This window comes from Mercurialis annua, linkage group LG4, assembly GCF_937616625.2.
Source record: "Mercurialis annua linkage group LG4, ddMerAnnu1.2, whole genome shotgun sequence".
NCBI classification, from domain to species: Eukaryota; Viridiplantae; Streptophyta; class Magnoliopsida; order Malpighiales; family Euphorbiaceae; genus Mercurialis; species Mercurialis annua.
The window spans coordinates 29879859-30004694 of NC_065573.1; the positions used below are offsets into that span (position 1 = coordinate 29879859).

At 34.2% G+C, this 124836-nt stretch overlaps 11 protein-coding genes and 1 pseudogene across 13 annotated transcripts; 4 read left to right on the top strand and 8 right to left on the bottom strand.

Moving 5' to 3' along the window:
- Positions 1-13002: 13002 nt before the first annotated feature.
- On the top strand, positions 13003-14808 carry LOC126677952 (WEB family protein At2g17940). Its single transcript, XM_050372772.2, has 2 exons — positions 13003-13237; positions 13971-14808. Exons 1-2 carry the CDS (start codon positions 13094-13096, stop codon positions 14472-14474), a joined length of 648 nt encoding a protein of 215 aa, XP_050228729.1. The 5' UTR covers positions 13003-13093; the 3' UTR covers positions 14475-14808.
- A 10455-nt stretch (positions 14809-25263) lies between these two features.
- Positions 25264-28554, top strand: LOC126679543 (protein ANTHESIS POMOTING FACTOR 1). Of its 2 annotated transcripts, none has more exons than XM_050374590.2 (12): positions 25264-25441; positions 25538-25629; positions 25733-25833; positions 25946-26046; positions 26174-26240; positions 26345-26444; positions 26527-26640; positions 26728-26865; positions 26996-27080; positions 27894-27943; positions 28030-28249; positions 28335-28554. In XM_050374590.2, exons 1-11 carry the CDS (start codon positions 25435-25437, stop codon positions 28171-28173), a joined length of 999 nt encoding a protein of 332 aa, XP_050230547.1. In that variant the 5' UTR covers positions 25264-25434; the 3' UTR covers positions 28174-28249; positions 28335-28554. The 2 variants fall into 2 exon arrangements, with proteins under 2 accessions (XP_050230547.1, XP_050230548.1); XM_050374591.1 differs by having other exon boundaries at positions 25550-25629.
- Positions 28555-38088: 9534 nt separating this feature from the next.
- Positions 38089-39975, bottom strand: LOC126676832 (protein WUSCHEL). Its single transcript, XM_050371126.2, has 3 exons — positions 39234-39975; positions 39041-39129; positions 38089-38693 (listed from the first exon to the last, which is right to left on the bottom strand). The coding sequence occupies exons 1-3, from the start codon at positions 39658-39660 to the stop codon at positions 38328-38330; spliced, it is 882 nt and encodes a 293-aa protein (XP_050227083.1). The 5' UTR covers positions 39661-39975; the 3' UTR covers positions 38089-38327.
- An 8491-nt stretch (positions 39976-48466) lies between these two features.
- On the bottom strand, positions 48467-52010 carry LOC126678004 (RNA demethylase ALKBH9B). The gene is made up of 6 exons (XM_050372848.2): positions 51738-52010; positions 50950-51561; positions 50179-50264; positions 49753-50063; positions 49508-49579; positions 48467-49138 (listed from the first exon to the last, which is right to left on the bottom strand). Exons 1-6 carry the CDS (start codon positions 51907-51909, stop codon positions 48868-48870), a joined length of 1524 nt encoding a protein of 507 aa, XP_050228805.1. The 5' UTR covers positions 51910-52010; the 3' UTR covers positions 48467-48867.
- A 1489-nt stretch (positions 52011-53499) lies between these two features.
- On the top strand, positions 53500-54240 carry LOC126677709 (uncharacterized). Its single transcript, XM_050372473.2, has one exon. The coding sequence runs from the start codon at positions 53586-53588 to the stop codon at positions 54111-54113; it is 528 nt and encodes a 175-aa protein (XP_050228430.1). The 5' UTR covers positions 53500-53585; the 3' UTR covers positions 54114-54240.
- A 443-nt stretch (positions 54241-54683) lies between these two features.
- LOC126677707 (ranBP2-type zinc finger protein At1g67325) lies at positions 54684-57822 on the bottom strand. 2 transcript variants are annotated; one of them, XM_050372472.2, is made up of 7 exons: positions 57516-57822; positions 56878-57254; positions 56751-56781; positions 56406-56479; positions 56119-56294; positions 55450-55530; positions 54684-54964 (listed from the first exon to the last, which is right to left on the bottom strand). In XM_050372472.2, exons 1-7 carry the CDS (start codon positions 57679-57681, stop codon positions 54916-54918), a joined length of 954 nt encoding a protein of 317 aa, XP_050228429.1. In that variant the 5' UTR covers positions 57682-57822; the 3' UTR covers positions 54684-54915. The 2 variants fall into 2 exon arrangements, with proteins under 2 accessions (XP_050228429.1, XP_050228428.1); XM_050372471.2 differs by having other exon boundaries at positions 56119-56303; positions 57516-57821.
- Positions 57823-72418: 14596 nt separating this feature from the next.
- On the top strand, positions 72419-75603 carry LOC126677574 (AAA-ATPase At3g50940-like). The gene is made up of 3 exons (XM_050372262.2): positions 72419-73512; positions 74272-74613; positions 74980-75603. Exons 1-3 carry the CDS (start codon positions 72598-72600, stop codon positions 75430-75432), a joined length of 1710 nt encoding a protein of 569 aa, XP_050228219.1. The 5' UTR covers positions 72419-72597; the 3' UTR covers positions 75433-75603.
- A 5185-nt stretch (positions 75604-80788) lies between these two features.
- Positions 80789-82256, bottom strand: LOC126677575 (uncharacterized). The gene is made up of 3 exons (XM_050372263.2): positions 81953-82256; positions 81367-81702; positions 80789-81209 (listed from the first exon to the last, which is right to left on the bottom strand). The coding sequence occupies exons 1-3, from the start codon at positions 82004-82006 to the stop codon at positions 80925-80927; spliced, it is 675 nt and encodes a 224-aa protein (XP_050228220.2). The 5' UTR covers positions 82007-82256; the 3' UTR covers positions 80789-80924.
- A 98-nt stretch (positions 82257-82354) lies between these two features.
- LOC126677576 (uncharacterized) lies at positions 82355-84101 on the bottom strand. The gene is made up of 3 exons (XM_050372264.2): positions 83954-84101; positions 83232-83486; positions 82355-83032 (listed from the first exon to the last, which is right to left on the bottom strand). Exons 1-3 carry the CDS (start codon positions 83996-83998, stop codon positions 82568-82570), a joined length of 765 nt encoding a protein of 254 aa, XP_050228221.1. The 5' UTR covers positions 83999-84101; the 3' UTR covers positions 82355-82567.
- Positions 84102-102495: 18394 nt separating this feature from the next.
- Positions 102496-108025, bottom strand: LOC126677177 (uncharacterized). The gene is made up of 9 exons (XM_050371666.2): positions 107872-108025; positions 107159-107755; positions 106342-107028; positions 105567-106250; positions 104517-105425; positions 104154-104392; positions 103685-103808; positions 102925-103442; positions 102496-102838 (listed from the first exon to the last, which is right to left on the bottom strand). Exons 1-9 carry the CDS (start codon positions 108010-108012, stop codon positions 102670-102672), a joined length of 4068 nt encoding a protein of 1355 aa, XP_050227623.1. The 5' UTR covers positions 108013-108025; the 3' UTR covers positions 102496-102669.
- Positions 108026-111048, bottom strand: LOC126677179 (uncharacterized). The gene is made up of 4 exons (XM_050371667.2): positions 110958-111048; positions 109974-110429; positions 109145-109906; positions 108026-108690 (listed from the first exon to the last, which is right to left on the bottom strand). Exons 2-4 carry the CDS (start codon positions 110280-110282, stop codon positions 108127-108129), a joined length of 1635 nt encoding a protein of 544 aa, XP_050227624.1. The 5' UTR covers positions 110283-110429; positions 110958-111048; the 3' UTR covers positions 108026-108126.
- Positions 111049-111683: 635 nt separating this feature from the next.
- On the bottom strand, positions 111684-119100 carry LOC126677178 (disease resistance protein At4g27190-like; annotated as a pseudogene).
- Positions 119101-124836: the final 5736 nt, after the last annotated feature.

Sequence of the window (124836 nt, forward strand, 5' to 3'; positions counted from 1 at the left end):
GAACCTTTCCGAACGTTGAGGGCTTACTTGATCCAGACCCCAAATTTTAGGGAAAAGGAAAAGGGTCATTCATGCTCCTAAAGTTTGGAGTCTGGATCAAGTAAACTCTCAACATCCGAAAAGGTAATTCACCCATATGCCCCTAACATTTGTAAAAATGGACAATCAGCCCCCCTTAGTTTAACACCGTTTTATTGCTCGTATGATTTCGTTAGTGTGATCCTACGTGGCAAAGATAAAATGATCATTTATGCCTCTAAGGTTTGGGTCCGGGATCAAATGAGCCCTCAACGTTGGAAACAGGTTCGTTTATGCCCCTAACGTTTGTAAAGGTTCACTTATGCCCTTAACGTTTGAAAAACGAACAGTTAGGCCCGCAATTTAACACTGTATCATTACTTTCCGAACTCTACTAATGTGATCCTACGTGGCTAATTTTTAGTGTTTTCCATTAATCGAACCATAAGCACCAACGTCGAACATTTAATCGATAATAATTGTCCGCTATTATTGAAGTCGATTAAACGTAATTAATAATGACACATAAATTATAAAAAAAATCCGTTTATTCATCTTCTTCATGTGTTTCGATTCGACAATTACATTTCTCAAAAAATTAGAAACACAACAATTATATAAAAAATTAATTAAAAGGATAAAAATTGTATTCCTTTTCATTTGGCGTTCCATCTTATGCACTGTCTCCTTCTATCTCACCAAACACTTTTTTTTCTCTGTCTCTCGCATTGCAAGTTTCATCAAACAAGATACCGATTAATAAAAAGAATTCCTTATTCGATTGTTGGAGAAGGATAGTCTATCGGTTTAGCTTGGCCTTGTAATAAAATTACTTTGCAACGACGGACTATTGTTGCTGAGAGAAAGACCGTCACCGTAGAGAAAAATTTGACGGTAAAAATTAGCCATGTAGGATCACACTAATGGAGTCTGGGAAGCAATGAGACGATGTTAAACCGGGGGCCTGACTGTTTATTTTTTAAATGCTGGGGTCATAAGTGAACCTTTTCAAACGTTGGGGGCATAAGTGAACCTTTTTCAAACGTTGAGGGCTCATTTGATCCCAGACCCAAATCTTAGGGGCATAAATGATCCTTTATCTATGCCACGTAGGATCACACTAACGGAGTCTTAGGAGCAATGAAACGGCGTTAAATCGAGGGGCCTGATTGTCCATTTTTACAAACGTCGGGGGTATGAGTGAACCTTCCGGACGTTGAGGGCTTACTTGATCAGACCACAAACTTTAGGGACATGGATGACCCTTTTCCCTTAGACTGAATGGCCCTTTTTTTTAAACTGCAAAATTAATTACGAATTATAATAAATACATTAATTATGATTTATAATAAATATATTAAAAATGTATCTGATATGTATTTGTTATATAAATAATACAATTTCTTTGCAATAGTAGTGAGCTCATTGTAATTATAGATCCAAAATTCAATTATCCAATTTTTTTTATTAAAAATTAAAAAAAATAGATTATCAAATTACGAAACACGTAAAATTCACTAAAATCGTAGATTATCAAATTACGAAACACGTAAAATTCACTAAAATCTACTCTAATTTAATAAAACTAATTATTATAATATTTTGGCTTAATGGCATAAAAAATCATAAACTTTAGCGTGTTTTGCAAATTTAACATAAACTTTCAATTTTGGCAAATTAATACGCAAACTTTTGATTTTTTTGCAATTTTAGCACCGATCAATTTTCCTTCAAAAAAATAGAGAAAAATGCTGATGTGGACGCCGAAATAGTGGTTATTCCGGTGTACACATCAGCATTTTTTTCACGAAAAATTGATCGGTGCTAAAATTGCCAAAAATCAAAAGTTTGTGTATTAATTTGCCAAAATTGAAAGTTTATGTTAAATTTGCAAAATACGCTAAAGTTTGTGATTTTTTACGCAATTAAGCCTAATATTTTTAACTAAATCAATTTTTAATTTTTATATTTCTTTTAAATTGTTGGTCATGTCACATGTAATTTGAATGCTGCCATATCTCGCGAAAATCATCGTATTGAAATCGCTTGTGTGGTGTGAGATCATGATGGTAAATGCCTAGGAGCAAGGACTCGTTCGATGCCAGGGCTTCAAGAGCCTCTCATGGCGGAAACTACCAGTTTTAAAGAATCTTTGACCTGGGTCAAAGGGTTGGCTTCGCACAATATTCGGTTTGAAACAGATGCGTTATTTCTAGTTCAAGCTTTCTATTCTTCATTGGAGAATCGTTCATCTGTTGGTTTGATTGTCAAAGAGTGCGAGCATCTTCTTACGGACTACGTCAATAGTTCATTGAGTTATGTCAGAAGATCAACAAATATGGTTGCTCATACTTTTGCTCGGGCGTCCATTTCTGTATCTGATGTTTCAATTTGATGGGCAGATGTTTCCGACTTTTATCTTTGCATTTGTACTCAGATATTTCTAATTAATCTAGTTTAATTTCCTAAAAAAATATGAATGTGGCATAGTAGGCTTGGCTTTTTGGACCTGAAATTAGCTTTGGATGTAAAAACACTATGCAACCAATACCTTTCTCCTAACTCAATCTTTACAGCCGGTTTTTAACCTTTGTCCGTTTCATCAAATCACTTAAATTTCTTTGTATAATTGCCTATTAATCACTTTATGACTTTAAGTAATTCGTCGTCTGCACTTTGTAGCGCTGCCTTTTTGGTAGTCAGCTCCAATTGTCAAATGATTCTTTATTTGGATTTTGAAATCGGAATCATTTTCTCTGACATAGCGCAACGGTTGCTTGTAATAACTTTTCCAATGCAAGGGTACAGTAGATCATCTTGTTGAGAAAAACTAAATGGAGAAGTTGTTAATGATGTGGCGGTATATGGCGACACTGATAATGTCAAATTCTCGTTTTGTATCTGAAAAGTGTCATCATACGGTAGAAAAGGTGGTGAGTAATAAACGTAGCAGGGTTGGACAATTGTAAAGATTCTGGCATAAATAATAAACATGATATGAGAATGCATGTTTTGTGTAAAAAAAGGCTAGTATTTAGTCATTTTTTTTATAATTTTCTCAACTTTAAAAAGGGTTTCGCCTTTTTAAAAAACATATCTTAAAGTCATTAGTCTCATTGTATTAAACTATTAATTTCTTTTAATAATAATGTAAAATATAAAACAAATTATACTGTAATTTTGAAAGGAAAAAAAAGGTACGATAATCAAGTTATAATTGCATCCTAAATTAATAAATACATCTCATTAAAAACATTTTTAATCTAATACTAAATAGCAATTTAGATATATATACGTTCAATATCCTTTTGTACTTGTCTTCGAAAATATAATTTTTAATTATATAATTAATAAATGAGACTGGCTTGAAAAGTAAAATATTTAGTACATGGCATGGGAACTTTTAATAAATTCATTTATCATAAATATTTTTGCTATCATAATATATACGTTCAATATCTTTTCTTTTTGAAACTCAAACTAACTTCATTAAAAAGAATTCGAAACAGTTACAGATGTAAGAAATTTAGAAAAGTCCGAAAACCATTTCCAATGATCTGACATAGAACGGGAAGAACACGCTAAACAATGTGTGGCCAGATTCGCAGACCGTCTTACAAAAACAAAAAATAAATTATGAAATTATTTCAATAACAAAACACTATCATCAATCAACACATCACCACTCTGACCTTCCGACTTGCAAATATTCAAAATCGCTTCAAAAGCATCCGACTCAATAATGACATTGCTAAATCTATATATGCATGAATCATAAAAAAAAATAATCTATATATGCATAATATTGCATATAATCTCATACAAAAGTAATTAATTGTTTATGTAATACTATTTGATTGCAAGTAACATAGATAGGGTACATCAATTTTTATTGGATAAAATCATGTGATTGAGATTCTATTTTTATTACATAATTTCTGTGCAAATGGACCTTGTAGATTTATTGAAGATAATGAGAATGATTTCAGATAAAGATTTAACTTAAGTCCTTAATACTGAATTTATTAAAAATACTTTTTCTTAGCTCATGGAAATATTCTTTTTGAGAAGAAACGTAGGATTTTATTACAGCACTAGAAAAAGTATTACAATTCAAGTATATAGCTTCTTGCGAATACATTAAAAGACAAATAAATAACAAAAGCTGCAACCCTCTTGCACAAATCAATAAGATAAGAATTCCCGATGATAGCAATTTGTAATCGAAAATTGCAAATTGTTGATAAAGCATCACAATGTCTTCTGGACGCAACTGATCTGGATTTCGTTAATTAGGCATTAGATTCAAAGTGCACTTTATCAAAATACAATTTACAGCTCTGACAGTTTCAATCTGAATTGTTCAACTGGATTATATATTTGAATGAATTCAATTGAAAACCTAAAAATAAAAATTCCATCATAAACGATTCAAATTTGCACCGCAATAGAAGATCCACAAAGGGAACAACAAATCCCATAAAGGGCAATATAAAATTTCCAAGGAGGAAAATATAAACTCCATAAAAGGAGAGATAAGAACAACCATAAATAAAAAACATAAAATAGCAAAAAACAACGAGCATATATAAAATATATAAATAAAACAGAACTAAAGGAAAACGAGACCACCGCCGATCAAAATATTGATCAGCGGTGGCCTTGAAAAAAGCCAAGCTTAGGGTTTTTTTTTTTTTTTTTTGGGAGAGGATGCTATGCGGCTAGGGTTTTTTGATGAGACTTAGCTCATGGAAAATTAAAGAGGAAATTAGACATAGCACTTAAAAACTGAAAATAATTACATAAGCACGTGGGCTGCTTTTTTATTGGGACCAACACCTTTTCAATTAAAATAATTGTTTTTGTACGTATTCCACTGACATATTTGCAGTATTAGTACTTTTGCTTTTAAAATTTATTTCTATTTGTTTGTTTGTTTCTCTTCTTCTCTTTTCACTCTTTCCTTCCAACAACACCATTGCCATCATGAACATCACATCCTTTTAATGCTAAACTACAGAACAGAAGCAAACGAAGAAGATCTCAATCGTTCATCAACATCATCATCAAGATCAGGATCATGATCATTCTCGTCATCATCGCCAGTAGCATCGACGCCTTCGTCTCCACCGCCGATCGATCAAGATCCTGGATTACTAATCGATTCAGATTGGACGTCTGCCGACGAAGAAGATTCATGTGGCGTTGTGGTTGCAGCCTAAGCTAATGGTGGCATTGCCTTTGCCCTAGTAATGTATTGTTCCTAAAGGAGTGTGTTCAAAGAGCTAAACATATTTCTGAAACAAGTGAAGAAATAATATAAATTCTGTCAGTATTTCTCTTACGATTATCTACAAGAACCCATTTAGCAATTAATATAACCAAAACAAATTAATTAACTAACTCAAAATGAACCTCTATAAACTGTTAACAAAGCCAAGCATGTGCAGAAGAGAGGGAGCATGCATAAAACTTACATGCATCAATATCACGTCAAAATTAAACATCATATTTTATTTATAAAAGAAATTAAATTAAGATGAAAATGATATCATGCAATTAGTGATAATTTGTGAGGCAGTTACATGCAATTCATGTCTCCCTTCTTCACATATTAAACGTTTTGAGTTGTAAGTTAAAATTTGGATCTTTATTATATTAATGAATGTGCATCACCATTACATATTATATAGTTTAGTTTGTTGAGTAATATCTAATAATAAAAAAGGATCAATGGGGAGACCACCATGCTGTGATAAATTAAATGTGAAAAGAGGACTTTGGACAGCAGAGGAAGATGTTAAATTTATGTATCTTTTGTATATTTTGTGTATTTTTTGTGTATATTTTATAAAAAACAAATTAGTATATTATATGTCTATTTTGTGTATACTTTATAATGTCGAAATAATTAGTTTAAATATATTTTTATATATATTTTAGAAAATAATAAATATATTTTGTGTATTTTTTGTGTATACTTTTATATATATTTTATAATGTAATAAATATAAACGGTATAGTAAAAGTATACAGAAAATATACAAACTATTATACGAATAATAAAAATAAAAAAATATATTAAAAGTATACAAAAAATATACTTTGTCTAAGTTGAATCCTGTGGCACAAGAGTCATTAAAAATATACACTAGTTTCATATATGTAATTTGTCTAATTAGAATCCTATGGCACAAAAAATATACTTTGTCTAAGTTGTATATTAAAAGTATACAATAATTTCATATATGTAATTTGTCTAAGTTGAATCCTATGGCACAAGAATTTTATTGGAAATAAATAATAATATATTGTGTATATTTTTGTATATACATATAATTTTAAAATAATAAGTACACCTTGTGTATTCTTCGTATATACTTTGTGTATATTTTTTAATTTTAAAATAATAAATATACTATGTGAATTTATTGTGTATACTTTATAATTTTAAAATAATAAATATATTTTATATATACTTTTTGTATACTTTTAAATTTTAAAATATATTTTATGTATACTTTTTAATTTTAAAATATTTAATTTTGATATATTTTTGAATAGATTTTGTACTTTTATAGAAAATAATAAGTATAATTTGTGTATACTTTATAAAAAATAAAACATATATTTTGTGTATATTTTGTATATACTTTGCAATTATTTTTGAATAGATGAAAGTAATAAATATATTTTACGTATATTTTGTGTATACTTTATAAAAAATAAAACATATATTTTGTGTATGCTTTGTAATTATTTTTGAATAAACGAAAGTAATAAATATATTTTATGTATATTTTGTGTATATTTTGTAAAAAATAAATATATATATTCTGCATACTTTGTAATTATTTTTGAATAGACGAAAGTAATAAATATATTTTATGTATATTTTGTGTATACTTTATAAAAAATAATAAATATATTCTATATATATTTTGTGTATACTTTGTAATTTAAAAGTAATTAGTTCTGATACATTTTTAAGTACATTTTATATTTCTTTAGAAAATAATAAATATATTTTGTGTATATTTTTTTAATTAAAAATAAAACATATTTCTAGTTAATTAAATACCTAAATACAATTTTATAATTTGAATTAGAGAGAGGAGTAATAATTTTTTTTAATAATAAATTAAAATTATGATAACAATAAACAATAAATGAAAATCAAATAACTGGTCAAATGAAATTGACCAATCATGAATAACCAACTTTAGGAAGAAGCTCATTTCTTCAAATCATTGATAAGCAAGGAGAATTTAAATCCAACATTACAACAAAAAGGGAATCAACAAGGACCACCTATATATTAGATGGAGTTTGCGAGCTTCTCTAACAAAATCAGACTTTGATATTAGAACAACTGATCCAAATTTCAAACCTTTAACTTGTACAAACTAGTATCGCTCTACTATTTGGGATTGACCGCATCGATCAAGGAATAAATCAAAAGATAATCATCAATAAATCATACTATTATTACATAATGTCAATCAAAAGCAGCAACAGCCATAAAAACGCAGCAATATCCAGAGAGTGTAGCAGCAACGGCAACAAACAAATGCGAAAATAGAAACGACAACAATAGTAAAAACGCAGCAGCAGTAACAATAATAAACACAGGCGTATAACATAAAATAAGAAAATCAAGAAAACCCAAATCCAATGAACTAATTATAAAAGTAGAGTTTTTATTAGAAAAGGCAAGTGGAGAATAAACAACCGCTGACGGTGACGACATAGACGACATACTTTTTAATCTATTTTCCTTCCCGTGGCAACACAGTGACCTAGAAAAAAAAAAGACGGTGGTGGTGGTGATTTTGGCCGGGAAAAATGCAACTGATCAATATCTTCCTCTATAAAACACGCTGGTATTCTTATTTTTGAAAAAGAATAATTTGATCCACTAATTTAATAGATTAATTTGAGAGAAAGTGGAGAAGTTTTGCTTTTTGGTTCACGTGTTGGTTGAGAATAAAATAAGAAAGCAAGTGCTAACTTTTATTTGGGAAGTTAATTAAGTGTTGTTCCAAATTAAAAACACACATGCGTAATTATGAGATTATTTTCTCCCTTTTCAATATTTTTCAATTTTTCCCAATATTAAAAGACATAATATACTGCTAAAAAAAGTTCAATAAAAGAAACATGAGTGGATTGATTTAGTCAAGGATTGAAATCATAATTTAGTCTCACGGATTTGATAATAAAGTATTTGAGGACTTAACTTTAATTAGCTGTGCAAATATTATTAAAAAATTATTTTTATTAGTTTTACAATTTGATAAAACACTTAAACCTAATAAGCATTCTCATCAATTTTAAATTTAAACAGAACAGTTATTTTAATTTTTAAAAAATATCATTAACAGATAATTCGTATTAATTTTTCAAATTGAAAAATATATTTATTTATCATTTTCTATATCATAAAACATTAGATTTGACCATTATTTATATGAATTGTATTTTAAAAATATAACTATCAATTATATTCCGTATAAATGCACAGTTTTACGACTAGTTATATAATAATAAGAAGAAGAAATTAAACACGCATTTTCAATTAATTATTGTAAGAAACGGAAAAAACAACTAAAATCTAGTGGTTAGCCGGTGGGCAATAAACAAGGCACACACAAGCAAATGGTGCTGATTGCCCGGGTCCGCTCCCAACGCATTTCCCTCTCGCATTTCCGTACTTAACAGAGCAATCGCTCCCACATTTGGTTAGATCACATCCACTTGGATACAGTGGTGCTGAGGGGCATTGGTTAGCATGACTCACCGTTGATGCAACTGCAAAAATAAAATTCAAACAAAATTTTTTTCTGTTTATTATTCATGACTTTTTTTCTTATTTCATTCCTAACTTTTTCACATACTAAAGAAATGAATTAATATAAAAATATATACCTGAGAAAATGAGGAACATGACGAAAATTTGAGCAAATGAAGCCATAATTGATGAAGATTAATCTTTTATATAATTTATATAAAGAATGTAGTTCTCTTGTTCTCTAGTGTATATGTTTGTGATTTTCTTATAACAAATGGAGATGTTATTTATATAGTGTGATTATAGCTTTGTGAGCATTAATGTAAATCTTTTGAATTTATGAAAATTAATATATGGATTTATGAGTGTCATTGTAAATCTTTTGAATGATTAACAATTTATAGAATGATATCATTTTTCCATATCATTTCTTTTAATTGACATTTCTTTTTATAGAAATAAAATTAGTAAATATGACATCTTTCAATCAAGAAAATATAAGTCTTACTATATTAAAAATTGTTTTTTTAATTTAAATAGATAATTGTTTTTGTGAAGTCAAAAAATTTAATTTATGAATGATTTGTTATTAGAAGACAATTAATTATAGTAAGAAATAAATACATCAGTGAGAATTCTCACCCGATTAATTTTATTTTTCTTTCCTAATTGGTATTGCTTTGGAATTATAGCTAACAAACAGGATATTTTTAAATGCTAATGAGATTCTTGTTTGAATTATAAAATGGTAAAATACTTACAAGGCAGTGTCAACATAATTGGCTAAAATTTATGGTATTTTAATTTCAATACGTTTCTTCTAGATTCATGCATCTAATATATACTTTCCTTAATTTATCGTATTTAATTTCGTAATCTCTAATTGTCTGTAAATTTTGGATACGTATTTATCACTTTAGTTTGTTACCTTTCTCAACATAGTGTTTTATGAGAGTGAACCAGAAAATATTTATTGGTTTGGTATAAATATCGAATAAAAGGTCAATCTGATTTTTAAATTTTAATTTTAAATTAAATAATTCATTCGGTCATTTTGAACAATTAAAAATAATACTCTCAAATTTTTTATTTATTAAAAACAATATCTTTTACTTATAGATCAATTGAAGGTAAAATTGGGTCATCTTGATCTCTGAACATGTTCATATTATATAATTATATCTTTAATAAAATGTATTATCCTTAATTAAAATAATCAAATATGAATTTTGATTTCAAATTGCAAATTTAAAAAACAGGGTTGACTCCTTACACCATAAACATTTTATAAGATTTTAAAAAGACATCTTATGAAAAAATAAAACATTAATTATTTGATAATAATTTTGTTAATGATGATTAAAGTAAGGATGTGCATGGACCGGTAACCGGTACATGAGTGTTGTTCGTAAACCGGTATATAATATTATGATTTTAAAATTAAAATTCTAAATCTAAAATTTAAAATGGTTAAATATTTAATCGGTTAACTATTTAAAATAGTTTGATTTTTGTTTTGTTTTGGCAGTTTTTAACAATATAACCATTAAACATATTAGATTCAAAAAAATATAACAAATAAAGGAGAAACTATAGAAAATCAAACTATTGAACTTTATCTTCTATATTTTTTTATGTATCTAGGGCATTCTATTTGATAGTTAGAAATTATAATTTTTTATTAAAAATTAAAATTTAAATCTAAACTTTTGTACTGATCAATCATATTTTTCAGTTTGTTTTTTTTTTGGTTTGATTCGGTTAATTGGTTTGATCGGTTTTTTTGTCCACTCCTAGCTTATAGTGTAATATCATTGACCTAATTTTTTTTATGATTTATTGATTTTTGCATTCAGTTTTTTTTTCACCGATAAAATGTACATACGGAAAAGTATAACTTCCAAACATACATATGTTTTTTTTAAGAATAAAGTTGAAAAAAAGTTTAATATATTTTTTTTGAAATATTTGAAATATAAAAAAAAGGACAATCCGAGAACATACAAAAGCTTTGGAATATTATTTTTGGCGTCTTATTGAATCAAATCGGAAGCAATTATATGAGTAAGAAATGTAGGAAACACAACATCCTACTCACCTGATATAGACGACAAGCTTGCGCTAAAGAGTACTTCGCGCCATTCGCAAACCGTCTTATAAAAAATAAAACTAAAATTATCTAATTGCTTTACTAAAGACGAGCAATCATCAATAAGGATATCAACCCCTGGCTTCCGAGGTAAACGAAGATGCATAATCACGTCTAGAGCGTCCTATTCGATAATGACACGAGAATGGGCAAAAAAACCGAGAAGACCGCGGCGTCTACATTTGCCTTGACCCATCTAGCAGGCGGCGCAATTCAGGTTGCCAAGCCATCACCTCTATCAATCCCAATTGTCGAATTTGAGCAGCTTGCACACTCTGGGAAAATGCCAAGCAGCTAAATCATGGCTAGCTGAGTTAAGAACCGACGAAGAAGAGCACCCTCGTTCCAAATCACTTCATTCCGGTGCAACCAAATTTGCCATTTGCCAACAACCATGCACGTCCAAATTTTCATCTGTGTTTAACGCCCACCAACAATCTTGAGCAAACTGACACTGAAACAGAATATGCTCGATGGATCTACTTGGTTCATTAGCTTCTATTTGCATACCATTACTAGCTAGCTTATCTGTCATGATATATGTTTACTTTTTTTGAAGCTAATAAAATATCAGAAACTGTTTGTAATAATTAATATGTATAAATTTTGTTATCATAAAAAATGGAAATATTAATGGTTAAGAATCCAACTAATCTAGTATTTTGATGATACAAAGGCCCATAAGCAAACACCCACTAGTATTTGTCATTGAAAAAAATGCTAGGATAACAATTACTACTAGCTCTTTTTTAAAAGTAAGACAGCTTTGTTTTTGGACATAAAAAGATGGCAGCTTAAGCAACAATTCAAGCTAGGAGGTCAATTAAGTAATTTTTTTAAATATTTACTAAAAATATTAAGAGTATAATAATCTTCATTGAAACTCAGATTTATAAAAAAACTACACACTAAATACAAACAAAATTTAGACGGATATAAAAGGCACTTTTGAAGGATAATTTTAATAGGTAATTCTTTACAAGCTAGTCTGTCAGTAAGTGACAAATTAACAACAAACTGCTTACTTCAGTCGCTAACAGCCTAACAGCGAACTTTATCCTATAGCTTGATTATTCATTTTAGATAATGAAATAATGACTCGTCCATAATTTCATATATGTCTTTTAATATCAACGATTTAGTGAAAAGAAAAATAATTAACAAGGAAATGTATATATTTTATTTAATTTTTTGGGGGATTTAATGCATTTAAAGGCGACTTAGCTATCCAAATTAAGTATACATTAACGCTATTTGAGTAATAATTCATTAGTATATATGAATTATTTAAATAAAAAATGAAAATTAATAATATAAAAAAATTGTAAAATGACGTGGAAGGATGATTGCATGTGACCAATTTCCTGTAAATCTTTCCAATTTTATAGAAGTAATTTAATTATACCTACATAAAAATTGAATATGTATATGATTATTAAAAAAAGGAGTTGTCAATTTGGATGCACCATAGTTTGATAGATCAATTTTTTTAAAAAATAAAAAGTTTTAACTTTTAAACATAAAAAGAAAAAAATAATTAATTCCATTTTGATAATTTGTCCCCTCAACTTGTAAGCTAATTGCTCTCTCAATTATTGATTTACACTCTTAATTTATAAGCTAATTTGTGAAAATGGACTAATTGGCAATAACCATCAATTTTATGACTGATCTGTTCAAAAATTAATTTTATATGTTAATTGCGTATTATTTATAAATAGAGGGCACATTGCTACTTAAATTACTTTTATTACGTGGAGGAACTATGTAAATCCACTTAGGAGGGGCTCCACTAAGTGAGGAGGCATGTCTTAATCAAAGAAGTTCAACAAAATATAGCTAACGAATCAGTAATGAAAATGAAAGGTTGATGGTCTAACCACCACCATTTTTGTTTCTTGTCAACTTCAAATAACAAAATTCTAGTGAAGTGGACGCGAAGAAACTTAACCAAAAAGACCCATCATTTTATTCTTTAATCTTTTTATGTTTTTTAAATTAACTTCCTTTAATTAATCATAAATCACCATCTACAAATTGCACTAACGAACCTCAATCACTTATCTATATATATAAAATGAGTTAGCTCTTTGTGTGCAATAGCTTGTCTTCATTCATTTTTCGATCAACCTCAAATGGACAAAGAAGAAGGAAGATTGGTGATGGCCGGTCGTGCAGAGATCGATACTCGATCGCCTTTTCGATCGGTAAAAGAAGCGGTTAGTCTATTTGGGGAAAGAGTTTTAGCAGGAGAAATCTATGCCAACAAGCTCAAAGAGGTTCCCTCTTTCACTTTCTTTATGTAGCTGAAATATTTTTATCCTTGAACCATAACAAAGCACATTATTTTGCTAAAGATATTATATTAGAAACATTGAGAAGGATATAATTATGGATAGATAAATACATTTTGTCTTACTACTATTAATGCTTTTATACACTAGGTTTAAATTCGGGTAAAATATTTTAGAAAACACCCACATTTTAGTTTTTTTTTTCAAAAATTCAAAAAAAAAACTCTTATAAATGACTAATTTGAACTTTTTTCATCAAAATAAATGATTTATTTAAAAAAAATTGAATGAAAAAGAGATCAATTTAGTATTTGTGGGCACATTTGAAAGTGAAAGCTGAAAATTTAGACAAAAGTTTACAATTTTATTATAAGGTTAGGATATTATTAAAGAAGGGATGAAAGGTGGATGGTTTTTAAGATTTTTTGCCTTTAAACTTTCTAAATGAGCTACAAAGTATAACCCTTCTTTTGGTTTAATTTTATTCTAATATTTAGTTTGATTGCGAATAAATTGATTTAGAAATTTCATTTGACATAATATGGATATTTCTATACAATTTCAAAATAGAAGTTTCAAATAAATTTATAGTAAATGAATTAAAACTATATTCATATATAAATAAATTTTGCGCATGATTTTTATGAAATTCATTTGAATCAAATACGTCATAAGTAAAAAAAATGAGCCTATAATATAAACTTATTTTCTTGGTTAGATGAGAGGTGGAGCAAGTGAAAGTGGGCAATACCAATCCAGAATGGGAGCTTTAACAACAGAGCTTGAAGAAACAAAGTTAAGCCTTCAAAAAGCAAGAGAAGAAGCTGAATTAATGACAAATTGCATAAAATCTCTTAGACAAGAACTAGAGCAATCAAAGAGAGAGTTACAATGGCTTAAGGCAAAAGAAATAATGTTCAACAAGCAACCAATTAATATTATTGATGATCCTCAAATTGAAGACCTCAAGTTCATTGAAAATCCAAGTAATAAAATTGATAGTGAAGATGATGATAATGATGATGAATTTGGGAAGAAAAAATATGTTAAATTTGCTAGCCCTCCTTCATTGACTAAAGTTATGGTTACCAAAGAGGAAATGCTTGGGAGACCAACTTCAGGTAAAAAGACCATTAAAAGAAAGTCTTTAGCACCTATTTTAGGGTGGCTATTTTCTAAAAAGAAGGCAAACCAAGATGGAGAGTCTCCAAGAGTGTATTAAATATAATCGGTGGAGATTACGATTCTTTCAAGTTGATTGAACATAACGCAAGTCGGAAACAACTTTTGATTGTTAATAAAAGTTTATGATCCTCTTCAAGATTCAAGAGTATCTATAGCTAAAGCCCATTTCTCAATTTGGGTGTAGAAATAAGAAAAAGAATTCTAGGGTAAGTGTTTCTTCATTTTTGTAAGATTGGGCCTGAAATATATGTTTATCGCCCAGGGTAATTCATGTTCAGCATTCTGTATATGCTTTAAAGGTGTTTTTTTTTGTGTTATAATATTGTAACAAGTTAGATGCCAATTTGAATATTGAAAAAAAAATAATTAAATACTGAGATAGCATATTAGAGAAAGTTCAAATACTAAATAGATATGTGCATTTTGTTGCGATATAGTTAAACTTGTTAATTTTCTAAATTCTGATATGGAGTTGTTTGTAATAACAGATAAATGATAGAGTTTTTAATATGAAAAATACATTTGGATAGTCAATATTTCATGTTTACAGTGGTGGAACTTAGATTTAAATGATAATTTACTCCTTCAACTTATAAGCAATGGGCAATTAACATATAAATTAATTTTGTGGGCAAATAAGTCACGAACTTGATATTTATGGGCAATTAATTAATTGCCCATTTGGGCAAATAAGTTTAAAAGTTAAGGGGGTAAATTGCAATTTAGGGAACAATTAGCTTAAAAGTTGAGGGGGTAAATTGCCAAAATAGGGTTAAATATTGTCCATAATCAACAAATTCGTGACTAATTTGTCCATAAAGTTAATTTAGGTGTTAATTATTCATTGCTTACAAGTTGAAGGGCAAATTGCCACTTAAGTCGTGGAATTCATATGAAAATTGAATCAGGGTCGAAACTGTCGGAAAATGAGTTTTCTTGATAGGATGGTGTTACACCAATATGGACTTGGAGGGCAAGAATTGATCTAACATACAGTTTTAAGATTTTATGATTTATGATCGAAGAACATTAAAATTTGGCCACATGAACATGTATTTAATTCAAATTAAACAAATAAATAAAAGAAAATACACTTCTACAATGCAAAGGAAACTGATTTTGATCTTTAAAAGTACCATTCTGAATCTTTGACTCATTTTCTATCCGGATGAAAAATATAATGTAGATATTCAATCAGCTTGAATTTGATTGATTGCATCTTGAGATTGAATATTTACTCCATTTGGTGTGAAGTTGTTGGCCTGTATAGGTGATCCCTATCTGAACCTTTTCTATAGCGATAATATAACGAAACTTTTAGGAATTCGTTGATAATTCATGATTACAAAGTAGATCAAATCTGAAATCGGAATCGATTCTATTCATATTCCATAGATCTTAATGATCCGGAATTCCTTTCCAATTTCGGAGTACATCATGTAGATCATAGTAACTTATTTCATTGTATATTATTGTATAGAGTTACTTTCATATTAGATATATTTTGGAATTCTTGCGTCCTATGAGCGTGAGCATGGAAGGGGTTATTAGAACCAATCTCTTTTTATGAGTGAAATCCACTTTATACTTTTCTCATTTGAAGGGACTGAGAAATTCTAAGATCTGAGAACGGCTTAATACATCATTTGACCCCTAAACTATACCACTTTATTCTCTGCGACCTCTAAACTAATTTCGTATTCTTTTGGACCTCTTAACTCTTTTTTTTGTTCTATTTAACCCCTCATTCGGAATGTGCACACCACGCGCGATGACGTGGATAAAATTGCTGACATGACTTTGCTGACATGGGGTTAAATAGAATAAAAAAAGTAGTTTAGAGGTCCAATGGAACACTAAAATAGTTTAGAGGTCATAGGAAATAAAAAGGTAAGGTTAGAGGTCAAAAAATATATTAAGTCTAAATATTTTTTTAATTTAAAATAAAAAATGATGTACTTTACATATTATTTGAAAAAATCATTTAAGGCTTTAAAAGTCATGAAATTTAGCGTGTTTTCCAATTTTAACACAAATTTTAAAAATTCAGAATTGATTTGAAAAGTTTGAAATTGTAAAAAATTAAAAGCTGGTGTATTAAAATTTTATAATTGGAAATTCGTGAAATACACTAAAAATTATAAATTTTTTTTAAAAAAATCAGTCTTTTTTTTAATATTATCACAGTATAATAAATTTATATATTTTATAATATCGTTAAACAGACAAAACTTCTTTTATCATTATTGAAATGTAAACAAATATTTACATGTACAAGAAGTTATATTATGTAATTATTTGACTAAATTTCAATATTTTTTTATTTTTCTAGAAGATTAAATGGATAAAAGTTAAATAATTGTATTTTTGAGAAGGTTAATGGGTAAAAATTAAAAGTTTGAAGGTGCAATAGGAAAATAAAATAAGTTCAGGGGTCAAATAGAACAAAATAGTGTAGTTCGGGGGTTCAATAGAACAAGTTATGCATTTTAATTATCCTTCACGCGCTTCAACGCGTTTGAAAACACGCGTTTTTGCCACGTTGGATGAAAAAGGTCAGATCGGCAAAAAAATTACAATTGACGGGTTAAATAGAACAAAAAATAAAGTTAAAAGGTCCAATAGAATATCAAATTAGTTTAAGAGTCTCAGAGAATAAAAGTGTATAGTTTAGGGGTCAAATGATGTATTAAGCCATCTGAGAACTATGGAATTTTTTTACGTATGTATATATTGCTCACGGAGTAATCCAGTATGGTGTATGTGTACAACAAATCACATTCATTAGAAGCCATGAAAACATGAGGCAGTCAACAGTTAGATTAGGCAGATTTTTTTTTTGAACATGCTCTTAATATTGTCTTAATTTACTTTTTTTATCATAAAAAAAATTCAAACATAAAAAACAAATTTAATTTTTTTTCTCCGTTTCATTCAAATATCTAAAATTAAAACTGAAAAATAAAAAATATATTTAAATATATAATTTTAAAAATTTAGACTACAAATTAAAAAAAAAAGGAAATACTAAAATATATTTTTCTATGATTAAAGCCCTTAGAAGAAACTTCTTCGATCGTATTTCCCCACAAATTTTAAATAACTAACAAACCGACACTAAAATCGAATCCCAAAAGCATGGCCGAAGGATTCAATACCATCCTCTGACCATACTCAACTTCCACCAGTCCCCGCTTCCAGATCTTGCATTTCAACTTTTCCACGTCTTTTTTTTTATTGGGAAATATTAAAATTACGATGTGAAGACAGACAAAAAAACTCAAATAAATATGCCTTCCAAATGTAATTTTGAAGTCTCAGTTTAGAACTTCAGAGCTGTTGGCTTTTTAACATCTAATATTGATAAGTAAGAGCATCCGTAGTACAATATTAAAATAGTACGTTAATGCCACCGTTTAGCATTAAGTCTTAAAAATATGACTCTAATATAGTACTATATTTGGTGCTAAATTTAGCATATATTATACCAATAAATTATATCTCAAATGATATAAGCGTTAGAAAATAGTCTGCTAATTTGTGGGCTCGTTTCCTTTCATAAATACTTTTCCTGCTCAATTATATATAAAAAAAACAATATTTAGCACATGTTATATCATATATTAAATTTATCATCGACTATATCATATACTAAATTTCAAAATCCAATCAAAAAATGATTATAATTTTTTTTATTATTATCGTTGTCTTTTTGCATTTTTTATTTTAAATTTTATGCTCTCTTTTCTTATGTTTATGGCCTCAATTTATTAATTTTTTGTAATAATAAACCACACACTATCATGAAAATAATTTATTTATTTTATAGTCTATCGATTCTCTTAATAATTTATTTTAAAAAGTTCATTAAAAAATAAATTAAAAGATATAAAAATATATGATTGAAAAAAGTTTAATAGATTATTATCCTAAGTAATAATAGCACTTATTCATAAAAGAAGAAGAAATAATAATAACACTTTTTAACATTTTATATTAAAGATAAATTTAAAATGTTACGCTAAATAGAGCATTTTACAATTTTTTTATGTTAAATTTAACATGGAAATAACACTATGGATATTTTAATATTAAAAGCTATCAAATTAGATTCAGTCTATAATATATATATTAAATTAAATTAGTTTTTAATTATATTTATGAGAAGAGATTTATTTATTTTTTAGTTATAATAAATTAATTCAAAATATAAGTATTCCAAATTTAAATGTAATAGTTGTATTAACATGTGAGAATCAATTTTTTTCTATACAGGTTGCATGAGGTGTTCTGAACGAGTATCAACTATAAGACGACACCTTTAAACCTTCTATATTCAAATTAATTTTCACTCGAGTTAAGTAGATTTTTTGTGGAAGGCAAAACTCTAACCTCAAATTTTAAACGGCTGCATATATGAGTATTAATTATTTATGACGAACCTAATTACTATTTAAATTTATAAATATGAGAAATGGTGTACCAAATAATTGTCTATTTAATGATTGAAAAGTGCTATTTGATTATTTTTAAGATTTTATTGCACACTAATTTTTATCCTAATATCACAAATTAAAACGTTAATGATTGAGATGACTTTCAAATTCAAATACTAATGCAATCAAATAATTGTTTGTCTCATTGCTGGGACATTATATAGGCAATTAAACCAATGCTAAATTAATTTTTAAATTACTTCCCTTATCATTCTAAATAAATAAAAACAAGAAGTTTGAAAAACAATATCGCCTCTGTCTTCCACTGATCGGCGAAGACTAATTTCTTTTGTTAATTTAATATTAAAGCAGTTTCAATTCAATAAATAATTCAGATTATTATATATTTTTCTGAGTTTGTATTTTTTTTTATAAATTTTATATTTTGGTTTGTGTATTGTTTTAATGTTTTCTTCTTAAATTTTGCTAGTTCATACATGGATATATTGGGGAGCGGATTTTAAATTGTTATTAATAATTTTTTTATTTTTGATGTTCTCTCAGTTATACTCATTCAAAAACCAAATATTTAATTTATAATTTAAAATGATTATTGAATAGAGCGGTATGCATTTAAAGAATTTTTTCAATATGTGACTGTAAAAATAAATTTTTATTATTTAATTAAAAAAAATTCATTATTAAAATTATGTTTGTTTCACACCAATGAGTTATCAACTTGTTTCTGAAGGGGTATTTTTTTTTTTAAAAAAAGTTAGCTTCTGAAAATAAATTCTATTGAAATTCAATTAATATTTAAATTATGTTTGTGGAACATTAGTAAATTATTAGTTTATTTTTTTTTGATAATTGGGGAAGGGAGAGTGCTTGTGGAAGGATTTAAACCCACGACCTTGACATTTGCTGCCTAGCGCTTATACTATTTGAGCTACAGTTCGTTGGTTTATTGTAGTGTATATGTATAATTGGATTGAGCATATTGAGAAAATAAGTTGTATCTAAACTCATGCAAAATCCCTTTTGTAGTTTTTGAATATAACTTAAGTTTAATTATATACTTTTATTTTTTAATTAATAGAATATTATTATTATTGAAAAAGTTTTGATTTTGTTTATTTGTTGTAACTGGACGGTTAGTCGGCTGAATTAAATAAAGATGTGGTGAAGAATAATTGATAGCGTTAAACAAAAAAGATGTGGGCATGCACATGTAACCATGTGAGCCCTATCACTCAAGACAAAAATGTTGCTTCCATCTTTCATCTCCGTTAGAAGAAAAATAAAAATTCATTCACATAAGCCAAATTTCATTCGTAGTTTTAATATAAAAAAATAATTTTATTTCCATAAAAAATAAATAGCAAGTTATTATAAATATTTATCTGATAAATTTATTTTATTATCTTATTAAGCATATAAATGTTGAAAATAAAAACATAAGATAAAAGGAGAAGAAATTTAGAGGGGAGATTTTTTTTTTTTTTTATCATTTAAAGGAAAATAATAGTTCTACGTGTTAGATAAACATTTAAATTACTGCTTGTAAATTTAGTTTAATAGAAATAAAAATTTATTAAGAACAATACTTTATTAATATAAAAATTATACTTTTTTATATATTATAATTACGTATTAAAGTTTATATACCGTTTCGGAAGAAAGAAAAAAGTTTTAAGTATTGTGAGTGAATTTTTTTTCTCTCCTTTAGCCTCATTTGTTTTTTTGGATAAATAACCTCATCTGTTTTTTGGATAAATAGCCTCATTTCTTTTAGGGTTAATACCATAAAAAATTATGACATTTACACGAAATTTCATTTTAATCACGACCTTTTAAAGCTGTCATATAAAACTATAACCTTTTTTTTCAAATCTATCATTTTAGTGTATTTTTTTGACTAAAATCTTCATTAAACCATTAATTTAAGACCCAAATTATAAATCAATACCAAATATTATTATTTTTCGGCTAGAGTATGTAGGATTAGTAATTTTTCGTTAGAAAACATACACCGAATTTTATTTTGGTGATAGATTTGAAATAAAATAAAAGGTTGTGCCTTTAAATGTCAACTTTTAAAGGTTTGATTAAAATGAAATTTCGTGTAAAGGTCGTGTTTTTTTTATAGAATTAATCATTTCTTTTACTATGTATATTATGTTAGTGTTAATTAGTTTAAATTTGAGGGTATAAAATCATACAAAAAATATTTATTCTTTTTTTCAAAAAATAGTTTTCATATGATTTACATTTATAATTTATTATTTCAAAAAATAATTCAGTAACCATGGACTTACACTTAATTGAGATTACTATATTTGATTATTACACATGAAATGCCTAATAGCTCATGCATATAATTTAAACCAGAAAAGAAGATAGCACATAAATTTGTCTTTTCTAATTAAATTAATAGTTGAAGACTTGACATAAGTGCGTTGTGATTAGATACTAAATTAAACCTCTAAATTTTCTTCATATGGTGTCTCTACTTTGACTAAACCAGCAGTTCCAGTTCCAGCAAATAAATAGAACAAAAAAAATAACAGAATAAATTCGTAACGTTGTTCCATTCTCTCAAAAACAGCAAATTTGTTTTGGATACTAATATGTACAAATTTGGATGGATCGAAAAATAAAAATAATTAATAAGAGGAATGTTTATTTTTTGTCTTTCTATGAGAAAATCATGAATTACAAAAAAAATTCCTGTTGATGCTCTGAACATAAATTATAAGGGTAATTAATCTGGGAGTATTCAAATTATTTTTTTGTGACTAGATTATAATTATTTTATTTTAATTATTAAACCAATTTTTTGAGTTAAATAAATATTAATTTTATTTTAACAAGCAAATTGGCAAAAAATATGTGGCAGCCAAAATTATCAGTTTTTTTATTAAAAATTTATCATATATGCATACTTTAATTTAAAAAAATTTAGTTAAAATAAAATTATTTATATATGATACATTTCTATAAAATATAAGTAAAAAATTATTTTTACGGGGCAAAATCAAACTACTATGTAAGTATTAAACAAAATTAAGATCTAATAATTAAAATAAAATAAATTAAAATATAATTTATAAATCCAAAAATCAATTACCTTAAATTAAAATAATTTTATTACCCACAACACAAAGCTAATCAGCTATAGTAGGCTTAGTAGCCACATGGCATGATATAGCCAGCCAATACATATCATCCACTAATTTATTTATTATAAAATGTTGTCCTGTATATATAATATATAGATATAGATTCTCATATATAAAGATACTTTCACATGTATTTTGGTTAACTAACTAAAACATAAAAGCACATAATGGAGAAAGAAAGCCCTAAAAGAATGAAAAGCCATCTCTGCATTCCCAGGCTTAGACCAAGCAATAACACCATCTTCACAATGAAGAACAACCACCGCTTGTCTCCGATGACTCTCCTCGAGCGCTTCCGTGAGGCGGTGTTTCGCTTGATGATGCTATCCGCTCTATCACATAACAATAATAGTAACAATTGTAGTGGTAGATCACCTCTTAAAAAATCATATAATTACTGCCCATCAGCTCATGATCCTCATAATAGCGAAGCTGTCGCTGATTGCATCGAGTTTATCAAGAAAACATCCGTTGTGACGGAGGAGGAGGATCACGAAGATAGCCGGGATTCCACCGCTAGTAGTGTCATTGATTCGGACACTCAGATGATCATGGCAGTTCCAGTTATTTGAGGTTATTTTTTTAATTTTAGTTATGTTTAGAAGTTTTTTTCATTTATATGTTGATAAAGATGTTGTAACAACTAGTTTAGTGGTGTGAGAGATCTAGTATATAGTATTATAACATGTAAAGATGTATGATTTACAAAGAATTTTAGATTATATATATGGTTCAATTGTGATTCCCATCTTTCTCCTTTTCCGATTTTAAATTTGATAAAGTTTGTATTATCTTAATTGCTTGCTTCTTCAATTGTGATTCCCATCTTTGTCATGTATTTTGTCCAAGAACATATGATGAACTAATACACATACTTGACCCCAGTACTATAATTAATTGTTATTCTATTGGATTCCATATTTTTAAATTTTAGATAATTATATCCTTGTATGTAACTTTACTTTCATCAATTTGTAATTTTTCGGAAAAATATATATTAAAACTAAAAGTTGTAACTAATTTCAACAATAAATTTGTTAAAAAATACATTATTCTAATGATTGCATAACAAACGGTAACATAAACAATAAATAAAACTAATTTTTTTTTTCATTGAAGGATACAAAATAAAAATCAATTTTTTGTATTTCCCCCCAAAGAAAAAGGTAAATTGTATTAAATAAGTAGGTCTAATAACTCAAAAAGGTCAAACGTTTAGCGAAAGTCTCCATTGTATTCAAACGTTTAAATCATCTCGATAATGTCAAAAAACGTATTATAACATTTCATATATGTCTTACCTCCAAATGAAGCGTGTTTGTGTTGATGTCTCGCTCAGGTGGTGTGTCGGTGCGCGCCACATCGATAAGAACTAAACCTTAAAAGCTAGGTCAAACGTTTAGAAAAAGTCTCATAATGTCAAAACGTTTAAATTTGTCTCGATAATATCCAAAAATATATTATGACGTGACACACACCGACACGCTACCTAAGCAAGAGATCAATAATTTCAGGGGTCAGACATTTCTGAAACGTTATAAAACGTTTTTGAACATTATTGAGACGATTTAAATGTTTGGACATAACGAGAACTTTTGCTAAACGTATGGCATTTTTGGATCATTAGGTCTAAATAATATTGAAGTACATCCTAATAACTCAAATGCTATAAAAAAAATTGAAAAATAAAATAACGCTAACACTTGATCTACTAAAATAAACGAGGCAACACTAGAGATGAGAGAAAAAAACTTCGGGACAATAAGCGAGACAAACTCACATGTCATTTACAACCAGAACTTTTAATAGATTTCGTTGAAATTGTTCGTTTGGAAATTTCCCGAAAAACTAATCATAGGTTCTTATCGGAACAATAGAGCGGTTAGTTCATTTTTCAATTTATTATTAAAAAAAATCTTCAATCATCAAAAACTTAAATTCGAAGACTGAACAAATACAACAAGTATTAAATTATCCAGGATTCATTACATGCAATCCATAGTTAAACTCAAAAATACCACATCAAAACAAAATGAACTATAGATCGTAAAAGATTTATGAGAAAGAGAAGAACGTTTAAATAAGGAGTAATACATAGTAATACGGGCATAGAGAAAACATTTTCCTGGTTCAAATTGTTCATTTATTCAATAGGTACTTTTTTGCATTTTGATGTTCGTTAAAAATTGGTGAGTATATATGTTTTTGATATGCAGTCTAAGTTGAGAGACCAACTGATCTTTTTTTAAAATGTAATATTAAAATAATGTATTCCAACATGAACAAAAGGATAAAAAAACAATCTTAAAGTTAAAATACAAAGTTCAGATTTTTTTGTCTATTTTAACTGAAAATGGCTTTTTAAATATTTTGTGCCAAGTTGAAGGAGGTGTTTGATCATTTACTTTAATAATTAAAATAGACAAATTTTTATTTGTAAGATTTTCAACGAAAATATATTCTGTTCAATTTGACACAAACGATCAAATAAGGATAAATTTTTGATTTTATATTAAAAACACCTTTAATATTAGCATTTTTATTTATTTTATGTTTTAGTTTATTTTGCGGACACTTAACGGATATTCTTGTGAGTTTTATTCAAGCGTGGGAATTTATTTGCACCATTTAAAAATACGAAAGGCCTAGGTGGCTCAGCAAAATAAAAGAAAATAATTTATTTGTTCTTTTTCAATAATTTGAAAGGTATTTTTTATATCTTATGCCTACGACTTTATTTTGTAAGTTTAAGAATCTGAATGACTTCTTACTCTTTACAGAAACTAGTAAATTTTAGGGTTAATTGCAATGAAATATGAAATGTTTGAAAGTTTTATCAGTTATAACTTAACTTTTCAAAATCGGCTAACTTAGTTCATTTTAAAATATTTGAAATCTTTTCTAGTCATGTGTAAAGCAAATTGATTTTTTTTTTTCATTTGTGAACGGGTAAACTAACCAATTTTTAATGATATAAGATATTTGAAAATCATTTTAGCGAAATCAATCAAAATCGGCTAGTTTGACTCATTCACAAATGACAAATTTTTTATTTGATTCACGAATGGAAGTAAAAGTTTCAAATATTTTAAAATGGATGACTGACAAAACCGGCAAACAGTTTGGTATTTTATTGGAATTAACCCTAAATTTTAAGGTACCAAAAATACATTTGAGGACTTGTTTGCACTTTATCCGTTTAAATGTCTTTCATAGCGCTAAAGCCCACTTCGTCAAAACCCAAAACTAGTTACCAGTACACCAGCGTCAATCTATCTCCGGCCACCATCAACGGCGTTCGGGTCTGTATTAACAGTCAGAATTCTCCAATTTTTTTGCCTCCAGTTATCGTATCACCGGCAATTGAAACTTTCACAAGATGGTTGGTATGTATAATTAAAATTTGTCTTCAAAATTTTATACTTTTATTTGTTGTTATTATTGTTAGTTTTTGGATTTTGATTAATTATTTTGATTGAAAGGAATTCAACCAGAAAGAGAAGATAAAGTGTCACTAGAGCTCACCGAAGAGATTCTGCAGAGCATGGAAATTGGCATGGTTTTTAGAGATTATGTAAATACATGTTACAATTTTTTTTCTCTGAACCCTAATTTGCTTATCTAACTAATTTTGTAAGTTCTTTTTGTTTGATTTTAAGTTATTTTTGTGTATTTAGAATGGTAGAATCAGTTCAATGGATTTTCACAAGACTTCAAGTTATTTAGTGACTGCTAGTGATGATGAATCCATCCGTCTCTACGATGTTTCCAGCGCTACGTAAGTCCCTGCATTTTAGTTTGTTTGTTTAAAGTCTATTTTCAATTTGTTTAATAACTGCGTCGAGTTCATGTTAGAACTGGAATATTGAGGTATCTTGCTTGCATTTCAGATGTTTAAAGACGATCAATAGTAAGAAGTATGGGGTCGATCTGGTTCGCTTTACTTCTCATCCTACGACTGTTATATACTCCTCAAAAAATGGATGGGATGGTATGTTTATTATAATGAAATTCATTAAGTTTGCTATTATATGATTTATGTCTTTTGCTAAGAGTAGTTAATTCAGCACCGTAATCACATGGAGGTTTTAATTTTTTTATCTTATTCATTGGTTCAGAATCTCTGCGGCTTCTCTCCTTAAATGATAACAAGTACTTGCGGTATTTTAAAGGTCATCATGACAGGTATGTATGGCTGGTGGAGTGACATTTGTTTTCAGCTTTGATGTGATTGCTTATGTTGGGTTTATCTGTGTCATACAAGTAACATTATCTCGAAATGTTTGAAGGGTTGTCTCATTAAGCCTATGCCCTCGCAAAGAATGCTTTATCTCTGGCTCTCTTGATCGGACTGTTCTACTTTGGGATCAGCGAGCTGAAAAGTGTCAGGTAGATATCTTGAATTATGGTTTACCTTAGAAAGGTAGTACGTATCATCTTCGTTTAAATTCCAATGTGTTGTGTGTTCCAGGGTCTTTTACATGTACAAGGAAGGCCTGCTACAGCTTATGATGATCAGGGGCTGGTATTTACTATTGCCTTTGGAGGATACATAAGAATGTTTGATTCTCGCAAGTATGAAAAGGTTAGACTTAAGCATGAGGAAGTAAATATGGTTAGCATTGTATTTGAACATTTAATTTTAACTTTTGAACATTTCTTAACTATTTAGGGTCCTTTCGAAATTTTTTCTGTTGGGGGAGATGTATCTGATGCACATGTTGTAAAGTTTAGCAATGATGGGAGACTTATGCTCCTTACAACTATGGATGGGAATATTCATGTACTTGATTCATTTCGTGGCACACACGTGAGTTTCCAGGACTTAAATGCTTTCACAAAAATCATCCCTTTCTTTTTTTCCTAATTTATGTTAATGAAGATTTTGGTTATTTGTGTGAGTAGTCCTTTGACGTGGTTTGTTTTTGCTGCTGTATTAGTTGTCCACATACAATGTGAAGCCAGTTTCTACCAACTCTACATTAGAAGCATCTTTCAGTCCTGAGGGGATGTTTGTTGTGTCAGGTATTGCATCAGATATTAGCTTTGTTTCTTTTCTAAGAACATTAATCTCTAGCTGATTTTTTTCCTTTTATGTTGATTGTTTTATAAAACACTTGTGCTGAAGTAACGATACATTATATTGAAATAACTTCTAATAGGCTTGTAGCTAAAAGATTGATATTTAGTTGGTACAATTTGTTAGTTGCTGCTTGATATTTTGTTGCTTAGGGTGAAATGTCCTTCTATGAGGCTATTGCCATTAAATTCGTTGGCTTTGTTTAGACATGATAAATCGTTGGCTTAAGATAAAAAAATGATGGGACCATTATATAATAACTTCTGCTATGCTGTTAAATCCGGATATTAAACTGTGTAGGTCACCAAACTTTGCTCAAATTACAGAAAGGTCACTAAACAAACTTTTCTTACAAAATGGTCACTTAATTGTACCATTTATTACAAAAGGGTACACCCATTAAAAACGGATTGTTTTCACGCAAAAATGCAATATTTTTGCTTACGTGGCAAGTTGAAGTTACAAAAAGGAACATAGTTCAGTGACCTTTTTGTAACAAAAGGTTTAACTCAATGACCTTATTGTAATTTATAAAAAGTTTAATGATCTTTTAGTAACAACAGAAACATTTTTGTAACAAAAGGTATAGTTTGGTGACCATTTTGTAAGAAAAATTTGTTAAGTGACCTTTCTGAAATTTGAGAAAAGGTTAGTGATCTACAGAGTTTAATATCCGTTAAATCCTAATTATATATGATTTTACAGGTTCTTACCTATTGTAACTGCTAATAATGGCTTAATATCTAATATGTTTACAGGTTCAGGTGATGGTAGTGTTCATGCTTGGAGTGTAAGGAGTGGGAAAGAGGTACCATAATTCACTTTCTTGTATCTAATGCACATCTAACTCTAACCACCACCTCTGATTATAAATGTTGGTTCTTTGATGCATAGATAGCAAGCTGGATGACTTTTGAAACTGAGCCTCACGTGATAAAATGGGCCCCTGGAAATCTTATGTTTGCAACTGGATCTTCCGAGCTATCTTTTTGGATTCCAGACTTGTCTAAATTGGCAGCTTATGTTGGAAGGAAATAGAACTTCAATAGCGATGCGATGCCTCTAAATTTTCGAGCATCAAGGGCTCATGAGGTCTTGTTTAGATGATGATATGGTAAAACCAGGTTTACTATCTCAATTCTTTGCATCTATAGTGTTTGTTTTTATTCTTCGTCTCGGTGACATTTTTCACTCAACAGATGAAGGAAGCTAAGCTCTTATGCAGAAGTTACAAATAACTCCAAGGATCAGAATCTCAAGATTGTATCCAGTTACTGGAAGTTCAGGTACTAAAATGTACATACAAACAGCGTAGATTTACATTCGAGTTTCTACTATCTTCATGTCTTAACATGATTGTAAATAACAAGGAAAGCAATTGAAATGTGCTTAATTGGGTTATTTCATTCAGAATGCAAACTAATCTTGCAATGCTGCTACTTTTGAGCATCTGGCTAGGAAGTATATGATTTCTTTACCTCTAGGGTTCATTCTGTTAGTGGCAGTATCTGGTTGCTGAAACTGCCAGGTCTCTTGTTGCCTTGAAGCTCCGCTTAATGTATCTATGGAAAATTCTTACCTAGACCCATTCCATAAATTTTCCATGGCCTCTCCTACGGATGATCAAGGCTTTCAAGTTTCAAAAGCAAAGGGTTCTCACGCGACCTACCCAATGAGGTGTTAGGAAATTTAACATAAATTTCTCTCTTATCATAATTTCTCTTTCTCCTAATTTTTCTAACATTTGATTGGATAGGTCCATGAATTTATCATGGACCGGTTGTAGGTAAAGAATTTCCCATGTATCTATATAGCTTCATCAATCCCGCACTTGCTGACAAGTACCATGATATAGTAAAAGCTGAAAACTAAACCAAAAATTTTAATTTTTTTGGTTCGTTTTATTTTGGAAATACAAAAACTGCAGTTTAGTTTTGGTACAAACTGAACCTAAATATTCAATTGAACCTAGTAATTTGGTTTGGTTGGCTGTAAAATATTTAATTTTTTTGTAAATTTCATTCAATTTGATTTTGAAAAACAAAATGGTTTAGTTCCGATCAAACTAAATGCATACCCCTAGTCTTAAGGATCGCAAGGCGTAAGGAGAGGGACTAACAAACTGAACAACTTGGCAAGTTTTGGGCCATCCCTATTTGTTGCGACCATTCCGAGGTCTTTTGTGCTGCATAAGTTTTTGCTTCCTAAGAATAGATTGCAGCATTACTTCATATAGGATCTTATCGCAGTTGAAAAGACAAGTATCCCAGTTATGAAATGTAAGAAAAATCATTGATAAAACACCAACTCGAGAATAAAAGAGATTTAATTTTGTAGCTCATCAGAACTTGAAAGATAGAACAAAGAAACTTAGTTGATAGAATTTTGTAGATTACAAGACTAAGTCTAACAATGAGCTTAAAGCTCTATTTATAGAAAATCAGTAATAGAAACAATAACGTATCTAGCTAAACAGCTAGCTCTACACGCACAACGTGTGTGTGATTTGCTGATGCGGACACACACATTGCGTGATTTCTGCCTGCAGCAGCTATTACTTGGTGCTGCTACGAGCTTCTTCCTTCAAGCCACAAGAGTTTACTGCTCCTATAAGTAGACGAGTTACAATATCTCAACAAGTCAATAGTATGTGCATGGTATAAAAGAGACGTTTTCCATTCACCAGCGAATATTTATTAGGCCAAAGGTACCATCTGAACTTTCATTTTAGATTTGAATTTTACTTAAGATTTTATTTTTGTTTTGGACCATAATGATGTACAAGTTATTGACAAAGACTAGGTTTGCGAGAAGTATGGTGAGGCTAGTGAATCGGGACGACTTAGTATCTCGTTGGGTGAGAGGATCGTGGAGAGGGAAGTTGGCTCAAAAAAGGAGGAAGGGAGATAGAAAAGATAACTATGAGGTTATAGATGAGAATAACCAAGAAATGGATGATTCAGAAAGGTTCTTTAGAGAGAAATTGGCATAAGAGGAAAGGGATGAATCATTAAGAGCTCCTCAAAACTTCTCTTCCATGACTCAAATGATTATAAAACTTTTTTAGACAAGGATGAGAAATATGGAAGGAAGGATGAATAAAATTAAGATTGCTCACTACATTTCATTTGCATCACATCTCATATTTAGTTTTTTTTTCTTTATTAAAATAGCCTCGTGACTCATTGTGCAACACATTTTTTGTATTCAAGTACTTGTTTTTTTTTGCAATCGTATTTCTCTTAATTAATGAATTGCGATTTAAATTTCTTAAACCTTGTGCTTTTTTACTTTTAACAAATAGGGAGATAGGTAGGTACTTAATCTTTTTTCGTTAGATGTTCTTTTTATGCTCATTTCGGTAATTCCATCAACACATGTATAGAGGGCGCCATAATTAATTTTAACCCTTATCGCATTATCTTAGAACCGTTTTTTTCAATTTGTTGAAGAACCGTTCATTTATGTAATTTTCGTTATTATTAATAAAAAATTTAGCCTTTGACAAAAAAAAAAGATTATCTCTAATCTGCAATAGACTTTAATTAGCAATTATTTGACTTTTATTCTAGTTGCCATCTTGTTTTACAAAACAGAAGGCAGAGACAATGAAATAGAAATGAGGCAAAATGAACTTATTTACCTACAACTTAAGTTTTTTTTGCCAATATATCATAATCTTTACAATTTGCCACTTTGGTCCATTATTTATTCAATTTTTGCCAACTATTACCCAATGCTCATTTGGATTTTGTCAAATATTTCAAAATATATTTAAGCCTAAGGTATATTTGATAAAAATTGAATAAATGATGGATCAAATTGGAAAAGTTCAAAGACTATAATATATTTAGAAAAAAAAGCTATAATTGTGGGCAGATAAATTCATTTTGTCTAGAAATTACAAAAGTAGTGAATTATCTTATATCATCCTTCTAATAGACTATCTTGTAAAAATGAAAAAAGAAAGACAACACATGGGATAGTTTTCTCTTTATTTTATAAGGCAGTTGATTAGAAGTATGATAAGTTCTAATTTATAAATATTTTCCACTCAATGAAAATGTTATTGAAGCAAAACTGTATTAACAATGCCATTTATTTGTGTAATTATAATGTTATACGGAACATTAAAGGCGCTATAGAAGGCACTGAAATTATAAAAAAAAAACAATTTTTGGACATATTCACTAAACCCCTCGCCCTAAAATCAATAAAGTTTATTTATGAATGAATGGAGGGTACACATTTGAAAACTATATGGAGTTAAAAAGAAGGGAAATAAAGGAGGCATTCACTCATTGTCTAGTATAAAAGAGGGAAATTTTTGTACAACAAACATGCGTACACACAATTGGCTGAAAGATACATAATCACTTTTTTAGTTTTTGTATTTAATTAGATTACAATTTTATACTTATTTAGTTACCAATAAAAAATTTAAAATGATAATTACATTATTCGCTTAATTTGGCGCTTTAAATATCTAATTAAATAAAATTTATGACCATTTATTTGTTAGTAAAAATTATAACCATATATATAGCATTGATAAAAATAGCATGAAAATCAAGTAGGATAAAGGGTTTTAGAGGCGTTTTCATAAAATTGGCTGAAAATAATGATCCATGTGATGCTTCAAATTGCTAGTAAAGGACATTACGTACTTCAATTCTAAAAAAGCCTTGAAGATTTTGTTTGATCCACAACTATATCTTCTAAACTAGGCATCGGCCAGGAATAGAAGCAATTTTTTATACATTTTTTTCTCTTTTTCTCTTTGTCTTTCAAAAGGTAAATACTCTTAAATGATATTAAGGTCATCACTTGCTATACATTGTGAAATTTTGTCAAACTAAATTAAGGAAAACATCCATTCAAAATCTTTTGGATTGGGACTTTTCTCATTATGAAATCTATTCATATATTATTTTGGATCTAATTAATAGAAGTCAGAACAAAAATTAGGACATTTAATATAAGGATCGTGAACATGATCCCTTCAAGTTTTTTTAAATTTGAGGGAATCTCAATCCTCAATATAAATGAATAGTGTGGGATTTAACCGGTTGAACTGAGTCAATCACCGGTTGAACCAGTGGTTCAGTGCGGATCAACAGATGATTGGAGGTATTAGAGTTACAACTTTTTTTGGTTAAAAGACTAAGGCACCGTTTGGATTGATGGATTCTAAACGATGGATTCTAAACAATCCATGGATTTGGACAAAATCTTTCGTTTGCCTAGAAAAAAATTTAATAGAATCTATGGATTTATAAATTCCCTCATTTTTTACAATCTATCATTTTTGAGGGTTTTGATTTCCCACCTACTAGGTGGGAAAGTTCAAATCCACCATTTTTTATAGATGATGGATTGTTATATTATTTATTATTTTCCATAAATAATATTAAAAATCCATTGATTTTATATTCAATCCAAACGATGGAATTTTAAAATCTATGGATTTAAATTCCATTGATTTAAAATCCATCGATTTTGCTAAAATCCATGTATTTTAAAAACCCTCAATCCAAACGGTGCCTAAGAGTTTTTTTTTGGAAGAAGCCATGATCTTTGGGCGCTAGCCCCCCTTTATTTTCGTCCTTGTGTGTAAGTTGTTATTAAATTTATTGATTTAATGATATATCTTTTTATTACACACAATAGAATACGTGTATTTTTTTTTGTCAAAAGTGGTAATCGATTATTTTAGTCTCAATTGTTAAAAGTCATTTTTATTATATAATTAACAAGAAAAAAAAAGTTTTTAAAGAAAATAATTTAAATTTTGTTGGGTAGAAATATAGTGTTAATTGGTAGGCAAAACAGTTACCCAAAACAAGAATGGTACTATATTAGATAATTTGCAGATTGTTCATATATTGCCTAGCTACCCATCTCATGGACATGTACAGATATATCTACTGTTCATACTATTATGCTTTTTGAATGATTATTTTGAATAATGCACAAACCTACACTTTTGATTCTTTCTTTCTTTTACCTACAAATTCATGGCCGTTATCTAAAAAGGTACGTCCCGGCTAACTATATAAAACAGTGATCTCAATTCATGCTGCAAAATATTTTCATGAAAAATAAATAAATTGAATCTCCAAAATTTGTAGATTTTCTATTGGGATCGTATAGTTTTGTTGATTGAGCCCATATCCTATTATTTTCGTTATCTTTGAAATTTTAAATATTTAATAACTCTTGTGGAGATACGCCCAAATATGAAAAATTGAGGTTTTTTTTTCCGTGTGTTAATAAAAAAAATGAATTTATAGAACTACAATCAAAAGAGCTTTAAATTTTTGAATTATGTTGTCGTAAAAACTATGAATGAACTTTATAAATTTTGGCGCGATTTGAAGATTTTCTGTTGTATTTTTAAAGATCGGCTCGATGATCTAACTTAGCTCGACGAGCTGACATATTTCCATAAACTAATTTTAAGTGCCCTAATTCTATGTGGACGTTCCAAATGACTTGATTTTTTTTATTCATTAGCAAATTTAAGTTGTCTAGTTTTCAGATGGACATAAATTTTTTTGAGATTCCAACTTTTTATTTGGCTTTTTCAAATCCTTAAACTTTCATTTTTTGGTTCATCAGGTCCCTCAACTTTCATTTGACTTTTTCAGGTTTTTAAATTTTTGTTTTTTGGTTCATTTAGGTTCTTAAACGAAGATCTATTTAAGGATACAATGAACCAAAAAATAAACAATTAGGCATTTGAGAAAGGCAAATAAAAGTTGAAGGACCTGATGAACCAAAAAATAAAAATTTAAGGATCCGAAAAAGTCAAATAGAAGTTAAAAGACCTAATGAATCAAAAATGTATAGTTTAAAGACCTCAAAATAGTTTTAGCCTTTAATTTTTATCTTTCAAATTTATCCATACGTAATAAATAACTCTATATTTTACTTTAAAAAGCATTTAGTATTAATTAATAGGATTATATTAGTATTTTCTTTTATAATTTAAAAACAAAAAAAAGCATTATCTTAGTATTTATTTTTTCTAAATGGACAACAAAAAAAACGGAGGAAATATTAAACTCATATCTAAGCAAATGATTAGAACAAACGGAAATTTTATTCTGTATCAGAAAAAAGCAGAATCTATATCTAATCCTAATAGTAAAATTAAGTTCTCAACATTTTACATTACATACAAGTAACCATGCAAAATATTTAGAGAAAAGGGAATAATTTAGTTGGAGTGACTAGAATTCTGTGATCCAATTGAAAAATTTCAAAGTTATAATCATTGAAATGGGAGAATAGATAACTCTAACCATAAGATCTTATCTTATACTATACAAATTTGTTAAATTGCTAAAAAATATACAAGAAAGCGATAAAAGTCTCACGTCTCTGTTAGCTACCAAGAAAAACCCTAGAAATTTGTAGGATATATAGATCCAATATTATTACTGATTTGATCTATCATCTCTTAAATAGGGTCCCACTCCAAATCTCTGTCGACGAAGAAAATCAAAATTTTATGCTCAGTCTAATAATATTCTAAAACATGTTCAGTAATAACTTTGAATGTTCCTTTCTCCTTTTTAATTATATTTATTTGGTGAATATGACAGAAAACCAACTATTTTGTTCAATGATCCTCTTCTTCTTGGCGAAGCTGATTTTAATTATTTTTATCAAGCGAAAATGATGTTGATAGTTACTTTTTCTTTCTATTTATGGGTTTGAACTTTATTTTACATACTCCAATTTTTTTGTTTTTTGTTTTCGTAATGATGTGTTAGCATTAATATATTTATATTTTTAATACTACACAATGTTTATATCACATCATTTTTATAATAAGTCAATAATTGTTTGCGATATTAGTTGTAATATTCAATTATTGATTATACTGTTATCATTCAACAACTGTTCAATTAATTATCAAAATTTTGATCTAATTTAACTAGAAATGTGACATGGAGAGTCCTTTACAAAAAAAAATTGTTAACAAGTTAGTTTTTATAAGTAGTTTTGTTTTCTTAATAATACATTGAAAGTACAAAAGCTAGATGATTTTTCATGAGAACTAGATATTAGAAACATTTGGGCTAAAAAATTAAAATATTTATTTAAAAACAAAGGTACATATTTCAGAAAATTGATATTCAGCAAACATTTTACTAAAGGTAAGATTAATCTATCTATCCATAATTTTTTGTCAAATATATCATAACTTTTTAAATTTTATCAGTTTGGTTTGTAATTTTTTCGATTTTTGTCACATATATTTATAACTCATTTTAAGCTCATGTGACGCAATGTTGTTCGTCCACATGAACAAAATTTATCCTATGTATACAATCCCGCGGCATATCAGCTCGAAAAGAATCATAGGTATATTCAATAATTAAAATTTAAAAGATAATGGATCATACTGTCAAAATTTAATGATCATGATACATTTAATAAAAAAGAAATTATGAGTAAATAAAGTCATTTTTGCCTTTTACAGATGTAGTCAAGTCAAGTTCCAAATGTTTTTATTTATGTTACCAAAAACCTAATTTTCATCAATAACAGATGACTTAATGTTTTTGGATGATACTCTGACAAATAACTAGGCAATATATTATATTACCAACAAATTATATTTCAAATGATATAAAAATTGGAAATTATTTTATCTAAATCATGGATTCAATATTTTTTATAGTCACTTTTTTTTCAATTATATATATAAAAAAATTATACTATTTATAAGTTAATATTGATTTTAAATAAAATAGATAGTTCGATAATCTTTAACATAACAAATATTATATTATTGTTGTTCTGATAAGTGAAAATACATCCAAAACTATTTGATCACCTGAAAACTTGGTTACCCTTTTGTAAGCACAATTTATTTGATAAAATAACTTTTTTTACCAATAATTATAGTTAATCTAAACATTTATATTAGGCTTAATACATAGCCGTGTCCCTGCACTTTGAACTTTTTGCATGTAAGGTCCTTACACTTCATTACCCTTATTATAAATCCTTGCACTTCTTATGTCAGCAGTCCGTGGTCCCTGAGTCCAAGCGAGTGATGACGCCGTTAGAGACATCCATCCATTTGTTTACTTATCAAATGCATCTGCTTATGTGGCAGATGACAGTAGGTGACCATCTCTATAACTTTTATATGTCAACCCTAATTCATTACCAGCTAAACTTGATTTCCTACTAATCCAAGAAAATACCATGTCTGATCATGATTTCTTCATCTTCCTTTTTCTGATAATGACCAATTCCTTCAAGTCCGTCTTCTCCACCGAATATTTCAACTAAATTACTGGCTATTGCCGTTATACCTCAAACCGGTCTGAAATTGTTGGAATCCAACTTTTCTTTGTCCTAAATTCAAACAAAACAATCGTCGATCGCTATAGCCGTAGCACATGCACGTCCAAGTTCGTCAGTTTTCTAAAATAAGTGACAATGACTAATTAGTGAAATGAATTTAAGATTTATCCAATCATGATCTTGTTATTGCAATAAACTCATTAAATTCCCTCACAACATGGATTTTAATACCATGGATGCATAATACACACAGCAATAGCAAGACGAATAGGAGTAATTCCTTATTTTGATTTTCCAGAGACAGAGATAGAGAAAGGGAGGATAAGGAAGAGTTAGGTCAATGGAAATAAAAAATAAAGTAGAAATTGGTATAGTTAGAGAGAAATTTAATTACCATGGAGCTGCCGCTATCTTATTCCTACATTACTCTTTCTTCTCCTCATCATTCTTCTTCTTCACTTAATATTATTTCATTTTTCACAGAACCCAGATTATAGTTCAGCTTAAAAATTGCATTCCTTTTGAAAATAATAATATTTGTTGACTGATAAAGTATTAAGTGGTGTGGTCTCAGCTTTCCAACAAATATTTCTCTCTTTTTCTTTATTTTGTTCTTGAAGGCGAGGAAGGTAGACAACCATGTCTCATGGAGTCTCTTTCAGACGGGTCCATGAATTCGAAAAGAAGTGCAATTAAACAGGTTGCAAGTGGGAGATTTGGAGTTCCAAGTTTTCTTCGAATAAACGTTGACGAGTTACGGATTAAGGTGGCCTAGGTATTTCAAATAACATACTTTAATTATTGCAGTTGATGAATTTCTGCAGCCATTCAGGAAATTTTAATGGTGATTTTGAATTAGTTTTTGGAGCCATTTTGGAGAAGATGATTAAATAGCAAGTTTGCTGTGAGGAGAATCAGAGAGAGTGGAGTGGGGTGAGGTTTAAGTTTTTGGAGAACCAAGTGAGGTTAATTAGTAAGGTGAATTAGGAATTGAGAGAAAGGGGTAAATGCTTTTTCTTTTTACTTATTTTCTTTTAATGATGTGGCTGAATGAATTGACTATTCTTGGATGATGTGGATGAATGAATGCGTTCAGTATTTGCAGTGACTAATTCGTGCAAAACACTCGCCAACTTCTATTAACGGAGGGACCACGGGCTGCTGATATAAGAAGTGCAAGGGTTTATAATAAGAGTAATGAAGTGTAGGGACCTTACATGCAAAAAATTTAAAGTGCAGGGACACGGTCATGTATTAGGCCTTTATATTATAATTTTTACATGTTATCAATCCAATTTAGTAAATTTTCCAGCGTGTGTAATGTTTACAACTCATTTGAAGCGTGATCAATCTGATGTATGATATACTATTAGGATTAATTTTCTTTACACAGACATTCCACATTATATTAGTCATACTCCAAACATTATTTGACAACCTTCGAAAATTACTACTCAAACTAGTAAAATCAAATAATTTAGTAATACTATGAATTTCATTTTTATCTTTTATTCGGTAAATTTAACAAATTTTAACACAGAAACACTTATACACAAATCCCAAATAAAAGTGATGAAACTTATAAGAACAAAGAGATCATAACAATCACAAAAAAAGACATGGTTAAGGTAATAATCATCTACTAATTAATTAAGTTTCTTTGCATGACACATGTCAAATTCACAACAGATTTTGAACCTCTAAAACACGTGTCGAAACAAGAAGAACCCATAACTAGGTTTAAAAACTACTAACTACATAAAACATAATGATTAGTACCGGTAAATTAACTACATTTAGTAGAATAATCAGTAACAGTAATAATTAACAGTAATAGTAGATTAGGTGATCATGAGGGCTGTTTAGATAGAATCTGGTGCCTGCCCAGTAGTGTAGGAGTTGAGACTAAGCTCAAGTGAACTGTTACTGCCATCATCAAACCCATATCCATAGCCATACCAGTTTTGAGAGTAGCAGAAGGAATTATGTTTGATGTTGCAGAAGCCATTTAAATCTTCTCTTTGGATAGGAAATAGAGGTAAAGTTTCCTTCTCTGGAGTTTCTTGATCATCTTCTTCTTGTTCTTCATCATAGTAGTAATCTAGGGTTTGCTCATTACTTGATTTTTGCTTGTCAAAAAATGAGTATGATGTTGAATTATAAGGTTCAATACCAACCCATCCATAGTTTTGGCTCATAGATCCACCTCCAGCTGAAATTGAGCAGTCCTAGTCCCAACAAAATAAACAAATATATTGTAAGAACAGGAAAAAAAAAACCATTTTGAAGTTCAGTTATTTAGGGTAAAGAATCCAAAAAATTTCTACCCTTTAATTTTTTGCATTTCATCCATGTTTTATAATGGTGAGAAACAATGTAGTCAGACATAGATATAGTTATATGTAGACTACATTTTAGTGATTTATATAAAATCAGCTACTTAGGGTTAACTTTTATGCTGTCTTTCTTGAAATTTTGATAGGTAGCAAAGACAAGAACATAAGTGCATGCACCAACTCTCTCCATCAAATTAAAGGGCACAAAAATAAGTGAAAAAACAGTCATTAATACTTACCCTAAAACTCTTCTCCATGGTAACAGATCCATACCCATAATTTCCCATCTGACCAACACTTGTTGAAGATGGAGAAGCAGAAGAAAAGCCTGTAAGAAGAAGACCATAAACACCCACATGAAAATCATAAAAAAAAAACCATTGATTAAGACAAAAAGAAGAAGAAAATAAGGGAAACAGATGAATTTATTACCAGGTGGAGTGGTGGTAGTGAGGTATTTGGTGTGATTAAAGGAAGAAAAATCATCATGTTGTTTCCAAGTAGAGGAAGAGTTAATATTTTTGGGTTGTTGCATGGAATTATGATGATGATGATGATTATCAGAAGTGAACCTTTTTTTCTGCCTTTCACGAGCTTTATGGTTCTGAAACCAATAAAACACATTCTTGCCTTCAATCTTACCGTACTGTCTAAGCCTAGCAGAGATCCTCTGAATCTGCTCTGCACTCGGAGACCTAACTCCGCTGTTGTAGTAAAGCTCCTTCAATATTCTTATCTGATCACTTGTCGGTGTCCACCTTGTACTGCTTTGCCTGCACAGAAAATTCCCACTCCCTTTGTTATTACTATTATTTTCTTGATCATTTCCTCCTACTTGCTGCTGCTGCTGAGTTTCCATTAAAATGGATCAAGAAATTAACCAAGAAGAAGAAGAAGATAATATTGTGTGTTATAGTAATGAGAAGAAGGAGATGGAGTGCAAGAAGATTATATGTATATAATGAGAGAAATATCTGAGAGAGAAGGACTGAAGTTGACAGAGATATAAGGATTCATAAAAAGGCAAGGGACAAAAGAGGGTTTATAAAGTGAAGGGTATCAGTGGAATTACTTTACTTGCTTCTAAAGGCATCATCTCACACTCTATGATTAATCACTTTCTTGAGAGAAAAGAGTTGAAGTGAAATGTGTACATAAAATGTTAGGGAGAAGAAAAAGATAAAATTAGGGCATGAATGAAGTGATATGAAAGAATGAATGAATGGTATAAAATGATTTAGAGAATTGGAATTGGGTTTTTGCATTCTTTCAATGGAGATATGCTGCTGCTTTTTCATCAGGCCAAAAAGCCAGACTAGAAGATATTCTTTGTACTTACTTGATTGATTCTTGAGGGCATTTTGGTAAAATCCACTCCAGTACTTTTAGTGGGGCCCAACAGAATTAGGGCAAAGAATTGAGGGTGTTTGTGTTTCTAATGATGGGTTAGGCTTTATGTCACAATCTTGGTCATTAGAGTCTGTGTTTAGTGGGTTTGATGACCCTATAACCTTACCTATATATATCATATCTTCTGTGCAGCACAAATTGCAGCTACCAGTAGTGATTTAAGTATGTCATTGGTTTATTACTGTACTCACTGCACTGTGTAGCCAGGGGACCTCTCATTCTATAATGTGCTGTTTCAAAACCTCTCTCTTTTGCTTTTCTAAGTACACATTCTTACACCCTTTTCAATTAATTGTGTTGTTGTTACTTAAAACTGATCAAACGGTTGAACTAAAAAGAATTTAGAATATAATATTTTTGAATTGTTGGATATTTATCAATAGATATAATCATAACAGTGGCGGAATTACTCACAGTCTTGGATAAGTTATAATCCAGAATGTTGTAAAAAAAATTAAAAAATAAGCTCGGATTAGTCAATAGTGAAGTTAGGATCAGATAAAGATTAAGTTCAAACTGTCGGCAAGTCAGAAGTGAATTAGATAATTCACATGTTATTATTTGGATTGAAAAATATTATATGCGAACGGGTAAATTAAACATTTCTCAATGGAAAAAATGATTTTGTAGAAGAACAACTATGATGATTCTATTTTATGCTTGAGCCTTCAATAAAGAAAATCTTATCAAGTTTTTTTGTCTTACTACGTTATTTATTGATAGGGATAAATTAAAAAACAATAGATGCTCCTTTGATATTATAAAAGGATAAACATCATGGACCAAAAATACTTCTCAAATACGATAGATATTATGGACCACAGTGAGTAATAAAAACAAAAAAATTAAAGAATTCCTATTTCAAAAATATATGTCTTCTATAGGCTAATTGATGTCCTACAACAAATGGTACAAAACACTCAATTAATTCATGATTTTATAAGAACCTACAATTACTTGTACAAATCCTAGGAATTAGGGTTTGGTCTATGCACATTTAGTACTAGTTTTATTCACTATATTAATCATCAATAAGATGATTTTATTCTAGCATGGGCGATGTAAAAGGATTTTGTTCTCCAGATAAAGAGGGTTTATTTTGCATAAAATTTAAGGAATCCTACATTGTGGCATCCATTTCTATTTTAAAAAATATTTCTGAAATTCTAGAATTTTAGTTATATTTACATGGAACCTGTATTTTATGAAAAAACATAGCGTGTTTACATTATTTTGCCGATTTGCATTTTAGCATTTCTATTATAACGTCATGATTAATACATTTATGAACTATAAGCTTTTTACAAAATATTTAATTTGTCACATTTTCATAATTGAATTTTGATTTTTACGTCTACGGAAGATTAATATAGCAATTTAGGTCAATAATTACTCATATAGAAACTAAAAAACTGGATACCAACTGAATTTTTATGAAAATTAACCTCAATTTCACCATCACCATAAGTCTGCAAGTAGTCCTTTATAGGCTGTGTCTCACGCTTCCCAAAAGTAAATGCATTTAAAAGATGAATTGGTAAAAAATATGAGTTTTACATAGAAGAAGACCATCAACAATAGCTTGTATCATTTTTTATAGGGTTTTTTCCCTAAAACAAACTGAAATCTTCACCATCAAATATTAACTATCGAGAGTGCATCAAATGTTATGTCATCTCTATTACTCTTATGGAGAATGGGCCACATTTTCACTACAGAAAGTTCTATCTCACTCATACTTTACAAGGCAATTTTTTGAATTCAATTTTCTTATCTCACCACAATAACTGTCTTGTACTTGTTCATGACCTTATAATTATTTACATGAGCTCACTTATAGCTTATTAATTTACACCCTACCCTCTACTCATAATTTAAACTTCTCAATGAATTGTGTGCTTATTAGTAAACAAATGAACAAAAGATCAATTCACCCCCTAAATTTGGCGTGAAAAATCAAATGAGTCATTTTGGAGACTTTTGGGTCACATTAACTCACAAATTGCGTTTTCGTATCAAAAAGGCCATTCTAACACAAAAAAGAGAATGGAATTATAACTAATTACAAATTTTAAATTTAATTAATCTAATTTAAAACTAATTAAACATAATTAAAACCCTATTTAACACTAAATAAACCTAAAGCTAATTCCAATTGGAAACCGCTGCCACTGTCCTATCGACCAAAACTTCGCAGCCTGCTGTCTCCTCAAGGGATGAATCATCCCTTACAGATCTGTTCATCTTAAAAAAGGATAAACAGATCGTTCATAGCTTGATTTTAAATTAATATGATTGTCAAGATTTTTTATATTAAATTAAATACAGTAAATTAGAAATCTAAATAAAAGCCAAGATTAAAAGAAACTGGTGACAATAAAAAAAAATTAGAATATTAAAATAGTTGAAAAAAACATAAAAACACAATGAAAAATGGGTGATGACTGACTGTTAAATAAAGGACGATTCACTCTATCCTCTCTTAATTCCGCCCTAAAACTTAGGAATATTACACAGCACAATAGAGTCTTTATAATTAGACATAGCTACAATTACTTCTCTCTTTTTTTTAATACTCTTCTTGTGTGAATTTTATGTTGTCCCATAAACTAATATTATTTATAAATATTACTATTTGTTCTGCTTATTAAAGAACATAAAATAAATAAATAAAATATAATGTGGAAAAAGTAATATTGGATCTCCTTGAATTCAAGTTGCAACAGTCTCATTCCTTTTTTTCTAACAAAAAGTCTGACAGTTATAATCTTTCTTTCACTCTGATTTTCCGTCTCACTCAAAGCTCAACTTTTCACAAATTTTGTTTTTGGTTTGTGAGTTCCATCATCAGATTTTATCATCCATTTTTGCATCGGCTTCTGTTCCTTTCTTTTCTCCCGTGGGAATACCATTTTATGTACATTTTCTGCTCATTTCATTAGTCTTTTCAATAAGTTCTTTTTGTTTTGCTATTATAACACAAATTAACTAACGTGATTAGCATTTCCTTAAGTTGTGATCATGTTATGATCATCATAATATCCAAAATGTTCAATATCAAGTGTGAAATTTGTTCATATTAATCGTTCCATTTCGTTCGGAAATCAACTCCAATTGTGCTCATTTCAAAATGACTTCGATTACCATTTTTCGGATTGTAGATATATGATTGAATTAGTTTATTTATCTAACCGGTTCATACGGATGGTTCCATCTGGATCAATCGGTACAATCCGGTCTAATTCGGTTGGACTAGATTTTCAATTTTACATATCTATTAAACGATTGGCTAATTCTCAGTTGAACTGGCTAGTATGGTTCGGTTTTTTAGTCATTGCCCTTCTTTCAAATTGAACAACTCAATTTTGTTGAAAACTCGACTTCCAACCGTAGCCATTTCGATATGGCTAACTCTTACTAATTGTTGAGACTAGTAGGAATACGTATAGAATATATATTTATGAGTCTAGAAAGGAAGTCATAATCATAACTCATCAAAAACTACATTCAACTCAAATTTTAACATATATAATGTTATTTATTCAAAGCAAAACCTATCCTAAGGTTTCTGTACTTTTTTTTAAAAATTTTCTTTTAAAATTTTCTTTTACATGATCTTTATACTTTTGAAAACAATTTTATAAAGTTATTTTGTTAATAAAAGTGTGAAAGTGCTAGGGACCAAATAAAATTAGTTTTGAAAACACAAGAATTAAATAAAGAAATAGAAAGATTTTATAAAACTGTTTTCGTATGTACATAGATAAAATAAAAAAATCCACATTTAAGGTCGAAGTAAAAGAAAAAATAGAAAGTATATGGACCTTAAAATAGGTTAACCCTTCATTCAACTCATTTTGTTTTAATGTGAAATTTTCATTACACTTGTTATTCTATATAAACCATGCTTCTTAATTTCCTTCACATTTGATATTAACATAACGAAGAAAATAGTCCACCGCCGAATCAATAAAATAAAAAACGATGGCCAAATTAAAAGGTTACTAAAGAAAAAAAAAAGTAAGGTGCAAGTTATTTTATGAAATAAAAAAATTTGTGAATAACTCTCGGAAGAAGTTTAATAAATGAATGGCATTATACCTCAATGATCATATATATGAATGTAAGCAAATTATTGAACACTTTCTAATTATACCTCAATGATCAAGCAAAAAGTAAGGTGCAAGGTATGTTTTGGGTACTATGCAATTCAATTCATTGCCCAAATTTAGATTTACACAATAATAATAAGACGAGGAAGATTTGTAATTGTGAGTGTAATTGTATGGAGAAGGGCTAAAAAAGGCTAAAAATGTGTCTGTTATCCAAAATGCTTAGGTCATAGAGAAAGAGAAAAAGGATTAGAATTGGTATTCTTTGGGGTAATCATAATTCTTATTTCCATATCTCTAAAACATCATTTCCATATCTCTTAACCTCTTCCGTCTCTTTCCTCACTATATACATCAAACCCTACCCTCATCCTTTTTCTCTATTTTCTTTTTCTATGCCTATTCTTTCATTATTTTACACTCCGCCCGTCTCAAAATTATAGGCCATTTTAATGAATACGATAATTAAAAAATATATAATTAACTTAGTTTTCTTTTTGAGAATTTTTTTTTTGAATTCATCGGATCTCATTAAATTGAATATGAAACAGTTACATTTGTAAGAAATTCGGGATAATTTGAAAACTAAACTCGATGACCTGACATGGAACAGACAACATGCTGACTGATTCGCAGACCTTACTTACGAAAATAAAAATAAATTACTAACTGTTTCGCAAATTAAGTGCAATCTTCAATCACTCTTCGTTCAAACTTCTTCAAACACCCGCAAACTCACAGCCAGTGGCGGAACCACGTTCAGGCTTGGGTGTGCTTTAGGACGGGCTGGAATATGTTATGTATATATTTGTGTAATAATAAGTAGCAGCAAGTACTTTGGTTCAATGGTGGAGAGTTTATTTCTTGTCATAATGTCCCAGGATCGATTCTCTATTTCTTACATCATTCTTATTTTTTCATTATTTTACTAATATCTACTAAAATTCATCACTTTTTGCTAATCAATAAAGTTTCATCTAGCCCCTTTGATTTAAGCAAATTTATACTCTTTTATTTTTTTATTCCAATTGAAGCGAAATAATTTGTATTGAAATTATTTTAAAATTATAAACATGTGCATATTTATGTTTAAATTATTTATATTTACATATTAATTAGCCCGGGCTGGAAAAAATTTCTGGTTCCGCCACTGCTCACAGCATCCGATTCAATCAACAATTGATATAACTCCTTCTAAAAAAAGAGACAACAACTCCTCTAAAAAGGAGACAACAAACCTTTCACAGAGAAAGGACAACAAACCTTCATAAAAAAAGGACAAAGTAAAACATTCATAAAAAAGACAAACAATAGAAAATAAATAAAACTAGTATAGCTCATAGACGAATCCATTTTGATACTGAAAGATCTTCAATCTATCGTCGCTTCTTGATAATTGAATTGCGCTTCGTGATAAATTTTAATCCGTCAGAAAAATGAAAAAGAATTGGCTATTTAGTATGTTCTATGACATTAAAATAACATAAACAAAAGGGGTGGCTACCGTCAATAGAAAATTAAGCCATTGACGGCTGCCGAAGAAAAAGATAAAAAAAAAGCTCTAAGCGGTTAGTGCTTGTTAAAGAGAAAAGAGAAGAGAAGGTGGCTAGAAAAGGGTATTATTTAAATCACGAGGCTTAGTTAATGTTTGTTATTTCGACTAGTTTTCTATTTTTATCCTTTTATAATTTTTAAAAATATAAATAATATATCAGTGACTAATTTTTTTGTTGGTGTATTTGATGATTTTTTTATAAATAATAAAATCAAATTAGAAAACGACTTATAATTTAGTAGCCTATTAATTTGGGACAGACGAAATATTTGTCTTTTTAATTGTCTATCTAATTAAAATGATACAGATTAAAAGAATATTTTTTTAATTCTAAATTGCAAAGGTAATTATAGACTAATGTAGCCAAATAATTAACCAATGCTTTACTTCATTATTATCATAGAGTAAGTACTGTTGATTTATGTTTATAAATTATTTAATTTTCTTTAACTATTTCATATGAAATTTGTTCATATGAAAATCTAATGGCACTGGACAATCTGGCACCCTATCAAGAATTAAAAATCATCATTACGTACCTTGCACAATAAAAAATTTTGCACTTTTCTACAAGTGATTCAAGTGAAGCTTGTGCGTTGGGATTTTCTTTTCTTATTGTGTACATACCAAGCAATTGAATGATTACCATCCCCCAATATAACTTGCTTGTTTAGGTTTAATTATCTCAAAATATCATATATTTTTATTGTTTTATGTATGTTTTAAAGTTTAAAGTCGGCAATTTTTACTTTATTTTTTATTTTTTAATTTTAACTATGTCCATTTTTCAAATTGAATTTTCCACTCTGAAAAAATATATTTTATTGTGTTTGAGATTATGTGTAAAGGACATATTCAAAAATATTTTTCAAGTGAAAAAATGGGTACTATCAAAACTGAAAAATAGAAATAAAATAAAATTAACAATCTAAGAAGATTTTAGATATAAATAAAATATTTTTAGATGATTAAGCATGCTATATGATCCCAAAAAATTTAAAATTTTGTCAATTTTAATCAAAATAATTCACTTTTACTAATTATAATCTAATTTGATTTTTTTATTTTAATTGTAGTTAAATATGTCCAATGAGATTAGTATGAACTTACTTTTGCTCACATAGCTGCCACTAAATGATTGTATTTTTTTAATTTAATTAGATAGATTTATTATTAACAAACATTTAATCACTATCACATGAATAAAATTGTACTTAATTGATTCAGTTGAGTTGATTTCACTATAATTTGAAATAAAATAATTTATTCATGCAATAATTGATAAGATTTAAAAAACATATATTTAATTTCTAATTTTTAAAATTATTAAGCCGATTTTATGTAAACAGTTATTAGTGTATACCAGAGATAAATAATTATTTATCAATTTTGGTATTAGTGTGGCTTGTGGAGTTTACTGCTAGCTTTCTGTTCATTCTCTAACTACTTTCTAATTTTATAACTACACCCTTATCATATCAAAAATAAAAAATAAAATAAAATTTCTAGTTGATGTAAGTTGCAAAATTGTGGCCACTGGCCAGTGACGATATTTATGTATGCAATTAGCTGTTTTTCCAACTTCTAGAATTTAAACAATATTTTATCCAAATCTACACTTGCAATGGTTTCAATTTCTGCTTTCTTTTAATTTGATATAATATGAAGAAATTGAAGTGTTATGAATAAAAAATATTAATAAATTTATAGACAACTATTAAAACACAAAGTAATAAAAGTCATATAACAAATTCTAATTATATGATCTTTTAAATTGTAAACATTCAAAAATAAACAAATAAATAAATTTAATCGAAAAGAAAAAAAAATCAAGAACATGGTTCTTGGCAAAAGTGCCTATTTTCTTTTGCTCTCAGCGATTAACAAAGTTCCGTTAATGCGAGGATCTCTCACTCGTCCGATTATACCGACAATCCGGTCAATCCATTGAATACTGGCATTTTTTTATCATTATCTTCAATGAAATCCTAAAGGAATAGATCATAACACATCTAGATTTTTTGGATTAACAAAACTTGAATATAAGCCCGAACAGTCACTAAAAATCATTGAATATTAATCTAAAAAACAGACATGCCAAACGAAAATAACACCACAAAAAAAATTATTTAAACACGAGATAAACTCCAAAACAATGAGATTTATTGAACAAAAAAAACTATTAATGTGGACAACTATCTCGGACAATAAAAAAGGGCAAGAAAAATAGAAAAATTAACATTTTAAATTGTGATTTGCACGAATATGGACAACTATTTGGAACAAAAAAGAAAAGAAAAAAAGAGACTATTGTTTTGGGACAGAGAGAGTATAATATTTTACAATTATATATCTAAACTTTAAAGTGACTACTGGATAGATGAGTGTAACTAAATTAAGAAAGTAAAAGTTTCTGTAAAGTAGTAAATAATTTAGGCTTAATTCCTAGTTTAGATCATACTTTTTGTAATTGTTACTTGAATAGTAAATAACTTTATTTAATCTGTTTTATAGATAAATTTTTAAATTTAATTTACTAAAAATGAAAGACTATATTATTCTCATTCAGCAATCAAAATAATTAAATATAAGTACATTAGTAATTTTAACTATTCATTTAACATAGGTAAAACTTACCTAGAACAATCTAAAAAGTTATTTCTTTAGTCTCAACTTTCCAAAAGAATAGAATACACAAAACAAACCAGACCAGACCAAAATAACAAAAAATTGCTTTCCTGATATAGTTACCCCAACCAAGCAAGCTGTTAATAGTAACTAATAACAAACGCTTATAGCTCTCTGTTGTAGGCATAAACCAGTAGTAGAAATTACTCAAGCAAGAAGAATCAAACTAAAATATGATACACTTGAATGTTGGAATAATATGTATGCTCACATGCCATTTCTTTTCAGCTCTTTCAGAAGCTGGAATAAACAGACCAGCAAGCCAAAAACAATGTAAACCACAACCATTTGATCTCATTCATCACCTTATTCTCTGCTTATTGGCGGATCCTCTTTTATTCCAACTCGAGTAGCGACGTTCTGATTGGGAACCATTCTCTCTCAATCCTCTTGCTTCCACGCCCTCCCGTTCAATCGACTGCCTTCTTCTTTGAGGGTCTGACTTGGGAGAATTTAACCTCTTTGTTTTGTCTGATTCATATGGTAATGGTTCAATCCCTTGTAAATCAGGTTCTGGAACAAAGTTATTAGGCCGTTTTGTTTCGTCCATTTTTCTAAATGTAATGGATATCCTATGAGAATAAAAGAAGGGAAAATTTAAGTTCACAATAGTCATATTCTCAACAAAAAAAAAAGTTCACAATAGTCATCAAAAGAATATATCACAGTTAGAGGTGTGCAAAAACTGAACCAAACTGAACAACCGTAGGTTCAGTTTGGTTCGGTTTAGATTTATCAGTTTGGTTAGGTGATGGGAGTAAAAAAGTTGAAGACTTGAAGTTCCCATTTGGTTCGGTTTGATTTGACAAAATTAAAAATCTTACAAAATCCATTCTGTTCGTTTTGGAAATATCAAAATGACAATTCAATTCGGTTCAGTTTGAACCAATTGCAAACCCCTAATCACAATCCAACAATAAAAAAAAGTTCAAAAGTTGTACCTCTTCATAGGAACTGATGGCACACAGTGCTTAGACACGTCAGCTGCATTCCCATTTATGACAAGTACAGATCTGGCAGGACCAAAATTGAAACATTAAGAATTTTGTTATATAACATCAAGAATGGGCTATAAGCAAATACCAACTAACAATGGTAACATGCAGAATAAATACTAAAGAAGAGAGGGAAAAAAATAAAAGCTAAGGGTTATTACGTTCATGTAAAGCATTGCATATACACTTACCCAACAGGCAAGGGGACTGCAATTGATCCGTCAAACTCACCGGCACCCAAAATCTTCAAGTTAGTACCAAATAGTATATTGCACTCACTAACAAAGGAAACTGTGCAGAAAGGTCTAAGAAAATCATGATTGTCAATATGAGGAGGTATGCAGTCTCCTTCGTCGTATATATTAACAATGCAACTATCCGGTACACAGGTTGGAGGGAGAACGTGCCATTTGACCAGCCGTCTAATAATCACTTTGAAAAGGTCGGGAATAGGATCTACAGTTTCATTCTGGAGAATGCCGGGAGGGTTACCAATTTTATCCTGCCAAAGAATTTTAAGATTGTAGCTTAATTCAAACATAATACACATCATACATCACGTATCAAATCAGATCATAACATTTAGTACAGAATCAAAAACGCCAATCAACACTTACTGTTGCATAGTTGTAACAACAGCCAAACTGAATAGTTACACGTCCTTTGCCTCTCATCCACTTTTGCGGGGCTGTAAACGTTCTTTCTGTGGAAAAAAAATGACAGATATATCAGCAGCTTATCACTGGGCAGGAAAACAAGTAAATCTAATAAGATTGCAGCTGCATATGCACTTGACTGTTTAACTATGTACCAGTTGTTGGACATCAAGCAATGATATGCAGAAAAACCCATATAGCAATCTTGCAATTTGCATAATTGCGTCAATTTGAACACAGAGTAACGAAATGGCTCTCTCAGCTCTTTATCAAACATCCTACTAACCTTTTGGTGAAAAAGCATCGGAAAACAATACAAAAAAGTATAGAACTGCTAACACCTAAAGCTTAGGGAAGGATTGTTATCATACGTAGGGAAAATGAAGATAATTACACAAAAAGAGCATTGTAATTTTCTGTAATACACATTAACAACCAACATCGAAAAGGTAACCTACCACATAACAAGAGTTTTGCATGAAACTAGAAGCTTATGGCAGGTAAATTTACATTCAAATGCTAATTTGGTTTTTCATATGGCCTCGAATTCAATAATGTTAGCTAAACTCAGGAAAAAACTCATACATTTAATCAGCAAATTAATAACAGAAAGCAGAGGAGAAAAAGTGTTCTTGTAGATTACCTTCCCTATATGTTTCTTCAATAATCAGTACTAGACAATTTCATATCAATAAAAAAATAACGGGAAAATTAGGGCACAAGGAAACTAACCTTTAAGTTCGCCTCTTTTCCCCTTCTCCTCAAGTTCATAAACATAATTCACTATCCTATTCTGCTCCACGGCACTGAAAACACCCGTGTGAAGTTCAAGTCCCTCGAGGACATTAACAAACTTCCCTTTAACCCTCTCCAAGCAAATAAAATCCTTCTTACGCTTCACACTCTTAAACCTTATTGCCTCTCTTTGTTCTCTCGACAACTTGGGCTTCTCGACTTTCGACATTTTCATATCCCCAGATGAAGCATTTAGATTTACCGCATTCTTATTCAACCCTCGCTGTTCCTCCTCTCCATCCTCTTCCTCCTCAAGTTCATCTTCCTGAGCCATGTCCGCCCAAGACACTCGTTGGTTAGGACTTTGAACTGAAGGGGCTGCACCAAGTATTCCACTTGTAGAAGGTTCCGAAACAGACTCAGACCACCCGTTAGCTCCATCTTTCCAACTACCCAATGAATTTGTATCGTCCGCTTCGCCCTCACCATCTCCATCACCATCTTTATAACTTGCAGTTGAATTATTATCACAATTATCATCACAACAATACCCATGTGAATCAACATTATTCGGAGTGACAGGCATTAAACTTTTATCAGCATCAAATTCTACAAAAACAATTCACAAACAGAAACACCAAAATTCTAATTATTAAGCATAAAATAAATTAAAACAAGCCCAGAAATTCAAACAAAAACAAGCCCAGAAATTCAAACAAAAACGAGAACAAAACCCAGAAATTAAACATGAAAATTACGGTCAAAGTTTGTAAATTTTTAAGTACCATTGTCGAGGGAGCGGATGCGATTGGCGAGAATTTGAGAGCAGTGCTGACAGAGATCTCTGGAGAGGAAAGGGAGCCATGTGGTGAGAAACTCCGATGCAATTCGAAGATCAGATGGCGGATATTGAAGAAGGAAAGGATCGTCCTTTCGGACTCGAATCGGATCGCTCATGACTAGGTTTCTAACTATGAAATACAGAGAGAAAAGATAGGTTTTTTTTGGTTGTTGTAGTAGTTTTAATAAGACGACCAGAAAAATACATAAACTTTATTTATGGGAAGAATGCGAATTCTGTGATTTAATATAAAGGTAACGGGTGAAATGTAATTCTAAAAATTATACGTGGGTACTTTTGACAAATTAATAGCTTATTGCTAAAAAAATTAAGTAAAATTTTTTTAGATAAATGAAACATCATATTGGGGTTAAGGGGAGTTGAAAAAATTAAGTAAAATTTACACTAACAATTAACAAATAACGGTATCTGATTTTTTCCAAAAATTATTAGGACTTAGGAGTGTTTCTAGATCTTCACTTTTATTTTTCAAAATTATTATTTCAACTTCTTTTTTTGATAAGTATTAATATTATACCTTTAGAAAATACGTATTTTAAATTGATTTTTAGTAATCAATACTATATTTTTATATTAAAAATCTAATTAGTAAATCATATATTAGATTACATTTTTTTAATATTTTAGTGGTCAAAATTATAAAAAAGAAATGTTTAAAAATTTAAAAGGTTCATTCCGATATTCAATCTTGAAATATACAATTAATAAATCCGTGTTTTTTTTTTAAATATATATAATTTACCAGTTTTAAGTAAGTTACGACCTTTGATAATCAAAACTAGCATCAAATTGATGGAAAATTAGGGTGTAACTGACCTAAATTAACAAGTTAAAAGTTTTTTTTTTCAGAGCCACAAACTTTGATTTTTTGAATATTTTATATCAAATTGGAGGATCAAAATGAACCTTTATTGGTTCAAAAAATATAAAAGTATAAAAAAAATGTCTAAAGATTAAAAAAAACAGGTGCCCAAAAATAAAGAACAAGTGCCCAAAGAAGAAAAAATAAATATCCTAAAATATTGCTATTAATAAATTATATTCGAGAAATCAGAGAATTTCAATCAAATTAATTAATTTATTAAATTAAATTTATAATAATTTATTTAAACTTTCACTTATAAGATATTATATGATGTCATGTTAAAAAAATACAATATATGTATGTATGTATATATATATTCAGCTTTTTAACACGTCGGCTTTATACATAATACAAATTCTTAATCAAGAAAAATCACCGCAAGAAGTCATTGGTGTCCAAGTTAATCTTTGAACTTAAACTTGGTGTCCAAGTTTAACAAAAAGACATGCAAAGATTTCCCCCAGTACTTTGTACATCCAGAGGTCAGGAGTTTGACCCTGACTTTCCAATTTCCACATACAGTTATTTCGTCTAATTTTAAAAATAAATTCTCACACTAATTAATTCCAGCTAACACCTAATTTAGAGTAGTTTTATCAATAAAAAAAAAGCAATTTCCCCAAGAAATATATATATGTAAGCTGGTGCAGCCTGAACTTCTTCAAGGTCCTGGGATCCATCAGGCCCAAATTTAGATCTCAACAATTTTTTTTTTTTAATCCAGAGATCTCATCAAATTGATTCCTTTGAAAATTTTGATTGAATGACATGGCAACAAATGATAGGTCATCATTTAACAAATATATCTATATGCTGCTCTATTTAGCAAATACCCATCCAGGATAAAAAGGATAACCTTAGCCAAAGAATTGCTCCTTCTGTCACTACAGAAAGAAAAAGAGAAAAATGGATACCAAAGTTCTTCAATTTCTTACTTCTAAATCACTCCCATCAAACATTCATATCCACACAAATCCTTCAACCATAAAGACACCACCACAGACTCAGATCTTCAAACTTCACCGGAGGCGATTTCCGAGATTAAATTCTACCAATGGCATTGAAGGCAGTGAAGACACTCCACAGCCAGCTCCACCGACTATTAGACCACCTGAGACGGGGGAGATAAGATTCAGACGACGCTCGAAGAAGAGGAACAAACAGCAGAGCGGCGAAGGTGGTGTTAGCAGCGGACAATCAGCGAAAGCAGCACAACCTCCAAAGAAGTGGGAAGATATGAGTCTTACAGAGAAGGCAATTGAGGTTTACGTGGGAGAAAAGGGTTTGCTTTTTTGGCTTAATAAGTTTGCTTATGCTTCTATTTTCATTGTGATTGGAGGTTGGATATTGTTCCGATTCGTCGGCCCGTCTTTTAATCTTTACCAGTTGGATACTTCTCCTCTACCACCTACCTCCATCTTCAAGGGATCATGAGTCACAATTACAGGGATTGCACGCTAAAGATTAAAATAAGATGAAGAGCTTTCTAGTTTCTGAAGATTTTTGTAGTCTTGAATCTATAGTGAAACCACATTCATAAATCAAGCATGACTTGTGTGAATTGCATCATAATCAAAGAATTGCATAAATCCAATATTTCAAAAGCAACAAATAGCATAACTTCTCTGTAACTATTATTGGCAGACATGTAGCAGGGAAACGGAAAACGGAAACGTTTCTGAAATGAGGAAACACAGCTTCCTCAAGGTTTCTGTGCATCATAGGTTGGCAGTAAAACACAGAACCGATTCAGCGAATAGCTGATTATGTCTTTGGTATTTGATAAATAAATTAAATTGCATAATGTTCTTCTATTTCTAGAATACCTCTAGTCTCGATCCAGCTTTTTCTTTGCTTTGGTAGCTGGTAGTAGGCTGGCTGCAGATCCAACTCGAGCTTAATGATCCGGTGGTGCCGAGTAGAAAGTCCATCGCTCAATGGATAAATTATCAAAGATAAGCAGTATATTAATATATAACTGTAATAACATAGCACATAGAAACATGCCTTCGAAATGGTATGTGACTCACATCAACTCTATTCATATTAAGAAAATTTAAGCTTTCAGTACATTATTTGGTATTTCAACGACCAAAATTTTGCTAATTTCTACAATCATTAACGTATGGGATGAAATGAAATGGGTATCAAAGAATTCCAGCTCTTCAAGATCAAACATTGCGGTAAAAATGAAAGAAACCTCAGCAAGGACAATAATCTAAACATCAACTCACAGCTATACAGCATCGACTGGCTGCACAACCCTATCTCTAAACGTCTTGCACCTACAGTAGAAGTTTCAAAATTCAGCAAAATGACACAGAATTCTAAAGGCATAAAGTCTTAAAAAAATGTACCAAATTGACTGCATAAACTATTTTGGATAAACAAAGCACAATGGAAATCCATCTCAGGAGATGCCATGTCTAGTGCCATGTTTAGTTTCATTATTAATTACTGCATAATGAAGCAACTTACAGCCAGAAATGGTAAGAACCAAGAAGTAAAGAAAAAAAAAACAAATTTGGAAATAAGGAGCCTTTTATTCATAAGACAAAAAAAATTAGTAACAAGTAATAGATGACTTTACAGGTCAGATAAGAACCCCACAATAAGGCATAACATTGACTGACAAAATGTACAAGTGTTACATTTCTTGCAATTGGCATATTAAACAAAGTTAACAAGATAATTTCCACAACAGCTAGGTTTCAGTGGACAATTTAGAAAGATTTATATCTAAATTGTAGGGTTTAAATTATAGACTAACCTATTGCACTGTGATCGAGAAGCATAGTTATGATTGCTGCAGTTTGTGCACATCCAATCTCCATTACGCCATTGCTTTGCTCTGCTCACATGAATGTGTAAAATATATTAAACTATCATAAGCGGCAACCGTCAGCAACATACATAATACATGTTATACAGCTACTTATATAGTTATACATTGATCTAAATACAGCATGAAAGACCAAAGCAATACCTAAAGCCAGTGCCCATTAACACATCCCCACATGCTCCAAGCAAGTGATTTAGTATCTTTCTTACATATTATCACCTTTAGTGAACAATTAACTTAAACTTGTATAGCTATAATACTTTGATTCATCAGCTCACTGGTTTTATATTCAGTTTTAAATTAAAGGGACAGATTTCTAGTTTCTGCATGTCAGTATCGTGGCAACAGATAATAAAACCCATTGACCATAGACGATTATCTTTATTCAATGAACTCATTGAATGAGATGGATGCAAAAGAAGTTAAAATAAGATACAAGATGAACAGTGTGAAAGTAATAAAACGATAAACATATAAATCTGATTTCCATATTGGTTGGAATGGTATCACCGAAAGCAATATATGTCTGACTAGAAAAGAATGTTCCTCAATTCTAAATTGATAAGTTCGGAAATAAGGATAAAAAAAAACAATCACCCTTTCCCAAGGAGTGCAGGTGTTGTAACTTGATGTGGAAACTGGATAGGTGATTGCCAATTTGGAGCTACACCTAAGCCAAGACTGGGATAGGGAGCATTCATCCCTGACCTTGGAATCCCAATGGTCCCTAATATATGATCGAATCCTGGATATGTTTGCTGTTGTCCATTTATCTGCACATTCTATCACACAAAAATGTAAGTGAACTACAGCTTAATTAAGCCAAGGATTTGCATAAATTTTCCAAGTTATAAACATCGCAAGCTACAAGGATAGTTCCTCACATTTCCTAAATTCAATCTCTTGTTCTCCAAATCCTGGGCAAAATCTTCAGATGCCAGTCGCTTTGTTCCAAGTGCTTTAGACCATAGAGAGGAAAATAAAATGGTAAAGTAAGTTTTAAGTAAAAGGAACACATTCCAAACAACTCGACAAAAGTGCTTGCAATATGTTATGCAATAGCATAGCCAATGACCAGCACTACAATTTTTTGCTGCTGCAATGAACACAAAATAGCAACAACAATCCTAATCCGTTTTAACCAATAGATACAGATAAGAATCAACTAATATTGTATGCCAAAAGTCTTCCCAATTACAAATGGTATGGAACCAAGAATAAGAATGTACCTGGAGGTATAGAAGCATAGCACTTTTTACACTGCAATTGCGATAAAAACCACATCAGACATAAAAACATGTACTGCAAATGGGCAAAAAACCCGACTTGTAGAAACCTTAGGAAACTTGAATATACCTGTGCACGTGAAGAATAATTATGGAAACCGCAATTACAAATCCAGTCCCCATTTCGCCATCCTTTTGCAACTGAGAGAGGCTGATTTGCATATAAAGGTTCCAAAATTTGATTTCCACCTAAAGGCCAGGAAGAAAGAGAACAAAGTCCATAGTTATCGACATCTCCTCCATCGGACCTCGTTGAAGTCAAAAGGAGCGGCTGTCTTAGAACATTCATCTTGCTTTCCGATCCTCCTGCCGGGCCCCTGGAAAAATAATGCGTATAAGTCGGAAGAGAAGCTCCAGTGATTGCAATTGCGGGCATTGCTGCTATCTCCTTCGGCTGACCACATTTATTGCACTTTTCTCTTGATGCATAATTGTTGTTAGTGCAACCTAATTGATTCGATCCGAATTTCCACACACACGCAACGCAAGGCACCCAAGGAAGCCCATGTATGGTATACGCACACCAACCACATCAAAATTACAAAAAAACACAAACCACTCAACTCAACCTAATTGGTACCAAGTTCTTGATTCAATTTCACAAACATGATCAAATTAAGGTGCAAGCCAGTGACAATTTTTTCAATAGGATGATGTAAACAAACACATGGAAAAGAATTAAAGAAATGTAGAGAAGGGGGGGCTAACCGGTGCAGATCCAATCGCCGATACGAGGGAGCCATTTGGAGTGAGCGGGAGTTTTGGCATCGACAAGAAGACGAGGTTGTTTGCATCTGTTGCAGAATGATCGAAATGCGTAGTTTCTGTTATTACAGCTACTGCACTCCCAATCTCCCTCTCTTCCGTCTCCCATTAATCACAGCTATTGGTATCACAGTAGTTCTGTCTCTCATAAAACAAAATCAAATCTATCGGATTTCAGACAATTATGTTCTTCTGTTCCATACAGTCAAGAGGTTGTTGCCGTCTTTAAGAGATGTACTTATGCACACGTGAGTTTCACTTAAGCCCAGGTCCCTGTTTTTTTTTTAAATAAATAAAACTATATTTAAAATTTAAAAATAATTAAATCTACAATGTTTTAATTTTAAAAAATTACACTCAATAAATAAAACTATATTGAAAGAGTCCAATGGAGCACCTTTTTTTTGTGATTATGCCCTCTATAATAAAGAATTTTAAATTATAAAGAGATGGATACTCTTAGATACTAGTATTATATTTTAATAATTTTACATTATTTTTTGATAAATTTTTAATTAATTTTTAATATAATTTTGATATATCTGAATCTCGATTAGCAATTTACTTAGTCTTTTTTTTCAGTCTTTTTTTATTTGGTGGTGCATTTTTGAGAGCCAATCTCTTTTCTCAGCTTTACTCTGTAACTATCATGGAATTAGAAAGCTATTGTAATCAATTTTCTATAGACGATGAAGAAAGTAATGGTGTGATTATCTATAATGAACCAATGTAAAATACTTATACAAACGGCAATCTATTGGAAAAGAATAATTCTTAGTTATGGTATTTAATTACGCCACGTGTCATGTATTTAATGAAGGGTTCATAATCCTACGTGGCGAACTGGGTTCAAACAAGAATTTCTCCTGATTTAGAAGCAATTATATGTTTATCTATATTTTTATCCAATAGGAATCGAATCTCTTACTCCTAACATATCAAAATACCAAAAAGACAAATTTCTACTAAAAATAGGTCTAATATTCTGTTAATAACCATACCTATGTTATTTTTGACAATATTCAATAGAGTTTTTTGGAGTTCTGACATATACTTTTTTAATTTTTTTCATGATTTCATCCTCTCGATATGGAGAAAGCTTTGTTTAATGGTTTATGAACATTTGGTAGACATGCTTTTCTAATAAAAAATAGTTTGGAATTGGTGTTCAACAGGCTAGCGTAATATATAGATAATGAAACAAGGCTAGCCTTTTGAACACCAATTTCAAAAATATATTATATTGAAATAACATGTCTATCGAATGTGTATGTTAGAAGGATTCTATGGAAAGATAATTACAGTTATTTTGTATGGTGTTAAATGTTATAAAACTTTAAGTTAAACACACTGTCATTTCAAAAAAAAAGAGTTAAAACATGGTATGAACCACGAAGGCATAAATTCATTCTAATCGTGTTATGTACATGATTAGGCATGAAATACCTAATCAATCTCTATTCAAAATAAATAATTGCAATAGGGTTAAGAGTATTTCTATTGTATTTTTTTATTTTTTATGCTATTGAAGTATCGCTGAGTCTATCTGATGTAAGGGTTTAACAGCCTTCGTATATCAAAGGGGGAAAAAGAAATAGTGTAATGGAGATATATTTTTCATCCTAAATGCTAACTTGTGATCAAGGACGGAGATAAGGAGGGGTGTGCAGTGGCACTTGCCCCTCCAAAAATCCAAATTATCCAAATTTTATTTAGTTTTGTGATAGAAAATTTATAAGAGTAATACTTTTCTACACAATTTCACCACTATAAAACTCATATGCATTATATAATCTAGCTAATACAATTTCTTTAATTTAATTGATCATTTATTTAATCAAAAAATTAATTATGTCATTAAAATATTTTTTATACCTAACTAAATCTAATTCTTATTAATATATAAAAAGAAATGTAGAAATTCGCGACTAATATTTGATATTTTTATACTGAATTAGACTCAGTTATTTTTATTGATAAAATTAAATTTATTTTTTATTTTTATAATTAAAAATGCGGAAACACTTGTGGGAGAAATTGAACTCGCAATGTAACAATTTACTGCACAACGCATATACCAGTTAAGTTATAGCTTATTAGAAATTTTTTTATTTTTTATAATAATTGATAACGTAGCACATCTAGTAGGGGCGAAGCAACCTCGCCAGGAACGAACATCGCTAAGTCAAGCATTTCACCGACCTGGTAACAATTTCCGACCTTCTCGAAACCACAGAACGCATGACTTGGGGGGTCACCGGATCGATGGGAATTCAAACATCATCCGAGACAATCATGCCTGATAAGGTCGGACCAAGAATCTTACCCGAGCTCTGACGTATGCTCGACTTAGACCTGAGCCGAGCTCCGAGCTCCTAAGCCCGAAAGATTGGACCATCTGGTTCGAGCTCTGGGCTGCTCCAGATACGGGAACTATGATAACTTGACTCCCAAGTTATCCGGGCTCCGAGGTCCCGTCCAAAGAGCGCTCACTCGTGTACCAGATCCTGGGACCACAGAAGATCTTCTGACAGGTACGTGGGGAATGTTCCCTCTGACACACCTAACAACCCGTGCCTCCCGCAGGGATATTCTACCACGTCAGCATAACTGATTTCTGGGACCACTGGGCTCACAGCCTGCCAGCAAGGCAGGTTTGTCCTTAAACCCTAACTATAAATAGAGGGTTTAAGGACAAACCCTAGGTAATTTCTTTTTCTCTACTCTAAACACTCTCTTTTCTCTTCTTCTTCTTCCTCTACCTAAAATCTTACTTGAGCGTCGGAGTGAACGTCCGGTGACCCCCACCGGAGTTCTTTCTGACCTCTGTCTGCTTGTGGTGTGCAGGTCACTACAGCTCGGATTCAGTTTGGTGATTCATCACTTGGCGCCGTCTGTGGGAAGTCGTTTTGTATTCCCCTGTTCTACTCTGGTTCTCTTGACGTTGCTGATCAGATCTTGACAAGAAACAATGGCTGATGATCCTGTTTTGGACAGGGTAGATCCTCTGGGAACTACGGTTACCGACGCTAACTTGGTTGGGGGAGTCTCTGCTAGTGGTCGGACCTCTGTGATCACTGGTTTAACTCCTCCGGCGAATGCTCAGGTGGGAGGATCCAGGGCCTCCGGCAGTGGAGCTGGATTTGTGCCTTTGCACGGGTCGGAAAACTATCCAAGGGCGAACCCTTTTGCTTCAGATCCAAGTCACACCCACTTATCAACCCCAGGAACCACCGTGCCTCAGAGTTTCCTCCACAATACCTTGTCTCCCACTCAACTCAACTTCCCGATAGACGCTACACTGGTGGCTACGGGAACGGGAACAACTTCTGGGCAGGATATACCTCCGGCGGTCTTACAAGCTCAAGAATATTTAGAATACATGGCTCGCCAGCTGCACCAGGCGCAGCAGATGCACTTTGCAGTCATGTCCCAGTACTACCCAAGTTACAATCCCTCGGCCACCCCTGTGGCCCCACCGCCCAGAGCTTCTGAGTTTCAGGATGGTCGTCTTCCGAGAGAAGAAGGTCGGAGCGATCACCCACGACCCAGACCTAGGGGTCCCACAGAGCATCAAGCACCAAGAGGCGAAGATCATCGTGACACTAATCTGCCGAGAGACGAAGGTCGGCATGATCGCCCTTTTCCGAGAGACGAAGGTCGGAATGATCCTCCTCCTCCTCGAAGGGAGGGGGTGCAAGACGAGAATCTACCACCGGGGACACAGCGCGGAGACGCTGGTTTGGGGAGGGGAGACCCAGACCCGGAGGCAGATCCTCTGCGGACCGCGAGAGCAGGAGCTCCACCGGTCAGGAGAAACGGGGCGGAAAGTGTTCATAGCTCGGGTGCAGCGTCACAGCATCAGAAAACGTTGCATGACGAAGTTACTCGTCTGGTCCAAGCCGAGCTGGATAGGCATAAAGGGCACAAGGCAGAGTCTCGACCTTTTACTACCTGTGGCATTGCTAGCCCTTTGTCAAAGGCTATATGGGATGACCCATTTCCAGATAAGTTTAAATATCCGCCCATTGACAGATATAACGGTAAATCCGACCCGATGACTCATTTAAGTTGCTTTCAGGTTGCCATGGGAGTTCAAAGTGTCTCGGACGCCACGGTGTGCAAAGTTTTCCCTTCAACGTTGAGTGATGCAGCGCAAAAATGGTACCAGAACCTCAAGGAGGGCTCTATTACCAGTTTCAGGGAGCTCGCCATGGCTTTCAAAACCCATTTTGCCCCGAGCATCGAACGAAAGAAAAGATCCAGTGATTTGAAGAAGTGTTTTCAAAAACCGGGAGAAAGTTTAAAAGCTTACATTGCTCGGTTCAATGCCGAGGCGATCATGATAGAAGATTTGAACGATGATACCGCCATCGATGCTATGAAAGATAACACCAGCATGCAAGTCTTCCGAGACAGCCTGATCACCAACCCGGTTGACACTTACACCGAGTTGATGGACAGGGCTTGGAATTATATCAATCTTGACGAGGAAAGGCAGAGGAAGTCTTACGGGACAGCTAGCCCGGTTCCCAGTAAAACGCAGAATACTCAGGGATCTAACCGTAACCAAGATCGGTACCGACCTCTGAACGAAACTTCGGGGTACAGAGGTAACAAGCCGTTCAATGTTCAGACCAGTCCGCCGGGTACGGGGCCTGGACCTAAGCCAAGTTTCAGTATTGGAGGAGGAACGGAAGGATATGTGGACCGAGCAGGAGTACCGAGACAATATGTGCCACTTAACACGCCAAGAGAGCAGATTCTGTCCTGGATCAAGCACAACAACGAAGAGATTCGTTATCCACCAAGGCTAGTGAAAGATGGAGACCGATCCAAGTTCTGTGATTTTCATGATGGTTATGGCCACGAAACGGAGGAATGTGGACGTTTGCGAAGCGAGATAGACAAATTAGTCTGCCAGGGGCGATTACAACATTTTGTTGTGGCCAAGGAGGGCCAAGACCGGGGAAATACGAGGGTCAACTCGGTCAGGTCGGAGCCCGGGGGGAGTAGGGAAGCCCAATCCCCATCCAAGAAAACACAAGTCACGGGAGTAATCAACACTATCTCAGGGGGAACCTCAGAATCTGAGTACGGTCGCAAGCGCAGAAAGAAAAAGCAAAAGATGGTCATGTCGGTATCTGCTGGGTCGCCATGGCCTAACATTGTTTTCGGGCCAGAGGATGCGAAAGGAGTAGATTTTCCTCATGAAGACGCCTTGATCGTGTCAGCCATCATTGGATCGAAATGGGTAAAACGATTGCTAGTGGACGATGGAAGTTCGGTTAACTTGTTGACTCTGCCAGTTTTTCTGACAATGGGAGGATCCAAGACGGACCTCAAGCCTGTGAACATTCCTCTCCTGGGGCTGGGGGGAGCTCCGGTCACCCCAGAGGGCATGGTCGAGCTGGATCTGGAGCTCGGCATCGAAATACCTCAGGAGGACGGAACAGAGGGAATCCTGGCGGAACCAACACGGAAGGTACGTTCACTGTTCATGATAGTTGACATGCCTCTTGCTTATAATGGTATTCTTGGTAGACCTATGTTGTATAGCACAGGTGCAGTGACTAGTATTCGTTACTTGATGATGAAAATCCCAGTGGAAAACGAGGTCATAACTATCAGGGGAAACCAAACCCTGTCTAGGCAATGTTACATGGCCACTATGGGCAGCACGGTGGAAACGATGAACATCGATACACCCGAGCTGCTCATCAGAGAGAAAAAAGCTCAGAAACCCCGAGAAAACTTAGAAACGATTGAACTTACAGAGGGATCCGAGATGTATGTAAAGCTGGGGGTAGATTGGCCAGACGAGCACCGGGAGGCTATCATAGCTCGGATAAAACAGTACGTGGAGGAGTTCACTAACAAGCCAGAGGATATTGGGGGGGTAGACCCTAAGATCATCTCGCACAAGTTAAATGTGGATGCGAAATGCAAGCCTGTCAAGCAAAAGAAAAGAACTTTCTCTCTAGAGAAACAGATTGCTATCCGAGATGAAGTGGAGAAGCTCTTGAAAGCCGGGTTCATCAGGAAAGTAGACTACCCTGAATGGCTGGCTAATGTAGTCTTGATCAAGAAGTCCAACGGTAGATGGAGGCTTTGTATAGATTTCACTGATCTGAACAATGCCTGCCCAAAGGACAGTTTTCCTCTGCCAAACATCGACCAACTGGTGGACGCGACGTGCGGATTTGCGGTCTATGCCTTCTTAGATGCTTCTCAGGGATATCACCAGATCCCGATGAGTAAAGATGACGAAGAAAAAACAGCATTCACAACGGATCTGGGGACCTATTGCTACAAGAAGATGCCTTTTGGTCTAAAAAATGCTGGGGCAACCTATCAAAGACTCATGAATCATGTTTTTAAAGATCAACTGGGCAAGAATGTCGAGGTTTATGTGGATGACATAGTCGTGAAATCTAAAGGGATCGAGGAACATGCAGCGGATCTGGCAGAAACTTTTGAAAAGCTGAAGGGTTTTAACCTCAAGCTGAACCCAGAAAAATGTGTCTTCGCAGTCCGCTCTGGGAAATTTCTAGGGCATCTCATCTCGGAAAAAGGCATTGAGGCCAACCCGGAGAAAATCGAGGCAGTAATGAGCATGAAAGCACCCAGCTCGGTGAAAGAGGTACAAAAGTTGAACGGGAGAGTAACGGCGTTGGGCAGATTCATGAGTTGCTCGGCCAAACGATGTTTGCCATTTTTCAAAATCCTGAAGAATACAAAGAATTTCAAGTGGACAGAGGAGTGTAACGCAGCTTTTGAAGAGCTGAAGGTTTACCTTAGCACACCCCCGGTGCTGGGTAGACCTGAGCCTGGGGAAATCTTATACTTGTATCTCTCGGTGAATGACGAAACAGCAGCGGCAGTCCTGGTAAAGGAGGATAAGGGTCTGCAAACCCCGGTTTATTATCTCAGCAGGGTCTTGAAAGGCCCGGAGGTCAGATACCCAAAAATTGAGAAATTTGCTTTGGCATTGAAGGTGGCGGCGGAAAAACTAAGGAGATATTTCGAGGCTCACATCATTGTAGTACGTACGAACCAACCTCTGAGAAAGGCGCTGCAGAGGCCAGAAATGTCGGGACGGCTAGTCAGTTGGTCGGTCCAGCTGGGAGGATATGACATCCGGTACGAACCAAGACCGGCTCTGAAAGCACAAGTACTGGCAGATTTCATAGCTGAGACCACTGCAAGCGACCAACCTGAAGAACCTGACGAACAACTCCTACGGTGGGTGTTAGAAGTCGACGGGGCATCAAATCTAGAAGGATCCGGGGCAGGCGTAGTCTTGAAAGGCCCCCACGGAGTCACACTCCGAAGCTCGGTAAAATTTGATTTCCCGGCATCCAACAATGCCGCGGAATATGAGGCTCTGTTGATTGGATTGAGAATGGTAAACGTGGTCAAAGCCGAACAAGTAACGATAAGGAGTGATTCTCAGTTAGTCGTTTGTCAAACTCTGGGTACTTTTGAAGCTCGGGATTCGGAAATGAGGAGATACGTAGACAGAGTCAAGTTCTTCTTGAACAAGATTCAGGAGCTCGGAGGAAAATGGGTAATAGAGCAAGTTCCTCGTTTGGAAAATCAAGAGGCCGATGTATTGGCCAAAGCAGCAACAGTGAACGAAAAGATACCAGGAGTCCATTTCTCTGTTCAAAAGCATTCCAGTATCGACAACTATGAAACCATTTTTCTAACTCAGCCTTTGGAAAACTGGATGCAAGGTATAGCCCACTACCTGATGGATGGAACTCTGCCAGAAAACAGAGATAAAGCTTACAAAATCTTGCGACAAGCTCCGTACTACGCGTTCCTCGACGGAGTCTTGTACAGAAAATCATTCACCCACCCGTGGTCGAGATGCTTGACAGCGGAGGAAGGAGAGTATGTGTTGAGAGAGATACATGAGGGTATTTGCGGGGCACACATAGCTCCTCGCATGTTGGCCAAGAAAGCAGTATTGCAGGGCTACTACTGGCCCCTGATGGTTAAGCAAGCAGAGGAGATAGTAAAGAAGTGTGAGAACTGCCAGAGACACCAGAACATCCGACATGCTCCTACTACAGAGCAGTGTCCTATTACAAGTCCTTGGCCATTTGCAACGTGGGGAATTGACATCCTGGGGCCTTTCACGCCAACCACGGGGCAGAAAAAATTCTTGATAGTGGCAGTAGATCACTTCACTAAGTGGCTCGAGGTAGAGGCAGTGAGCACCATCACGGAAGCTCGGATTCGGGATTTCTTCTGGAGACAAATTGTGTGTCGTTTCGGTATACCCAGAGCGTTGGTAACTGATAACGGAAAGCAGTTCAACTGCCGAGCCTTCAAGGAATTTTGCAGCGACTTGCACATTGACCTGCGCTTCACGTCAGTAGTTCACCCGCAGAGCAATGGGATGACTGAAGTAACCAACCGGACGATCCTAAAAGGGCTCAAGGCCAGGCTAGGGGAGTTCGATAGACAGTGGCTGGAAGAGCTACCGAAGGTCATATGGGCTTACAGAACCACGCCAAGGGCAGGCACAGGAGACACCCCGTTTTCTCTAACATATGGGTGCGAGGCGATGATACCGGTGGAAATCGGGATGCCAACTCTAAGGGTCCAGTTCTTTGATGAAGCTAAGAACGAGGAAGAACAGAAATTATGCTTAGACCTGCTGGAAGAGCGAAGAGAGCAGGCAGCGCTAAGAATCGAAGCATACAAGCAAAGAATGGCTAAGTATCATAACAAGAGAGTTAAACCCTTGAGTTTCCAAGTTGGCGATCTGGTCCTACGACGGGCAGACATTACTAAGGGAAACGCGGGAGTAGGAAAGCTCGAACCTAACTGGGAAGGCCCCTATCGAGTCACTGAGGTCGGACGAGCAGGAGCTTATAAAATAGCTCACATGTCGGGCAGAGTGCTCCCGAGAACTTGGAACTCCCAGGTTCTTCGGAAATACTATCAGTAGTTACTTGCTTTCATTTTCGAGGTACCTAGGGGTTTTTTCACTTATGTTTGAGTTAGGCTTTTGTAAAACTCAAACATAAGTTTTTCCCCTCAATGAATATAAAAGATTAAAAAGAATTCATGTCTTTTCCAAAAAACCCGAGCACTCTACTCGGTAAAAAATTCACGGGCTATGTGCCATCCACGGGCTATGTGCCATCCACGGGCTATGTGCCATCCACGGGCTATGTGCCATCCACGGGCTATGCGCCATCCACGGGCTATGTGCCATCCACGGGCTATGCGCCATCCACGGGCTATGCGCCATCCACGGGCTATGTGCCATCCACGGGCTATGCGCCATCCACGGGCTATGTGCCATCCACGGGCTATGCGCCATCCACGGGCTATGTGCCATCCACGGGCTATGTGCCATCCACGGGCTATGTGCCATCCACGGGCTATGTGCCATCCACGGGCTATGTGCCATCCCCGGGCTATGTGCCATCCACGGGCTATGTGCCATCCACGGGCTATGTGCCATCCACGGGCTATGTGCCATCCCCGGGCTATGTGCCATCCACGGGCTATGTGCCATCCACGGGTTGTACGCCACTCGCGAGCTATACACCACCAGTGTGCTAGGTGCCACCTGCGTACTACGAAGCAATTCTCAACCCCGAGCAATAACAACTCCGAGTTGTCCCCAGACAACAGGCTATCCACGCCGAGAAAATTGCTTAAACTTGGTCTATGAATAACTAAGAACCTATCCTAGCATTTTTTAATCCCACGCCCAAGTCAAGAACCAACATATAAAAACAAGAGGCTAGAAAAAGTCTGCACTACTGGAGCTAGCTCGGAAACTAGCCCGAATTAAGTATGCAAACGCGTTGTCACATACTTAACCAAAATTTTCAAAGATAGAAAACAAAAACATCATTCAAGGAAATAACACGAGTATAACAAAGAAAACATAGGCAAGTAAAGATCAAGATGTATATATACAAAGAAAAAAAAAATTCATTCAAGGAAAAGAAAATATTCAAACTTACAAAAAAAAAAGAGCTCGAAGCTCAATATCCCAAAAATTTACAGAGAAAAAGGAAAATTGTTCAACTATTACACTGCATCAGTTCGGCCCTTGGTCTTGATCATCAGCAAGATAATCTTCGATATCTGCTGGCATGTCGTAATCTTCGGGCAGCTCCTTAGCTCGGCGGTGCAGCTCCAGCACGTCCAGTTTGAAGTCCGAAACATCAATATCGGCTCCAAACCGGCCTCTCATATACTCCCCGGCCTGGACCTCCCCGATATACAGCATTTTTCGGAAGTCTTCATACAGACCTTCTTCCCGAACTACCGACTCGGCGACCTTGGCCTCAGCATCCCCGGCCCTCTTGGTGGCCTCCTCCAGCTTCTTCTTCTGGTCGTCCACGGCGTCCCGGAGCCCTTTGCTCGCCAACTCATTCCGGCTAGTTATGTTAGCCAGCTGCTTTGAAAAATCTTCTTTGTCAGCAGCCTTCTCGGTCTCCAGCCGACCAACATCCTTTCGCAAAGACTCCAGGACGCCCAAGTCCTCGGCACGCCGGTCCTCAGACTCCTTCAGCTGTTTTTCTAAATTCGCCACCAAGGAAGCCCCTTCCGCGGCCTTCTTCTCCGCTTCAACAGCTCGCTTCTCGGCATCCCGGAGACTAGACCTCGCCGACAGCAGAAGGTCCTTGGCCAGAAGAAGGTCGACCTCGCTCTTATTGGCATTTTGATCAGCCAAATAAGACATCTGCGCAGCCTGCAACATAAACAAAACATGACTAAAGGATAAATAAAAGAAAACACTTAGAAAAATTTTAGTCAAACTGAAAAATACCTGCAGACAGAGAGAGGAGACCGCAGCCAAGAGGTTCTCGGGCTTATGCGTCTTGTAGTGGGCCAGGTCTATGGGCAGCGTGGTCACCCGGGCTACGTCCCCCGCAATGGGCAGCTCGGTCAATGACGGACGGGCCCCATCGTTATGACGGCTCACCCACTCGGCAAAGCTGGTCCTCGTTATCGTCTGAGGACCGGGGGCGGTGGTGCTGGTATCAGACGAGATCTCCGGCAGATCCGAGATCTCACGTCTAGGCCGGTGAGTGCTCGGACCACCTCCCCCAGGAGCTCCTTCCTCGGGAACCTCCTCAGCTCGCCTTGGACCCACCACGGTCTCGGCTGACCCTAGGTCCACGAACGGAATGTCCCCCACGGGTTCTCCAGTAGGGGGAACATCAATCCCTCCGGGCAGTTGAACCCGAAGCGGGATAACGTGAATGCCAGCAGTCGAGGCCTCTTGATTACCCGCAGCCCGCGGAGCCGAGGTCGCATCCGCAGCAGCTTTTGGAACAGACGGGGGCGCCGGAGTGGCAGCTCGGGCTGCCGGTCTCTTGCGTTTCTTACTCGCGAGCTTGGCCACATCAATATTATTCACTGCAGAAAACAACCAACAACAATCAAAATAAAAACAAGCAAGTTCATAAAAAATAATAATAATAAATAAATAAACAACAGCACAAAGAAAACAAGCACCAGGATCCGAACTCTTCCAGAATTCAAAAAACTTCTTCGGACAAAGATCATCAGCATGAGCTTTGTCCGCCACGGGAGAAGCATCCCGGAGCTTAATAATGTCGGCCCGTTCCAGAGGGGCAGGGGTATGGAACCATTTATCTGGTTTATAACACTTGTCCTGCCAAGCAGTCACCATCCCCTCAAAGGCAGTCGGGTGGGTGATCTGGAAGTAATCCTCTTTGAAATCCCTTAAGGAGTCAGTTATCCCAGTAACTAAGCCTCCTACCACCTCTTTCCTCTCTCCTCGGAGCCGGATGTACGCGAAATGATTCCGATCTTTAAACGACAAAAGGTACAAGCAGCAGAACAGTCGCATAGAATCTACCACCCCGGTCTGCCGACACAACTCCAAGAAGCAAGAATAATGCCGAACTCCGTTCGGATGAATCTGAGATAGCGGCACCTCGAAATAATTGCTCAAACGCTTGTATTGCTCCGAGATAGGGAAGCGGATCCCGGACTGGAGATGCTCCAGGGTCAGCATAATAGTGCCCTTTGGAGGCGCGTCGTTCAGCTTTTTCCCCTCCGGGATCACAGACAGCTGGTACTCCACCGGGATACCAAAAGTGGCCCTCACGGCCTCCAAAAACCCAGTCGTGCACCGAGACGCTTTAATATCACGATCATCAGGCCGGCCACCAGCATCCACGGTTGTGCTTTTCCCCTTTACTTTCTTCGAGACTTGAGGTTGGGAGGTCCCCACCTCCTCTGGCTCCGAGAAGTTAGCTCGACTAGAGCGAACAACGTGAAATTCAACGGACGCCTCAGCTGTCCCTTGATCATTATCATCATATCCCACCCCTTCCTCGCGATCTGATGGGTCACCCGACATACCTAAAGACACAGAAACCAGCTCGGATGAGACAAGCTTCACTAACAAGAATAAACTAGCTAAGACTCAAAAGTACGAATCAAAAGACAATTTTAGAGGGTGACACCATCAGAAACACGAAGACAACGAACGTGAATTTCCAGATTTCTGGAAATCCACACCCCAAACAAGAACATGAAAAACACGCATGAACCTCCAGATTTCTGGAAATCCATGCCTCACAACAAAATCACAGAGAAACAAAGGCATGAAACATGAAAATCCTAAACAAATACACTAACGCAAGGAAGAACTCAGTCAAAATATAAGAACATGCATCTAAACCAGAAAAACAAGAAACAAACAGCAAATCAGAAACACTCACTTGTGCAAAGGAACGAGAAATTCCGGAGAAGACGATCGTAAATACAGAGAGTATCTGGAAAACAGAGGCAAACACAGCAGATGCAGCTTCAGCAACCAGGAAACGAAGACTTGGAGAAGACAAGGAACAGAAATCTGGTGATTCGCAAGAACAGGTTTCTTTTTCTTCAAAGGCAGAGAGAGAACAGAAATGGAGAAAAAAAGCGAAAAGTCTCTCAGTTTTGAAAAACCAAATTTATAACGGAAGAAAAGAGAGGGAAAACCAAAAGGCACCTCTTAAATTTTCTCTCTCTTCCCACTAAGCGTGACTCCTAGAAACCAGCACCAGCAATAACTGCTAGACACGTGGCCCAAGTGTAAGAAGAAGTACAACCGCCATCAAGGAAGTCCATCCCACCAGCTGTCAGAAGAGACAACTCGACAGTCACGTCCTTTCACATAACCATATCAGCTCACCCATCTTCCTGACAAGAGGCTCGGTGTCAGAAATCACCCAAAAACAAAGCAAGCATGCCCAGACTCACGTGACCTAATAACTCGGATGACACTACCATCTCGGACATAAATATCCGACACACTGGGGGGGGACTAGTGATAACGTAGCACATCTAGTAGGGGCGAAGCAACCTCGCCAGGAACGAACATCGCTAAGTCAAGCATTTCACCGACCTGGTAACAATTTCCGACCTTCTCGAAACCACAGAACGCATGACTTGGGGGGTCACCGGATCGATGGGAATTCAAACATCATCCGAGACAATCATGCCTGATAAGGTCGGACCAAGAATCTTACCCGAGCTCTGACGTATGCTCGACTTAGACCTGAGCCGAGCTCCGAGCTCCTAAGCCCGAAAGATTGGACCATCTGGTTCGAGCTCTGGGCTGCTCCAGATACGGGAACTATGATAACTTGACTCCCAAGTTATCCGGGCTCCGAGGTCCCGTCCAAAGAGCGCTCACTCGTGTACCAGATCCTGGGACCACAGAAGATCTTCTGACAGGTACGTGGGGAATGTTCCCTCTGACACACCTAACAACCCGTGCCTCCCGCAGGGATATTCTACCACGTCAGCATAACTGATTTCTGGGACCACTGGGCTCACAGCCTGCCAGCAAGGCAGGTTTGTCCTTAAACCCTAACTATAAATAGAGGGTTTAAGGACAAACCCTAGGTAATTTCTTTTTCTCTACTCTAAACACTCTCTTTTCTCTTCTTCTTCTTCCTCTACCTAAAATCTTACTTGAGCGTCGGAGTGAACGTCCGGTGACCCCCACCGGAGTTCTTTCTGACCTCTGTCTGCTTGTGGTGTGCAGGTCACTACAGCTCGGATTCAGTTTGGTGATTCATCAATAATTTTTAAATGAAAATTGTAATTTTTTTGCCCCTCTAAAAAAAAATTCTAGCTTCGTCTCTGCTTGTGATAATTTCATTGGACACTGAAATGGAGATGCTGTAATTTCCTCTAAGTTGAAGGGGAAGAAGCCCAAGTAAAAATGAAGGCCAAGTGGTCACACAACGATCGAAGCACACAATTTCAATGGTAAGGAGTATCCATGAGATCAAGGGAAAAATACAAATTTTCACGCGTCATAAAATATTTCGTCGCTTACGTGATCAATTGAATTCATTTCAATTTAGAAACTCTTACAAAATACATATAATAAACATTATTAAATATATTTTGAGTCTTCGGGTATCTTTCAAAGTCGGTCCACCTCAAACATTATTGCGTCAACTACAGCTAAGGTATGCCCCATGAGTATATGATTATTTTTACTATAAATAATTATCTCAAAAGAATACCTCAACTTAAACACTACATTTTCAAATAACTCAAGCACTACATTTTCAAAAATACTGTTATAAAAATACTCCCTAAGTTCCAATGGTGTTGTCCATTTGAACAGCCTCAATGTCCATGTAGTTTCTGAGAAATTGCCACGTAGACTAACTTTAATTCCCTTTCTACAGCCGAAAGTGAATGGAAATAGCTAGTCCTACTCATCTTTCAGTCACCATGTTCGGCTGAGTCATTTCTTTTTGTCTGTTTTCCCCTACATCAAAACTAAACAAATTATTACATACAACTTTTTTATAAGTGTTATATAATGTAGTAGTTATTTATATCATCCACACATAATTTTGAATACTAGTAACTTTTTATATCTTAGACATGATCTAAGGTGAAATATTGTCACAAGAACACTGCAGTGTATTAGAATTACTATAAGAGAGATTTATGAAAAATCCAATCTACCAAATTATATCATTTAATTTAAAGATCCATGGGTTCCAGTTTATCAGTGTTAGCATCAATTGCAATCCTCCGTAGCTCCATAAACGACTTCGTTCCGCCAGAAGTCCGCAATTACATACTCGAATTCACCCGCCGTTTCTCTTCCGAACTCACTGTCGTCGTTAAAGAATCACACGAAGGCTCAACAAATCATCTCTTTAACGCATTAGCTACCTATCTCGGCAGCAGCGCCTCCACCAACTCAACTCCGCCTCCGCGGGTGGTCGTCGGCAAGAGCGAGAGCATGAAAACACTCACCTACGGACTCGACAAAAACTCAGAAATCACAGATATTTACGACGGAGTTCCGATGAAGTGGTGTTACTACATCGACGTTAACTCAGCTCTACACTTCGAGTTACGGTGGTATCAGCTCAGATTCCATAAACGATTCGCCGAGTTGGTGAAGAACAAGTATCTGCCGTACATTCTTGAAACGGCGAAGAGAATTCAAGATGTGAATAAGGTGGTGAAATTTTACACGACACGTGGCGGACGGGATGGGTGGAGTTCGAAAGGGATAAAGCTGGACCATCCGATGACATTTGAGACTCTGGCGATGGACGGTGAGATGAAGCAACAAGTGATGGATGATGTGGATAATTTTATTAAGGGAAAAGAGTATTATAAGAAGATTGGTAAAGTTTGGAAAAGAGGGTATTTGCTATATGGTCCTCCAGGAACTGGGAAATCAAGTTTGATAGCTGCTATGGCTAATTATTTGAATTTTAATATTTATAGTTTGAATTTATCGGCTATTACTTCTGATTCTGCACTTGAGAATTTGTTGCTTCATATGTCCAATCGATCCATTCTTGTTGTTGAGGATATTGATTGCTCTGTTATGTTGCATAATCGTCAAGCTCAGGATCATCATCCATCTGATTCTTCTCGCCTGCCTCAGGTTCGTTTTTTAATTAACCATCTTCTGCTTATTTTTCCTTTTTACTGTAATTTAAGTAGCACGGAAACTTCATTCGACGTTTTCTATTTAAAAAACGTGTCCGAAACTTGGCGTTCCGGATGATAAAATCTATTTTTAACATAGAAAACATTAAAATAATGTTTCATCTTGTCCTTGTCTTGTTCTGTGCTACATAGCTTATAATTATGTCTTGACTCTTATAGAAAAATTTCAAAGAAAATGATTTGACTAGTTTGAAAATAATAAAATTATAGTTCGAGTCTCATCTTGTGAATTTGTGTTGATTAATTATTTGAAATGGTATGGAGCTTATTGAAAAATCTAGAATTTGAATATTGATAGCCCTATTGATTATAGACAAAATTTGACCATATAAAACGGAGTCGATCTATATTTGTTTTGGCTACAAATTCAATGGATATTTTTCGTGCAGAATATGTTATAGGTAATAAAACTATACTTGGATTGTCACCTAATAATTGACATTGATGAAAAATCTGTCATTTTACAGATTATATAATTGAACAGTGTTAAGAAATTTAAATTTGGCAATGAAATAAATCATTTTAAACACTCACAAATAAGTCTTTTTATAAGTACCGGAAAATCATCACGAGAACTGTAAATTTCGAGTTCGAGCCCCAACAGCGGTCAAGTAACCGAACAAGAAAAATAGGAGTTTGAGCTTTATAAAGGAAATTTTCTTAATCTGTATATGTTTACTGTTGTTATGTCAAGGTAACACTATCAGGACTTCTGAATGCAATTGATGGCCTATTATCCTGCTGTGGAGATGAACGGATTATCGTCTTCACTACGAACTATAAAGATCGAATCGATCCTGCGTTGCTAAGAGCTGGTCGAATGGACATGCACATTTGCTTATCTTATTGCACATTTTCCACATTCAAGCAGCTAGCATCCAGTTACTTGGGTATTTCGGATCATCGTCTCTTTTCTTGCATTGAAAAGCTCATTAAAGAGGTTCAAGTCAGCCCCGCTGACGTTGCCGGTCAGCTGATGAAAACAAAAGACGCTAAGAGTTCTCTAAATGGCTTGATCAGATTTCTAGAAAGCATGGTAAATCCTAAATTTTGAAATATGATATTGTAGCATAAGAGATTAGGAATGTACAAAAATCAAACCAAACTGAACCAAAAATTTCACTTTTGTTTAAAGTAAAAAACATTTAGTCCAGTTTTGGTACATATGGAACCAAAAGGACGAAACAAACTGAGTAACCGACTAGTTCAGCTTGGTTTGAAAATATTTACATTTCTTATATATCGGTTCTGTTGGATTTTGAAAAATAAAATAAAATCAATTAGGTTCGATTTGAACCTAATTTACACTTATAGCATAAGGCGCTTGCAGAATGTACAACTCTCTATCTACCAATTTACTTATTTTGATATCAAAATTTGATGCTGGAATTGCTTTTATCAGAAACTAGAAGCGAAATCCTCAGAACAAGACCGAGACTGTTTCAATCAGAAGGATGAGCACTCTCAGAAATCCTCCAAGACCATTGATTCCGGTGATAATGTCCATCAGAACGGACATAAATTCAAGTATACAGTTAAGGAAGAATTCAAGACTATCCTTGAAAATATTCTGTCAGAGCATGGAGATATTGCTGCCAAATGCTCAATGCATTCTCTGCAATGCCGTTCGTCCTTCTTGGAAATTGTTTGCGGCATCTACCTGAAGCTGCAATCATCAGAAATAAAGAACATAGCACAAGAGCAGCTAAAGTCCATGTTACTTACTGTGCATGATCTTGAATCAGTTCGACTAGAAGTTGGCTGGCTCAGTAAGAGGTTGAATGAGATTATCGAGGCTACGCCACTAGTTGAACAACTGAAGACTGAAAATGGTCAAGACAAAAAATACTTGTAGTATTCAAACATGTAACAAAAGAAAAGGAAAAACTAGTAAGGTTGATGAGAAAAAGAAATAAAATAAGCCAAGCCAGATTAAAAAAGCTTATCAACACCTCAAAATCAATTTTAGCCCAATAGAATATAGTATCAATTGCAATTAGGCATTATCATTTCAGATTCACATCAATTTCACATGAAACTCGAATCATGAACCACCTCCCAAGTTAGATATTTCCAGGGCAGAAATTTATGTAACTATATTTCATTTCTGATCCAAATGTTCATCAGCAAAACACTGTTTAACAACATATCAACTGCACTATCCAACTTCTTTTCTAAACCAAAATGAACAGCAAAAAAAAAAAAAAAAACATATTGAACTGGCATGATCAAACACTGGATTGCATTGCTTTCAACCAACCCAATCGTTTCTCACTTTTCAAACACATGAATAATTTTCTCCATTGGGCATTCCGAAACAATTCAACTGCACCATTATATAGGCGGTGATCAACACCTTGAATTCGATTTACTTCCATTATGCAGTGGCTTATAGAATATGGATCATCAAAGTCAGTTCCTCCTGAAATCGGTAATGAACAAAATATTTAAGAGAGAAAAACTCTGATAATGAGCTGAAATATATTACTCAGTATATTATTTACAAGAGGAGAAGGACCTCTATTTATACACAAAAGAGGAATAAAACCGTTACATCTAAAATGATTGCAAAAGGAATCAAGGACAGCTGGAAGAATTGCTGATGACTGCAACGGATCCAAGAAAACAGAATTGTCATGTGAATGGCTAAAATAGAAAGCCAGCTATACAGGTGAGTGAATCAGCTGAGGGAGGTCCACAATGCTTATAGTGAGAATCAGCAGTAGGATAGAAATTGTACAGCCCCTCCTCAAGTTGGAGATTGATGAATGTCATACAATCCCAACTTGAAGAGTAGCTTGCTGAATTGTGGAGCTGAAAGAGCTTTAGTGAAGATGTCTGCAGTTTGACTGGATGAGGAAACATGCAGAAGATGGATGAACCCTGCTTTGTAAAGATTTCTTACTATGTGACAATCAATATCCAAATGTTTTGTACGCTCATGAAAGACCGGATTAGCTGTGATATGTATGGCAGCTTGATTGTCACAGTAGAGAGAAATGGGAGTGTTGATGGAGATGTGAAAATCTTTTAGAATGTAAGTGATCCATTGGAGTTCACACACTGTGGTAGCAAGACTGCGGTATTCTGCTTCAGCAGAAGACTTGGAGACTGTGGTTTGCTTCTTAGTCTTCCAGGAAATGAGGGAATCTCCCAAGAAAATGCAAAAACCAGTTAATGATTTTCTGGTGTCAACACAGGAACCCCAGTCAGCATCACAGAAGGCTTGTAAATCAAGAGAGCAGTCAGCTTTGTAAAATAAGCCAGTAGAAGGAGAACCCTTTAAGTATCTGACTAAATGTAAAGCTACCTGCCAATGTGTATGACAGGGTTGGTGAACATATTGACTGAGCTGCTGTACTGAGTAGGTAATATCAGGCCTGGTGATGTTCAGGTATAGAAGCCTGCCAATTAACCTTCTATACTGATCTGGTTCTGGTAGAGGTTCTCCCATATCAACAGTGAGTTTCAGACCCTTAGGAAAGGGAACTTTGGCAGGTTTTGCCCCAGAGAGTCCAGTATCTGAGATTATATCAAGCAGATATTTTCTTTGGTTGATAATTGTGCCAGTGGGACCTCTGGCAATCTCCAGACCAAGAAAATATTTAGCATGTCCCAAATCTTTGATAGAGAACTCTGCATCAAGGTAGTTTTTCACTGCTGCAATATCAGACTCAGAGGTGCCTGTTATAAGAAGGTCATCTACATATAGAAGTAAGGCAGTAAAACATGATGCAGTCCCCTTGATAAACAAGCAATGATCATGATCAGACTGTTTGAAACCCAGCAAAGTGATTTTCTCACAAAATTCAACATTCCATTGCCTGGAGGCTTGTTTAAGACCATAAAGAGATCTTTTAAGCTGACAAACTTGATGTTGCTGAGCTTTGTAGTATCCTTGAGGAGGTGACATGTAAACTTCCTCATCAAGAAAGCCATGCAGAAAAGCATTATTAATGTCAATATGATGGATGGGCCAACCTTTTGCAGTTGCTAAAGCAAGAAAAATCCTTACAGTAACTACTTTAGCAACTGGAGAAAAACTCTCAAAATAATCAATTCCTTCAATTTGATTAAAACCCTTAGCAACAAGTCTTGCTTTAAATCTGTCAACAGAGCCATCAGCATTAAATTTAATCTTGTACACCCATTTGGACCCTATTGCTTTCTTTCCTGCAGGTAAAGTAGTTAATTCCCAGGTATGATTTTGTTCTAAGGCAGATAACTCATTATTCATAGCTGTGATCCAGTTAGGGTCAGAAACAGCTTGACTATAAGACTGAGGTTCAGTGACATGAGACATTTTGGCTAGAAAGGAAAGGTAATCAGAAGCAAGATTGTTGGTGGAGATGTAAGGAAAGGTTTGTGGAGTAAGGGAGGTACTATGAAGTGATCCTACTGCTAAATTGGTGATATAATCTGACATCCAGGAAGGTTTTGTTTTGGTCTTAGTACTTTGTTTAGAAGGAGGTAAAACTGGAGTTGGAGAATGAATTTGAAGAGGGAAAGTGGGAGGATTAGCAGGACCTAAGGAATCAGGAATGTCTATGTCAGGGAGAGGAAGAGGAAGGACAGAATCATCTAATTCTCTGATATTGATAGTTCCATTTTTATAAGGAAAAATATGTTCAAAAAACTTTATATCTCTGGTCATTAAAATTTTGTGTTTCTCAAAATCATAAACTTTGTAAGCCTTTTGTCCAGAATTGTAACCAATAAAAATGCATGAAAAAGCTTTTTGAAAATTTGTCCTTTTGAGGAAGAGTATTTGTCACAAAACATAGAGAACCAAAGGTTTTAAGGTTGGTATAGTCAGGTGGTTTTGAGAAGAGAAGTTCTATGGGAGTTTTCCAAGAGAGAATGACAGTTGGTAGTCTATTTATGATGTAGGTAGCCATGAGGATGGAAGCTCCCCAAATTTTTTTTGGTAATCCAGATTGAAACATTAAGGCTCTAGCTACTTGTAGCAAATGTTTGTGTTTTCTCTCAACAATGCCATTTTGTTGAGGTGTGTAAGGGCAAGACCTTTGATGTATGATCCCTTTATTTAAAAGATGATTTTGAAATTCAGAATTTGTGAATTCAGTTCCATTATCACTCCTCACAGTTTGAATTTGTTTGTTAAAGTGAGTAAGGATCATGTTTGTGAAATTGATAAAAATGGAAATTGTTTGGCTTTTATGAGCCATCAGAAAAGTCCATGTTGCTCTGGAGTGATCATCAACTATGGTGAGAAAGTATTTTGTGCCTTCAATGGTTTGTTGGTTATAAGGTCCCCAAACATCAAGGTGAATTAGTTCAAAAAATTTCGAAGCTTTTGTGGTACTGATAGGAAAAGGTGTTCTCTGTTGTTTTGATTTGTGACAAATGCTGCATTCATCAATATTTTGAAACTTGATATTATTTAAAATACCAATGTGTTTAAAAATGTTAACAGGACAATGTCCAAGTCTATTGTGCCAGAGATGAGTAGAAGAAATATTCTTTTCATTGATTGAAGTATGAACATTGCAATTTAAAACATGAGAATTTAAAGAGGACTGAGACCTTTCTTTTTTACATTTGAAGCTATCAATATCCAGAATGTAGAGACTCCCTAGAGGTTTTCCTATGGCCAGAATTTCTTTAGTCTGAAGGTCCTGCAGAATACAATCATGAGGCGTGAATATACATTTGATTTTGGCAGAATGAGTAAGCTTATGAACAGATAATAAATTGAATTTGAAACTGGGAATATAGAGGGCCTGCTGCAGAGTCATTCTATCAGATAAGTTAATGTTCCCTATGCCTGTAACCTTTTTAACAGATCCATCAGGCAAGTATACAGGTATAGAGTTTGCAGGTGGTTTAAAATCATTGAACAATTCTTTTATACCAGTCATATGGTTGGTAGCTCCAGTATCAAGAATCCAGGAATTCTTACCAAGGACAGTTGTGGTAGCAGTACTCAATGCAAAGGCATATAAAGAGGGTTTACCTGAGAAATTGTTGAGAGCAGCAAAATTTGCATAATTACCATCCTTCATGATTTTCATTAATTCAATCTGAACTAGATTAGCAATATCGCTAGACTTGTCTCCCTTTGATTCATTGCTGCTATCATAGTCCAGAGGAGAATCAACCATATTTACCATGTTCTTGTTGCCTCCTTTCTTTTGCTGATCTTTGAGTTCCTTGAACCAATCTGGTACTCCATGGAGTTTGAAACAAGTCTCCTTTTCATGTCCCTTGGTCTTACAGTGATCACAGAATTTGCTCTCCTTATCCTTCCTTTTGGCTGCAGCTTTGGATGTGTTATCCTTTTTGAAATAATTCTGAGTTTTGGAAAACAACCCTGTGACTTCCAGTTTTTCATTGTAACTTGTATGCACTTCTCTCTGTTTCTCAACACTAAGAAGCATGGAGTAAGCTTTGTTGACAGTAGGTAAGGGATCCATCACCAGGATCTGATTTCTTGTGTGATCAAAACAATCATTTAACCCCATAAGAAATTGCATCAGTTTATTCATTGAATACAAGTCAGAAATAGCCTTAGCAGCACCACATGTGCAGGGAGGAAGACACAGGATACAAGCAAATTCATCCCATAAGCGTTTAAGACGAGTATAATACTTGGCCACAGAGTCATTACCTTGATTCATGGAAGCTATTTCTCTCTGAATTTGATACAACAAAGGACCATTACTTTCTCTATACCTCTCTGCTATCTCTTCCCAAAGCTCCTTTGCAGTAGTGGTGTAAAGAAATCCATCCACAATATCCTTAGATATTGAATTCAAGATCCAGGAGGTGACCATGTAGTTGGCCCTAGTCCAGGATTCAAACTGATCATTATTTTCTTCAGGTATAAGAAGCCTTCCATCAACAAAACCAAGTTTAAACTTAGCTCCCAGAGCTATCTTCATTGATCTGCTCCAGGAGAGATAGTTTTTCTCATTCAAAGGTGCTGTGACAAGCACCATGCCAGGATGATCAGATCCTTGAAGATGATAAGGATCACCATTAGGGTTGTAGGTGGTTTCAGCCATTTAAGATACAAATTGGATGAGAACAGCTCTGATACCATGAACAAAATATTTAAGAGAGAAAAACTCTGATAATGAGTTGAAATATATTAACTCAGTATATTATTTACAAGAGGAGAAGGACCTCTATTTATACACAAAAGAGGAATAAAACCGTTACATCTAAAATGATTGCAAAAGGAATCAAGGACAGCTGGAAGAATTGCTGATGACTGCAACGGATCCAAGAAAACAGAATTGTCACGTGAATGGCTAAAATAGAAAGCCAGCTATACAGGTGAGTGAATCAGCTGAGGGAGGTCCACAATGCTTATAGTGAGAATCAGCAGTAGGATAGAAATTGTACAGGTAATGCACTTTCTCCTGGCGTCGTAGCTCCTTTAGCATTTCTCTTGTTCGGACCTGAACTTGAGTGCCCTGCCGACTGGGCATTGTTGCGTCCGTTCACATTAGCCTGAGAGCGCGAGTTAGTACTGCTACTGTATAAACCGTATTCAGCAGGAGACATGGCATACTCTCCAGTTGCTATTGGCTTTGTAAATAAAGTGCATAGCTCTTCATAAATTGGACATCCCCATTTCCTATAAGGCTTAATCTGAGGATGAACCTGCAAAACATATGTACATTAAGACACAGCACAAGGAGAATTAAAGGGTTATTTCCCAACATTGGGGAAAAACACCACGATATGAGAAATAGCTCCGAAATCGAAGCTATTACAACATAAAATCACAAAGAGCAAAACTTTTAGTTAAGCAATGCACCTCAATGTATTCTTTCCAGACATCATCATCAACATCAACCATCTTTCGACGATAATCCCAACCGAAACCACCGTGATCATACAATGGCTTAACAATTCGATATCGTTTCTTCAAAAGAGCAAGGTGTTTCTTCAGTTCCATCTTATCATAATGGAGACCTGTCTCCTTGTTAAATTCTTGAGTCACATGATCCCATGCTTTCTCATTAAAACCAGTAGCACATACATCTACATAGATATTCATCTCATCCATCAGCAATTCTACAAATACCTTCTCCAAGCGTGGTGGCCAGTTTGGCCTTGACCACACGTCATCTCCTGATTGGTCTCGACTGGCCTGATCATTAATTCAACAATTATAATGAAGAAACCCTATATTTAATCAATTTTTCAAACCAAATTGAAGCGAAATTGAATAGCTGTGTGATTCAGTAATTGATCGTTAATTGCTAGATTAGTTTGTCAATTATTGGAAACTGTAAGATCTACACTGTTAAATTTCCTAAAACGCATATCAGAGGATTTTAAGCACTGATTGGATGAATTAGAAAATCAAAATTGAACAGGAAGTGTAAAATTGAGCTTACCGCAGCGGAAGAATTAACGAAGGTTTTTCGCTTCCTTGATACTGATTCAGGCATGGCGAATAGCTATTGGAACGGATAAGATGAGATTTTTTTTTTTTTTATCAGAGTTCAATTTTGAACAAACTAGAAACTCAATTTGGAATTTGGATTTATAAAGGAGGGAAGCCAAGGCGCCAACTCTAATTTTCAATTGTACCTACTCGGTAAAAGTAAAACAGAGGTTAGAAAAGGTAAAAACAAGGCTAAATGTACATATTGGACCTTCACGTCTGGTTAGGTGTTGAATTTGGACCCTAATGAACTTTTTTTTGATGGAGGTTATTTCATTAGTTAGATGGTAACTTGGTAAGACACATTAAAAATTTATAGGCCAAGTACAAAACGATCATGTGGAACTATCGATGCATAAAATACCAAACTAAGCATGGCTACATTAAATATGTGCAAAACTTACTAATTGAGTTCGATCATTGTTAAACTGATAATGTAGCTAAAGTTCATATTCTGCGTACTCACCGAAATGCTAGTTACAAAGCAAAATAGGACATTCTTTTAAAACTAATTCACATCAACAAAAATTAGTGAGTAGAGTGCATGCTTTGAGGCCTGCGCCTATCATGAAACGCTGGGATCCATTGCTTTCAACCAGGCCAACCGTTTTTCTGTTTTTAGTGACATGAATATCTTTCTCCAACGTGCATTTTCAAACAGATCAATCGCAGCAAAGTACAGGCCGCGGTCAAGACCTTGCATTCGGTTCATAACTGTAACGCAATGGCTCACAGAATATGGGTTATAGGACTCGGGCATCTTAGTTTCCCCCGAGCTCAACTGTGAGCTTTTCCGTGGCATGCACCCTTTCACATCTTCCGTGGCATGCACCCTTTCCGTTGACTTCCCTATTGACTCAGAATTTTTGCATCTTTTCAAATGATTAGCATTCTTATTAGAGCGTGAATTAGCATGGCTACTGTGTGACCTCAAATCAGCAGCACTAAAGGCACGATCTGTAAATATTGTGTATAGTTCGTCAAATATTGGACAACCCCATTTCTCGTAAGGCTTAATCTCAGGATGTGCCTGCAAATTGTAAATACATTTAATGCTCAAGAAACACTCTAAAATTGGTTAAACTCTCAACACGAATAAACCACACTAATGCTAAGATACACTTGCTTCTATTCAAATTGAAAAAAAAGCTCTAATAATATATACACGTTACTCACAATTACAATACGAAAACAGAAACTAATAAAAGAATTACAGTCAAGTAATGCACCTCTGAGTAGTGTTGCCAGACATGATAGAATGGCTTAAGGATTTGATACCGTTTCTGCAGCAGCGCAAGCTGGTCCTGCAGTTCCAATTTATCATAATTGAGACCTGTCTTATTGTTGAACTTTCGGGTCACATGCTCCCATTCTTCGTCACATAGTTTCGTTTGCTCGACCAGCAACTCCACCAAGACCTTCTCCAGTTGCGGTGGCCAGTTTGGCCTTGACCATATATCTTCTTCAGTATGATCTTCGTTAGGCTGCGATTATCACGCAACAATATTTATCAACCTAGCGAGCACATCGATCTAAACAGAAAATATATAAACTCTATAACTTCCAATGTCATGTAGCTAGAATTTTACTTCAAATTCGATTAGGTGCAGCCGTGCAGCTCATTTGCGTCTTAAAATTGTCCGTGTTTGAACCCAATCATAGCTAAAAGAAAAAAAAATCTAGTAGAATTTAGCCAAACAAATGATAACCCTTTATTTGGATCAATTCTGTTCTCAATTTTCTTCCATTTGCTAAAGAACTAACTACCAATTTTTTTTTAAAAAAATAAAATTAATAAATAAATTTCTAAAATAAATCAAACACTAACTGTATTAATTAAAATCAAACACATGAAAATGTTATTTAATTGGGCGAATCTCGCGTTCAAACATCAAACCCTAATTTAGAGACGATTTAAAAAAAAAGTGTACAATTTTAAAGAGTCTATTACCAGATGTGAAGGATTTGAGATGGTCCTTCGCTTGTTTAGAGGCATCAGCTAATTAGATGGAGTGAAAGCAGAGAGCAGAAATTTTAGTTGGAAACTAACTAATCCACCACTACTACCACCTTCAGCTCTACTTTTTTCTTATTTAAAGCAAATTTATCTTTTTGGAGGGAAATAAAGGCGCCAACTTGATAATTTCTGGACACGGATGTGCATCGGTCGGTTTAGTTCGGCTCGGCAATGAATATATTAAAACATTCGGTTTTCGAAGAAAATAAAGACCAAGTTGAATTAAAAATTAAAGTTTGCGTTATTTGGTTCGTTTTAGTTCGGTTTGATTTAATATATGTATATAAATAATTTTTTAAAATTTTACAGATTAAATAAGATAAAAAATTAATTAATAAATAATATTAAAAGAAAAATTAATTATTTAAAATTGTAATATATCATACATTTAAATACAAGACATTGTTATTATTTAAAAAAAATTATAAATATGTAAGTTTTTTTTGTAACATTAAAAATCAAACCCATCTAAAAAATTTAAAATTTTACAATTAAAACCAACCGACTATTTTCAGTTTGGTTCAACTTAATTTTGGGTTATTCATCTCAATTCAGCCGTTGACTCGGAGTTCTCAAATTTGAACTTAATTCGATTAATATTGAATCAATTTTTAGAAACACTTATTGGCAGCATACATAAGCCCCAAAACATCATTGGGTTTTTTTTCCAAATAATTGCCCCATAAAAAACTAATTCCCAAATGGTGCCTCTGGCTTGAATCCGCAAGTCAGACTTGCGGATTTATCCATGAATCCGCAAGTCAGACTTGCGGATTTATCCATGAATCCGCAAGTCAGACTTGCGGATTTATCCATGAATCCGCAAGTCAGACTTGCGGATTCAAGTCAGAATCCCTTAATCACTCGATCCGTTGTTAACGCCTAGCTCCGATATGCTGTCCGTCGTTAACGCCTAGCTTCGATACGCTGTCCGTTGTTAATGCCTAACTCCGATATTTGTAAATTATAGGATGTACTTGAAATCGAAAAATTGAATAAAGATTTAAAAAAAAAATAAGCAGAATAGCATCCGGGTGTGCTGTTTTCAGCTCACCCGGGTGCTATTTATCTAAATGTATCCGCAAGTCATACTTGCGGATACATTTAGTCTGATTCCCATGTGGAAATCAGATATGTCTGATTCCCGCATGGGAATCAAATGCGGGAATCAGAACTGATTCCCACATGGGAATCAGACAGGTATGATTCCCGCATGGGAATCAGTTTGACCCCTGACATGGGAATCAGTTAATTGTCTCCTTAATTGTAATTAAGGAGATTTCTGCTTGAATCCGCAAGTATGACTTGCGGATTCAAGCGGCAGGCACTATTTGGGAATTAGTTTTTTATGGGGCAATTATTTGGGAAAAAACCCAAACATCATTCACATTACAAAACACAGATTCACATCTTCTATTGAATCAATTAGACAAAAACTAAGAGCAAAAACAATCCGAGTTTTAACACAAATCCATCAGTACCAAAGTTGTTCCCACACTCGATGTACGGTTGCATCCACTGTAACACATTCAGCACTTTCCATGAGACTTGGTGCATCAAATATACCAAACATATAATCTGCTTCCATTTCTGCCATATCCGATGCTACCGCCGTTAATTCATCTTCACACGCACGAATTTCCTTGTCCATTAATTCAATAATAGCACCCGTTAATCCATCCTTCAAGTCTGGTAATCCATGATACATCCACACAAGGGGTTTTTTCCCATTAAATTGCCCCCTAAATATGTTATTCCCAAATGGTGCCCCCTTATTGAATCCGCAAGTATGACTTGCGGATTCATTATGAATCCGCAAGTCATACTTGCGGATTCAATGACCATCCCTTAATCAGGTGATTAAGGGATTAAGGGATGGTTGCCAATCATTGGGAGACAACTTTTGTCTCCCAATGATTGGTGTAATCATTGGGTTAATGATTGGGCATTTAATGCCCAATCATTAACCTAAATTATTAAAAAAAATTAATTTTAATAAAAATCTATTTTAATATTACCTAATAATTGAAAATTAAAAAATATTAAAATTAAATATAAATTTTAATATTTATAATAAATTAAAAAAATAATATTATTTTAAAATTTGAAATAAATTAATAATTTTATCAACACTAATTTTTATATTATATTAATTTATTATTTAATGTTGGTAAAATGGTAGGCATTATGATTGTTAAAATTGATATCAAATAAAAATTGCTGATAAATTTTTTAAACCTAATATGATTTAGAAAAATGTAATAAATTAAAGAATTTAGTATAATTATAAAAATTAATTGTATTTTAATAAAATGTTAGAGATTAGTTAAATTTAGGAGAATGTTATAATTTTTTTTATTTTATTTAACTTTTAAAAAATATTAGAGAACTGTAATTGTTAAAATTGAAGTTAATTATATGTTTTTAGAAAAATGTTAGAAAGTCATAATTGTTATAATTATTTATTGTTAGTAATGTCGACATAATATATCGTTTCTGATATGGTATGGTGGGCAAATTGTGAACTCCCCCGGTGGAGCAGAATATCACGGTGGTTCAAAATCGGCCCGATTTCGTGATTAGTTTTGTTGTATTTTGTACCAAATTTGTAAACAATTTTAAAAGGCCTAATCACTCAAAAAACCCTCACCTTTAAAAAATATTTCAATTTCACCCCGACGTTGAAAAGTGTTGTCAATTAACTAAGTCTAAAGATGAAATTAAATTCTTTTTTATTCAAAAAAGTTCAAGTAAGTCCTTTATTTTTAAAAACTAACTAAAAACCATAATCAAATTAACACTAATTTAAATTCTTAATTAATTTAACTAAATTTAAATAAATTTTAAAAACATACAATTAATATATGCTAGACGCGGAGAATGTTTTTTTAAATTTTTTTCAAATGACATAAACGTTAATTTAATATTTCAGAGTACAATTAAAACATAAAAATGCAAAATAGGATAAAATTGACAAATTTTCGAATTTTAAAATAACTTTTTTAATTTATTACAAATATTAAAATTTATATTTAATTTTAATATTTTTTTAATTTTCAATTATTAGGTATATATTTAAATAAATTTTTATTGAATTTTTTTTTTTAAAAATAATTTAGGTTAATGATTGGACATTAAATGCCCAATCATTAACCTAATGATTACACCAATCATTAGGAGACAAAAGTTGTCTCCCAATGATTGGTAACCATCCCTTAATCACCCTTAATCATGTGATTAAGGGATGGTCATTGAATCCGCAAGTATGACTTGCGGATTCATAATGAATCCGCAAGTCATAGTTGCGGATTCCATAAGGGGACACCATTTGGGAATAACATATTTAAGGGGCAATTTAATGGGAAAAAACCCTCCACACAAGTTCCATCCTAAAAAACTGTTTAAGCAATGCAAGAACAATTCCATCAACAAAACTTTCTTTATTCACTGTCATCACCTGTTTTCCTCTAGTTAGATTGTTCGTAATCTTATCGGTTTGTTTCTTCTTCTTCTTCCTCAACTCTCTATCGGCTATTTCAAGAATTTCAAGAACCCTAAGGATAACCACTGAGCCTTCATCGTTAACTACCCATTCGAGTGAGGTTTGGAAAACAAGAAAGGTCTCCAGCATTTCATCATACATCCATTCTGACATGAAAAACATAACATTGACGAGCACACAACATAGATTATACCCAATGATCATTGCTCGATCTCTTAGCCAAAGGAAAATCTGTGCATCATCATCGTAGGCGTATTCCCATCGGTCAAATTCTTTAGCCCACTCCAGGAAACATTTCTGTGGTTCTTTTTCATAGTTCTTGAGTTCTTTGAGCTCATCCTTATTTACCAATGCGAAAATCTTGGATTCTAATCCTTCGAATCTCTTATTCTGAATGATGCGTCTGCCAATCTTCTCGTCGAATTCTTTGAAGTTCATACGCAGAGGCACTCTGAGAATTGCTTCCAAATTCTCGAAATATGCTTCATTTTCTTGTTTCTTGGCTTTCTTGGAATACATTGGTTCTGTAACTGTAATCCCTTTGACTGTCCTCTTAGTACCGTTTTCTTGATAACTTTGAAATAGAAAATCAAACTCACTGTTAAGATGCATGTCCCACGCAATATCCACATCCTTACTAGTACTTGTGTTCGCAGGAAAAACTTCCAAACTCAAATCTTTGAATTTGATAATGGGAACTGTTTCGGTTTGATGCTTTAATCGAAACTCGAATTTCAACCAGGTCACGCAAAAGAACAATAGTAACAAACTAAACTAAAATTATCAGTATCGCTCCGGAGGTTAAGGAACCTAAGCGGGATTGATTTCCAACTACTCCTAAGTTAAGGGTTTAATCCGGAGATTAAGATAGAAAAGCCTGAGCTTTGATTTGTGTTTTTTGATGAAATTGTGTAGACTTTATTAATTTGATAGCAATCACTATTTATAGGGACAAATCCCCTAATAATAGGAAGAACAAGCGAATTAAAACTAAAACACTTAATTAAACCCTAATCTGATAAGACTAAAATAAAAAGACAATAAAAATAGCTAATATGGGCCCGGTCCCATTACAGCTCATTATGCTCTCTTTCTTGGCAGCCCATCACTTGATAGTCATATTTTGGGCCGATGTCAACAATGCCCCCAACAAGCCTATATTGTTTAAATTGTAGGCTTGTTCTCAAAAGAGGCCCATGTCCAAATACTTATTTCCTCTTATGATTCTCCATCACTCTCATTTTTGGTTATAAAAGGAAACTTCAAACCCTAAACTCAATAAACAAATGAGGCTTGCCGATTTGCTATTACCTCACACCCGCCAATTATCTCACCGCCGATCTTGAAACCTCGCCGCACCAAAACTTGCCGATCGCCATGTTCACTTGCCGATCACCGTACCAAAGCCTTGCCGATCTTGAAGTCTCGCCGACTTGCCACCTCTGCCGATCTTGTTAACTTTGCCGAGCCGGAACATCATCGCCGATCTTTCTATTCTGCCGAGCCAACTCGTCACTGTGATTCCGTCGATCTCGTCTATTCTGGAAGTTAATCCGTCGCCGAAAAATCATCAAGTGATCATCACCTTCAGCCGATCTTGAAATCTGCCGATCTTGCAATCTGAAATCTGCCGATCTTGAAATCTGCCGATCGTCTCTCTCGCGTGTTGTCAAGACGGGCTATCATCTCGTTGCTTCAAGTGTTGTATCAAGTCACGCCAATCTTCTCTCCTGCCGATCATCTCTTCCAGCCACGCCGATCCTCTCTCTCTGCCGATCATCTCCTCCGGCCACGATAATCAACTGTTGCTTCTGAACAAGATAAAAGAAGGCGACCGATCCACTTAATTCAAGTTTTTACCGATCTTTAACTTTTTGCCACCACTGCCGATCGTGTTCCTTTCCACAGCAAACCGTCTCCGATCCTTCATCCGTTTTGTAAGTAACGCCGATTTTCTCATTTGTTTTGTAGACTATCATTGGAACTATTCGGTCTTTTTGTTGATAAAGTCAGTTTGTGAACATGTTTCGCGATGGCTTGATTGAGAGTTTTATCTAAATTTGCCACGAGCCAATTGTCATGCCTGCCGATCCTCTTGTCTTTTTTGCAGATTTCCACCGAAACAAGTTTTCACTCCTTGCAAGCCACCGTCGGCGCCGATCTTCAAGTGCTGGCTTTCTTATTTCCCAGGATGGCTCGTGTTGATCCGGACATCACTGCAAAGATTCATGACAAGATCTCTCGCCATCGTGAAGAAGCATCAACCGCCATTGCAGAGGTATTAATCCTATCCGAAAACCGTAAAACTTATGTTGGTCCTTTACTTACACAACCATCTCGACTGTGTGAAATTGCTCTCCCATTCCATGACCACTGTCCGTCACGCCTTGCCGTCGATCATCATGCCTCCGTTTGGATTGGTGAACAATTTAGAAATTGGCCGAACCCTTCTTCGGATTTCAAGCTTTGGGTAGCTAGATTGAAACCTTTTTATGAAGCCTCTTGGATTACTGCTGGCATCGCTGATCTTATTGCACTCGCACAGATAGATATGCCGTGCTATAGGCATTATTTGCTGGGGTCAGCCTTGTTTTGGTCCCGATCAATAAACGGATTTGCTTTCAAGTTTGGTCCGATGTCGATCACTTTGCTAGACATTTCATGTATGCTCAACGTGCCTATCTCCGGTCACAGGATTACTCCAGAACTCTCTCCCACTGCTTCTACACTTGACACGGGTCCGGCACGGTCGTCTCTGAATTTTGGTAGATTTTTGAAAGATCGCCAACAAACCACCCCTGTTCCGGATCGCGAAGAACATATTGCTTTTCTTACTTACTTTCTTTGCAAATTCGTGGTATGTTCTACAGCTTACAAAGTAACCAAAGAATACCAACGGATCGCTGTTGCCCTTGCCGACGGAGTAAAACTGAATCTTGGGGAGTATATACTAGCTTTGATCTACCGTGGCTTGCACGAGATGATTCCATGTGCCGATCCGAGCTCGCATAAAGCTCCAAGTGGTCCAATTTGGGTACTTCAGATGTGGTTAACTATGTATTTTCCTGAATTGATGCAACTTACCGACCGTGTTGAGGGTTCATGTCACGGATTTACCTTGCTACAATGTCGACCACTCATGTCTACCGTCGATCAAGTCATCAGTTTCTTTTCTACCACGGATAGCCGATCTCCAGAACTGTTCTGCCCGTTATTGACACTTCCTCCTTTGTGGCTCGGATATGGGTTTAGAACCGACCTTCGAGTAGTGAATCAAGAGAAAAAGAATTCTTGGTGGGTCAACTGGATGAGTGCATTCCGAGCCAGGAATTTGTTTCTGGGACTTACGTATTTGTCTAGCGGTTGCGAAGGATATTTTGCTCACTATTATGCTCGCCAGTTCGGTCGGCCTCAAGGCTTGCCTTGCCCATTCCAAATAGATTGGAATCAACGAGATGGTTCTAGACCGAGATTGGCAAGTATGACCGACATACAAGAATTGTTTCTGTTGAACAAACAATACCTTGTTCAGTGCAAGACTATCCCGTATCCCGAGAGTCACCCCGTAGCCGATCCATCATTTGATTCCTGGTGGCAAGATTTCGTTAACCGACATTTCACCCATTCGGTTGCAGAAGTGTTGGCTCGCCATGATTTTTATCTTCCCCCCATTAAACGCAAAGCTTCTCACGAAGATGTTTTTCTTTTGCAGGGCGATCCATCCAAGCAAGCGAAAGGTAATGATGTTGATCGAGGTAAATTCCGTTATTTGATTTTTATAAACTTGTTCAACTTTTACTTATGATCAAAAAATGTATATGCAGCTATCGAGACTGTTAAGAACAAATCTCTCGCGACGAGATCGACCTCGGAAGCAACCTCACAATCCAAGAAGCGTCCGATTCACACTGGTGGTAAACCAAAGAAAGCGGCCGTGAAGCCGAAAGCTCTCAAGACCGTTGCTAATGACACTCCTCATTTGATCGACGAAGACGAGATGCCATTTGATTTCAGCCCTCCTCTTGACCATCCAAACGTCCCAACTCCCGTTGTGCGCAACTTGGTTGAGGAAGAGGACTTGCTGCCGATCGACGATTCGTCTCCCATCCGTCCTGCTTCTGAACCGCAGCAACAAAAGAGCAATCGGACCAAGATCACCATTCGCACTCATACTTCGTCGTCGACCAAGACTATCAACCGATCTCCCACTGTGCCGATCATCCCGAGTCATCCTTCATCTGCTGCTTCGGCGCAAGTGGTATGTCTTTATGTTTACATTTCTAATATTGCAATCCTTTGTATTAAGCACTTCGCTTGACAATTGTTTGGATTTTTCGTTCTTGCAGAAGACAGCTCTTGAAGAGTTGGATGATATCCTAAATTCTGACGTTGAGAAAGAAACTTCTTTACAAGAAGACGACCTCACTTCTGATTGTAGTGATCAATCCGGTGAGCGTGATGACTCTCTCCTTCTACTTGATGCCAAGATTGAAGTGATCCGCCGTTTGAAGCCAAAAGGATTGAAGGTTTTTGAGAATGATCAAGACATGGAGGAATTGCGATCGGCGGTCTCTCTCTTAGCCAAATTTCCGAACACCGATCTCATCAACCCCAATGGTCATTCGGCCATAGCTGTTGCTAACAGCGACTTTTTGGCTATCAAAGAAACACTTGAGTCTTGCGGGTCGATACGCCGTTCTTATGAGAGCAAGAAAAAGAAGAAGGAGGAAGCAGATACGAAGATCGACCGTCTTCGTGAAGAGGCGAAGAAAATGGCTCCTGAAGTTGATGCTTCGACCCAGGCGATACAGGAGTTGCGCAACAAGATTGAAGAACTTCAAAGAGAGCTAGCAATCAAGGAAGAACTTCATCTACCAGTGAAAGCCAAGTTCACATCGACTGTAGCCGAGGCGAAACAACTCATTGCGCGCCGATCTTCTATTAAGGATGAGCTGAAGGCCGATCAAGCCACGTATGACGATGCTTGCAAGGGATATAGTGAGATGAGGAACTTGGTCGGTGATCTTTTTAACGCCGTGTGATCGGCGTTGTATGAGTTTGATATCATTTCTGTTTTTTGCGTTGTAACAAAAATGTTTATTTTGCCATAGTTTGAACAGGTGTTGTCCTGGATTTTGACAAACCATGTGTTTTAGCGTTTGTAAACTAGATCGGCATATGATGTTTAATTTCGTTTTATTCAACTGCTCAAGACAGCGAAAAACTAAAAAGAAACATATTGACTTTTCGGAAGCCAATAAGGTCGATCAATAAGGCCGATCTGTACAAAAACTTTTTTGGCCGATGGTTTTTATAAAAACTGATTTTCTATCGGCCAATCCACAGGATTATATTCAAGATCTTTGGTGCAAAAGAATAATAATTTGCCGAACAATAAATAATTTTATTCATTCCTTTTTGTTTACATCTTTTATTCGGCTGGATTTCCGAAACATAGATAGTGATTGTTCGGCATTTAAAAGGTTTCCAACTGTCGCATCAGGTTTAATCGGCCATCCAAGAACTTGTAAAATATCGTTTCGGCCGATCAAAAAACCTTATATCGTTTTGACCGTAAGGGGATCACTCCATATCATCTCGGAAGGTTTCCTTATTTATACCCTCCCAGCAACTAGGAACGTATTTTTTGAGGTATTGACCATTAATTGACCTGTTATGCACCTCTCCATCTATATCTGTCAAGACATAAGCGCCACTTAACAAGACTTGTATTACTTGAAATGGTCCTTCCCAATTCGGGCTCCATTTTCCAAGACGTCGATCTTTATGCCCCAGTGGTAAAATCGCTTTCCATACCAAATCTCCAATCTTGAAAATTTTACCCTTGACTCGTTTATTGTACGATCTTTCGACTCGCCTTTTTTGCGCTTCTAGATGGTCAAGTGCTTCCAATCTTTCTTCATCGAGATCTAACGCTTCTAAGATCATTTTATCGGCATAATCATCTTTTAAGATCGTATGTTGTCTCTTTCGTCGTACAGAATGTACAGCAAGCTCCATAGGCAACATTGCGTCATATCCATACACCAAACGGAATGGAGATGTGCCGGTGGCCGATTTCTGGGATATTCTGTTCCCCCAAACGACTTCGGACAAAATTCTATGCCATTGGCTTGGATTCTCTTCGATCATTTTGGACAGACAGTTCTTTATAGATTTGTTTGTAGCTTCTGCTTGTCCATTCGCTTGGGCATAATACGGTGTAGAATGTATCATTTTAAAACCGTACTCTTTCGAGAAAGCTATAGTATCCGATCCGGTAAACATAGTTCCTTGATCGGTCGTAATAGTTTCTGGAAGGCCATGTCGATGAATCAAACATTCTTTGAAAAATTTGATTACTTCGTCTTGTGTTGGCGATTTCAATGGCTTGACTTCTACCCACTTCGTGAAATAATCTGTCGCGACGATCACGAAAGTATGTCCTTTCGCCGATGGTGGGTAAATCTTGCCGATCAAATCTACTGCCCATCCTCTAAATGGCCATGGCTTGATGATTGAATGTAATACGTCTGCTGGAACGTGTTGAACCGGTCCAAATTTCTGACAAGCTTCACATCCTCTGGCGTATCGGATACAATCTTGTTCCATTTTCGGCCAATAAAAGCCGTATTTGTGTATTAACCACCTCATTCTTGGTCCAGCTTGATGTGCCCCCGAGATTCCTTCATGAACTTCAGCCATGACCAACATAGCTTCTTTTGGTCCTACACATCTGAACAATAAACCTTCACGACATCGTTTATACAATTCGTCAGCTAGAATCACATAGTTGGTGGCCAACATTTTGATTCGCCGATTCGCCGGGTCTGGATGTGTAAACCAGTCGATCAATTCTTTCCTCCAATCGGCTGTCGTGTCCAAGTGATATGCCGATCTGCAGTCATCTGGTATTATGCCCCCAGTATGAAGACAAGGCGTTGTTCTCTCAATAACCTCAAAACCTGCCATGATTTTGTATCCACTTCCATGCTGGGCTAAGTCGTTCGCCTCTTCATTTTCTGCTCTTTCCGCGAACTCTATCCATGTTTCGGAGAAACCATCCATGAGGTGTTTGGCTTTGTTGCAGTACTTAATCAAGACGTCTGATTCGCATTTGAATTCGCCAATAACTTGCTTAATAATTAACAAGGAGTCTCCTTTTACTTGAATTGCTTTAGCTCCCAGCTCGGCCAGGATTTCCAATCCAATGATCAGCGCTTCGTACTCCGCTTGATTATTGGTGCATTGGAATGTTAACGAAAAAGACATTCGAAAAACCAAGCCTTGCGGCGAGATAATTAATATCCCTGCACCTGCCCCTTTATTAGTTTTAGATCCGTCGAACCAAAGCTTCCACGGAATTGGCTCGAAGCAAGCTACTTCCTTGATCGGGATGTTGGGATGATCGGCTAAAAAATCTGCTAGTGCTTGTCCCTTAACGGCTTTTTGTGGAACATATACTAAAGTGAATTCTGACATTGCAATAGCCCATTTTCCAAGCCGATTTCTCAGATAAGGTCGAGACAGAATGTATTTGATCACGTCCGTTTGAGATAAAACATATACCACTACCGGAAGCATGTAATATCTTAATTTACAGCATGTAAAATAAAGACACAGACATAGCTTCTCGATAGTGGAATATCGAATTTCTGTGTCAGTTAGGCTTTTACTCAGATAATAAACCGATCTTTCGACTCCTTGATCTTCCTGTGCCAACATGCATCCTAACGATTCGTGGGCTGCCGAGATATATAACAATAACGGCTGTCCCTGCTTAGGGGGCATCATGACTGAAGGCTTGACTAAATAAGTCTTGATCTCGTCAAAGACTTTTTGCTGCTCTTCTGTCCAAAGGAACTGAGATGTTTCTCCGGCCTTCAGTAATGTTCTCCAACTTCTTAATCGGCCCGCTGTGTTTGAAATGAATCGTCTTAAAAATTAATTTGGCCGATCAATCTCTGAAGTTGCTTCTTAGTTTTAGGAGGTTCAGCATTTATGATCGCCTGCGCTTTGTTTTTATCAACTTCTACCCCCCTTTGGTGAACTAGAAAACCTAGGAAGTTACCAGCTGATACACCGAATGCGCATTTTAAAGGATTCATCTTCAAGCCATTTTCTCTCATTCTGACAAAGGTTTCTCTCAGGTTGGCCAAATGTTGTTCGCTGGTTTGTGACTTGATGACCACATCATCTATATAAATTTCCAGACAATCCAAACCTGCAAACATTTTATTCATTGCTCTCTGATAAGTAGCCCCAGCATTCTTTAGGCCGAAAGGCATAACAACCCATTCGTAAGCGCCGATCGGCCCTGGACAACGAAATGCTGTTTTGGATACATCTTTTTCGTTGATCGGGACTTGATTGTAACCATAGTGTGCATCGAGGAAACTTAAAATGGTGTGCCCGGCCGCGCCGTCGACCATCATATCTGCAATGGGCATTGGATACTCGTCTTTCGGCGTGGCTAAATTTAAGTTCCTGAAATCGACACAAACTCTCAATTTACCATTCTTTTTCATGACTGGTACAATGTTAGACAACCATTCTGTATATTTGGCTTCTCTGATAAATCCGGCTGCTTCGAGCCGTCTAATTTCGTCATGAACTAGTGTTTCCACTTCTTTTGACATACGTCTCGGAGGCTGCCGAAACGGCTTGAAACCAGCCTTTAGTGGTAACTTATGTTCAACAACGGATCGGTCTAATCCTGGCATTTCTTCATATGACCACGCGAAACAATCTTTGAATTCTCGCAATAAAGCGATTAGTCTATCAACCGTCCCTTTATCAAACTGATCACTGATAAACATAGGCTTGGTTTGTACTCCGGATCCCATGTCAATTTCTATCAGCGTGTCTTGCACCTGAGCAGGATCGTCATCCAATTTGCCCGACGCTATTTGTAAATCGACAATTTGAAGAGCCCTTGTCGGATCTTGTCCTTCATCTTCGTAGATACACTCCGCCGATCGCGCCGCATAATTTTCGGAAAGCATGCGAACTTTCTCTCTAATTAACTCATGTTTGCTAATCATTGGACTTATGTATTATTGACGATCGGCCTTTGCCCCCGAGTGCGACTGTCATAGGCCGATCCGAATTTAAGACGATCCGTGGGGTGGTGTTGTGTTTCGCACTCAATGATTGTATGTCTTTCACTTGATCATCATACAACAGTGCCTCTAAACAATTAGAGTCTTCTCCGAACGGGTTCGGGTCGCCTTGCACAACTTCTGCTATTCCATCTTCGCGCCACATTATCAACATTTGGTGCATTGTTGACGGAATGCACATATTGGAGTGGATCCAATCTCGTCCGAGTAAAATGTTGTAATTACTCCTTGCGTTGACAACAAAGAATCCTTCTTCGGTCTCGACTCGGCCGATCCTAGTTTTCAAGGTTATGTAACCCTCTGCTGGCGTCTCGCCTCCCGCGAAATCGGTCATATAAACATCAGTTGGCTCCAACTCATCGCGATTGATACCTAATTTTTTAAGCATTTTGGCGGGCAATATGTTAACTCCAGCTCCATTGTCAATGAGTACTCTATTAACTGGGATGCTATTAACATCGGCCTTTATATACAAGGGCCGAATATGTCTTGTCATCCGTTGTGGCGGTTTGCTGAGAGACACAACGGCTGATTTTCCAGCTCCGCTTTCTTCGGGCACAACCACATCCCCATCTAGGATGCCTTTCTGTCCGGGCTTGCACCGAAATGACTCAGGCAAAGTAATGACATGAACCTCATGTGGCATTTCCCTAACACCCCTGGCTCGCAATTGACCATCAGTTGTTGAAATGACCACGTCTTTGTATGACAGCTTGGGTTTTTTAGGTTCATCGGCGATCACCAACTCGTCGGTCGTCATTTGTTGCTGCTCGATAGGCTTCGTAGACTTTTTCTCTACCCAGATCTTTCTGATCTTCTTCACTGGAGACATAGGAACATTAACAGCTGGCTCGCAATGATCTATGGTACTATCTTTGCGATTCAGCGCGTCGTGATCGCTCGTGCGACCAGCTGATTCGTTTGGGAACGTCAGTCGCCTTTTAGCCGGTAAGAAGTCTCCAGCTGTTGGCGATCCTTGCTTCACTTTTGAATCGGCTAACTTTCGGGAATCTTGCCTCATCCTTTGCATACGCCGTTTCTGAGTCTTGCTCAAATGAGGTTGTTCCTCTGTTGGCCGAAACATTCTTCTGAACACCGTGACTCCTTCTTCCCTTTTGGGTTCATGCTTCTTCCATTCTCTCGTTGGAGCCCTTGGTTTAAATGTCTTAGGATTGGCTCGACACACATTGTGTTCCGCTTTGAAACAGGTCTTGCATGAAGGGCATTGGACTTCAGATATTCGCTCAAACACGCTCTTATTGGATGTCTCATTCTTGAGGCGCGGTTTCCACACTTGTTTCTCTTCTACCCGAAACTTTGGTTTCTTCGGGTCCCATTTTTCCAACACACGTCCGCTCCCCAATGCTCGCTCGAAATTTGGCCGAATCGTATTAATGGTAATACATTTCGCTTCGGCCTCCTTTTTGGTTGGAAATAAAAGTTTGCCTTCGGTTATTGCTTTTTGAATCACATTTCGGAAGATAACACAGTTATTTGTGCTATGTCTCCAAGAGTTGTGATATTTGCAATACTCCTTTCCAACCCTTTGGTCTGCTGGAGGAATTACATGACCTTCTCCCAGAATTATCTGATCGTCTTTGAGCAAAGCATCAAATATTTCATCCGCCTTTGTTAGATCGAAGGAATAATCTTTCTGAATGGCGGCGCTTTTATTCTTCTTCTGAAATCCTGGCTTTCTCAAAGCCGAGCACTCTTGTGGTTTTTTCGCTAGGAATTCAGCCATGCAAACATCTTCATCGGACTCGCAATCGCTATCGTCTGTGACGACGGCCACATCGAGTTGATCTCTATAGTAAGTTCCTTTTGACGAACCTCTTCTCTGCTCTTTCTCCACCAAGAGCCTTTCATAGCTGGTCACTCGATTAGTGAGCTCAAACAAATCTCTGAAACGATGTCCCTCGAAATGCTCCCTCATTGCGAAGTCCATTCCTTTGATCACCATGGGAACGCAATCCGACTCGGCAATGCTGGTTTGGCAGCGAGTTCTCAAATTGCGGAACCTTGATATGTATTTTTCCATGGACTCGTTTGGCAGTTGAGAAATGCGAGCTAGATCGGCCAACGTGACATCGGGTGGGGCACGATAAAACTCTTCATGGAATTTCTCCTCGAGATCTTTCCATGTGCCGATCGAACCTGGCGTTAGATGTGAATACCAAGTGAACGCCATTTTTGTTAGTGAACTGGCGAACAGCCTCAACTTCCAAAAATCATGTGCTCCCGCCTCTCCACATTGCGCGGAAAACCTGGCAATGTGCTCGACTGTCGATTGCCCTTTTTCCTCTCCAGAGAAGAGACTAAATTCTGGGACCTTATATCCTCTTGGGAATGGATATAATTTGTCGATCCAATCAGGGTATGGCTTGACATATGATGGCCGAGGTATCGGCCTGCAATCAACGCCCAATCTTTCCAGTTCGTCTAAAAGTTGGGCTCGATCATATACTCCATCCTCCCCCTTTGCTGATATGTAGGAAGAGTTTTCCTTCACGGGGTTCTGCAAATTTATCAGAGGCTCGCTCGCCGCTTCTTTACCAGGTCTCTGTGAAACATGTTCACTTGCGAGACTTGTTTCAATATCGTCTCGTGACAAGATCTTCACCGATCCATAATGCATTCCCGATCTAGCCGACGACTGGGTTGGATCGGCCTGTGGGTTTTGTGAATTGGCTCGGATCGGCGGTTGAATGAGATCAACCCTTCGGTTGGTCGTCTCCGCAATGTGTTGTCCAGTCATGATTTTGGCCATGCTTTCTATTGCGTTTGACATGGATTTGACATCTGCTCTGATCTCTCGCTGCAAGACTGCATGATCGGTCATCATTGTCTTGATCACCGACGCCATTTGATTCATAACTCCGTCGAACATGAGCCGATTTTCTCCAGCAATTTCATTTCGCATAGAGGTAAAATCGGCATGTGTGAGAGACGGACGACTTGGTGGTAGGTCTCGTGAATAATCGGCCGAATCATCTTCTTGTCTCGAAGAAGGATCTTTGGCCGAATTTTCAGATACGGTCTCTGGCGAGATCGTAGTTTTTTGAGTAGTCGCGGTCGTTTTATCTTTGGCCATTATTTCTTCAATATCTGAATCGTAACTGCCGATCAACCGTTTTCTCTCTTGCAACTCTCGGGTAACCGATCTAGTGTATCTCTGATCGTCTTTCAGTGTTCCGATTTTTGTGCTAACCATAAACGTGTCCCCAGTGGAGTCGCCAAAAGATGTTCGCAGGAAAAACTTCCAAACTCAAATCTTTGAATTTGATAATGGGAACTGTTTCGGTTTGATGCTTTAATCGAAACTCGAATTTCAACCAGGTCACGCAAAAGAACAATAGTAACAAACTAAACTAAAATTATCAGTATCGCTCCGGAGGTTAAGGAACCTAAGCGGGATTGATTTCCAACTACTCCTAAGTTAAGGGTTTAATCCGGAGATTAAGATAGAAAAGCCTGAGCTTTGATTTGTGTTTTTTGATGAAATTGTGTAGACTTTATTAATTTGATAGCAATCACTATTTATAGGGACAAATCCCCTAATAATAGGAAGAACAAGCGAATTAAAACTAAAACACTTAATTAAACCCTAATCTGATAAGACTAAAATAAAAAGACAATAAAAATAGCTAATATGGGCCCGGTCCCATTACAGCTCATTATGCTCTCTTTCTTGGCAGCCCATCACTTGATAGTCATATTTTGGGCCGATGTCAACAACTTGCAAAATGACTACCGATAGATGCATTCAACATTCTTGAAAATTCTGCGTCTTCCTGAGAATGTTTTTCTTTTAGTTTCTTTAAAACTTGTAGTGGCTGATTCATAGTTTTATATATGTTGCAGTTGATAGTTATGTCTGTTCTGAATTTGTTGATTGGAAAGATAAGAAATAACCCAAAAGCAAGAACTGAAAAGAAAATAGGTTATGGTGTTCTTTAGATTTTCTTGACGCTGGGAGAGCAGAGAACCCAACCCAAATGCAAGAACTGAAAAGATGAAAAAGAGTGAAATAAAAGAAGTTTTAATATTATTCAGCGTTTCTTGATGTTTATTGTTTTTGTTGGGGTTATTTTTGGCACTTTATCCTTAAAAATATTTCTATATTAATCAAGTGGATAATATAGAATAACTTAAAAATATATTTTTTCTCAAAAGAAAATATAAATAACTTACTATTAGCCTCATGAGTTTGCATCTCAATTACTATTTCTTCCTCAAGTTTGAAAAATTACTATTTCCCCCTTAACTTTTATATTTTATAAGCAAAAGATACAAAAAAACCCCTCATTTTAGTACAATTTTTTAAAATTAAATGAATAATAATATAATATTAATGAATTTTTTTTGTATTTAAACTATTCATTTTAGTATTTTAATTTAATTTAATTTTAATTTAATTTTAAATTTTATTGTTTTGAACCGCCAGGAATCGGAACCAAAACCTGAACCGGCCAAAACCTTTGGACGGTTCAGGGTCTGTTCCAACTTTTCTTGAACCGTGAACCAGCGGTTTCGAACCAAAACTGTTGCTTTGTGAACCGCAATCACCTCTAATAAAAGTCCATCTCATGTCAGTTAGGCGAGGTGTGCAACCACACTGATTTTCAATGTCAGAAATTGATAGTTCTACACAATGCCAAATAAAAAGGTTAACATGTGAGATGTAATGTTTTAAATAATGTGATTAAATTGCTATAAATGTTAAAAGGGATGATATCATTTTACATACAAATAAATCTAAATAAAAATATACTAATAATTCTGATAATTAAATAAACAATTATCTCACGTTTTCATAAATAGGGATAATGACATTTGTGTCTTTTTTTGTTAATTATTTCTCATTTTAGCCCTTAAAATTATGATTTTTTTATTTTGTGTCTTGCAACTTGCGAAAGAGTTCAGCGAGATGTGTAACTCGCGGAACACTTCCGCGAGTTGTCCTACGTGGCTCAGTCAGTGAGGAGCCACATGGATAAAGTAACTCGCAGAAAACTTCCGCGAGTTATTTTTGTCCTACGTGGACATGTATAAAGTAACTCGCAGAAGTGTTCCGCGAGTTACTTTATCCATGTCGCTCCTTGCTGACTGGCCAATTTGGAGCCACATAGGATAACTAGTGGAACTGTTCTGCGAGTTGCATAAATCGCGGAACAGTTCCGCGAGTTGTAAGGCACAAAATCAGAAAATTGAAAAAATAGAACCAAAATGAAAAATAATTAATAAAATAGAGACAAAAGTGTCATTAATCACTATGGTTAAAATTTGAAGCGCGTATATCACCCACGGCTCACTAGTATACTTGCTAAGTTTCTTATTTGTTTACAATTGCGGAGAACCAACTATCAATTTATATGGGTTCTTAAATAATCAAAGTATTAAACTAGCTAGCTAGTGCTTAATCTGTTAGAATTATTATGGCTAGTGCTTAATCTGTTAGAATTCTATAAGAGTATAATAATTATTTTTAAACAATTGTTAGAAAAATAAACTTATCTACCTACAATTAATGTCTTTTTACCAAATATATCATGATATTTAAATTTTTTCAATTTAGTCTGTTATTTATTCGATATTTGCCAAATATTATACCCAAAGCTCATATGAATTTTGCCAAATCTACCTAAATATACCAAAGTCTTGAGAATATTTGACAAAAATTGAATAAATGGCGGACCAAAATAGCAAAGTTTAAAGATCGTGTATATTTGATAAAAAAAAGACTCTAATTGTGAGTAGATAAGGTCATTTTTGGGTAATTGTTTTATAAGTTATAACCATTCTTACAAATAAACTATTCAAAAATGAATTAAAATAAATTGCTAAACAACTATAAAAATGGACTATATTAACAACCAAATATGTTACAGGTATATTAATGTTACCTTTACAAAAAGAACTAAAAGTATCATAAAATTGCTACACAGGCCAAAGTAAGCTAAAAACATATAACTGTCGTAGAATTCGTAAACTGTCATGAAATTGATAAAATTGAACAACATTTTCTAAACATCTTCATTTGAATTATAACCATTATTTCTCTTCCACTTTTCGTACATATAAAGATTAATTGCATATCGATTGCGTATAGAAGCAACATTAAATGATTGGATAGGTATAGACCTACTTTCAATCAAATACTCCGCAAATGCAGTTATAAAAATACCACAATCACTGCATCAAAATAAACAAAATGCATCGGTAAGCTAACACTATTATAAATAAAAATGTTGAAAAATAAAAAAATAAAGAATACTTACGAAGATTCTTGAGTAGGAAGCTCATCAAGAAGAATAACAACAAATGGATCGGTATTTTTCTTGCCAATGTAAGCGGTTGACTTGAAATTTATGTCATTACGGTCATAAAATCCAGATCGATCGAGGAGAAAAGGGAGTACAATAGCATATCCAGTTACAACTTCCCTAGCAAGTTTATTATACAATTCATTCCGCAAAGAATTATATATGTAAAATTTCCTGTCATCAAAACTTAATCTTGCTAGAACAAAATGATCTTGTTGTTTTCCATCAACATAGAGGTGAACAGGAAATAGAACATTTTTCACAACACCCCATGATATCTTATATGAACCTTCACTCCCAACAATGATATTGCAAACATGATCCACATTTGGTAACTTATTTATGTCCTTCTCCTCTGAAAATTCTTTATGCATAGTCTGTATATACTGATCAAAATAGTTGTCACAAGTTGTAAATCCCTTATTCAAAATCTTACACTTCTTCCTCAAGTGTCCAAACAAAATATCTATATGCTGCAAAAAAAGAAAAACTATGATTAATCAAGTTTCAAGTAATTAAATTGTAAAATTAGCTAAATAATAGTTACAGATAGATTCAATATATTATGACAGCAGTATCATTAACAATATCATAGAGTTTTTCGTAAAAGTTTCATGACATTGGCATCCCAATTTCATAACATTATCATAATAAGTTTCATAATTTTTTTATTGCAAATTAACATATAAAAAACAATAAGTTAGAAAAGACGTACAGCTGACTCCAAATAACCCCCTGGCTCATGAAGCTGAAGATAGAAATCTTTCTTATCATTTTGTTCATAACAAAGTCTCGTACTCGGATGCAAAGACCTTGCACTTTTGGAGTACATTTCGTTGCTATATAGTAAAAGAAACAAAATAATATATGGTTAATTGTAAATTTAATCACGAACTTTAGCATAATTTGCAATCACAACACGAACTTTAAAACCTGATAATGTCAATCACCAACTTTTATTTTTTGGCAAATCAGAACACCGAGATAAAAAATGTCACGCCAGCATTTTTTAGTTCAGTTTCTTTTGTTTGTCAAAAAATGAAGATTGGTGACTGATAATTGCGAAGTTTTAAACTTGTGTTGTAATGCAAATCACGCTATTAACCCAATAATATATAAACAAAGTAAGCTAAATATTTTTTCATAATCAAATAAATATGCAAATGAAAATAGCAAAATTATACCTTGAATTTATTCTCTTGAATTCACATTTCTCAATCCATGAAGTAAAATCTGATTTCCATTCATGATTAGGTGCATCACCAACAGGTTCAATGGTAAGAGGACATCTATCACTAAACACACTATCAACAAACTTAACTTTATCTGGAGTATCTAATTCATCAGAATACTGCAAAATAGCTAAAGGTTTTTTTAATTTTTTTCCAGTGTTAGTAGTATCAGTATTCTCATTCATTGTAACCTGTCAAGAAAAAACAACGAAATAGGTGTCAGAACTCTTTCAGTTTACTTTCATAAGATTTTCATAGCAAGTTTTTATAGTTTCATAATCATTCCATATTATTAGAAAAACTACTTTTGAATACCTTATCAGCATCTACAACTTCATCAACAGATTCAGCTGTAGCAATTGAAGTTTGTAAGAAACCATTGCTTCCGATGTCACCGATGTCAGAAGTACCTACCATTTCCTCAGGTGATGCTCGAATGGTGTTATTTAGGCTCCCCTTCCATTCCCATTCACATTTGTACTCTCCTGTTTGAACTTTCCATAACTTTGATGTAGTTACGACTCCTTGAGCAAAAGTCTCCATCTGGGGACATTCTCTGATGATCATATCCTCTAAAGATGGGAAATTGAAGGTATATCTAACCGAGCAGAAGCTTGTGAGACATGGCAGATTATCCAGTTCAAAATATTCTAGTTGGCCAAAATGGATCTCATCTTCTATTCCACCCGCTTCAGTAGAAACTATTTCTTGTATCATTTTACAGTCTTTTATAACCATTCTTTTGAGTAGCGCAAGACTTCTAGCAGTGGCCGGAGTCATCAGATTTCTTAAACGATGACATTGTGATACCTGTAGCTTTGTTAGACGTTGGAAAGACACCGAGGGTGAAACTAAGACTTCTAATCCACCGCATTTCAGTATTTTCAATGTTTCTAGGCGTTCAATAACCAGGGTATGCTCTATCAGGTGCTTAAGATTTGGCAGCTTACACAGCTTTAGCTCTCTCAAGCATGCAAGAATTTGGCCGCCAGCTTCCGCTTCATCAATGATTATTTCTTCATAAGAAGCATCACTGAGAACAAGCTTCTCTAGAATTTGGAGAGCTTGAAGGAAGTTAGATGGCAGAACTGCTTTTTCACCAGGAAAACACGTAAGCTCAATGGCTTTTAGTTTGTCCAAAAATGGAATTTGAAATCTTCCAACCCATATGTCTTTTGCTGTGCTCCATTCTACTCTCAGTTCTTCTAAGTTTGGGAATGCAAGCTAAAGATGAAAAAAAATATACTAAGTTAAAGCATAGGCTGATCAAAAGCAAATAAAAAAGTACATATTTCACACTTTGAGCAACTATTTAAAATTCTTACGATATATAACGAAATCTTAAGGACATGTTAATAAACTGACCTGGCCACCAAAAATTGATGGAACTAGAGTACCCATGCCAAGTTTTCCATCGTCTGTTTTAATAACTTTCCTCTCAGGACAGTCGGTTACATCAATGAATTTCAAGGATGAACACTCCAAAACGTGGCTTGTAGAGTAAAAACTTATGAAGCTTTGCAAACAATGGAGTGTCATGGACTGTAATGAAGGAAATACAGTCTTACCTTCAAGTGGTTTATCCTCATCTCCTGTTGTTATGATATGTTTCACCAAAGAACATCCCTTTACTTCCAAATCCTTAAGTTTCTTAAGACAAAGAGCCATGGACACTGTAAATATATAGGTCAAGTTGCAGCAGTTTTGGATTTTCAACACTTCTAGATAGTTTAAGCTCAAAATAGCCTTGCTCCACAGATGCCTCAAATTAGACAGATCAATCAACTGTAATTTTTCTAGCCTTCTCATACTTTTACTTTTATCAAAATCGGTCCTTTCTAAATCAAACACTTGCTGTAAAAGATCACATTTTTCTACAACCAGCTCCTTCAACTTCATCCAGTCCTGCAGTTGATTTAGTGAGAAAGCATTTGAGAAGGATGCACACTCGTCGACCACCAACTTCTCTATAAATTTCAATTTATGCCAGTTCTCTCTTACGATCGGAAATTTAGAGAGTTTCAACTCCTTCAATCCATGAAATCCAACCTAAAAGAATGAATATATTGTATAAATAATATGGGAGAAAATAAAGTCAAAATAGAACAGTCAAACCATAAACTAACAGAAGAACTCGTACCAAATCAAAACAGTGCGATTCTCGAATCATGGCATTGAGATTGCGATAATTTGGACTCTGAAGCCTATTCAATTCTTGCTGACTGACGCCAGAAGACAAGACTTTCACAGAATCCAGCTTCGGTGTTGTTAAGACTCCGTGACAAAAAATCCTCATATTGGGGCAACGTAAGACGGTCACTTGTTTCAAAGATGGAAAATCGAAGCTTAAATGGCTCTGACAAAAGCTCCTCAGGCTATCTAAATATCGAAGTTCTATATTTTCTAATTTACTGAAAACAATCTCATCCGCTGTCCCCTTCTGTTCACTCTCTACTATTTCCACCATCATATCACAAGATTGTACCCTCAATGTCACAAGCTGCACCATACTTTTGGCCACCGACAACGGTAACAGGCTCGTCAATTTATTCCATCCTTCTACTTCTAAAGTTTTTAGATTTTCGAAAGAAGCAGAATGATTTCCTTCCAAAAAGAATAACTTTGTCAGCGAAGAAAGTTTGACGAGAAGCTTTTCCAAGTTGGGTAATCTCCGAAGAAAATCAACCAGAGCCAAACATGATTTTCTTGGAAAGGAAATCAGCTCCACAGATTTTACTTTAGAAAAGAACTCCAGGGAAAATTCGCAGTCCAGTATAATTCTGGTGGAGTTGCTGTCTAATAACAACTCTTCCAAATTAGAGGGTACCTAGTACAAAAACAACTAATCAGCAAATGGCTAGGAATTCCAAAGTAAAAAAGATAGATTTTAGTTTTGGCTAATTTGATAATTTTGGCATAATAATAATATTTGAGAAAGGACTTACATATTAACTAACCTTATTATTATTTGGCCTTTGTTCTGTGTTAAACAATGTCTTCACATTTGGACAGTCATGTATGCTAATCTTCTTCAATGAAGGAAAAATAATCTCAGGCATTAATTTTTTCCGTGATTCCTGCTTTTTGATTATTCCTTCCATCATCCGACAATTTCTCAAATATACCCCCTGGAGTTGCACAAGGCATGAGGACACACTCTGAGTAAATGCATATTTCAAGCTGTTACAGTTTTCCACTTTGAGCACTGTAAGGTTCCTCAAGTCCAAAATTTTTGAAGGATCCTTGTTCCATAGAATACTCAGCTTAGGCAGGCCAATTAAGTGCAATTTGCTCAGTAAAGGAAGCACCTTTACACGCCCTTCATCTGTAGACATCCCTTCCAAGTTGAATACTTGTTCCATTAATATACAGTCTCTTACCTCCAATGTTGTTAGTTTGATCAATGAGTAGAGTAGATTGGGCGATAGAGCTTTTGTGAATGACTCACATCCATCCACTGTTAGAGTTTTTACATTACGGAAGAGCCTCCCCAGTTGCTTGTCATGCCAAAATTGTTTTAGCGCAGGAAATTGTGATAGTTTAACATAATTGGCCTATTTATACCAATCATTCAAAGTTTTGCAAGTACTTAGTACAAACACAGTTAAATTGAACAGACTAGAATATCATGATAATAAAAGTAGAAGAGAAAATTAAAGCAAAAACACACCTCTTTTGGTAGGTTACGCTGCACAAACAAATATACAATGGTGTCGTTAAGGTTTCCCTCCCAAAATTGATTCTCTGATCTGGGCTCTCTGACTGACTGTAGCTTTGGTGTACTCAAGACTCCGGCTGAGAAACTCTGCATCTTAGTGAATTTATCAACATATACTTCTTCTAACAACGGGAAAGTAAACGCATGCTTCCCTGGATAAAAGCTGGTGAGTTTAGTTAAATAATGAAGTCGCAAAGTTTTCAATTTTTAAAAAACCACCTCATCCTCTGTCTGATCTCTGTTGTTTTCCACCACTTCAGTCATTGTAGGACAGTTACGTAGGCTCATTTCGGTGAGGTTTACCATCGTTTTTGCAGTCGAGACAGTTAACAAGCTTTTCAACGTACGACAGTCATTCACGTTTAGAGCCACTAAACTTCGGAAGGATGCTGCTGATTGCACTATTTTGCTTAAACTATTACAGCTCCCAATTGTCAGTGTCTCAAGACATTGAGTAACTGATTGTGATATGGCGTCCTGGTTCCATATATGCTTTAAATAACTGAGTTCATATATGCTCAAATGTCTCAGCTTCACATAAACTGCATCCTCGTGTGCGAATAGCTCTTTTAAAGTACCATCCTTGACAAGAAGTTTGGCCAGATTGTATAGTGTTTTGAGGAAACCAAACAGATCGCTGCACGATTCGGGCCTTAAGGATTGCAGTGTAAGTACTTTTACTTTGGAAAAGAAATTCGCAGGAGGTTGACTACTCAGTATTTGCATCAAATCATTGTGGTGTAGTGTCAATTCCTCCAAGTTGCGATTGACCTGTATGCGGCAAGAGATAAAAGTTTTATTACTGGAAATCTTTTACCAACAATGTTTTTGACCCTTATGTTTTCCATTTCAACTTCATAAGTTTGAATTCAAACTACAAATAATTATAAATCAATTTATGAGTATAAACATATATGAGTAAATTATATAAGTATGTTAAAGTCATAAATTATGATTTTAAAGCGATATGGGATTCATCGTTATGTGTCAATGAAATATAATCCCACATGGAAAAAAATAGAGATAATATTCTGAATTTCACAGACAACTACATCAGAAACTCACCTAAACTTTATTAAAAAGTTCAGTTGAACTTTTAAATAAAATGTAATAACCAAAGTAAAAAAAAAAATCAGTATTTATTATAAAATAAAGTGTATAATTCATTGAGGTAATAGTTTTATCCCACATAGACTAATTAATAATAGAAAAAAAGTATACATACCTTTTCAAACATAAAAAGGGGTTGCAATATATTATCTTGGATGCCTCCTCCATGTGCTTCTTCTTGATTAGGATTTATAATTTCTGAACCAAAGATGATTGCATTGTCACATTGAATCAACTCCAGAGATTTCAACTTTGGCCACTCGGTAATATGCCTGTCTGGATAGAAACACGTTAGTTTCAGTAGTCCGTAAAGTACAAGAGTTTTGAGTTGAGGAAACTTAAAATAAGGATCTGATCCTGCGGTTTCACTTTTCGCTACAATTTTCTCTATTCCGCATATTACCCCCCCCCCCGGCGAACTTTTAACTGTTAAACTTTGAAGCCGAGGAAGGCCTGTAGCTATGGAGGTTGGAAATATAGATTTCAGAGCTCCACAGTCAACTACTTCCACTGACTCTAGTTCTTGAAAAGTAAAACCTATTGGAAAATTCTTATTCCATATCATCTTCAGTTTTCCATTAAGTAAGATTTCCAATTCTCTCAGGTTAAATTTTACCGCAGCATATGTGTCTTCAGCATCCAAATCTTGAAATTGAAATATTTTTTGCAGTACAGTACAATAACTAATGCTCAACCTCTCCAATCTACGGAACCTGGGCAATTTTCCGGGTGGAAAAACCATTGATAGCTTCCGACAATAGTGAATTGTCAATGCTTTCAGGTTGGAGAAGGAATTAGGCATGAGCTGAGTGTCCCACGTATTTTCCAAGCTATTCATTTTCGATAGATATAGTTTCTCTAACTCAGGAAACTCAACCTGATATGATATTTCCAATTAGCACAAAAATAACTGTACAAAAAAGACATGAAAGGAAAATAATCACCATTCTATTGAAGAGATATTGTGTTTCGGAACTGTTGTTCGCCTCTGAATAAAATTGTTGGACACAAGCGACGAAGGAAGTCAAAGCATGGCAACTTATAATATCCAATTCTTTAAGAGACTGAAATTCAATTGGATGCCCAGAGCAGAATCTACTCAACTTCGGAAGACCATCGAGACTCAAGCTGTCCAGTTTAGGAAAGAGTATCTTCGACGTCTTCTTCTTTGTTTCTTCTGTGAGAATTATCTCTTTAATGAGCTTACAGTCTCGTATCTCAATTCTTTTAAGGTGTGAAAGACTTGTAACCATTGAAGATGTAAATAAATATTGCAAACTATGGCAGCTATGGACAATCAAGCTTGTTAAATTTAAAGATGTTACAGACAAGTGGTCTTGCTATATCTTCTTGCAACAAACTTTTTCTATTGTAAGGTTATCCAACTTAGGAAGAGAGATCTGCAAATAGAAATTACAATAATAAAGAAAATTAATAATGCTAGATAACTAAATGAGTTTATAGTTGCTGTTGTAACTATTCAAACAAATAACAAAATAATTATTGTTCAAAAGTTTACGGAAAATTGGATTTTTTAAATTCATAAAATCTCAACGGTTGCAATGTAAAGAAAATGAAAAAAATTATTACATTTAAAATATAAAAAAGAAACTACAGAAGTAATATTGTCTATATAAGCTTAATGAACTAAAGTTGAGAACGCCAGTGCATGCCTAGTCTATGCTTAAGGCGTCTCCAAGTGCATTTGGAGGTCGTGAATGCAAACCCCGCCTATGTAGCTAACATCTAACAAAATGAGGCTCTAATAGTCAGAACCCTATCTATGTCAACAAAAAAATTGAATATGTGGAAGTTTGCACTCTCCCTGTTGTGTTTACACTATCAAAATATAAATAAGTTACCAATTGAAAATGCCAAGAGCTTAGTACGTAAACATGCCAGTTCATTGAAAAATGATAATGGCTCACCCTCTGATGATACACCTTCTTGAAAATCATCAACTGTCAATTGATTGTCCCTCGCAGAAGATTCCATTGGCGCCTCCCTTGTATTACAAAAGCTTATAAGTCGTGCCAAACGCTTTGTCAATAGCCATAGCAGTTTCAGCTTAGTCCATAGCCATACCATTGTCAGCTTAGTCCATAGCCATACCGTTCTATTGAAAAGTGACCTTGGCTCACCTTCTTGAAATGTTGGATCATCATCTCTAAATTGATTCTGCCTTGGCCCATCCTTAATGCTGCAAAAGCTTCCGAGCAGTGGTAGATTGACCAGCGTTAAAGAGTATAACTGGGTCAGCTCAACTTTAACGACGTCTTTTTGATTACTGCAGGACAACAAAAATAGGGTTGCTAATTTCTCACACTTTGTAACTTGTAAAACTTTCAGTTTGCTGAAAGACCCTGCTATCGGATGACCATTACAAAGGTTCTCCAAGCACTTTAGATTATCCAAAAATAATGATTGCAGATTGGGAAATACCGGACATGAATAAAAATGCGTTGAATTGACAATGTGTTGAATCACACTGTCCTTCTGGACTAGGAGATGCTTCATTCGCCAAAGGCCATACCCATCAAGATCATACAGCACATTCTCAATTCCGTTCACTTCATCTAAATAGAGATCATCAGTTTCCTTCAATAACTTTAGTACCCCTTGATTTGAATGAATTCTTGTATTGAACTTGAGCTTCAACATGATTCATTATTAAGTCTCCAGTCCCATACATCTCCTACGAAAATTTTGTAGTTCCGCAAATCTTTGAAACTAGAGAACAAATACTTCGGTATCCTCTCACAACTGTGAACTTGCATTTCCAGAGTTGTCAGGCGAGACAAGTGCTCCAACTCTTCAAGTCTTGTGTTGCCTTCAGCCTCCCATTCTACAAAGCTGTTACCCATATACAGTTCTTCTAATCGGGTTAGCTTTGATAACAAATTGGCAGGAATCACCTTTAGTTTGGAGCAATTGGTCAAGTCTAGTATCTTGAGCTGAGTCAGTTGCTCTATTTCCTTGGGCAGTTCAACCATATAGGAGCCAATAAAACTCAAGACCTTTAGTTGCCCAAGTCTTCCAATGACAGGTAATCTATCCAAATGGCAACTATGTAAACACAAAGTTTGCAGATTTGTTAGGACATTAATGGTTGAAAGAAGGCTCCCAAAACGCATTCCAGTAAAATCCAACACTTTGAGTTTCAGTACTCCATCAAAAAAGAATTCAGAGAATTTCAAAGAAATATCTTCAGTGAATAGCAGCAACAGCTCCGCATTTGGACATTCAAATTTGAAGCTTTCTGAATTAGATCCTGTAAATTCTTGAAAATCACAGAATGTCAAGGAAATTTGAGTGCAATCCTTGTTAGGCAATTCCATCAATGTATCACCGCTTTGACATATAAATGCATGTTTCCGTTTGCATACAATAGAGAGAGCAGCATCTCGGACAATGTCGTGCAATTTGACATACCCGTCCATGTCACCCTTCATTAACAAGCAACAATCTTGAAGTTTCGATATCAAAGAGTGTACTTTAACTGTTGCATTACTAACAGTATTCCACCTCGTAAGCAAACCCAGACCGATAGAATACCTCAACAGGTATCGGATCTGAATGTTGGATCGCCCCCACAGCGCACAAAGCAAGAAAAATGATTTAATTTCATCGCCAATCAGTTTGTTGAATCCTGACTTTAAAGACTCATGGACTTTCAAGTTTATTTCTTCATCCTTAAAGTTGGACAGTTGCTGCAACTTCTCCTCCCAAATTCCGATCTCCTTACAATTCCTCAAGTACCCTGCAACAAGTTCAATGAGCAGCGGCAATCCTGCACATTTTTTCACGACTTCAATCGCAATAGGCTCGAATTTTGGATCTTTAGCATGAGGGACAGTCCTTGTAAACATAATGTAAGCCTCTTCATGAGTTAGAACTTGAAGCTCGAATACTTTTTCTGTGCCCATCTCATTTAGTAGTACATGTTTGTCCCTTGAGGTGAGCAGTAATTGGCAATCTTTGCCATCATCCCGGTCGGTATTCCTATCTGATGTAAATCAATTTTTTGCCATATATTATCAAAAATTATAAGAATCTTCTTATGTTTGATTCTCTCCTTGAGATGACCTGCTCGGACAAGACTATCCTCCACGTCGAATTTCACACCCAGGACATTAGCAATTCTTATTTGCATTTCTATGACATCAGATTTTTCAGATACGGGAACGAAAACTACATCTTCGAACATTTTGTCTTTTGAAGCAAGGCCATGAACCTCCTTGGCTAGTGTGGATTTCCCAGCACCGCCCATTCCCCACACTCCGACCCTGTTGAGATTAGGAGCCTTAAGAGCCGCAATAACTTGCGTCAGAATGGACAACCTCGAATCAGTATGCGAAATGGATGGACCAACATGCTGCGGACGCCTGGGGCGGTGTGAGATTACATGGAGACCAATCTCCTGCTGAATCAGCTGATCAACTGCGAAAGCTTTCTCCCCTGCTTTCTTGCCAAGCTGGTAGCGTGCCATTACATTGGGAAACAATCCCAAGAACCATTTCGCTGCTTCGTCTTCGGTGTTGATAATCACCCTGGCCTCTTGAATCACTTTTTCTGAACCGGACAGCCACTTTCCAACATTCTCATAGACATCTTCGTTATTATCATCAGCATCACCAACGGAGTCCTGCAGCCTCTCTCTTTTTGCCTCCAAATCATTGGTCAAACCTTGGAGTCTCTGAACTTTGATCTTGTAGGTGAAGGGAAAGGTGAGATGATAAGTGATATATTGTTTGATGAGAGGATTCATCTGATTGTACTTTTCATATAGGTACTTGCAGATTTCAAAGCACCATAGAATACTGGTTTTTATAGCAAACGCGAAAAGAAAGGCTTTCCATACTGCATCTCTAATATTTTCCATTTCATTCATCTGAACTTTTGATTGAGCTAAGATAATAAGCTGGAAGTTATAGAATGTATCAATAAGAAAGACTGAATGAAATGTCAAAAAAAAAAAGACTGAATGCAATGAGGAAGTAGAATTCAATAAAAAAATATAATAGAAGAAGGTACTCATCACGGGCCAGTGCCATTATTGACGCAAACTCCATACCAAAAGTCAACCACAACAACTACAATTATTTATAACTAGATAACAAAACAGGTATGCTTGCCATATTTCTTAAATTATTTAATACTTATTTAATATTATTTTTTGTAGATATAGGATCATAAGAAGAGTTCACATTTAAAATAATTTAACGGATTTTTAAAAAATTGAATATTCAAGATAATATAAATTTAAATGCATTAAATATGTTTTTTTTTTTTTTACCAAAGGCTAATCTTCATTGATAGAATTATCGGAATTACAAAAATATGTGACTCCTCAACAGGCTGAGTGAGCCAGTCTAAAAAAAATGATGATACTGCAAAAACAGTCATCCACAAGGGCTTATTTAACCACCAATGGGTCACCCAATTATAGTAACAACGTATCAAAAAAAGCTATCACCCAAATATATCTATCATCATTAAAAGAAGAACTCCTGATGTCATGTAATGATGATAATTTGTGAATAACAGCTCCTTTATCAACGTTTGAAATCTGATACTTCGGCCATAATTAAAAAAGCCAAACTCCTGCCAAAATCAAGTTATTCTGCCAACTTGCCAATGCATCTTCTATAGCTACTTTATTACTGTTAACAAATTAAAGGTTATTTTATCTATTTTTCACCGTTAGATGAAATCATTTTTATCTAACAGTAAAATAGATAAAATAAACAAAAATAAAGTAACTATTGAAAAGCCATTAAATATATACAAATAAACTGTTGCCATAAAGTCCTATATTATTTTACTACTTATTGATGACTACTTTAATTTTTTTTAGTAAAAGATTGGAGTCGAGAAATCAGGAAACGCACCCGAGCATCTCAACTAAGTTGACACCCTCTTAGCGTATACATCATTTTCCTCGCTTCCGAATAAAATAAATTAAAACCGATGGATACATAATTCGATTACAAGACACCGAAGTGGCCAAATAGAGAATAATAACAGATTCTCTAAATAAAATAAAACAAAAACAAAGATAAAAAATTCCTAAACTGATTATAGATAAACAGATTAATACCCCACCATAAAATTAAGACCCACTTGGAGAAGTTGCCTTAATTGATGAAGCAGCAGGTGAACAGACCCTCTCATCAAGCATAAACAAATGAAATCAACAGCATGCTCCTGCTTTAGAATAATTCATTCTCGCCAAGATGACAAGCTGCCCCAAATGTAACCAAACCTCATCCTGCATAATCCAGCTAACTGAACCGATAATTAGGACGTCTACTAATCCCATTGCCAATAGAAGTATTACAGAAAGAAGGAACAGAATTCCACCACACCAGTGACGAAACTGAAACACCGTGTTTTGCTAAGAGGTCAGCCGTTATCAAGTAATTAAATATAAGTAATATGTGTTTTTCCATGAAATAACTATAATCTTTTTGTTAAAAATTGAGTTTGGGAGTTAATTTGTCATATATATAAAATTTAGGAGTTAAATTTTACTATATAAAGTTTTTAATTAAAGGGATTAAATTTGTTTTTTTTTAATTATTAGGTATTAATTTAAAATATTTTAAAAATATTAGGACCATTTTAAACCTTTTTTTTATTAAAAACCACCTTAAAAATCAAAACTACTATTAAACTCGGAGAGTGTATCTCACTCTCTTAAGTGAGAGTGGGGAGGGGGTTTTTGTACAAAATTTGACAAGTTCAGGGTAAAAGTGATCTCGTTTTGCTAATTTGGACGTTTTTGATAATTTGCGCCAAGTTCGGAGGGTAAAATGATCCTTTGTTCAATTTTAAACCAATGCATTCCATTTGATTGTAGGAAAAAATTATCGTTGCGGTTAATGTTTCAAAAGAAAAAATATTGAATATAATTCCTAAAAATGATAATTTCATTACGTAAAAGAATAGTGTCAAAATTATGATATAATATTACGCCAAAATAATAATGAAAACTCACGCCAAAAAAGTGATATAAAATCACGCCAAAATAGTGATATAAAATCACGCCAAAAACTAGGTAGCACGGATACAGAAAAGACATAAAACGGGTATGGTCAAATGAGATTTAAAATAAACAAAAACAAAAGATAAAAAATATGAAAAAAGTTAATAATAGAACAATAAGAGATATTTATAAATATAAAAAGTTACAAATTTTATATTTACTAAATTTAATTTTTATATTTACAAAAATCACTGAAATAGATCATTTAAATATATTCAATTTTATCAAATAAAAATCTTCAAATTTTAAAAAATTGAAGTTAATATTTTATAAATATTACGAAAATATTATGTAATTCTACAACTATTTAAAAATGGAATATCTTGTAATTTGAACGATACACTTTACGAGTAATAGATAAGATCTTGAATAAGTTAAAAAAAATGTAATTCTATAAATATCTAAAGATGAAATATATAACAGGAAATTTAAATAATAAATTTTATAATAGTGGGTTAGATTTTTGAATTTTCAATAGTTTCAGATTATCGAAACGGAAAACGCCACAAAAAATTGAAGTATTTGTATTTTCTAGTATCCGTGTTTCCTAGGCCAAAATAGTGATATAAAATCACGCCAAAATAATAATAAACACGAAAAATAAATTTTACTATTTAATTGCAAAATTTACTAATTAAGTTGTAAAAAATAAAAAATGAGAATAAGTTTTTGTTTTCGTATAGAAATCATTGCGGTACAATAAAAATTTTCTTCTTACCATTCAAATTTAGACACTTCAATTCAAAGTTCAAACAGAGGTTTCTTTTTCGGCCATATTGACAGTAATTAAGAACCACCAAACAAAGATTTCTTTAACATTAGTTTTCGCTTTTTTATGGGTATCAGCAAATCACGCCAAAAAAGACACAAACAATCGTAAAATAAAGTTAATTTTTAACAAAGATAAATTAAAATGATGAGTAGTTCAGATTATCAGATATAAGCATAACCAAAAAATCAATGAAAAAAGGTTTCAAAAATAGAAATAATAATCAGATCAAATTCTTGCATTATTAAGAAGAGAAATTAAACACAAATGAAAAACAGGAGATTACACATACTGTAAATTCTGGTAAACTCACAAGAACATTCATAGTGTTTTTGGCAACCGAAATTAGGTGATTTATAAATAAAGTTAATTGAAAATGATTATAATGTAAAGATCATTTGTATTTTCTTTTTAAAAATCTTTGTTAAAGAACATCAAAAAATAGGGTTTGAAATTAAGACTCAGGGAAAGATTTTGTTTGCCTAAAATTGCGACCGAAAGAAAAAAAGTTTTTAACTTCTGTTATTTTTAATGATTGTAATTGTACATAAAATTAATAATCAAATTAACAAATTTAATTAAAGATATGATCAGTGTTAGAAATCAAACCTGAAAAGTGGAGAAACATGATAGATTTGCAGAGACGGTTATCCATTTTAATATGCGGGCTTAATAGAGAAGCAGGATCAAGCAAGATTACAAAAACAACCGCTTTAACAATCCAGAAGAGTAGCCAGTGATCCAAAAGAAATCATCCAATACCGGCCAATAAAGAGAAGACACAACTGTAGTCGTAGAAGTAATCTGTTCTTTTTAATCTCCAAACATCATTCCACTTTCTCTGTTGTCCATAAATTTATAAACTGAAATTAATTATATGTATAAACAAAAAAATTATGATGATGGCGGTTTGTGAGGAGGCCGGCATAACGAATAGACTGGCGGCGGCGAGAACGGACTGGGGCAGCGAGAACGGACTGTGGCGGCGGCGAGGACGGACTGAGGCGGCGAGGACGGACGGGGCGGTGAGCACGGGTTGTCAGCGTGATGGAATCTGTCGGCGGTTTCTCACAGAGGGCTTTATGGTTTTTAACACCCATAAAATTGGCCAGTTTCGATGGTTTTTCGGTACATTTAGTGGAGAAACTATAACGCATTAAATATGTTAAACATAATAAGAAATATCTTTAGGCAATATATAAAGAATATTCTATCTATAATCATATTTAAACATAAACTTTACAAATAATCAACTAATGACAGTTTTGATGATAAATAAAGATTAAAAAGACTAAACCTCTTATAATTAAGAACATCAATGATGAAAAAATATCGAAAGACTCCAGCAAATAGACATAAAAGAGTGTGGTACATATATTCTTAGTGGATAACGGAACTATAGTATGTGCTGGATCTACTATTAAAGGAAGTAAAACTTATGTTAACCATGGAAACATCAAAAAGTGAATAAACTGATACAAAAAAAAACCGTACACAGAAGAGAAACACCGTATAATCTTTTAAACATTTGGAACATTTTTGTTCATAGCAAGAGTTGAGTCGATGAGATTCAAGAGGCAATTTAATATGTTTAATATCTACAAAATAAAATCCATGGAGCTTAAGAATATGAAAGACAAACTGAAGTATAGCAATATATTGTGTAGATTGTAACCGAATATAAGCAGTGATATGCAAATGGACCATGGAGAGCAAAACCTCTTCACTCTCTCCTGATTCTGTAAGTCTACTTCTCTTCATTAATTTAAATACATATATCTGTTTAATTTTCATATGATCCAAAAGAAACATTGTTGTTCAATGAGGCATTTCAACGAACACTTAGTGATCATCATTATCATTATATTACAATTTTGAATCATACAAATAAATTGAGAAAAAAGAGAGAAACATGTACACCTTAGGAGGGAAGTCATCAGACATTAAAGCAACGCATTCCTATGAACTTTCACCATATCTTTATCCCGCAATCTGTTTCTTCTTCTTTTTTTGGTTGATCAGATAAAGAGCACTCTACACTACAAAAATATTGATATATGATTTCATAATGTGTTCCACCATGGATCCGTGCAAAATGGTTTTGTCTAGCGCAATATGGTTCCTTTCTCTAAATCCTTATATATTATATTGCTGGAGAAGCTTGAACGTCTGTTAATGACCTTTGGTGTTCAATTCAAGCTTCAACGGCGTGTAAAGTGATAACGTAAAGATCAGTTTGCTGGTTATGTTAGTAGAGTGTTTTTTTGTATAGAATTTAAAAAGTTCAATAGAGTAATGAGTTGAAGAGTCCACATGTCAAAACAAGAGAGTGCCACTTGTTAAAATTTTATTTAAAGTTAATTAGAAGCTCAGAATTATAGTATAGTATAGATATAGATATTTATTATAGCATTTGATTTTTTAAGATAGATTAAAAAAATATCTAATAATTTTTTAAATCCAAATGTTTGCATCTTTTATCAATTACGACCAAATTTTTAATTTTCACAATTATATTCAATTTAATTTTTATTTTTGCAATTATGTCCAAAATTTTACATTTTATTTTTTAATATCCAAAGCTTTTAATTTTTTTATTAAACTGCTACCAAAAATTTATATTAACTCTTTTTAAAAGTTAGACAATTTTTTAAAATTTGATCGTAATTGATAAAAGATGCAAAGATTTGGATTTTAAAAAAAAATTCAAAGTTTCGTTTACGATTGCAAAAAATATATTTCAAATTGAATATAATTGTAAAAATTAAAAGGTTTAGTTGTAATTAACAAAAAGTGCAAAGTTTTGGATTTAAAAAATAATTAACCCTTAAAAAATAATAGATATCTCTATATATCAACGAGTTATATATAAATTTTTAGGTAGACTCAGTCTACCACGTCATCCGTGAACTAATCTATTATATTATGACACGTCATTAAATAGTGGCACTATTGTAATTTTGATATTATTTTTTTACATTTTTGAATAGTAATATTACGATATTACCATTATTTTAATGACGTGTCATAATGTGATAGGTTTAGTCCATAGATGACGTGATGGACCTAGTCTACCTAAGAATTTCTCCGAGTTGTAACTCAAATGGTATGCACAACAAACTGATAAGATTGTAAATTCAATTTCTCCCACAATCTCTCTCCTCTCTTCAATTATTAAAATAATATATCTTGATTTATAAATATTTTTATTAAATTGTTCATATTAATTACTATTATTTTTAAGTTTAACTACTCAATTTTCACTAAATTATTGACGGAAAAATATCAATAAATGTTCTTTATATATTATAATATTTTTATTAACGTTTTAATATTCGAATAAGTAAATAAATTATTACTCCCTCCTCTCGAATTGATAGACCACCTTATTATCCTAAATTATGAGTCACCTTTTATTTTTAAAATATAATTTAAAAAATTAAAATTCTTATTTACCCTTAATAAATTGTATAATTATCTCTGAATAAGTTACTCATTCCTCATTTGCAAAAGGATAAAATAAGAAAATTAGATAAAAAAATAATTTAAACCTTGTTAACTATATTTTTTTAATTCTAGTGCTTGTCCAAATGACCTATTATTTTGAGATGGAGTGAGTATTTTTTTCTTTTATTATTTAGCTTTAAAAACTAAATAAAGTAAGTGTTAGACCTAGGGGTGAACATAAACCGAACCAAACAGTGAAACCAAATCGAACCGAGCCGAAATTCAATATGGTTCTCGGTTGTTTGGTGATTTTGGATTGGTTTGCTTTTAAAATAGGGGAAGTTTGGATTTCGGTTAATGATTTGGTTTGAGGGTTTCAGAAACCGAACTGACCGAATAATCGAACCAACTGAATACACCTAAACTACGTCGTTTAATCATAACCTTAATCTCCCTTAAAACGGCAGCGCAACACTTAACATATATAAACTCTCCTTAAATTTTTCCTGACCCTAAACTCTCTGATTCTCTCATTACTGCAGCGCAGCCCCTCTCTCTCGAGACTCTCTCCTAAAACTCTCTGAAAACCCTAACTCTCTGACCCTAATTATCTCTATTCTCTCAGTTTTTCATTGATTGAATCTTAGATCTTACACAATGCAATCTTCGTTTAGTCCTAATCTATATTCATCAACTATTTTGTGGTTTGAATCGAAGGAAATGAAGGATTTGAATGAAACTTTGAGTGTCAGCTTCTTCCAGATTCACCAACAGCAACATCTAGCAGGACACCAAGTAAGTTTCACTACTAACTGCAACTCCATTCAAAATGCTTAAATTGGTTTCTTCATTCAATTTTACACTCTTTTGTTCTATTTATGTTCGCAAATGGCTCGATATGGATTTTGAAATGGAACCCTCTGCAGTATAGTGATTACATAGTTGTTTCCCACACTTGTCATTACAACTCATTACTGTAACGGAAAATTCTACAGTCCAGACAATTTTTGTTGCAAACCCTACAAGAACAATAAATTTCTGAAAGTAACTAACAACTGATTTACACTACTGAAATGATAAAGATGATTAACATTAGTTATAGGATATAAAGTGATGAACCAAAATATCATTTCTTTAACTAAATCAAAAAACTACTTGCACAAACTAATCAAAACTACCGCTGATCTTAATCCTCCTCAGTTTGACTCAACAGTTGATGGATCTTCGAAACCATTGCTTTATACGCATCAGTTTCCTTTATTACGATCTCACCTTTAGGGGTGTGCATTCGGTTTTTCAGTTCCGTTCGGAAGTGGAATTATCAAAACCGATCGGTTTTTTAAGAATTTTAAAACCGGTCGGAACTTTGAACAAAAAAATCGGTTCGGTTTGGTTTTCGGTTTTACCGAAATAGGAAAATAATTCTTTTTTCTTTAAATTTTACCCATAAAAAATTAAAATAAAAATAAAAAAATGAAAAAAATTAAATTTAAAATTCAAATGTAAATCAATTGTGATGTTTTACACACAATAACACTTAAATATTAAAGAAAATAGTATTATTTTTTAAAAATAATAGTAATATTTCTATAAAAAAATAATAAATTTGAAAATATCGGTTTTTTCGGTTTTTCGGTTTTTCGGTTTTTGAAAACTCAAAACCGAACCGAACCGAGATGTATCAAAAAATCTTAATTCTAAAACCGAACCGATGATTTTCGGTTCGGTTTCGGTTTTCGGTTTCGGTTCGGTTTTGCACACCCCTACTCACCTTCTCCCAATTCTAATTCAGACAGATCCAACCACTCATTAGATCACATACTGTACCAATGTACCCAACCAAAATGAAAAATTGATCCTTAGTTACTCTATTCTCATTACCAATTGCTCAGGTCGTGCCCACATCTCATTTATAACAGCATCCACGGCAACATATTCGTCGCTTTCCATCAGACTATTTCTATTAATATGACCGAAAAGCTCCTATTGCAGCTCCCTCATATCTGATGCCATCATGTTTAAGTCTGATTCACAGTCCTTCACTTCTTCTTGAAGTGAAGCAATTACACCCATTAACTTATGCCTTGACTTTGGCAATCCCTGACGCAGCCAAACGAGTTCCAAGCGAAAAATCAGTCTCAGTAGGGCAAAGATAATTCCGTCAACCAGCGATTCGTCAATCAATATCATGACATGTTTTCCTTTTTTACGATTATATATCATCATCTTCTTGCTTTATGTCTTCCTCAGTTCTTTATCGGCTTTTTCGAGTATTGCAAGAATCCTACTCATTTGAAACAAATGCTTATTGAATCGGCCATAAGGTGATATGTACGAATAAGCTCTTAAATTTTAGTCTTTTCAAAAGAAAAAAGAAATAGACATATAGAGTTTGGTTAAGTTTTCCATATTAGATATAACCATAAATGATCAATGTTTGTTTTTGAAACTTTAGGGGGGTCCAATGACCCCCTTGGACCCAACATGGGTCCGTCATTGCACTCCAGATAAGATATTTTTGGTTTATTGGCATAGTTGTTGAAATCTTTATTTACCAAAGAAAAGATTTTAGATACAAACCCTTAAGTTCTCTCATTCTGAGCCGCGAGACAGACAATCTTGTAGCCCATCCCTTTGAATCCATCAGTCGCAATCGGTTTGATCAGCCTGTTACTCCCATTGGCGTTAGTAGTTGCAAAAAGAGGATCTGTATATCCACTCAACATTCGTGACATTTTCGCATATTCCTGAGAAAGGGGTTCTACTTCCTCGGAAACTTGCACCTGTTGATTCATTCTTGGTTTAGTGTTCAATTCATAATCTTTCTTAGAGATGGAGAGAGCCCAACGCAAGAATTGAAAATCAGAGTAGCAAAGAGAAGAAGGTTTCAGGTTTCTTGATTCTTCTAAACGCAAGAATCGAAGTGAAAGAGAATAAGTTTGGAGAGTTTCTTGATTTTTCAAGAGATACAAAAGGCGCGCTAAGTTGTGGATGATGGGTTTGCACACTCTCAACTGTTAAACATAATTGTCAAATTGAAATTTTAATTTCCATATCCATGGATCAAGTATGTTAATTACAAATTATACTAAACCTAGTTATTTTTTTTTATTTTTTTCTTATAATTAAAATAAAATTCGGTTATTTGTTTAACCGAAATAACCAATCGAACATAGCGTGGTTCGGTTTTAATCTAATTCTACATCTGTGTGATTATAGAAAATTATGCAATTTTATTTTTCGATTTTGGACGGCTTGGTGACTGAACCGACCGACACACACCGCCTAATAGCGGCTACAAGTATACTTCCAAAAAATAATAGGACTAGATAGAAATAAGTGTATAGTACTCTATTTGTTCCGTAAAAATAGAAAAAATTGTCATATTTAATATTATTCTAAAACATGATTACTAAACTATTTTTATAATTTTATTGTATAAATATTAAAAAATAATTATTCTAAAATTAAAAATCAAACCGTATATTGAATCAATTATCATTTTAATTAATAAATTTGTAATTTTTGTATAAGTATCTTTTTTATCTTTATAGAATTTTGTAAATGATGCAAGTAACAATAGAATAATGAGGATGTATAGCGCGTGTGGTTACAGCTTAAGAGAATATTTTTTATAAGAAAAATTCGTAAATTAAACAATGCAAGAATATTGTTTCTCAAGATTTTGTAATCTTGAACTGGGTTTAAATATAATTTAGCTCTTAAATTAGACCATTTTATCGTATATTATTCCTGAATTATAACTATTATACGCAAACTATATCCAACACTATGACATCTCTCTCTCTCTTTTCTCTAAGCAGCCTGTAATTTTTTTTTGGGCTATCGTCAACAATTTTTTTTTGTTGACGGTAGTCACCTTTTTTTGTACTACTTTAATTTCATAAAATATAATAAAGTAGCAGTTCTTTTTCATTTTTTCTTGACGGGTGAAAATTTATCGACGACATGCACAATAAAAAATTACCGCAAATCAAAAAACAAAGATAGACTAAAGACATTTTAACAATAAAGATGAAATCGTTTACGCACTACAACCGTTTTTTTATTATTATATTTTATTGTGTCTTTCTTTTTTAAAAATTGTGTTTTTGTCGTCTTTTTTTTAATTGGTGGTTATAATCATATGTAATGACTATAATTTTTGATATCTTAATTTAATTTGGGTATTGGAGAAATTTGACCGAGAAGTATCCTTTATTAGCGAAATAATTGATAGTTCATTTTACTATTATTTTTGTTAGTAAATATATCAATCATTCAGTCAGCCTGTATTTTCATAAAGTGTATGTTTCTTGTCTAGTTATCAAATTTAATTTTTTTCGAATTTCTTACAAATATAATTGTCAAATTTTATTTAATGAAATTTAATAAATTGAAAAAATATTAATGAAAGAAAAAGATTTATTTTAAAGAGGAAATTTCTTATAGTGAATGAAGAGCGAATACTGATAGGCTCGGTAAGCTCTTCAGGATGCTCGGTAACAAACTGGTCGATTTTAAATATATAAAATCTAAAAAC

What these genes read in the sequence shown, in the direction of transcription:
- LOC126677177 (XM_050371666.2), bottom strand. Translation starts at nt 108,012, where the DNA reads ATGCAGAGTTTCTCAGCCGGAGTCTTGAGTACACCAAAGCTACAGTCA. An exon ending in AATCGCACTGTTTTGATTTG is followed by an intron (nt 106,251 to 106,341) that starts GTACGAGTTCTT and finishes TCATTCTTTTAG; the next exon opens with GTTGGATTTCATGGATTGAA. An exon ending in CTTCCTACTCAAGAATCTTC is followed by an intron (nt 102,839 to 102,924) that starts GTAAGTATTCTT and finishes ATTTTGATGCAG; the next exon opens with TGATTGTGGTATTTTTATAA.
- LOC126677574 (XM_050372262.2), top strand. Translation starts at nt 72,598, where the DNA reads ATGGGTTCCAGTTTATCAGTGTTAGCATCAATTGCAATCCTCCGTAGC. An exon ending in ATTCTTCTCGCCTGCCTCAG is followed by an intron (nt 73,513 to 74,271) that starts GTTCGTTTTTTA and finishes TGTTATGTCAAG; the next exon opens with GTAACACTATCAGGACTTCT. An exon ending in TCAGATTTCTAGAAAGCATG is followed by an intron (nt 74,614 to 74,979) that starts GTAAATCCTAAA and finishes TGCTTTTATCAG; the next exon opens with AAACTAGAAGCGAAATCCTC.
- LOC126676832 (XM_050371126.2), bottom strand. Translation starts at nt 39,660, where the DNA reads ATGGAAACTCAGCAGCAGCAGCAAGTAGGAGGAAATGATCAAGAAAAT. An exon ending in CACTACCACCACTCCACCTG is followed by an intron (nt 39,130 to 39,233) that starts GTAATAAATTCA and finishes TTCTTCTTACAG; the next exon opens with GCTTTTCTTCTGCTTCTCCA. An exon ending in CCATGGAGAAGAGTTTTAGG is followed by an intron (nt 38,694 to 39,040) that starts GTAAGTATTAAT and finishes TGTTGGGACTAG; the next exon opens with GACTGCTCAATTTCAGCTGG.
- LOC126679543 (XM_050374590.2), top strand. An exon ending in CTCAAAAAATGGATGGGATG is followed by an intron (nt 26,047 to 26,173) that starts GTATGTTTATTA and finishes TCATTGGTTCAG; the next exon opens with AATCTCTGCGGCTTCTCTCC. An exon ending in TTTAAAGGTCATCATGACAG is followed by an intron (nt 26,241 to 26,344) that starts GTATGTATGGCT and finishes AAATGTTTGAAG; the next exon opens with GGTTGTCTCATTAAGCCTAT.
- LOC126677952 (XM_050372772.2), top strand. Translation starts at nt 13,094, where the DNA reads ATGGACAAAGAAGAAGGAAGATTGGTGATGGCCGGTCGTGCAGAGATC. An exon ending in ATGCCAACAAGCTCAAAGAG is followed by an intron (nt 13,238 to 13,970) that starts GTTCCCTCTTTC and finishes TTTCTTGGTTAG; the next exon opens with ATGAGAGGTGGAGCAAGTGA.
- LOC126677575 (XM_050372263.2), bottom strand. Translation starts at nt 82,006, where the DNA reads ATGCCTGAATCAGTATCAAGGAAGCGAAAAACCTTCGTTAATTCTTCC. An exon ending in TCGTTAATTCTTCCGCTGCG is followed by an intron (nt 81,703 to 81,952) that starts GTAAGCTCAATT and finishes ATTAATGATCAG; the next exon opens with GCCAGTCGAGACCAATCAGG. An exon ending in TCTGGAAAGAATACATTGAG is followed by an intron (nt 81,210 to 81,366) that starts GTGCATTGCTTA and finishes TATGTTTTGCAG; the next exon opens with GTTCATCCTCAGATTAAGCC.
- LOC126677707 (XM_050372471.2), bottom strand. Translation starts at nt 57,681, where the DNA reads ATGGGAGACGGAAGAGAGGGAGATTGGGAGTGCAGTAGCTGTAATAAC. An exon ending in CGGCGATTGGATCTGCACCG is followed by an intron (nt 57,255 to 57,515) that starts GTTAGCCCCCCC and finishes CGAATCAATTAG; the next exon opens with GTTGCACTAACAACAATTAT. An exon ending in ATTATTCTTCACGTGCACAG is followed by an intron (nt 56,782 to 56,877) that starts GTATATTCAAGT and finishes TCGCAATTGCAG; the next exon opens with TGTAAAAAGTGCTATGCTTC.
- LOC126677179 (XM_050371667.2), bottom strand. Translation starts at nt 110,282, where the DNA reads ATGGTTACAAGTCTTTCACACCTTAAAAGAATTGAGATACGAGACTGT. An exon ending in AATATCTCTTCAATAGAATG is followed by an intron (nt 109,907 to 109,973) that starts GTGATTATTTTC and finishes ATATCATATCAG; the next exon opens with GTTGAGTTTCCTGAGTTAGA. An exon ending in CCCTTTTTATGTTTGAAAAG is followed by an intron (nt 108,691 to 109,144) that starts GTATGTATACTT and finishes TGCCGCATACAG; the next exon opens with GTCAATCGCAACTTGGAGGA.
- LOC126677576 (XM_050372264.2), bottom strand. Translation starts at nt 83,998, where the DNA reads ATGCCTCTAAACAAGCGAAGGACCATCTCAAATCCTTCACATCTG. An exon ending in TCTCAAATCCTTCACATCTG is followed by an intron (nt 83,487 to 83,953) that starts GTAATAGACTCT and finishes TGATAATCGCAG; the next exon opens with CCTAACGAAGATCATACTGA. An exon ending in TCTGGCAACACTACTCAGAG is followed by an intron (nt 83,033 to 83,231) that starts GTGCATTACTTG and finishes TACAATTTGCAG; the next exon opens with GCACATCCTGAGATTAAGCC.
- LOC126677709 (XM_050372473.2), top strand. Translation starts at nt 53,586, where the DNA reads ATGGATACCAAAGTTCTTCAATTTCTTACTTCTAAATCACTCCCATCA.
- LOC126678004 (XM_050372848.2), bottom strand. Translation starts at nt 51,909, where the DNA reads ATGAGCGATCCGATTCGAGTCCGAAAGGACGATCCTTTCCTTCTTCAA. An exon ending in GAAAAGAGGCGAACTTAAAG is followed by an intron (nt 50,265 to 50,949) that starts GTTAGTTTCCTT and finishes TTTTTTCCACAG; the next exon opens with AAAGAACGTTTACAGCCCCG. An exon ending in CCATCAGTTCCTATGAAGAG is followed by an intron (nt 49,139 to 49,507) that starts GTACAACTTTTG and finishes TTATTCTCATAG; the next exon opens with GATATCCATTACATTTAGAA.